Below are 144,179 nucleotides of genomic sequence, written 5' to 3' on the forward strand. Positions count from 1 at the left end.
GTTTGGAAGTAACATTCAAAGTGAGCATAATCAAAATGTTGGTAATAATCCCTGATTGTCCAGCAAAACTGTGTGCACACAAAACTTCGGCAAGTATTTTAGGTTAAAGTTTAATCAGGAAATCAGTCTGTATACAATGTTAATAATTTTGCAGTTTGTTTTAAATTCCAGATAACTTTGACTAACCTGCAGGTTTGGTTTACAATGTGTCTGATCCTCTGGCTGCTTGTGTTTCTGGACCAGTTGGACTTCTTTTTAGTAATGTTGCATGTTCCCAGATCTCAATGATCTATTTGGTGTGTAAGATGTCATTATTACTGATTGGAACAACAAAAATGAAACCTAAGTGCAGTGCACACATTCATGTCGTAGAGTGTCATTTGATGTCATTTGAAGGCTACAGGCCTTGACTGATGTGCCACATTGAGAGGACAGGAGACAGACTTCCAACCACAAAAATTTATTGATTAAGATTTACTGTCATTAAAAGAACAGAAAGATGTCACTGGTAAACAGCCTGAGTGCCAAAACAACAAAGTTAATTGCGGTAGGAAATAACTAAAATAAATAGTAGGAACAAGGCTAGGGCTTAGTTAGCGGGCAGATTAAAACAAAAAAAAAAAAAAAGGGGGTGGGAGCACAACTCAAACTGAAAAAAAACAAAACAAAACAAAACAAAAAAAAAAACTACAAACCAAACAACCACGTGTCACGCCAAAGTAAAGGGGGTGAGAAGGGGACTACCACCAGAGACGACTGCCGCACACCTCGCCAGCTCCTGTCCTAAAAGAAAAGAAACAAAATTATAATACCGCTCATAGGGGGACACTCAGGCAGATATAGTAAATTACACAGTTAAAACAGGAGGGCTATACTAAAATACACACACCACCCACATACACACAAACAAAAAAGAATAAGCAAAATAACTAATTCAGTAACTGACACTGACTAAAAATATACAAACAAAGAAAAGACAAAGTAGCAGATAATAACAAAACAAAATTAACCCAAACTCAGCTGTGGGCCGAGACCAGGAGTGGTAGCAGCAACCCCAACAGCTAATATTAAACTAAATAAACAAAAAGAAAATTAATTAACTCACAACAAATAAATCAATAAGCAAAAAGAAGAGAACTGAATCAAAACAGGAGTTGTGATGGGATGGAGAACCAAAGCTGCAGAAGCACACTGTGCACTTTAAGCAGCGTGTGTGAATACTGGCAGCAGCAGCAAAGAAAAACGAGAGAGAGAGGGGGCTGGAGGCCGTGGAAAGCCATCCTTCAGGATGCCCAGCTGGCGGCACAGATCACCTGGCTGCACAACGCAGCCCCACACAGAGGAGGAGGAGAGGAGGTACAAACTGTGGCCTTAACAGCTACAGCAGACAGAAAGCAGGACCATTATAATATACAGCAATTACACTTAGCATATAGTAGTTATAAATACTGTCAGTCTTACCTAAGCGAAGAGGGCTTAACACCCGGCCCAACATAGAATCACCACCTCACGATGCAGGCGGAGAACAGATGCCACGCTCAAATCCTCACAGCTGCACACCAAACCGGCTCAGCCAGCACCGCTGTAAAATGGTCACACAACGGCCGCTGTGTCCCATAAAACATGTATAGCAGCACCTATACCTACTTACAAGTTGTTTTGCGCCGTCAACTGGAGCACGCCAGACAGAGTCCTCACCCGATTGATGCCAGGTACATCTGAGCGCTCGAGTGAAAGCAGGACTAATAAGCCAGGTGGCACCGCGGCGCAATCAGCCGCAGGTGAGATTATTTGGGAGATGGAAGTGGAGGTGGAGCAGCACACAACCTGCCACATCTGCATTCACACCAAATTCACCAATGCAGCAATGTGCGGAGGTGTGGGCATGTTTATTTGTGCTTTATCATTATTATTATTATTTCTCAGATGCTCTCTTCCTTCACTCTCTGGCTTGCTCGACCAGCACTGCTCTCTCGCTCTCACTGGTGCTGTGAGCTTGCCCGCATTCTTTCTGTTTTTCTCTTCTTTTTTAAAATGAGTCAGGAAACCAACAACAAGTGTAACTTTACATTTAACGTTATCAAACGAAAAGAAATGTTCTCCCCTCGTCCTAGTAACATCTTTGTGCTTCCTCATGCTTCAATGCTACATGTAATGTTAACCATAGGCCCTTCCAGTCTGCATACCAAAAATTGCTTTGTCTGATTTTGCGGGGATTAACTATATAGAAACAGCCACTTCTTCTCACTGATGGTCTCATTTGTTTATGTAGGTCAACAGCTGAACAACTTTGTGGCACTAAACAACAACAACTGTTTTGATGTCTTCCAGTCAGGATTTCGACCACACCACAGCACTGAGACTGCTCTTGTTAAGGTCTTTAATGACATACACTTAAACACCGACAGTGGCAGAATTACAGTATTAGTATTACTGGATCTCAGTACCGCATTTGACACGGTTGACCACAACGTATTACTAGACAGACTGGAAAACTGGGTGGGACTTTCTGGCACAGTACTAAACTGGTTTGAAACCTACTTAAAGGACAGGGACTACTATGTGTCTATAAGTAATTACACATCTGAGTGGACAAAAATGACATGCGGAGTTCCTCAAGGCTCCATTCTGGGGCCTCTTCTGTTCAACATCTACATGCTCCCACTGGCTCAGATTATGGAAAACAACGAAATATGTTACCACAGTTATGCAGATGTCACACAAATTTACATAACCGTATCACCAGGGGACTATGGTCCAATACAAGTGCTGAGTAAGTGCACTGAACAAATCAATGATTGGATGTGCCAGAATTTTCTTCAATTAAACAAAGACAAAACTGAAGTAATTGTTTTTGGAGCCAAGGAAGAATGATTAAAAGTCAGCACTCAGCTTCAATCAATAATGTTAAAAACTACAAACCAAGCCAGAAATCTTGGTGTCATCATGGACTCAGACCTTAATTACAACAGCCACATTAAGACAATTACAAAGTCAGCCTACCATCACCTGAAGAATATATCAAGAATTAAAGGACTTATGTCTCAGCAGGATTTGGAAAAACTTGTCCATGCATTTATCTTCAGTAGACTTGACTACTGTAACACTGTCTTCACACGTCTCCCTAAAAAAATCGATCAGACAGCTGCAGCTGCTCAAGTCCTCGCTAAGACCAAGAAAGTGGATCATATAACTCCAGTTCTCAGATCTTTACACTGGCTTCCTGTTTGTCAAACTAAACATGGAAAGGCAGTGTTCAGTTTTTATGCTCCACATATCTGGAACAAACTCCCAGAAAACTGCAGGTCGGCTGCAACTCTCAGTTCTTTTAAAACACAGCTGAAGACTTTTCTGTTTGCCACCTCCTTTTATTAAACCAAATTTGAGGGTTAATATTTTACACTGCACTGTAACTTTTATTCTCCTGTATTGTCTGTCTTATTCCTTTTTAGCTTCTTTTTATTTACACTTTTAACAATTTTTTAATTGTATTTAAATGTCTTTTTACTTGTGTTGCTTTTATATTCTGTCTTGATGCCTTCTATGCTCTGTGTAAAGCACTTTGAATTGCCTTGTTGTTGAAATGTATTATACAAATAAACTTGCCTAAAATATATATATAGAGGCATCAGAGGCACCATTAGACCATTTCATAACCAATTAAAAACTCCTTGTAGTTGCTTTAAGTAAAAGTACATAAGTATCATCAGCTTGATGTAGTTACAGTATTGCAGTAAAAGTAGTGCTTTGGTCCCTCTAACTGATATATTATTAAATATGACATCATTGATTATTAATACTAAAGCATCTGTGTGTAAGCAGCATGTTACTGTTGTAGCTGCTGGAGGTGGAGGTACATACAGGTGACAAATTAAAGGAAAAACCAACATAAAGTGTGTCAGTAAAGTATTGGGCCACCACGTGCCAACAGAACATCTTCAGTGTACCTTGGTCTTGATTCTACAGTCTCTTGAAGTCTCTTCTGGAGGAATGAACACCATTCTTCAAAAAGATATTCCCTCATTTGGTGTTTTGATGATGGAGGTGGAGAGCGCTGTCTAACACGTCAGTCCAAAATCTCCCATAGATGTTCAATTGGGTTGAGATCTGGTGACTGTGAAGGTCATAGTATATGATTCACATCAGGGGGTTAAGCACCTGTATTGGTTTTTCCTCTAATTTATCCTGCCTATAGTTTTAACTAATTTATATACAGTTATCTAGTTTAGTCCAGTGGTTCCCAATCTAGGGGTCGGGCCCCTCCAAAGTGTCGCCAAATTAATCTGAGGGGTCGTGAGATGATTAATGGGAGAGGAAAGAAGAAAAAACAAAGTTCTGATACACAAATCTGTTTTCAGTTTTTGGACTTTTTCTCTAATCTTTGATTAAAATATTAATAAAATATTGGATCATTTGAACATTTATTGAAATGAAAGCATGTGAGAAGTTTAGAGGGAAAAATCACTATTTGGTGGAGCTGTTAACAATATGTAGTGGAGTGGAAGTATAAAGCAGCATCAGATGGGAATACTCAAGTAAAGTACAAGTACCTCAAAATTGCACTTATGACCATTACTTGACTAAATGTGCTTAGTTACTTTCCACCACTGGTGAGATGCCAGTAGACGCTCCAAACAAGGCTAGGAAGTGGACCTTGAATTCAGATTGTCCAACTACTATTCCCAAATTCAAGGATAGAAGACCCCCTCTCTCAAAATCTAAGTTATAATACACCAGAATTATCCATTAACAATAGAGAAAACAAGAAAAAGTAATTTTGAGTCAAACAAAAACACTACAGTTGGTCCTGTTAAAACTATAAAACCTCAGTTGACTGTATGAAATGTTAATGTTTCCTCTGGTTTTCTTTCTCTCTGTCTTTTATTGTTTATTATAAAGGAAATCCTTTAAGCTGTTTTGAAGGGATTTTGCAATTGTACAATTAACATTTTCCAAGAGAAATCTATTCTGACTAAGTGGGAGCTATTGTGCATATGTGAATTTCTATTCAGAAACTCACATTCTGTAACAGCAACTAATAAGTCATTGCTTATCATGTGCAAAAGTTACCATATTGTTGTGTGCTCCTTCATTTGTTTCCATTTCCACATTTTCTTCTTCTCTTCCTCTGTCTTCAGCACAAAATGGAGAGTCCTGGACAACCTCCAAGACGTCACCTCCCTCCTCCATTTTTGATGCGCCACCTGTCATATACAAACATATTTCAATGTCTAATCAAGACCATTCACTTTCTCCCCCAAGCCTCGTGCTGAAAATCCACAGTTTCAAAACCCCCTTTTCTATACCAACTGTGAAATTTCATAGAACTACACACACTCATTAACAGCCCTTGAGTGCAAGCTGGAAACTCAGCAGATCGCGTCAAAGCGTTTCGAGCAGAGAAGACAGCTTTTTTTGCTCTCTCTCACTGGTTTTCAGTCTTGGCGCCCTCAAGGTTAGCAGATTAACATACAACATCAGATGTGAGTATTCAGAGGCGTCCAGGAGGCTGCTCAGGTCCCAGTTCATGCATATGCTGTGCAAGCACTATTAGCATGCATGCCATTTACAGTATCTGCCTGACAAAATGGGTCATGTCATGTCATGTCATGTCATGTCATGTCGTGGCATGAAGTTATCACATCATGATACATTGTGTAGCTGTTAATGATAATCAGAGTCTGTGTGGTGTCACCCTGTGTCATGACAGAAAATTTCTAAGACTTTTTCAAGAGCATTACGACAAGAAAAAGCTGAGAGACATAGTCCTTGTTACATCTTCAACATTTTCACTTCACTGCAAACAATGGCATGTCATGAAAGACTATATTTATTATTGTGTATTATATTATTGTGTAATAAACTGTCATTATACATCAAATGCCCCTATATTTCCTTGATCTCATGTAAAGTGGCAGAGTTTGGAAGTTTGGAACACTGTGTTCCTATATTTGACAATGTAATTACATTATTATTATCAACCCAATCATAATTTAAGAGCAGTGTTAGCTTTCTATTGATTATAACACTTAATTGCAGGTATCTGGGAATAAGTCATCATTACTACAACAAAGTCTGACGAGGCAAGAAACATGTGTCCAGGTGTTCAGACTGGTAGTACGTGTTGTACATTTACAGACCAGCTGTACATATTTTGGTCTTGATATTACACTTGGAGAATGAATCAGAATAAAGGAAGAGGGTGAGCCAAAAGCAAAATACAGGTGTGATCATTATAAAATCATTTCTGATGTGTTACTAGACACTGTCAGACAAACACTGCATGCTGGAAGGGGCGACACAAATTTGCTCAGCATGAGGATTTTCTTCTCATTGGAGGACCAAATTACATTTTTTTTTAAATTGTTGGATGCAGCGTCTGAAGCTGTTAGACAATCCCACAAGCACTTCATTTGAAGCATACTGAGGCCTTACAGCATGTGTCTGTACTTTCATATAAGTAGAATGAAAACTAGAATTAATCAGACAAACTTCATCCTATCTGTATCATACTGGAGCAGCCCAACACCGTCAAATATCCAGGATATAATAATAGGACACTTCCAGTCTGGCAAACAGAGTGTATCAGTCTAATCCCACGGCAGACACACACTTCATTTATTGCCGAATTATGATGTGCATGAAAAGACCAGAGTTGATAAACCTGCAAACCCTCAGCAATTTAGTCATGAGCATTCAGCAGAGAACAGGTGCAGCAGACATTAGGACTCATAATAAGCAATGATGATCAGCCCGTAGTGGGAGGATGAGGCTGTAAAACAATGGGGACAGAAGAAATGAGAGTGAAGATCAATAACCAGAGCAGGGGAGGGGATGTGGGGTCTTCTCACTGACAGCAGTCATTACCATGAAGCGCCAACAGATGCCACGGCTGCCGGAAACCTAATCTGGGCAATTTACACCCCTGTCAGGTCTGTGCAGGTTCCAACGAATCAGGCAGTACAGTGCTACCAACCTGACACCTTCTGTGTGCACGTGTCCAAAATAGCACAGTGTAGTACCTGCACATCCATACACACAAAGGAATATACACTGCATTAACATATTGCCCATATGGGCATACAGTACATGAATATGCATACCCACAATAGACTCAGTACCATACCCTTGATAGCACATGTTCTCAGCAGGGAATGAACACAACTCCTGATTCCTAAAAAGACTCATCACTCATCCATTCATTCATCCATGCATGGATGGGGCCTATCCCAGCATGCATCAAGCAAGAGGAAGGTAAACACCTCAGACAGGTCACCATTCAGGGCCAACACACACACACACACACACTACATTTTTGAAGACAGACACCGATATTTTGAGGCTTATATCAGTGATATCTTATAATATAGTATGTTCCTAACTATTGGACAGCTGTCAATGCTTTATTTTGCAGGTGCATAATTTCATAATAAGGTAACCTGGTACTGATTATAGGGAAAATAGACATTTCCTTGAAAGAACTGTTCCATTTAAACCCGGGCAAGTACTCACTTATTGTTCATTTATTATTGAAAACTTTATTTGGTTGCACTGTATGCTGTATGCTTGCCTGTAGACATTTTAGCAGAGAGACTCTAATTACATTTGGTTTTAGCAAACCACATACTTAATTTTATGTTCAAGTGACAGTGCCCTCTAGCGGCAGTAGTAATTATGACAAGAGGAAGTCAGGGGATGTTGTTGTAGTGCGACAAAGTCCTTTTAGGGAGGAGGTTGGGGTGCATGGATGGGTCAACAAAACATCTGACTTAAACACAGGGGATCAACAGTAGTGGAAGAAGCCTTTACTTAAGTAAAAGTACCAATACAACAATGTAATAATACTCCATTACAAGTAAAATTACTGCATGAAAATATCCTACTTAAGTAGTGGTTTGGTCCCTCTGACTGATATATTATTATATATGACATCATTAGATTATTAATAGTGAAGCATCAGTGTTAGAGCAGCATGTTACTGTTGTAGCTGCTGGAGGTGGAGCTAGTTTACACTACTTTATATACAGTTAGCTAGTTTAGTCTAGTGGTTCCCAACCTAGGGGTCGGGCCCATCCAAAGGATCACCAGATAAATCTGAGCAGTCGTGAGATGATTAATGGAAGAAGAAAAAATAATAAATGTAAATGTAAATAAATGTAGTGGAGTAGAAAGTACAATATTTCCCTCTGAAATGTAGTGGACTGGAAGTATAAAGTAGCATCACATGGAAATACTCAAGTAGGTAACAAATACCTCAAAATTGTACTTAAGTACAGTACTATAGTTGCTTTCCACCACTGGTGATCAAAACGGGAGTCAATATACAGTATTAGAGTGACTTACTTTAATCCAAACTACGATCTTTCCCTAAACCTAACCAAATCTTCTGGAGCGCATGCATCAACAACATATTTTCTCATTTAATTTGACTTGTTGTCCATTAAACACATCTGCTTTTCTTCCTCCAGACTGACAAACCATCCAGTTTAAAAGTTAAGTGGTGAACTCTCACTGAGAGCTGAGCACATAAAGATCTATATTACACAATATAATTATTATTATTATTTATTTATTGGCTTGGTTTAATCTAAATATGATCAGCCCACTATTCTTTACTGAGCAAAGAAATATCTTGGAAAGAAAAACTTGAAAAGAGACCAACACCGATGTATGTATATAAGGGGATGAGCAGACTCTATTTCCTGAAGAAGCTGAGATCCTTCAACTTGTGCAACAAGATGTTAGAAATCTTCCACCAGTGTATCCTGAGCAGTGCACTGTACTTCACTGCAGTCTGCTGGGGGAGCACCATTGGAACCAGCGACACCAACAGACTTCAACTGATTAAGGAGGCCGGCTACATAACTGGCCGCAAACCAGACACCTTTGAAGTTGTGGTGAAGAGGAGGACACTGAACAAACTGTTATCCATTGTGGATAATCCTGACCACCCTCTCCACTAGGGGTGTGCTTGAATACAAATACGTTATTTGGCAAAGTACAAACAGTGGGTTACGAATATTTACAAATATTTGTTTCATACTTTTTTTTTAATTATTTGTTTTCAGGAAGAAAAAAAAAACCTATGTCACATCTATCTATCTATCGGTCTATCTATCTATCTATCTATCTATCTATCTATCTATCTATCTATCTATCTATCTGTCTATCTATCTGCATTCATAATGTTTCTACGCTCATTTATTCAGGTTTTTCCTTACATTTTTCACCTGTCTCTAGTTACTCTGTAGCTGACATAACAATCATATCAAAACTGAAAGCAAAAGGCCAGTATCGTCTCCTCCAGTCTAACTCTATTCCATCACCACCAGTACCTCCACAACCTGCCAAGCAGATGTCACATCAGTGTACTTCCCAGAGCCCTGCTCCGTCCTCCTCCTGCTTAACCCCCTGCCCTGCTGTCCTCCAGGGGCCTCACCTGTCAGCATTAGATTCTATAGAAACCGATAGCTGTCTCTGGATGTAGACATAAATGTATGGCAGGCCTGCAAAATGTATCCAGGCACTCCGATATCTGTCTCCAGCCACTCCCACCTCACCCCCCTCCCTGCTGCTGCCACTATTCACACTTTCATCCCTCCCCTGAGCACCATCAATAATGCAATGTGGAGCTCCTCAAGCAGTGTATGCAGACACACACAAAGAGCATGAAGACACACAAACGGGCACAAACACACAGTCTTGAAAACACATACACACACATGGAAGACTCAGTCTGCTCTGTGTCCTCTGTGTGATTTATAGACAGGCACTGTAAGGGGCTCCTCCAGTGGAGGCCATTATCATGCAGGCAGGCACATCTGCAGACATCAATAAGTAAGGCGGGGGGGTTGAGGGGGTCCCAGGGTCACCAGTGTGGGGTGCCCCTGGTGTCAGCAGGATCCCCCTCAGACTGTCATAGCCTTTCACGAGGGGCTCCAACAACAAACATTGCCTCCTCCTTGTCGTTCCACCGCGGCTGTCAGTCAGTCTGTTGGCGGTTGAAGAACAGGAGCAAGGGGCCTCTCTTGGACATGTATTAACAGAAAAGAGGCCAAAGAGCAGTTCCAAGCCTACAACAATGACCAGACATGTGCACAGAGGCTACAGCAGAGCCCAGAACTGGTCTGATGTTCCCTGCCATCTAACATACAAGATTACAGCTCTGAACCCACCAAAAAGAGTAAATGTAAAATGCAATGAAGCTAAGTTTGGGACCAATAAGTCGTAGATGCCAACAGCCAGTGCACAGAGGCAATACATAGACCATAGACCATAGATTGCATAGAAGCTTTTTTTTTTTTTGTATTTTTGTTTTTTCTCTACCTTCAGTCCATCAAGTGCAGAGGTGTTTGCAAAAGAGCTGGGTGTTTAGTCTTTTCCTAAAGATTGAGAGGGACTCTGTCTATCGAACAGAGTTAGGTAACTCGTTCCACCACGGGGGAACTACAGAAGAGTCTAGCTAGCGACTTAGGGCCCTGCTGTGGTGGTGATGTTACCAGGCACCTTTCATTGGCAGAGCGTAGTGAGCGGGAGTGAGTGTAGACCTGAATGAGGGAGTTCCGGTAGGGGGGAGCTGTTTTAGTTGCTGTTTTGTAAGTGAGTGTCAGGGTTTTGTATTTGATGTGGGCAATAACTGGGAGCCAGCGGGGGTGACGTGTTGTTTTGGGCTGGTTGAAGACCAGCCATGCCATCGCGTTCTGAATCATCTGCAGAGGTTTGAACATACGTGCGGGGACGCCTGCCAGTAGAAAGTTCCTTCTTTGAGTTTCCCTGGACAGTATTTCCCTGTTGTGCAGCAGTGATGGGAAAGTAACAAAAAGAGGTTGCTGTTGCCAGCTGCTTTCTCCAAATACTGAAGCTCCTGATTCATAACTGTGAAGTGGATTAGATTCAAATGTTGATATGATATGAGCAGAAGTTTCACCGGGAGATTCTTAAAATGATGTGAGCTGATCAGCTGATCAGGACATCACAATTTCAGTTTTCATACAGTGAGGTCTGTAGATCATCCAGAGAAGGACACACTCTGGATTTTTCAATATAATGTTTTATGCTTTGAGCACCACAAATTCCATTCACTTCCAGTTTAATGTGGTGGCAGCAAAAGCATTAATAGCAGATACTGCAAAATCTCATCACATAAAATCACAACTGTCTGGAGAATGCATGGCCAGCATGCTGTGCACCGACTATGTACTGTAACTCAATGCTCCCTCTGTCAACCTGTTAGATTACTATTGCTATTTGAGAAGAAAATTGCCCTACTGCCTTGCTATATGAACTGTAGCTTATGGAAGTAGTTGTCATGGCAACAGTAGTAGTAGTAGTTGTAGTAGTAGTACTAAGGTGATGTTTGCGGGGAGAGTAGCACATACATACATAACACACACATCACCCAGTGGCCTCCAGATCATCCACAGGCCTTCATCCAGTAGATAACTGTGCAGCACTGGATCATCATTGTCTGGTCACTGAACAAGCTGCTGCAGCACTGTCTGGCCCTGAGACACATAGAGGGAGAGGAGGAAGCACATAAACATTAATTCCCCACACTACCATTCTGAATGCTGTTTATTAATGCAGTGATTTGATAACAATTATAAAACTGGCACAGGAATTGGCATTTACAGATTCACAAATCTGGACTCTATAGTTTCAAAGAAATAATTTGTGTTTCTTTCTGAGAGTTAGCTGAGAAGATCAATATCAATCTCAGGTCTGTGTGTTAAGAATACACCTGGAGTCCGGATGTTGTTAGCCTAGCTTAGTTCAAAAAAATACACCTACAGTACTAACACCTCTAACTCACTGATTAACATGTTGTATCTTCTTTGGAAACAACACACAAACAGAAATGTAAAAAGTCTTGTCGTCACTGTGAGGTTGCCAGGCAACCAGCAGCAGTACTTTCTTTCTCCGTTTGGTTTGACCGCATTTAGGATCGGGTGTAATGATCTTCAGATCTATTCAAATCAGGTCTGACTATCTATTGGGTTGCTTTTGTATTTCTTTTTTTTTCAGAAATACTTTATGGACAGTAGCTTCAGATATACGTATTTCTGTGGGTCTCATTTGGATTAAGACCCGTAGTGGCCGCCACCCTCAATGATCACTGCTGACTGTAAATATAAGGCACTGATGTGTTTGTCAGATGGTTGGACAACATCTGAAACCCCTCCCACCACACCTTTCCAATGTTGAAATTGGATGCCTGGAACCTTTCAGTTACATAGTAGGCAGGATTTGAACTTCTTTGTCAAGCTCTCTTGTTTTATTTTTCACACAACTACTTCTGTCACTATTTCTGTAGTGCAACACCATGAATGCTCTCCAGGAAAGACGGTCTCTTCCTTTAATCCCATTTATGCCAATTATTGCATCTCACCTCTCTCAATAGTTAGGTTTCCATCCAAATGTAGTGCAAATTTGAACAGAATTTCCAGAAAAATGACAAAAGAAAATTTGAATTAATGCACATTTCCATCCAATATTTGGATTTGGGTCATCGAGATAAACAGCTGTTGGTGCTAATTTCAAGTCGGGGGCAATTAAACCATTGCAGAGGAAAAGGATGAACATAATGTAACAAAGAGAGTGCCAGTCAAACCTCAAATGATGAAAAACCATGTGGAAAACGTAATGGAAGTATGACATTTCTGTTTGTATCATGTATTCATTTAAAGAACATTACAGTCTTTTCATTGCCCCAAATAGATGTGATGTTTTTGTCTCTTCAGTGGAAGCTTCAGCAGACATTTAAGCTCATGCGTCATGTAGGTGTTTATTCACCAAGTCTGTTTACAATGCACTTTGTCCCATTTTGTTTTTATTGATACACCAATACTGCCATCTCAGCCAAGCATATTTCTTTTTTTCCATTTCCACTCAGCTTTTTCTATGTACAAATTGAAAATGTGCATAAAAACAGGTAAAACGCACCTTATCGCAGCAGGCCCCTCATTGTTATGGTAACATTTTACAATGCAGAACACAAAATTGTGTGTGGTTACTAAAGAACAAGTGAGGAACAAATCAGGAATGACCTGATAATTGATGAACCGTTGAAGTACTTCCCTAATAGTTCCTAAATGGAGAACTATATAGGAAATACTGATGAATTACTAGAGAACAGGCTGGGAGATCCTATATTGATGAATCATTAGGTAATGATTAGTTCATTAATATCTATGAATTGATCACACTGATCACTTTCTTCATGAGTTGTTCCAGATTAACTCTGAACCAGCAGCTGAGTGGCACAAAACTAGTAATAACTCATTCATTACTAATTACTTCAACATTAGTTACTGTTTTTGTGCCTCCTCAAGTAAAGTGGTACATAATACTGAGTAGTTACTAGTAGTCCCTCATTACTTCAGGCCATTACTTACCCGCAACGTAAAGTTTCAAAACTAACAAGTATCTACTGGGTTTTTACTGGGGGATTCACAATTAGTTTAATAACAGACCAGAGACCAGCAGGATTCTCATAAAAAAATATTTTTATCATCATATTCAGGGTGCATAGCCTACATTAATATTTACATCCACATGTCATATGCCTATACTATCAGTGACAGTTACACTAAATGCTACGCTTACTTGTAGCCATATCATGATATATACCTCACACACACACACACACACACACACACACACACACACACACACACACACACACATATATATATATATATATATATATATATATATTAGGGATGTGCAGAGAGCCAAGTATTTGTATTTGTATCTGTATTTGTTGAGGCAGCAAAATTGTTTGTATTTGTATTTGTAGTTGAATAAAAGTGGAAAGAGGCTTAAAAATCCAGTTTTTGTTTTTATTACGCTTTTAATTTTAGAAAATTAAAGTGTTACGATAAGTGTTCATGAATAAACTACCTTACAAAGGAAGTCCCCACACCGGGTCTTGAAGTAGAGTCTCCAAGATTATAGACGACTGACTACTGAGCTAAAACTTTACTCATTGCCTCATTGCAGACAGACCTCTACCTATTTATACACCCATAATACAGAGACAGCACACCGTGTAACATGTAGAAGAACTTCAAAGGCAATTCTTGCTTTGCACTTTTCATTTATTGCTTATTTTTTACGACCTAAGTTTGTGGAAAGGAAGGGAAGGGAAGGGGAACAACAGGTTATGGAGAGTCCCTTGGAAGCACTTTGTGTGTCAGTAGCTCAGCTTTATCTCTGGGGAACACCCCCAACTCAGTGAGTAATGCCCAAATTAGGAAATGTGCATCATGTAGCAGGTGGATGTGATTCCCCTCATTGAGACCTGCTGATAGACGTAACAGTGGAGCAGAGGAGAGAGACTGAGATAGCGATGTAACCAACCTGCATGTTGGAATTTGACATAGGTTTTTTTTTTCTTCCTGAAACAAAGAATTTTTAAAATATTTGTATGATACAAATATTTGTAAAACACCCACTATTTGTGCTTCGTCGAATGATGTATTTGTATTCGGGCACACCCCTAATATATATGTATATATGTGTATAATATATGTATTATTTATGATTGGTTAAGAACATTCAATAAATAAATACCATATTGTAAAGTGTTACCACTTTTACCACTAATGCAGTGCTGAAATGTCCTTGACCAAATCCCTGAATCCCTACAAGCTCCAGGACTGCTGCCCTATGATCTCCCTGTTGGGTGATTTTCTGGCTGGAGAAATATCATCATTATCATAACAATTACCTGGTTGTAATCCAAGACAGAACATATCATTTGTTTTACAAGAAAATATGTTTCCAAAGTCATTAAGATGTGAAATAACAGCCATATATCCATTAAAGAGTTTGGAGTCAGAGAGAATCCATTAAAAACAGGAGGAGACACCTTCCCTGAATGACTGAAGGAGAGCTGTACTGTATGTGAGCGATACTTGTGCATTCACATCTTTGACTGCTCCTGTGTTAAATAGAGTACAAACCGAGTGCAGAAGAAAGAAGAAAAGAAGAAAGAGAATGAGCCAGTGAGCAAGAAAATGAATGGAGTGGGGGGAGAGAGAGGGAATGAGAGAGTAAAAAAGAAAGAGACTGTCAAAGTCAAACAAATTCAGAGGGATCAATGTGCAGACTTCGCCTGACATATCCAAGGGAGCGCCAGACTCAAAGCTCTTCAAGCCTGCAGTTCAAAGTGGTGACACGTCCATTAGAATTTCTAATTCTGATTGCATCGACAGGCCTAGGGCTACAGCACAGGCAGAGAACGGGCTGAGAGGAATCTAGGCCACTGCTGAGAGATGGAGAGAGAACGAGAGAGATTACTGTATACTGTTCTCTGTTATTCCTTCATTATTTAAAAGGTCTGTATACTGTATCACATTCAGATGAGTCCAAAAAAGTTAAAGCATACCCTGGAAATGTTATTTGACAGGAGAGATGCTCGAAAAAGTTGGCTATAATTATACATCATTTATTCATCCATTCACATCTTTAATCATACAAGAGAAAATACAGCAGGCTTTGCTGCTTTTCAAACTCCTTTTATGTTTGACTGTTTTAATACTACGGAAACTGCATTTAGAGCCTGTGACAGTAAAACTTTGGTCTGGGACCAAATGATAATGATAACAGTAAGTATTTGTACATATTTAGATAAACATGTCAGTCAAGCTGCTTTAAATTTGTATGACTGTTGGAGCCAATAAATGTCTTGTAATACTCCAGTACATGGTAAAACCATGTATTATAGGAACTGCACACTGGACTCAAAGATGGTGACTTTTAACTCAATTGTAAGTTGCTCGCCTGGCACATAAGCCAAAAAAGTTTCTAGCTTATGGGTTTACCTCCGTGTTGTGCAGCCCACTGAATATGCGCACTATTGTCCCACCCACGAGGTCCCACTCAGCTCATAGACTTGGATGACGTCATAAACTTTCAAATTTTCTAGGCTCAAGGAAAAATTTACAAATATAAAACCTTTATGGATTAAAAATTCATAATACGAACAGTAATAATTGGAACCAGGACCTTCCAAATAAGGAGTGCGGGATGTTGCCTTTCACACGCCCCGCTACCTCAGACCCAAGCTAATGCTAGCATACTGGGAGCACTTGGACTAACGTTAGCTAACTAACAGGGCAGGTATCACTATCAAGTAACATTTAACTTAATGAAATATTGCCACAGTAGTCTGACTCAGTGCGACTTCTGGAGCCAGGGAGAACAGCAGATAAGCCAACTGTCAGTCACAGCTGTCAATCAACGCCCACATGGCAGACATCAAAGCTACTGTAAGTCTTCAAATCTTATTGAAGGAGCATTAATTTCGAAATTGACCACCAGCACACTTATTAGAGGGCCTAAATTTAGCAATTGAGACCATAATGACTTGTTGAAAAAAAATGATTGACTTAGTATTTCATGAGAGAAGCTGAGGCTTATTGGGTGCACTGCTTGAAGTGGAAAAAAATAAGTGCCAGTACTCTTCTTATTCACATGTTGGTGTGTGTATCAGCTGGTATCAGAAAATCATTGAGAATTGCATTCTGAATATCTCCAGCGAATAAAAGATACTAGGCAGGGGCGGAGCCTTCTCGAGGGACCCTCCTGATAAAGTCATTTTAAAATTCACAACTGTAAAATAGCTGATATATCCTATCCATAAACACAAATTGTCACTTACGGAGCTAAGCAAGCTTATTTCCAAGAAAACATAGTGAAGCCACTTTGTCAGACAAGCTTGTTCTGAAGAAAAAAAAACAGGTTGCCGGTCACGTTGAAATGTTTCAGCACTGAGGACAGCACACAGCGTTCTACGTGCATTGATTGACATACGGTTCAGCACCACCACCAACAGACAGTGACAGGCCAGGTGCTCTGTCTCTGTAGCATGTCTTTCTTACACGAAAATAACAAACATAAAATAGACACAGCGGTCTACAACACTACAAGGCCTATTCAAATACAAAGTGGACAGTCTACAACACCACAGGCAGTGACACAAACAGGTGCTGAGAAGCGGTAAACATGAAGTTAAACAACACATTAATCTAATATTCTGACTGATTTCTTCATAACCAAAATTTAAGTTAATAAAGACAAATTATGGATGTTTCACTCACTAACTGTTGTCCCTGCTCAGCCTGCTATAGTTTAGCGTAGGCCATTTGTGTATTCCACCATCTTCCATAGAATAAAATATTTGCTTTTCGTGGCAAGGGGTTTGGAAGCTATGTTTTGATCGATGCTAGCATCATCATTAGCCACTGTCAGGCTAGTAGTGCTAGCAGTAATGTTAGCTTGATTATCCATTCCATCATCATGGTAGTTGTGTTGAAAGGACAAGCAAGACGAGAAGTAAGATGTAAGAGCAGCACGAGATGCAATTAAGCTTTTCTTACTCTGTCTCTCCTTGTGTTTTAATGCACCTGATTTGTACTTTCTTTCCATTTTACCACCTAGCTAGATTAAAAAAAGAAAACATAAGTCACACAATATTTGGCCGACCAATGGTGTAACTAACTTTTTATTTTTTGCCACAATCAAGTACTAGCAGCTCATAAGAAGTTCCGGTGCATAACAAAAAGTCACAGTACACCAAAGAGTAAAATGGAGAAGTGCCAGTCCTGCGTACCAGTAAGTACCAGCCCACTTCAAGCACTGTTTCGATGGGAGTCAGTTGGAGCATCTAATGGCCATCGGTGGCACTTTAAGGGACTTCTGCATTGGCTTCAACCTCAAGATGTGATAGTTGCCGCTTGGCTATCTTCCCAAGAAAATCATCAGACTCATTCGTCTCAGCAAGTACACCAAAACAACATACAGATGTTTTCGTTCAAGTGACAGCGCCCTCCATCGGCCATAGTAATTATGACATCAACAAAGGAGGAAACAAGGTGACATTATTACAGAGCATTATTATTATAAGCCCACTTAGGGAGGTGGTAATCGGATTTTAACATGGGAGACCGCTGGTTGTTTCCCTGTTTCCAACTGCAAATCAACATTGGGGTTTTTTGGACCCGTTCTGCATTCATTTAAATTAATTGAGAGTCTAGGCCTTCACGCCGTCAAAGCTGACTGGGACACTTATGGCACAGCCATCATTGAGTGCATTTACATGCGCGCTATTATCTCAGTTTTGAGTCTTATCCTGGTTTGATCATATTCGGGATATAGCTTTTATGTGGAACATGAGAAACCTGGTTATTCATATCCATGTTTACATGGTTCTGACATTATCCTGGTTTCTAAAAAACTTGATCAGTTGTATCTTGATTTGCCACCATCTCAGCCACTACGTTCTTTACCAACAAAGAATATTAACAAACCTGGATCAGGTGTTTACATGCAACAGTATCCTGGTTTCTACTGGAGTACTCAAGGTAGCATATCCAGGTTTCTGAAACCAGGATAAGGTGTTTATATGTGCAAAACATAAACAGGGGCCTGTTTCAGAAAGCAGGCTCAACAAACTCTGAGTCAAACCCTGAACTCTGATTTGATGAACCCCGAGATGGGAAACTCCGAGTCAGTTCAATTAACTCTGAGTATGTTCACTCTGAGTTAAGCGCATGTGTGATGAATGAAAAAAGCCATTGTCAATGGAGCTCCGATAATACAAGTCGTCACCATGGCAACAGGTAAATAAAAGGCAGAGCCTCCATTTGAATCCAGTGGACATAGAGATATTAATGCATGTGTATGCAGACGACGCACATTTATCTTTAAATAAACAGCCTGAGTTAGAGCAGGAAACGTGTCAATAAGTTAAAACAGTAAAGTTTTATTCAGTGTTGTCCATTAATTCATCATTTATCAGACTTACATTTCCTTAATGATGATAAAGTGGAATCTGACTGTGTATCAGGCTGCAGCTACATTACATTTCAAATATATTTGTTCAGCTTTAATCTGATGGGAGACAAACACAGGGAGCAGCAATTGAAGATGAAAAATATAGTTAAAGATTTTTAAAAAAAAATATATAGATCAAAGACATAGAGACATGACTGTAAACTCACAGTCTGATCAGTAATAATGTGTTTAGTGATTTGCACTTGAAAAGGTGTCAAGGTTAAAATACAGTAGATTTTAAACTTTTAGACATATTTGTATCTAAGCTCAACAGCATTCAGTGATGCTGCTCAATCCTGCTCAGTCAGAAATAACATATAATCTCCATTATAGGAAAGATGTTCCATCAGTGCGACCAATCACATCACCAATAATTAGAGATCATTCATTGATCCCACATGTCTAAAGCTTCATATTGGTTTTTAAGATGTAAACTGAGATTGCACATATGTACAATAAACATTTCAGTGCAGGAGCTGCTCTAACAAACTGACAGCTGTCTTGTGTGCACAGAGTCACAGAGTTATAACGACATCCAGGGGTTTGATTCTGAGCTGAGAATGAATTCATGCTGTGGAATATTTGGCTGTGAAGGCAAAAACTGCTGTTCAAAGAAATGACATAAAAGCAATAACTTTAGAATGTCCTTGAGTAACTAATATCCAACCACGATCTTGACCCTGACAGACAGTAAACCCTTGCTAATTAATGCGCTTTGATACGATAGCTTCCAAGTTTAAGTTCGCTCTCTTTCTGAAAATTGAAAACCCAGAGTTTCCCTCTTCTCAGGGTTAACAAACTCAGAGTTTTCACTAATCCCACATTCTGAAACAGGGTTCCACATACTCCAAAAACCTGATCATAACCAGGATATAGGCGCACATGTAAAACACACTCATTAATGTTATTAGTGATACCTGTGCTCTTCCTACTATCTACCTAAGTCAAAACGTCTTAAGAAAGTGAAAATGGTAATTACACAGACACGGTCTTGCTCGACTTACAGAAAGCGTTTGACACAGTAGATCCCTCCATACTTTTGTTCATACTGCCGTGTATGGGACCAGGGTACACTGCTATAAACTGGTTCAAGTTGTACCTCACAAGGAGAACCCAGGTCTATGATGTTAAAGGGACCCTGTCAGAACCAAGGTATATAACAAACGGTGTGCTGCAAGGCTCAACATTGGGGCTTCTTTCATTCCTCATCGATGTAAATGACATGCTGGCTGCAGTAAAATGCAAGCTTTCATTGTATGCTGATCACTCTTCTTTACTAGGGGCTGGGAAAGACACCATTGTTAGCAGAGAGTTAGAAAATGAAAGGGAGTGGTTCATAGACAACAAGCTGTCATTGCACGTGGGCCAAACAGGATAAAGGTTACATGCAATGGCAATGAAATCATGTCACAGGCGTATATCACATACCTTGGCATTACTCTGGATCAGTCACTCTCAGGTGAATTTATTGCTGAGAAAATAGTATATAAAAGTGCCTGTAACCTCGAGTTCCTATCTTGCAGAATGAGGCAGTTTGACATTACAATTAAAAAACTCCTTGTAACAACACTGATACAGAGCTATTTTGATTACGCCTGTTCTACACGGTGCAGTGGCTTGACAACAAAACTAAGGAACAAGATGCAGGTTATGCAAAATAACATAATTTGTTATTTACTACATGTACCTCCCAGAACTCATGCAGGAGGTAACAAATTCAAGAAGGTGGGACTGTTGCCAGTGCAGCTCAGGGTGGAACAACAGAAACTCTATGGTATCCAATAATGGTCATAAATATGTTGAGCTTGTCAAAGAGTTTCTGAATGTGTTATAAAGTTTTGCATCTGTATAAATATTTTGTGCATGTGTGAAAAAGTTTTGTGCTAAATTTTTACGTCTAAAAAGTTTTTGTAGCGGTAGAAATATTTTGTGTAATTAAAATTTGTGCAGGATTTTTTTCAACAGTGAGGTTTCACAAAGTCTGAGAGACATACCTGTGTATGCAACACTGAAGTTACAAGCTACAAGTACAAGAGTATGAATTTTGACCCTGTTTTTATATCTCAATCTGATTGGTCAAATGCAGAGTCAATCTGCCCAATCACAGGGCAGATGGTTCCGTTGCATTCATCCCCCTGCCATGACAATTGCACAAAAAATATTACATATATTACATATAACATATTTACAGTATTAAGCACCTCAAGGTATTTACAATTAAAAAATTGAAATGGAAGCTACATCCTCATACAGATAAAACTGCTTTCTGTGACACTCCGGATATCAGATTCTCCAAAAACAGCAATTTGAGATGACAAGTGTGTGACCTGGACCGAGAGTTCCACACTGCCGTGCAAATACTGTCTGTTATCCTCCGCTGTGTCTGGCAGGTCAGCTGTTACCTGGGTGTCACTCCTGATCCTCTGTGCAACACTCCCTCCTGCAATATGTGAGCCTCCATATGCAACAGCATAGGAATGGTCTCTAGTAATTGGTTGTAGCATTTACTCTCCACAGCTGTGGGTATTTCCCTGCATTTCTGACCAACACACGGAGCAGGATCCTCCGGGATCATCGACACCCTCTGCCCTATTTTTCACAGCCCCTGCTGTGCTCCTGTCCACTGCTCACACTTCCACTGGACCGTCGGGAATTCACCATCAGCTCTACCTGTGCCAACAAACAGAATGAGATTAAAATACAAACCAATTGCAGGACAGAAAATAGAATCAACTTCCTGCTAATTTACTGGCTTAGCTAATAGCTAACACCAACTTTATCTTAGTAAGCAAGCCAACATAAACCTGATACTACCTTCAAATTTACAACGAAGCTTCTGTAATCCCACAGGAGCCAGACTGTCCTAAATCCACAAAATTGTAAATACTAAGAAGTGTGCCAGTGTTCATGTGTAACTATATGTAATTACGGTACATGTCATCATTCTTGCTTTGCCTTCAGCTTGAAAAGTTCCTGCCAGCGTTGATGCTTGAAGCTACACACATACATAAAACAGCCTTCCTGAACTTAAAAAATATGCATTTGGACAACTGTATTGCCTTACAATGACAGCAAACTACAAGCTAAATACACATTAAATGTTTACCATTAATATCTACAGCATCCTCAAGTACAATTAAATACACCTTAATCGTGGGAAAACCCGCACCGTCATCCATCTTTCACGACCTGCAGGGAGATGAATGCAACAGAACCATCTGCCCTCTGATTGGACAGATTGACTCTTTGACCAGAGATTCAGCTGTAAAAACAGGGTCAAAATTTGTACTCATAACTTGCAGTTTGTAATTGTAACTTTAGTGTTGCACACACAAGTAGGAAATTAGTATGTCTGTCTCTCAGACTTTGTGAAACCTCACTGTTGAAAAAAATCCTGCACAATTTTTAATTACACATGCACAAAATATTTCTACAGCTACAAAACTTTATTACACATTCACAAACCATTTCACAAGCTCAAAATATTAATGACCCTTATTAAGTTACATGTCAGTTGTTTTTATTTTAAGGTTGTTTTTAGATTTGTATTGCTTACTGTTTTAGAGAATTATTTGTGTTACTGATATTATGCGTTACTGTCTGTCCTGTTTTTTGACATCAGGGATCATGTGTTCTTTGCATGTGTGGCTGAAGAATTGGCAAATATCCAGTTCTCAGCTTGAACTTTTTATTAACTGCAGTTAATAAAATATATCATGGCCACAGAAAACACTCATCTATGATTGGCTGGCAGGTATCCATTGAAATCACGACCACACCACAGGAATTGTTTAGGTCAACAATTTAGCCAATGTTCTAAATCAATGGGCAAAGTATATTACAGTGCAGGTAACCATAGCAACAGTGGTGTACGCTTGATAATGCACTTCAAGGTGTCCTGATATAGGAAATAACAGACTCAGCAGAAAAAAACAGCACTCCTCTTTGTGTCCTGGTATTCTTTGTCTCATCCTCATTCAGAGTCATTCTTGAGAGGCACATATGAGCGATTTTAGAGAAGACGTGGCATTCACCAATTTTCTTGTGTAGAGTTTTTTTCTGAGGTACAGACAAAATTTACAAGGGCTCCAGACCTGTTGCACGAGTCATGAACAGTCGCAAGGGGAGTTGACGTGACTTGGAGCACTTGTACAAGTAAACCTCACAGAAAAAACATCTATGAGATGTTTTGGAAAAAAGTATGAAAATGTTCTTGCATAAGGCCCACTGTCTTTTCTTAATGTCTTGGCTTCAACGAGGCTGCTAGATACGGACAGAGTCCCTTTGGTCCTCAGCAAGGGAATGAGAGTCAGCCGTCCTCACAACCAATGGCAACCTGCCTTTGCCTCATATATCCTGGAACCAAATTTCACTCTATTTGACATTCAGTGGGGAATTCACTGATTTAATAACAGAGAACATCCAGAAGCAAACAGCTCACACCTCTTTATGTGTAATAATTTACATGGCAGCCAAGTGTCTGGAGCATGGAAAATAAATAAAGAGACATGCCGACTAGATGATTTAATTAAAAAACCCACCATTTTCATGCCTTTACAACTAGAGGGTTGACACTTAGAAATCAACTCAGTGAACTTCATCACCATTCTCATATCACCAATCAAATATATTAATAAACAAGCTTTTCAATTTGGAAAAGGGGTGATGTGTCTAGTGGTGGGGGGATGGGATGGTGGGGGTTGGAGGCACTTGGGGGGCGGCAGGAAATCTGTGGGATTTACAGCTTAATCTGCTTAGGCACTTCCCTGTCGGCCAAGCTGCAGACTGTGGTTGAAGGAGTACGTGCTATCTTAGCACAGCTGTCAGGAGCTGCCTGCGACCAAATCAATACACGTCTTTTTCTACCTCTCTCTGTCTCTCTCATGGCTTCACTCGGGCTTTCTATCCCTCTACCCCCTGCCTGCCTCCTCAGCCTCATCCTGTCAGCTTCTCCTGTTGGTGCTAAATCAATGAGTCCTGAGGCTGATTAGCAGGTTCAAGTGCAGGTCATTTCACACAGCTAGAGGACGTTTTTACCAATGAACATACTGGGTTAGTTACTGTAAGAGAATGTTGTTGATGTTTGGAGGTTCTAAGGATGCAGCAACTATTTGCTTCTTTAAGCACATTTTATCCATCTTTTTACATATGTGCAGAATGCAAAGTTGATCAACTTTTCAAAACGATACATTTTTTGGGTATTCATTTTGCCCAATAAAATGAGACAACAACAACATTCTTTGTTCTGGAACTATTTTAAACTGCTACTGCCAGGGCCAGATAACAGGAAAACTACCTGTTATTAAAAACTTAGGCCTCATCCATCATTAACAAAACCACTCCTTCACACTGTTAACCCAACTGACCTAAAAACTAACGCAGTTAAAATTTTGAAGTCCTTCAAAGTTTTTCCTTGTTCCTCTGTTGGATGTCTGAGCTTCACTGTGCAGAATGATGTATGTGCAGAACACAGGTTTTTTTCACATTCATCTGTTGAAAGTGGAAAGTCTCTCTGTGCTTTAAGGGGTGAGCCTACAAGCATGATTAGTGACATCACAACTAGTTTGGAAGGTCCAGTATGCAATTTACACAAGTGGGATGTGGAAACTTGAAGCCTCCAGTGCACATATGTACACTGACCTTTCAGTGAAGTTGGAAACATCTTGTGTCCAGCTGTTAAACTACTGAAATGAAAAAAAAGCATATTCATAGATTCTGTAATTTTTAATCAGGGAAAAGTAGTAGATGGCATTTTAAGGATTTTAACGAGGTAATTATACATTTTTTTGTGGAAAAACTATATCAGATACACAGTATTTTTATATGCCTTCCTAGATGTCTGGTGGGGATCTTTAAGTAATTGATAATGGAGGAACTACTTGGTTTGAGTGAAACTGACTTGAATGTTAATAATTTGGAAGTAATGATTTAACTTCTGTACACTAAAAGTCAAATTTTTCGTAGTTATAGTCTGCGGTAAAATCCAGTCTTTGCCCAACTATGCAATTCAGCAGGTTACATTTCCAGTTCCATTTGACCAAGTGTAAGTGTCACTAATAATCCTTGCACAGCGAGGGATTATTAGTGACATTACTCTCAGTTAGCCTTCCAAATACAGTGGTAGCTAACCTGTAATATTGTTGGTTTGTTTACAAGCTGTTTGATGGCCTGACCTGCTTGTATCCTGTTTGACCAATTTTTAGTTATGTTCCAGTGTTCCCAGTGTTCCAAGGTCCAGGCAATTACTTTGGTCAGTAAAATGTTATCCTAACTTTTAGAAATGATGGTCAAAGCATCAAAAATAAACTTGACAGTGACTGTGTTTTTTTTCTTGATCCCACAAGGGGGGCCAAGGCAAAAGTTAGCTATGGACTGCTATTGGCCCATCTGTTTGTGAGAATATAGCTAAAAACTAAATTTATTTGGGAATATGCACCATGTCAAATTTTACAGGTAATAACCAGCCTTTATGGCCTGATCAATTAATTTGATAATGTGCTTAAAAGGTGTATCTTCCTAAACAAATTTGTAATTACAATGTTACAACTACTGATACTATTCTTCCATAAAGTTAGGGAACTTGTGAAAGACAAAAAAAAGTGGTCAAAAAAGCCTGCAGTATCCTGACTTTTAATCCCTATGGGTCAAACTCAAAATAAATTGGATGCTACACCACACACAGTGCAACTCACTAGCATCTTTCAAACCCCAACACCTCCAGCTTGTAACTCACTTGACCTCTCAAAGCCGAGATGGTGACATAATCAGGAATATTTTTTCAGACTTGACAAAGCTCTAGAGCCACAGAAGACACGATCCAACTGTTTTCACAGGCTATGTCTAATCTTCATGCATGAATTCAGTAGTGTTCTTTAATCAAATGACCACAAACCAACTGAATACATAAGTAAGTTTGGGTTAGGGCTGGTTATCCTGCCTCACCCACTGCCAGTGGGTCAGTAAGTCAGACTATTCACCACAATACTACTGCTGCCAACTATTGATTCATACTTGGAACACTATGAAATATGCTTTTTCCTCATGCCATTCCAAATATTAAACTTATTTACTAACTCTAATATTGAAGCCAGTATTGCTTCTGTAAATGTACTTAGAGGATAGGTTGACAATTTTTCTAGTCTGTCTTAAAACTGTGGAAGCCTATAGGGTACTATATTAAAATGACACTGTAAACTTGAAAATGAAAATGTAATTCCACAATTATTCCACAATTAGAATTTTCCACATATGTATGTATTATTTGAGTAAAAATTGAAATGAAAATGCAATAATCCAATTTGCATTTTCATTTTCACATACGTGTATGGGCTTTCTATGACCATATTAAAATGAAAATGGAAAAGCTGTTTGACATTTAATTTTAAAAGTCAGATCCCACTGTACAGTGGACAATATTCAAATGTTCATTCAAATTAGAAAATTAAATGTACTTAAAAGTTTGAAGCTGAAGCTTCATATTAGCTTCAGATAAACTTTTAAATACATTTTTACACAGAAGGAGGACTGTGGATTTTGTCCTCCATTATGAAGGGATCTTCTAATGGTCAGTATGAACAGGAGGAATGATTATGGCAAATAAAACATGTTTCACTGTTGGGCTCCTGACTGTTGTTTTAAGACAGACTTGAAAAATTGTGAACCTGTCCTTTAATTTATACTGAGAGAACTGTGTGGAGTTTGCTCCACCAGCTCATTGAAGTGATCATGAGACAAACCTACTGAGCTTCATACAAATACAAATCCAATAGCACCTCCATGTGCCAAAGCAGGGGTATAACAGCTTATAACATATAAGCTGTACATAGAAACATGAGGTGTACATACAGATGGGTGACAAACTAAATGAAAAACGGGTCCAGGTCTGAATGCTTGACCCCTACAGTGAGGGGATCTGGTGGCTCTGTTATGCCTTGGGGGGCATTTTGCTGGCATGGTTTGGGTCCACTTGTCCCCTTAGAGGGAAGGGTCACTGCTAATCAATACTAAGAAGTTGTGAGTGATCAGCTTTATCCTATGATGAAACATTTCTATCCTGATGGGAGTGGTCTCTTCCAGGATGACAATGCCCCAATTCACAGGACACGAGGGGTCACTGAATGGTTTGATGAGATTGAAAATGATGAGAATCATATGCTATGGCCTTCACAGTCACCAGATCTTAAACCAACTGAACACTTATGGGAGATTCTGGACCGATGAGTTCAGCACTCAACACCACCATCATCAAAACACCAAATTAGGGAATATTTTTTTGAAGAATGGTGTTCAATCAAAACCAAGGAACATTGAAGTTCTTCTGGCAGCATGTGGTGGCCCAACACCTTACTGAGAGACTTTATGTTGTTTTTTTTAATCTGTCACCCGTCTATATGTTTTCATTCACTCTAGTCAATGCGTGAACTGTATCTTCATCATGATGCAGCAACAAATGATTTACTGTTCCTGCTGTAAGGCTGGAATACATGATATATACACCAAGTGTGTTTTCATACAGGAAACAGGTACATTTATAGGTGGAAAATAATGTCAGCATGTTGTGGTTATTTTCTTTTTACTATTGACTCACTCCACTCACACTGACCCATCTTTACAGTGAATCATTGCTTGGCCTTGATTTTGCTTCAGAATTCAGTCTCTTCATCCAGATCTTTATCCTGGATGATGTTGAGAAAGAAAACATCCCACAAGGTTCAACACAAACTCACACTTTAAATAAAAAGAATCTTTGATTATACCACCCTCACATATGTGTCCATGCTCATGCTCAAGAGACCCACAGTGTCTAAAGTGACCTCAAAGCTCAGGTCTTTGAAACACTTAATGTTGCAAAGAAGTCCAATAACAACAATAATGCTGGTGTTAAGGAGTCAACTCCATCCAAAATCTATCTTTGGAGTATCTAATACTCACCCACTGTAGGCTCAAAGTCCACTATTAAAGTTGTAAGTTTACAGATCATAGAGGCTGTGGTCTGCTAGAGTTCCTGTTGGTTACAATGGATTCCAATGCAAGTTTTCACAAACCTAAAAATGGTTTTATAAACCTTTGAAATCATTCCTGCATAATCTTCTCTCCATCTGTTTCAAACACACTGTTATAATATGCCTAGAGAGTGCATGAATATGTTATTGACAGTATCCTGGGTCTAACACTCATCTCTTCTTCCATACGTGTTCAGTTTGTATGTTCTTATTTGCATGAGTTTTGTTTGGGGATCATGACATGGAATTGGAATAAGCAGGTAAACAAAATGGATAATATTCTTTGCTCTGCTAAAGTCTAAATGTTGCTTCAAAGACTTTTCTGACAAGCCGAAATAAAATCTTGCTGGTGAGACTTAATGTATGTTTCTTATTCACTTGGGCTTTTCTGAGTGGAAATGATCCAATTTAAATTTAAAACTGTGTTCATTGTTTTGTTTGGGATTTACAACTTGGAGGCAGCAAAAGAAGCTGAATATGATATTGACATATCAAGTCCAATATTCACTCTCCTTTCTGTTTTGCTCTCCAGCAACCCCAGAGGCAAATATCTGGCTCTTTAGCTGCTTAATACTCCACTATGTTCACCAGCTTGTCGCCAACTTTGTCTGTCTGCTGTTTGGTGCTGGGCAGGTAGTGTACAGTGGGTTTATCTGAGCTCCTTTACTGAAAACAGCTGTATGTTGCTGCTGGAAACAAGCTTCATTAAGCAGATCTTTTGTTCCGCAAAACCAAACAATGAGGTAAAAAAGGTTTAAAAAAAGCTCATTAGAGCTGTGGGGAACTGCAGAGTTGGCATTGGTTTGTCACTATGAGTGATCTCTTTCACATTACACATCATTTAATCCATTGTTTAAATAAAAATATGTACTTGTGCAGCTGTAAACATGAAATCAAAGTTGTTGTTTTTTTTACTACTTTTCTAACATCCTGTAGTGTGCTTGTTAGTAATGCTGGTGTTTGTTGTTTTATATATTGTTGTTGTTTTTAATGTTCCACGTATAAAAATGTTTTACTAAAGATGTAGTCAAAGACCAATTTCCCAGAATGGTGGAAAGTAGTATTATATTGTATGTACTTTGAGACAAGAGAGCATTTGGGATATAAAGGGATTTATTTGGAGGATACAAGCTGTAAAAAAATGTTATTACACTATTATGATTCAAGAAGAGATACAGTTAAATTAGTGGGGGGATGTGGACATTTGATAACCTTTGATGGGAAAAAAAATCTCTTGATCTTCAACAGTAAACAAATCTTAGGATTAGTATATTTGCAGACAGTCTGAAGTTGTAAGTCCCTTAGTTTGTTGCTTAATACACTGTAGCTGCTGGTTGATGATGATGATTCATGTGGTCACCATGCTGTTCTGGAAAAATATGAAACACACTGAATAACTACACAACATATGACTGTTACCATGGAAACACAGAAAGCTAAATTGTTTGATGGAACAGGAAGAAAACACTCAGCTTATCCTCATCTTTGACACTATCCTGTCAAAATTGAACATGTAAGCATTTCTTTTAGGCTTTGCTTTTGTCTGTAGTGTCCTGCTCTGCGCTCTCCCCTCCACTGCCAAACCGCCGATTCAGCTCTGATGTCAACACAGAACAGCATGATTTCTGTGACAGAAGAGAAAAAATATCATAATGTGACCAAACAGTCTAGGATGTGATCACACTGTGCGATACTGTTCCACTCCTACCTTGCCATCCTTAGCTTGGTTGTGGGCCTTGGATAAGAGCTCCAGCAGGGCCAGCAGCAGCCCAACACCCAGTCCCATGCCAAGGAGGATGAAGAGACCCCGCAGGTCATGGGGCTGCAGGGCCTCAGAGGTGTGAGCCCCATCATCTCCCATACAGCTGCTGGCCCACCACTTCTCCCGCAGGTATGTCAGCTCACCGGATTCACTGAGCTGGAGGATGGCAATGGTTAGGTTTTTAACCCATGGGGAACCTGGAAGAGCAAGGAGGAGACCTTTAGTACCTCTGCAGGGATTTGCTCCCATTCAGCCACAAGAGCATTAGTGAGCTCCAACAGTTCCCAAAGGTGCTGGATGAGGATGAAGTCAATTGAGTCAGAGCTCCCAAAGGGAGCGCAGGTATTCCTTGCACCCCAGTCAAGTTCTTCCACAGCAAATTGGGAAAATCTGTGGACATGGGTGTCCACATACTTTTGGGAAAGCAGATTTTGAAGGTTAAGGCCCTTGCATCAAAACAAAGCATAACAACAAATGGTAAATGGTAAATGGACTGTACTTATAAAGCGCCTTTCTAGTCGTCCGACCACTCAAAGCGCTTTTTACACTACAAGCCACATTTACACACACATTCATATGCTGATGGCAGGGGCTACCATGCAAGGTGCCAACCTGCGCATCAGTAGGAAGTAATCATTCACACACCAATGGCACAGCCATCAGGAGCAATTTGGGGTTCAGTATCTTGCCCAAGGACACTTTGACATGTGGACTGGTGGAGCCGGGAATCAAACCTTCTAATCTTCTGATTAGTGGACGACCTGCACTACCTCCTGAGCCACAGACGCCCAATGACAACAACCAAAAAAACTGACTTAAATCTCCAACTAAGGTACATGAATCATTGTTTTGGACACTCATCACCCTATACAGTTGATATGGATAATGTGTTAGCAAACAGTTGTCTATTTGCACATCAAGCAGACACAGAGCAACATTAGCATTTATTTGGAATTGTTTTTGTGCCCACCTGATGAATATTAGTCCAATATTCACTTTCCTTGTAGCTGTAGTTTAAGCTCTATGAGTTCCTGAGGGAAATATCTGGCTCCTTAGCTGCTAAATGCTTAACTGTATTCACCAGCTAGTTCCTAACATTGTGTGTCTGATGTTTGGTGCTGAACAAGTAGTGTGTAGTGAGTTTTTGGAGCTTTTCCACTGAAAACAGCTTCCTGCTGCTAAGAACTAAGAGAGGATAAAAACCTCCATAAAGCTGAGGGGAACTGCAGAGTTATTGATAATTCTCTGTGTTTTGTACTATAAGCAACACCTCTCACATTACACATTTATCCATTACTGATAAAATATATATATATATATATTGATTAGTACAGTGTTGAAGACACTGTGTGTATGAATATGAAAATGTATGTCTTTGGTGCCTCCATGTAGTAGATGTCAAGGAGTTCTGACCCGAGGACACTGAAAGAACATGTAGACATATACATATACACCTTGAACATATCGTCACCTTGAATTCACCAGGAATTGTCTCAACAAAAATTTATGACATCAGAATAATTTGAAATAAAATATAATCACATAAAAAAAATACACAATTTGTGGCCTGAAGTAACAGAAGACAATTTGTCACAATACAGGCCTCATTGATTCACTGAGGAGTGATCTGTGGTAAGTGTTCTGAAAAATCTGTCTTTCAAGGAAAAAAAAAAAAACATCCCAACACCCTGACTCACCCAGAGGTGCTGCAATAGTGTAGGCTCTCATAGCAATGACTTCCTGGGAGCGGGTCAGTTTACAGTAGCGAGCCACTGCCAAGTCCAAGGACACTGCTTCACCGATGAAGGCAAAGTTTCCCTCCTGGGCACGGCGAACACCCTCCTCCATGCTGGACACATAGCTCTTCTTACGCTCCATGTGCTGGTAGATGCGCCGGTAGACAGGGTTGTTGGAATTCTGGGGGAGAGAAAAGAATAAAAATCATAATAATTTAATCTTCCTCAACACTGTATTCTGAGTGTACAAGATATCAGGAGCACATTCAGTTTTATCAACCCGTCTCAGGTATTATGAACCAGTTGTTGTGCCCATAAACCCTAGTTAGCAACTACTGACTGTACCTTAAAGAAAAGCATGGTGGAACCAGCTTCCACTGTGCCATAATCTATCACATCCTGGTTGGCAAGGTCTTCAAAGCTCTTGATGGAGACGTGTTTATTATTAGAATGCAGCATGGAGTTGAAGTTGGCAAAGTAGCAGGCCAGCAGCAGTACAGCAAACAGCCACCAGATGGCACTGACTACACATCCAGACAGGGCTTTAGGGTGAGGACCAGCACCTGGGAGGGCACAGACAGCAGACAAATGGCTGTGCTTTTCAGTACAAAGTGTTGAATGACTAGGGCAGCAGTGAGACTGTAAACACTCTCCTTTTAAAGCTGAAATGATGTTGTTATTTATTTAAACTCAGGCTCAGTTCAAACCAATAAAGTCAGGGTTCAATTTTGAGTAATCATGTGCAGAATTAAAAGATTAGTTCAACATTTTGGATACATTAACTGCTACTGGCACAACACACCCAAATGTTTGACTGACCTGTTGGTACATTGCATTGTGGGTAAAGTGGGCATCAGGTCATGGAAGAGGAAGTGTGACTGTCCATCGTGAGTCTGACAATATTACAGGATTCCAATGCTACATCAGTAGAGTACTCTTAAGTACTGAGCTCGAGTCCTAGCTTAGCATAAAGACCAAAAGCAAGGGGAATCAGCTTGCCTGGCTTTGTCCAAAAAAAAATACCTACCAACACATCTAAAGCTCACTGATATGTATGTTGTACCGCTTTTGTTTAATCCTGAAATGTAAAAAACACAGTTTGTGGTTTAGGATTAGATTAGATTTAGGACTATTTCTTGATGTGCGCAGCTTCCTGAGGTCTAATGCCAAAACCTGTACTCAGACCAACCTGCACTGTAGCCTAAGACACTGCATAGTAGTGCTGGATGGATGGATACAGTTTAGCTGGCTGCTGGATTACCTTGCAGGGTGAGAGCTCCAGTGATGTACCAGAAGCTGTGCAGCAACGTGAAGTTGTAGTCCTCTGTGCCCGGCTCTGCCCATTCAGTGGGACTGATCCTAGGAGAAGAAAAACAAAAACACTACTAAAGTTGACCTATGTGCAGTCTTAGGCAGTGACCTCATTTAGGATCCTAGGGGCCTGGGGGTGCCTCTCAGTGCTGGCCTGATGTATCCGGTACCTTCTTTCTGACAGCAGCAGGGAGAAAAGGCCGTTATCTGGGAGATTGGGATCCTCAATGGTTCTCCTAGCCTTATCCTTGCCGCGTCTGGTATAAATATATTTCAGGCAGGGTGGAGCACCGCCTATTGTATGTTCAGCCAAACAAACTACTCTTTGCAAGGCCTTGCGGTCCTGTTCGGTGCCATTTCCATACCATTTCTAATAAAATCTTGGTGTCAGTCTGTCTCACACTGTACCACATGAGTTTTGAGGCATGTTATATTCTACAATGAATGTGTGGAAAATCATGAAGCTAAATAGATAAAAACACGCATTTCACATATTCAAAGTGGAATGCTGAGGTCAAGCACTGTCATGTACTGTACTGTACTTACCTGCCCACCAGGAATATGCAGAGACCAGTCAGCAAGAATGCGATGAGGAGACCCACCCACATGTCGGTGGAGAAGGGTGACAAGAGGCTGAAGGTGCTTTCTTCAGAGGCCACATCTTTGTGCAGGATAAAGCCGATGCCTGTTTGCATGAAGGGAGTGGTCATGTCCACAAACTGCTCTCTGACTGCAGTGAGGGTCAGCGAGGCCACACCCAGGTCAGCCTCCTGGTAGATGGAATTGGCACACATAAATTCTAAGAAATTCCTAATTCACTCATGCAGTGTTGGTAGTTTGGAGCTTAAAAAACAGGCTCATGGTCGAGAAACATGCACACAATAAGTCGTATGACATTACGTACAGTATGTCACACTACATACTCTGTCACTGTTAGTCACTGCATCCCATTTTGTGTGTACGGTCTGACCCTCCTCCATCAGTGACTTACCCCTCTGATGACCTCACCAATCATGCCATTCCAGTTGCCACTGGAGTCCATGGCTCCGTAGCGGTTGTCCTTCACCAGGTGCAGTTTGTACCTGAAACCCAGCTTCTTGGAGAGCTCAGATATCAGGTCGATGCAGTAGCCCTCTAGCTCTCCTCCAGAGCCTTTGGTCATGGTGTATGGTTCTTGCTGAGGAAACAGAACAAACATTCTCATTTAAATGGGGACTGTGGGGGAACAGGGGTAATACAGTGCATCAAATATTAGGAGGATATGAATCTAAAAAGAAAAAAAACTGGAGTATAAAGAAATCACTGCTGGTGAAAAATGCACTGCTACATTTAGGTGATTTTCATGTTTTACTTTGGATTTACACAATTCTGCATTCATTACAAACTTAGATAGAGAAGGTGCAGTGTGCTAGCCATGTGCAGTTGCATTAAATAACTGATAATTTAGAATAATTCATTTTTTTTACTTAATTCTTAGTTTTGTCCATCGGATATGTTGTAAACAAACCAACAGATTATCTGCATTATTTTAACCACTCTATTCAGATGTCAAGCTGTAAGTGATTGGACCTGAAATGTCGCTGGCAAGCCCTCATTGTCCAGAAAAACTGTGCACAAATACGATAAATACACTAGGTCAAAGTTGAAGGTGATCTGAAAGGCCTGAGACATGCTTTTTACCAACACGTATGCATCAGTATTGCTGCATGAATGACATATCATATTTGTAAAATGCACAATTAATAATACCTAAAACCTGTAAATGTGATATAATTTTGACATCATTGTGTCAGTTTTTTCCCATAATAGTAAAAATGTTGTGCAGTTTGGTATGGTTTGGGTTGGTATGGTTTAAGTTTGGTTTGGTATGGTATAGTATGGTATGGTATGGTATGCTTTAGGTTTGATTTGGTATGGTTTACGTTTGGCTTGATTTACATTTTGTTAATATGCTTTAAGTTTTGTTCGGTTTGGTTATTGGAAAAAATGCTATACCTGTAGCCTATTTGCCTTTATACAAGGATGCCTTTTTGGCACAGATTCATCTATATTGCAAACTTTGGGCATTCTGCAGTCTGAATGTGAATGTGAGACTATTTGCCCTGAAATACAATAATTCTGGAGTGTTTGTATGATTATTTATTTTCTGCACCTGGCAAGGCTGATATACGTAGATATGCAGCTGTGACGTGAGTGGCCTTGTTCACTTACCTGCTTGTGTGCTCATGCTTGCTTGTGTATATCTGAAGGACTCAAAATTATATTCACACTTGAGGTGGTTACTACATTGGTAATGTTGCTGAGCTTTCTTACTTATTCACATCCTGAGATACTGACCGAAGGTTGGATAGGTATAGTAGCATTTACTGTTCATACTTTTTTTCTCTTCCACCTAAGTTTGACTAATGTGGAGATCTGTTTACAATCTGTCTGATCGTCTGACTGCTCGTGTTTCTTGCTGTCAGACTTCTTTTTTATTTCAATGTAGTACCAGATATCAGGAAAATCACCAGTGCATAACAGTACAATGTGATTATTACTGACAGGAATAAAGGTCAAAGCTACAAAAATAAGACCTGACTTGTAATGAACTGTGAGTGTCATTTAAGAAAGTGTCTGTTGAGCCAATAAGACTGTTTCACAGCTGCAAAAGGCCATTCCCACCTTGGCGTTCTGGTCAAGAGAGAGGGAGAAAAAGAATACCTTTATAGTGGTGATGGATAACTCCTTGGCATCTAGAGTGGAAATCAAACACATCAGTAAATTTTGGATTCCTGTAATGAAGAAAGTCAAAGTAATCAAGCATGGGTGTCAGCACAAAGATGAGAGGATTTAGTTCTTTGGCTGATTAGTGGTCAGGTTTCATGTCTACAAGCTTATGTGTGGAACAGCCTCTGAAAGCCTAATGAAGCATATTGTTTCTTTGAGTCCCCTTCATGTGTTTTTCTCTCCACCACAGCAGTAAATAAGCCAAACAACCACTGAGGGACAATGGAAGTCTTGTTGTCGGTTGCTTTTCAAGGGACCTGCAGAAAAGGGCTCAACACTGAGTGGACAGTTGCAAGGTACAACGAGGGGGGTATTTGGGGCCCTGTGGGGAATTTGTTCCCCCACAGGGCCCCAAGAATGTCCTTAAGGATGTGCTCCGGTGCAGTTCTTCAACCCCCCTTTCACCATGTAATCAGAGCAGGGGATGAAACCCCCCCTCCTACCATCACACCCCCTCCCCTGACACAGAGTTGTTTTCCTTTTGCCGTAACTGTGACCAATGGCATTCCCAGCGTGTCCAGCAGGACCTAACATGCCCTGCCAGGGTCAGTCAGAGAAAGGAAGGGGGGTTGAGTGGAGGTGCCAGGGGTTCAAGTTCTTCATAATTGCATGCAATAGAAAAAGCCAGCCTGGTTGGGTCACATAAAGCCCATGACACTCTGTCAGCCTCCTCTAGAGAGGATGGCAGGTCTTATGATCTGCGGAGATGCCTGTCAGTTCACCGCCTGCCTGCAGAGTCTTCTCTCCACATGGTTAATTGATTTATCACAGTGCTTTCTAGACCACAGCAAGGCGTTAGCCCCTCCACTGGTGAGAAATGGGATGCTGCCACAGTGGATGGTGCCCCCTCTGTGCTTTGATAAGACTCCAGCAGTCCAGCAGTGCCAGTGGGGAAAGAGTCAAATGTGAGGAATGATTTGGGAGCGTGACCTCTTCTTGTAGGTCTGCCAGAGCCCGCTGGTGGAAAGCTGGGGCTTTAGCTATGCAGACAGCTTGCAGAAGCAGGGCTGCTCTGGCAGAGGAAATGATCTCATTGGTTGAGTGAAACCTTATTAGGTGGAGCCATTAAGCACCACAGTTTTTCAGAATGTAAGTTGACTAGTTGGTGAAATTGTTTGACAGAAACAGAATTTGTAGAATCAGCAGCAACTACCTGATACATGCACACCAAAGACTGGGTGCTGGTCATAGCAATGGCATAGATTATTATACTATTTTCATGGTCTGATTTCTTTAACAATTTTACTCTTGTGAAGCACTTTATGACCTTGCTCTGTGAAAGGTGCTATAATAAATAAACTTTACTTACTTATTTACAATACAAGAAAATATGACCGCACACAAAGTTTCAGTGATTTTCATTGTATAACCAACACTTTGACCACAGTTGGTCTTTCTCAAGGCAAGAAACAAAATTTGGACAAAAGATAAAGGTGTGCAAACAGTGCTTATTTTTGACTTTTGTCAAGGTCACACTGATTTCCAGAGTGACTATTTTGTACTGTAAAACTTCACTAACAAAGCCTCGAGCTTTGGGTTACTGTGACTACTAGACAAGTCAGCCAGTCACAAGCCATTGTGGTTTGGTGGACTCTATAACTAACCAGCTTTTTACTTCAGGTTTGGTAGAGCCAGCCTGAGAGTTCCCTTCCTCTCAAAAGTCTTGATTTTAGCACCAAAACTTGGCAAATATGGTATGTTTAAGGTTAGAGAAAGATTGTGGTTGTTTTTTTTTTTTTTAAAGCAAACAGGTTTGTGACGGGACACTAACTCAAGTCTCCTACATGAAAGGCGGATGCACTACACACCCATCCACCACACCAACCTGCACACCTTGACATTGCATTGGTACTAAATGTTGGCACTGGACGCAAACCTGGAGGGGTGAAATTGTCCAATATGAACACAATTCCTAGGGATAGCTGGGCTCAAATAAATAGTCCCAACTCCTGAACAAACTGCTTTGCCAAATTACAGCATGCAGACGAAATTCACTCCATTTTCAACTGGCAACAGTTGTCCCATAACAAAGAAACAAAAGGAAATATCAAGTCACTTAATAATTTCTGTGACCACAGCAGTTCTGCTTACTAGAAACTAAAAACTGAACTAAAAATCACTTTCAGCTCAGTTGTTACTGTTACGGTGGCATAATTGGCTCCAAAAGTAGTTCAATACCATTCTGATTACTGATCCTTTAAAACATAACAAAGGGTGGGAAGTAAACAAGTCACTTTGAGCAGTGGCTTGTGTTTTTGTTTCCTGAGCGTCCACTGCTGCACATTCCACGAAAGCACAGTGAAAGCACTGCTTACATGCAGATTATAACTGTGGCAGTGTCACATTTCACAAATGATTAACACTTACAAATAGCAGATACGTTTGCAAACTGTACAGGACTCTCGTGCTCATGGATTGGCTGCGCTAATCGCACTTATTTTGATCAGTGAAACGTGTCAAGATTACTGGAAGAGGAAATGATCTCACATTGCAAATTGTAGCTTGCATGTTTCAAATTTGGTAAAACATTTTGTCTGATACGCCTTTTTTGATGGCTATAAGCCAGATAGTTTAACTTATTTTGTAATAAAATCATTTGATATCTCTTTAGCCAGGACATTATTATAGATTGCAGTAACATATGTGGTGTTCACCTTGGTGGTGTGTGTGTCTTACCTGCAGTGAATGCCCATGCACTGAGGGTTGCCACACAGAAGACTAAAGTTATGCAGCCTTTCATGTTGCCACGAGCCTGAAAATAACAGATTAATACTTTTCTCTGGATTTATCTGTCAAATTCAGACTGACCAAGAACATACAGCATTTACAATACACATCATCATTAATTTGTATGAGAAAATATGCTTAATTATGATAAACATCACAGGAAAATACCTACAATAAAAGTGTCCTTACCTCACATGCAGTGTGGATAAAAACCTTGACTTATGAATGAGGGACAACTCCAGGAAAATGTGTAAGAAATTCACAACAAATCTTACAAGTGGGCAGTGGGAAGGGTTGTGCGCAGCAGAGCATAGTGGGGGTTTATATGGGGGAGGACATAGAGGGAGGAGATAGGGCCTCAAAGAGAGATAAAACCCATGACTGTTGAGGTTGAGGTTTTGGCAGAATAAAGTCTGAAGAGAGATATGAATTATTGAAGCCAGATGTATTCTACTATAGAATTATTGCCACACCTACATGTTAAGGCTCGTGTGAGTTATGGGGATTTTGTGCTTCAGGTGGTGGCATACTGTGATTTTATTTCTCTCATCACACAAACTAATGCTAAGAAATGAAATTAATTACAATATACTATTATCTAACTTATCATGCCAGTGGTTTTGGAGGTCGGAAGTTCTGACGGTTACCACACTTGCTTTTGTAATATTACATGATAGGATCTACAAAAAGGGAAGGGGAGGTGGTCAACATAAGTATTATACAGTAACTGTGGGAACATGTGATCAAATATCAAGTTGTTGTAGCCATCTTACAGTTGAGGTCAGGGCAGTAAATACAAATGTAAGCAAACTAAGCAATTTGCACCATTGTCCAGCATCAGTTAAAACCAACCTCCAAAACTCAAAGATTACATAATCTGCTACAAATAATATCTTGGTAATAATATACACAAAACGCTGTCTTGTTTCTTTGTCTTAGAAAAATTCCTAAAAGTTTTAGCATAAGCCCACAAACCAAATGGATTTATTTCCATAAAACCTTTGAAGGCAGTGAACTCATCTAAAAACGAGGGGCCACGTTCACTCTCTGAGACAAAAACATTCTCTCAGGCCTGAAGTGATAAACAGGACTTGGAGGTTTCAGTTGAGAGGCCAAGTCATGCCAAATTGTCTAGATAAATACGGCTTTAAGAGGGACTCGGCGGTTTTCTTGGAATCCTAATGAAGCTGTCTTTTGTGTTTGTGTGCTGGCTGGAGTGGAGTCTGTGGTGCTAAAATGAGCATGTCATGCTTCAGAAAGTCTTACAGAGCTGAATAAGAGGCCTGGCAGTGTCTGACAGCTCACCAGAGGTGGCCGTCAGTTTTGGTAACCATAGACTTGACAATGGACAAGCCTTTGACTGACAAATCCGTGTCCTGAGAAAACATGGAATGGTGGCAACACTTCTTAGATTTTAAGATTTAGGATTAGAGCTTTGCGGTTAGTTTAATGTTTTAAGTAAATTTGATCCAGTTGTTGTTGTCCACATCTGGTACAATGCGGATTATGTGCTTACATATTTATTGCAGAATTGACAAGTACTCCAGGGGGGTTGTCAGAGAACTGATTCTGAACTGAGACATTTTTATTAGCTTCCTCAAAGGTATGCATAAATCCATTTCTATCATTGTGATTATATTAGGTTTCAATGGATAGTTTGTGTCCAGAGTGTTTGTGCTGTTTCAAAGAGATTTTAATTGTGCCAAGAACTCTTTTCCAAATACTTGAGAATATTTTGGAGGAATTTACAAAACCTGTTAAAGTATGACATGGTTTTATTCCATATAGCACACTCTAGAGACTAAGAAAGTCAAAGTAAATAGTTCTGTAGCCCAAAAAAATCATATCTTGGCTGCTAAGTGATACTAAAAAAGATGTTTTTCTCTGCTTTAATGACTGGTTGAGATTGTTGTCTCTTCTGCAGCCTTAAGTCTTTGTTCTGGAACATTCTCCCTTCCTGCAGGGGGTCTGGTGGGTTGGTGCCAGAGAGGTTGAGAAAGGTGACGGATGGTAAACACAGACCCAAGCAGAGTCCATAATTAGAGCAGCAAGCAAACCCTGCCAAAACCAAGGCCAAAGCTTTTTTTTTTTTACATGTCGGCTTGTATATGCTCATTTGAACTGGTTTGTTAACGACTCATCTTTGTCTCTGAGCTAAGACAGCTGTTGATTGATGAAGTGTACATGAAGTAAATGAGCTGTGAAACCTTGCATTAATATTCATTTGAGATTTATTCAGGTCATAATTATACATTGTTTGACTTAAATATTGTCCCTAAAATTTTGCACAAACAACTGGCATGGCAGTGCAAACAGCAGGTCGACAAATAAACGTGCTTTGATACAGATCATTTCCATCTTGTTTTAGTACCACGGACCAATGGGAACACAAGGATTCAGATATGATGCTCTTGTGAGCACCATCAAACAATCCAAAAAAGAAGTTTGGGATATTAACAAATCTTCATATAAAAAATCTTTGTAAAATAAAGCACAGCATTGGGATAAATATTACAGTGCATAAAACACATGCAGTCAAATAAAATGTTCTAAACTCGGTGTGGAGTAGTCTACCAATGTTTTCAAGTACAGGATCTCAGTGCTGTGACATGCCACAGATCAGGATATTAGCAAAATATTGGCAGCTTGGTCAATATACAATGTAAGCACTACACAAAGAATACTAAAAATGAAGACCTTTCCTCCTGCATTGCATCCTGCATTGTAGGAATAATTTTTTTCTATTTTTTTCAGTAAAGACATGAGACAAGCCATAGCTTTTAGCATCAAACTGTACATTATGTTTAATGTGATACCATGCCATCATTTTCAAAATATTGCTAGTGGATGTATGGGCTACTGATGATAATAACGCCTTGACATTACGTAGACTATCTAATTTTCAACTTACTTAAAATATACCATTACAGTTCAAGTAAATGAAAAGAATGGATCATTTAAAATCCTGTCCTCTGGTTGTGATCTATTGCTACTGTATACTCATGTAGTTCCAAAAAATACTCAAACATGAGCAGATCACAATCAACATAAAGAGTCATATAAAAACTCCTGGTATTTTTCACTAAATACATTCTGGCATTTATCTAACATTTGGTGCAAACAGATGACAGAGCTGTAGTTGCTGCTTTTAGCTCTCCCATAGCTTCTTGACAATGTTTTCTGAATGCGAGTGCTAAAAAAAATGAATCTTGCACAACCTCAAGATGCAGAAGTGATTGTTCATAGGTTACTATTTCAGAGGAACAGAGTTTTCTGCGAGACTGTTGAAATAATGTACATTGTGAACCGTTTTTCTGTGAGATATTCTGCAAGATATGTGACTTTTTCTAAAAAAAGATTTCTACTTGAGAAAAACTGGACTGTATTCCAAACAAGTTTCAAGCTGTGTCTCTCATACTCGGTTCCAAGTCAGCCAGTTCTTAGAGTTTGAGCATAAAAAAGACTTCACTGTTATCAGGCTCTGGGGATAACTGGGACTGTCTAGGAGAGGGGGATCCTAGAGGGGTGAGCTGACTCAGCAGGTCCAGGCTGGTGCAGGGACTCCGGGCCACGCAACACGCCCCTTCGGGGTTCCCCCGCTCCTCAATGGGGCTAGCATTACTTCCACTGCCAAAGCTACTAGTAAGGCTAAAGCTTGCACTTCTGCCCTGGACCAGGCCCTGGAGCCTTTGTCTTTCTTGGGCCTTCTTGGCCCTGTTTGCAATGTACCGCACCCTGCTTTGGCTCCTCGAGGACGTCCTCCGCACCAGGGTCTCATCCATGAATTCCTCTTGAGACTCTTGAGGCTTGTTTTCAGGGGCGAAGTCACTAGCGGTCAAGGGCTCCACATCAGTCAGCTTCCGTAGTTGCTCTGTCAGATCGCTGAGTGGCCGGGACTTCTGTGGGCTGCCCCTGCGCAGCTGGTCCCTGGTTGGCCTAACAATGAAGCTGCGGCTGATGCTGCGGTACTTGCTATCAAAGTTACAGGAAATATCCTCAGAGGTCAGATCCCCAAGGCTTTTGGACATGGAGGCTGTAGCTGTTGTAGCAGTTGGGATGGTAGATGCAGAGGAGGGCCTTCTGGCTGATGACTGCTTGAGCCCTTCCATGTAGAGCCGGCTCCAGGTGTGCCTCCTTTGAGTCAGTCTGCTGGGAGAGTCCACTGAGTCCTGGGGGGGTTGCAGAGGGCGGGGATTAAGCTCATCATTGGGACACTCACTTTGCTGAAGATTGGGGTTTGACTTGCTCTTGCTTACTCGCAGGGCATCGTAAGAGACTAGAGCTGAGTGATGGCAGTTGACCCAGTGAGGGTCACAGGTGCTGCTGGCTGTGGGCAGGCTGGTGAGGCTCTTCCTGGCCAGGTTAGGCAGGGACAGGTCAATGACGGTGTCACTAGAAGAAATGCTAGAGGAAGAGGACATGCTGTCCCGGTGGCTGCCTGGCTCCAGCTTGCTCCAAAGGCGGTCATTCATGGTGGCATCTGTACAGACCTCTGGTACTGCTGACTGGGCCTGCCCAGCTGAGGCTACAGCCACCCGAACGTGGCCCTCACTTTTTGTTCTTCTCACTGGTGCGTGTGATGAAAGATTGCTGAAAAGCACTCTCCTGGCGTGGGATGTCTGAGCTGCAGGAACTGCAGGGGTTCCAGTGGACACAGCTACAGCAGGAGACTCCCCTCTGTGGTCAGACTTCAACTCTGCTGTATCATTTTTCCTTTCTGTAAGAGTTTCTAGGGTTCCCCTCTGGTTTGGCATGGGCTCCATGGATGAATGAGTGCTTCTATTGGTTTGGGTGTCTTGGCTGCACTGTAATGGGACCGTTTGCTCAGTAGGGGTCGCCAAAGGGAGTGAGCTGGTTGTGGAAAATGTAGGGAGCTTGTTAGGGTGTCCGCTCACTTTGATAGAGCTATCTACCATCCCATTTGAAGGAATGGTCAAGGGGGAGTCTGCATTTATTGCTGTGGATGGTGAGTGCAGTGGTGGTGAGGAGTGAGGTGAAGACAGGCTGTCTTCTGGAGTGGAGAGAGAGCGGATGAAGCGTGTGTTCCTGGCATCTCCAGAGTTTATTGCAAGAAATGGAAGAGGGAGAGCTGGTCTCTGCACTGTGGAACAATCTATGGAAAGAAAGACAATACAGAACTTTACCACTCTCATGAATCTGTTTCGTGGTCACTGAAAGCATTTTGAAAGTAGTGACAACTGACAACTAGGGATGCACCAAACGGACAAGTTTGTTCCACATTGGGCTAAATGCAGTTTGCTGTTCTGCTGTTTTTTGCTGTGGTGAGCTAATTCTGATGTGTAAAGCTACTGCTCATATTAAATCATTGTTTCCTGCATACTTTACAATAAATACATTTTAATGTGAAGGCAGGGGTAGGCCTTTAGTAAATGGGACATGTTGACATTTGTTGTTACCAAACTACCAAAAATAAAAACGATAGTTTTTCTAAAATAAATTTTGTTGGGAAGTTATTTTGAAACTCTGCATTGACAAAATACATTTTATTACATGTTTAACAAAGAGAATGGCTCAGAAAATAAGGACTGATGTTGAATCTTAGGAATGACAAATGTTTAGCACCTAGAGTTCAAATACAGATCAACATTGTTTAGCGGGTTGGTTTTGATCCATGAGGAAAAAGATTGAGCCATGCAAGAGATATGGATGGTGGGTGGTGGTGTATGAACATCTTATTAAGATTATTTGGTCAAACTATTGTTTCTAATGTCAAGTATGAACTTTCATGTTCAAACATTAAAAGGCAATTTCAGTTTATTACAACCTAAATCTAATTTCTCTAGTTTGACCATAATTTCTATTAGTTACAATGACATTCTACCATCCAAGTTCTGAGATCTGTGAATGTGACAACATCACTAAAATTCAACAATTCACATAAGAATCACAATTCTCATCTTCTACACTTCTGGATCGATTCACAAATACCAAAAATCAATTTTTAAAATGTCAGTTAACAACATCATGTTGACAGAATGAAAAAAGGCTGAACTGAATTGTGAGGGCAGTGCAGCACCTGGACAGGCTACAGCGTGCACATGCTAGAGTTATCTTGTAGTTCATCTTCAGAAAAGGCAAACGTTTAGGCACATTTTTGATTTAATGACTAAACAACTATCTTCTTGTGACGAATGTGAAGTATATTGTGAACATTTTATGAGCTATCACTGAGAGACTAATGTTTGTGGAGCAGCGAACTCCAGCACTAACAGCCGAGACCGGCTGACCAACACACACTGCAGCATTTAAAAATTTAAACCAACTCTGGGGTGAAGAAAATAACTTGGTGCAGTCCATTTTACTTCAAAAACCCTTCAGTGTCTTAGACGACAATGGCTTTCCCAGATCTAACGCAGCAGAGAGGCATGACATTATTAACAACACAGCACTCTGCCTCCCCCTTCCCTTACTCCAGAGAGAACACACCAACTTCTGTTTTTACAAAAGACATTTAACCATTGACGTTGCACAGTAAAATACACTTTCATTTCGTTATTCTCATACAGGCAGAAGACAAATTAATGCAGTTAACTTTTTTAAAATCAAAAAGACACTTTTCTCTGCTGATGGTGTTCAAAACATCCCTCTTCAGAAAGGGCCAATTTCTCAATACCTAGAGTGAACAGTGCCCGTCCCCTAAACGCCTCTCATGCAGACTATCAGTAGATGCTACAATTTATCAGTGTTGCCTAAATGCCTCATATGCAAACTATCAGTAGAAGGTACAATTTACCAAAGCTCCCTAAATGCCTCACATGCAGGCTATCAGTAGACAGTACAATTTACCAATGTTCTGTGAACGCCTCAAATGCAGACTATCAGGAGACTATAATTTTAAGTTGAGCTGAAGTTGATACGGATGAACTGTAGTGCCTGTTCAAAACATGCCTGAGACACCCTGCACTGTGTCTTAAACATACATACCAAGTTCCCGTGTGTGAGGAATGCAAATAGTAAAGCTTAATTATGAACTTTTTCAATACATTCTCTATGGTAGTTCTTATCACTATGGATGTAATCCCCCCTCCGACCACAATGTGGATTGCCATGGCAGAGTGGCGCTGTCCGTATTTCCGCTCATTGACTCCATGGACAGAAGAAGAAGCAGAACCAGTGTTGTTTATGAGGTATTTTCACATATTTCTGAACATGCCTGAGACATCCTGAACTATGTCTTGAATGTACATGCCAAGTTTTGTTCACAATACACAGTTCAATAATATTCAAGTCATTAATTCTACAGATGTAATACCCATCTCTGACCATAGTGTGGGATACAATGGCAGATTGGCACTGTCCATATTTCTGCTTGTTGACTCCATGGTTAGAAGAGGCAAATCAACATTGTTTATGAGGTATTTTTATATATTTCTCGAGAAAATGCTCATCCAAAGAACTTCACACTCGACACTGCACTTTGTTGAGTCCCCAGCAATACATCCGCCAAGTATGAAGTAGATTGAATTAACAGTTCTTGAGATATGCGCAGGACATACATACATACATACATACATACATACATACATACATACATACATACATACAGATGTACAGACAGACAGACAGAGGTCCCTTGCTTTGCTAGTTGCCAGTTAAGTTTCATACTGCATTTCAGTGGACTGAGGACACCAGTGAATGGTTTGGCACATAGTGTACTCTAGTAAGAGACTAAAAATAGTGCCTGCTTTTATTTATTTATTAAGATTATTAGATTCCCACCCCTACTGACAAGCCAGCACTTTAGCCATATCATCTAAATCACTTTATGTCATTATGTAAGTGAAACTAAAAGTGAAGACACTTGAAAACTGTGTGCCCACCACTACAGCAAGTAAAATGGTGAATGGACTGCATTTATATAGTACTTTTATCCTCTCCGACATGTGGACAGGATGAGCCGGGGATTAAACAGCGACTCACTCTACCTCCTGAGCCACAGCCACCTCATAATTAAGAATGGTACGTCAAAGTTGAACTGGAGAGCCAGTCTGTAAATGGCAGTGGATGTTTATAATCGGTGGTTACGGTTACAATTTTACTGTTTACCTTCATTTTGTCTTCCAAATAACTTTGTTAAAAACCTGCCTCATCATAATCTCACTGCTGTTTCTGATTCACTGATGTTTCTTAACCCATCAGTCATCTTTTTAGTGATGTTGCCGTCTTCCCAGACCTCAGCAATTAATGTTGTGAGTAGGCTTAAATGTTATTATTACTGATAGGATGTGCTGTAAAAACTACAAAAATAAGACTCTGACAATTGAAGTTTCAAAACAAAGTACTGGCCATAATACATAAACGTGACACAAAGTCAAGGATTTTGTCATCCATTTGGTTGCAGTGGAGTCAAACTAGGAAACTTTTCCACTATTTGGACCTGCACCCCTATTGTAAGACATGATGTGAACAGAATAAAATAAAAAGCTGATATGGTGTTCTTGTCACTTTCACAGTTTCAAGAATGTGAAAATGGAGAGCAATATGGATTTGAAACCCCAACTAACCCCGATAGAACAAAAAAAACCCAGCGGTGACATGGAGAAGCCGGCAGATGAGATAGAGATTGATGGGTGAAGTGAAGGTGAAGGTTGCATTTAAAGGTTGCGTGCATTCAGCAGTTTACCTGGCTCTGGTCATCCCCTCAATTCTGCACTAGGAACAGAGAGAGCGTGCAAAAGGGAAAGAAAGGAAAAAAGGAGTTTAGCAAAACACTGGAAAAAAGAGGGAGAATGGAGGCAAGGAAACAGCTTACAGAAAAGAAAAGCATTTTAACAAGAGAGATTATAGACTGATCTCCAAATCAATGTGAGAACAAACATCATAGCATTCGTTTCACACTGAATAGAGAAATGAGAAGTAAAGCTGCTCAGATAGAAAGTTCATCATTAATGATTTACTAAAAAGTATCTGCCAGCATTGTATGACTCAAAGTGAGGTCAGAAATTTTAAATCCAACTTTTGAAACATACTTGGACCAAGTTTTCCCCACAAGATTAAATGTGAGAGTAAAAAAAGTGGATGGTCATCACATGATAAAAAGAGAGGGGCTGGAGGGAGTGGGTTTGGGGAAGAACAGCTGGTGTTCAGCTGGAAGTGGACTCCCCTGAAACATGTCACATGCAGGGGGGAGGAAGGGGTCTTCACCTGGGTGCAGCAGACATCAAGGTGGCTTGTAAATTCCATTTCTTGGGCATGAAGGAGTCTCAAACTACTGTATGTTTCAGACTTGAATTGAGTGGTAAACTACTATGCTTTTAGATCCTTTACTTTAGCTTGTTAGGCTGTGGTTTGTAGTTTGATGGCAGAGTGGACGCATTATGTTGAAAGGTATTTATCTTTCTTCTTTTTAGGTTTTTGGTCAATGTAATGACTGCAATAATTGCCCATTCATCTATCAATTTCTCTTGACTATACACATTAGCTCCCCGGGTGAGGACTGGCTATTTTCAAATGCAAATTTCTTCTAGGATTTATTTTTACATTTTTGTTATGTTTTAGCCAATCAGAAGTTTAGAGAAAAGGCTGATAAGTAGCATAGTCTAGCTAACAACTCCAGCTCCACTTCCAGAGCTTTCCAGGTGATGTCTGGGGCATGTCATATAAGGGTGTGCTCTGACTTTGTTGTGTTTTAGACCATATGAATTACAATACTGTAGTTGAAATTACTTTAATTTTAGGTTAAAAACTTACCACTTCCCTCATCTGTCAAGCATGTGGGTAGTATCAGGTATTTAAGACAAATGGAAGCAAAATTGGAATCAGTTAATTGAAATATGAATCAGCGATATCTTGAAGGTTAAGGTGAGAGCTACAAAAAGTAGAAATTAACTCTAATTGGTCACCAAGGAAAGAAATAAGTAAAGATGTAAATTTTTACCTTAAAGGATGTTTAGTGAATTTCTATATTTTTCTTATTGTCAACAAATCTCATGTGCAGAGCCAAACCAACAATGAACTCATCCAACTTCCAAGTCTTGTGTGTGTATTCAAAGTCTGATATATCTTCTTCCTCTGTGCTGTAGGACGCCATTGTTGTCCAAAAACTATTAAAACATGTTAATGAGTCACACCGCTGCACTGGGTGACATGTTCCTTCATCCATGAGTTTGTCTACTGTAGTTAGTTTAGAAACGGCTCGAAAGAGTAAAATTAGTGATAAGCAACCTCTTGACTTTATACTGAAGATCTTGGTTTATAATGTAGCACAAAGTCAAGAGGTTGTATTATGTAGCACAACAAGCTAGCAAAGTCTGAAACAGAACCTGTATGCACAGTGGCATCTGCTGTATTAGGAACCTCACTCCTGAGGGTTACTTATATCTTATTGCTGTTTTTACTCTCGTTTCTAAATAACTACAATAACCACAGCAGTGCAGCTCATTGACGTGTTTTTAATAGTTTTTGGACAACAACGGAGGTATATAGCACAGAGGAATAAGATATATCAGGCTTTGGATACACACAAAATACTTGTAAGTATGATCAGTTCATTGTTGGTTTGGCTCTTCACATTAGATTTGTTGACAATAAGAAAAACATAGAAAATCACCGGCCAAATTCTTTAAACTATCAGGGACACGTGGGAGGAAGAACTTTTTTATGCACAGGTACAGAGCACAGTATATGCTACCAAACACTAGTGGTCTGGGGATGTACGGGGACTATCTGGAAGTCTACGGTCTACAGTACATAAAAGGTCCATTACAGACACTACACAGCAGCTAGCAGGTTATTGCCAAGGCTGCCTCAGATACATCTTACCAGCAAAGAACAAGGGGGACTTATGGCGCAACTCCTCCATTTTCTGGGCGAAAAGGGCGTTCATCTCACGCTGCAGGGTGCCTACAGCCCTCTTGCGGCTGTCGAGGACAGAACGTGGAGGCAGCATAGGAGGTGACTCCAAGCTGCTCAGACTGCCAAAGCTGTCACAGCTGCTGCTGTCACTGAGTGAGAGACCTTCATTTGCATTACTGTTTGTAAATGGGGCCAGTGTTGAGCCGCAAACAGTGCCATAGTTAGGGGGTGTTGCCTGCTGCCAATGGACATTGGTCCTGCAGTCTTGTGTGAGGCTCGGCACTGGTGTTACAGTATTGGGGAAGCGTCTACGGGGAACGCTGCAGGACCGGGCATTCCTCTGTGATGCATCAGGTTGTGTTCGGATTTGCTGGGCACCCAGTGTTTGCCTGCCTTTGGATCTGGGGAAGGGGACAGATTGGAAGAGAGCCTGGGGCGAGTACTGAAACTGGGACTCCATGCAGGACTTGGGGTGGGGAGGAGACTGTTGTGAGTCTGGCTGGGCAGCTAGAGGCTGGGGCTTGGCTGGGGGCTCTGGTTGAACTTGTCTTTTGGTTGAGGAGGAGCGGTTACTTTTTTCCTGTCTCTCCCCTTCTGCTATATTGGACTTGCATCCCTGCCTTTCCTCAACCTGACTCTTTCTGTCAGCCTCTGGACTCTCCTTGGAGCCGATCACACATGTGATGCAGTTGGAAGACATCCCCACCCTGCCTGAGCTGTTAAGCGCCACACGGGCAAACACCCCTGGCTTCATGTCCACGGGTTCATGAAAGCGGAGACGGCTGGCACGTTTCAGAGGCTCGCTCATGGGATACCGATGAGCAAAAAGTGGGCTCTTACCTTTACCCTCCTCTGGGTGAAAAGCCCCATTGGTGTCAGGATGGTCCCAGGGGCCCTTGGGTTGGTGTGATGCCAGTGAATCCCCGTTGTGGTGTTGTGGTGGTGTGGGCTGGTGAGAGGTGGCAGCAGAAGCCTTGTCCTCAGACTCTCGCTCCTCACTAGCACCCTCTGAGCTGTAGTCTTTGGTGTCGATGCCGATCTCTGCGAAGCCCTTCTTGATTTTGGGCTGGCCTTTGGTGGGTGCGCTGGCAGTGCGGCGCAAGAGGTGGGCACCAAATGGGTGCTTACGGCCGTGCTGTGCAGCAGCATGGCTGTCCAGGGAAGCCTGCTTTGGGTTTCTGTGAAACAGCCCTTTTATGCCGCTGGCTGCTCTGGCCTGACACAAAAACACATCAAACAGGACAAACACATGATAAATCTTAATAAAACAAAATAAATAAGTCACAGTGAAGTCATAAAAAAATGTTTGCCATAATGTAGCTGGTACTGGTCGACACCACATTATTGCAAAAACACAGACAGTTTTTACATTGAACATGCTTAAAACGTAACAAAGAAATTCCATCAATATCCACATTTATCTGAAACATTTCGAGTAATAACACATAGGAATGATCACTCATGATTGTAAATGATCATTCAGCTGTAATCCATGCTGACCAGCTTTGAATTCCACTTGGATTCAAATGGTTTGCCTGTTACACATTTTGAGCACCTACACATTTGTATATAGCAGCTGTAGTCCCAATAGCACATTATTAGTTAGACAAACACATGCTTGAAGCTACTTGTCAACGGTAAACATACGAAGAGCACAACTAAATACAATTAATTTAAACCACTGTTTATGGGAATTGAAAATTTCCAATTTTACCATCGTCTGACAGAAGGTGATAGGACCACAAATAGGTGTGATAGAACCACAAAAAACACTGTGGATGGATCTGACATCTGGAACACTGCAGCAATGGGTGAAAATTAATACACAGACTGCACCATGTTCATGTAGATTGGCTTACAAACACATGTGCCATCAGAATAATGAATGTTATAACCACATAAAATTCTATACACAGTGGCTTTAAGATGAAGGGAAAAACCCAGATTCCCAGGAATAATTTGTATAACCAATGTAAAGAAATGACTGAAAAATGATCAGTAGCAAAGCTTTCCTCCAAACAGTTTAACTATTTTAACTGGTTTAATGTTCAAATTACACAAACCTAAAAAAGTCTAACACTGTGTGGATGTCTCCTGTACCTTTAGGTGCTTTAAAGCATGGTAAGGGTCAATAATGATGACAATGACAAAGACATTCGGACAATGACATATATGACTGTGAAACTCACTTTGACAGACTCTGACAAATGACATTAGACCAGTCCACAGAGATGCCAAAGCAAATGGAGTTTCAGTGAGACAAGGCATCATATTATATTACCTAAAAACTTTGCTATTACTGGTTATCAAACATTTCAAACAATGTGAAAGAAGTAGATCCAAATAGTCTGAGTGTTGACCACTGAGGTGAAAGCAACAGTGCAGACAAAAAGACAAGACAACAATAAAGAAAAGTTGTCTTTGGCTGAGTGAAAAAAAAGGAGCAGGTGGGCTAAATCTTGCAGAAAATGCCACACAGGGAACTCAACATGACAGTTATCAAGCTACCAAGAGATGCAGCTAAATTAATTTTATTCTGCTGCCTAAGATGCCTTTGGCCAGCAGTCCGACATTATGTGAAGTACACTTGTTCGCAGTCTTACAAAGAGGCAGACAAGAAGCGTTATATTATTGTTATACCCCTGTTCATCTATGTAATGTAACATTTGTCCCAGGGGTGGCACCAGAGGACAGGCCATGTCATTGCCTAAATCAAAAGGTTAATCATCTGTATGGTGGCTAATTTAAGACACCTGAGACTCATCTTGTCAGCCTCAGCTATTTCAGTCGACACATCGATCAGCTACAGCTGCACTTTGTCAGCCTCAGCTGTGCTTCAGTTGTGCTATGAGCTTAATATTAACATTGGAATGGTAACATAACATTTCTGCGTCAGCATGCAAACATTAAAATGTTAACTTGCTAATATTTAGTGTCAATTTAACATGTTAGCACACTATGTTGTTTAAAGCTCAAAGCACAGCTGAGGCTATTAGAAATGTCATCATTCATTTTTGAGATATCTCGTCATTAACTCATTTGCATTTGGAAAAAAAGGCCTCCTGGTGCTACTTTACAAAAAGTCAGGTAATTAGCAGCCACTAAATTACAGCCACACTGTTGAGAAAAAGGGGAAAGACTAGACAATGCTACACGTCCAGCTGTAGTGGATGTTGCTAGGTATGCTCTATGAGTGTAGGGGAAAAAAACTAGCAACTTAGCATTGAGAACAAGAACTGGAATTTATAAAATACAGCAAATATTAGATAACCAACATGGGATGCAATGGTCTGATCTAGAAATTAGAAATGGATCAAAAACTTGTGGGTGTGCCAAGGTGACAAAGTGACAGATTAATGTCTAGACTGTCGGTAACATAATAAACATGTATTCCCCAAAACATCAGACTGTTCCAAACACTGATATGCTGGGATGCTACAGATTTAATATACAGCACATTAATTTAAATAGACAGTATTGTCAGTTTATCTGACAATAAACTACAGTCAAGAACATTTCTTTTCTGGGAAAAAAAACCTAAGCAGACAAAATGATAAAAAACAAAAGACATAAATGTTCTCAAAGGAACTGGAACTGTAAACCCTGCAGTGCAGCACACTGAAAAAAAATTACTAATTTAAGAGGAAAAAACACTGCAAAAAAAAGAGCAGAGAGAAGTCACTGCAGCCTGGCAGATTTACTGACTCACATCTCTTTCTTCTCTAAGCAGCTATTCACGTGTGGAGGTTAAAGACATTGGATCTACTTGGGGGATCAATGAAGATGCAGGTAGGTCAAGCCTTCATAACTCATGTGAGGCATGAGTTGGCCTTTTATTTTCTAATGCTTGCAATTGGCTGACAGGAGGGGTGTATGTGCAAGGAGAGGGTGTCACTTAGGTGGCAAAGCATGTGGCTCATGCAAGATGCTGACTGGGTCTCACTACACCTGAGTTTTGATTGGCAGCTTCAGGGCTCTTAAAAATTTCCTGCCTCTAAATGGAGCGTTTGGAAAAAGAGGAGTCCACTGAAATTACAAACAGACAGAGGAAGAGAGCGAAAATCAGAGAGTGGGAGGATTAAAGAGAGAAATAATGGGTGGGGCGAGAGGGGTCAGAGAGAAAATACAACAGTAAGCACATGTAACAGCTGAGAAGGAGGAAGTTCAAAGCAAGGACAATGTGAACAACAGAGAGGCCATTTACAACATGACTGGAAACAGCTGACTGCATTGAAATTGAAGAATCACAGTGAAGTTAAATTAAAGCCTGTGATGATAGCAGCGACTGCATTATTTATGACTCAAGAATAACATTTTGAAACAGAGTCACTCTATGGTAACATTATTATCAACAGAAACTGCCACTTTCATTTCATTCTGCAAGTGTTTCAGCTGGGATTTATTTGAACAAAAGGCCTATTTTCCAATTCATGGATAAAACAGCCTTTATTTAATCTCAAATTGAGGGGGTGAGTAATTACCACAGAGACATGGTTTAATGCCTCACCCCTGGACCCTGAACTGATCTCTTTGCTAAGATGGTGTCTGTTGACATGATACTGACCAAAAGTTAAACACTGTGACAAAATGGAGATTGAACAGGCCTCTGGGGAGATCATTTCTGACCAATAACTAAATTGTGGCCTGAACTAAAAGCACAAATGACCTCTGAACCAGGAGAAAGGATTGACAACTCAGTAAACATGGACAGAAAACTGTCCTCCTTTTGGCCTCTTTCCCCAGACCAGAGTTATAAAGTCTAACTGATATTCCCGGAGGACATTCATGGAGTCTCCCTGCAAATCTGAGCCAAGTCTGAATTTCAGGAAAATTAAATGTCTAATCATTATGTAAATCATGTAATGTTGTTTGGTGTAACTTTGATAGTTGCATGATAATCTATTTAGGAGATATTAATATTAGATTTTATTACAATTTTAATACATGTGACTACTACCCTCTGATAAGATTTTGAATTTTCTTATGTAAAGAGTTAATGAACGTTTATATGGTAACTATGCAATGGTATTTTAAAACCACCTAAGTGTTTAAATTTTGATCTTTTAACCTCATAGACAATCATATTTTAATAGTTAAATTGGTAGTTGTATTGAAGTTTCAGAATTCACAAGGCAGATTGTTAAATCAGTGTACCTCCATCCATCTATCCAATCTATCTAGGCTACAAGCATAGCCAATGACAGTGTTTTGAGATTTCTCCTGATTTCTATCTTTTGTTATTATTCAGTATGCATAGATCGACTTCAGGTTCTGGGATTATCCATGATGGTACAACCTACCAACAGACTGGAGGGCACACATTAATATTAATAATACCAATGTCCTCCGCCTTAGATCTTCGCTTATTTCGCTTATTAGTTTGTTTTGGCCTTTCTCACTCTACATCCGATTTAAGAGAGGCGATTGAATTTCTGTCCAATTGGCGCTATCCAGCTGGGTGGCATGTGCTGTTGAACTGGATGTTGTGCGCTGCCGACTGGGTGGTGCGCAATGTCCACTGGGTGGCAGCGCAGGATTACTGGATAGGTGGTGTCTGGTAACTGGATAGGTGGTGTACAGTTTGGGTAGGGTTTTGAATTAAAGGGCTCTCCATACCTTGTCACCTGCCATCAGACACATGTGTTTGATACACTGAATTGGCTGAGTGCAGAGACGCTGACCCCCATGAGGCGCCATCTTGCTATTGTTATAACCAAGACACCACGGTTACTTCCGCCATTTGGTCCTCACGTGACGTGACTTCCTCCCATAGTCACGTCCACCATCTAAACTCTTGTGCAACGTCATCACAACAGATCACGTTCACTATCTTGCCCCCCACCCACCCACCTCCTCAGCTGTCATCAATAATAAACATCTTAAATGCCGCTGAGTTTATATAATTTTAAAGTTACACAGTATGTAGATATCTATGTGTATAAACAATAACATCACTGCTGTATTTATGTCTTGTCTTATTTTGAGTGTAGATGGAGCAGCTACAATATTAGCCTAGCCTGGATCAATCTGAACTCCATTCAGAAAACAAGCATTTTAACAGTTGTTTGCTTGTTGTCTTGTGGACAGACCTGACAAAGGATGAATTCAGGCTTTTTACAAATCGACATCATATGTAGTTATTTCTGCATTTACTGCAATTAAATCACAGCAAACTCTAAGTTTATTTACACTCCAACCGGCCGTTCTGAACGGGGCTGTTTAGACAGGATGAACAGGCTGCTGTGCTGCTTGATCCTTGTGGTATTTTGACCAAAGCATGTCAGATACATTTTATTAAGACCCCAGAGAACTGTGTTAACTTGTGTTAAAGGTATAATATGGCCTCTTTAATGTTTAGTATGTTGATAGAAAGACTAATTATGAAAGTTATTATGAAATGGATGTATCATGCTGAACTGTTTTCTTTTAAATGATTTTGATATTTATGTATAACATTGCATTTAAAACTCAAAACTTAATTGTTATTAATAATTTAACCAGTGAAAGAAATGTTATTTATCACCTCAAGTTGAAGTTAACTACACCTTAAAATCCCTGAAAGAAAGAAATTGAATATTCATCAACAATTCGGCGCAAAAACAAACCCAAAGCGCCGCCCGTTTTGACCAAAATCATGTAATCATGATTTTGGTCAAAACTTTGTTTGTTTTTTGATCTAGTATATGCATATTTTAAACTTTCATTGAAACAAGTTCTGTTTGAGTTTGTTCTATTTGTAACATTAAGTCTTGTGTTTTCATGTACAGTACTTTATTTTTGAAGGAAATGCTGCTGAAGATTTGAGTGTAGTCAGATTAAACTTCATTTGGCATTCAACTAAGATTACAAGAAGTCAACCAAAGGCTGAATCCTCAACTCAGACTGAAACTCCACTGTGAAGAAGAAAGTAACATTGAAACTGGATAACAACCTGGTTGCTGACAGCATTCAGCCAACCAGGAATTAAACTGAAAAGACTCTTTCCAGAGCAGCCTGAAGTGGCTTGACTCCTCTTGGTGTTCATCACAAACCTGGACCCGTCGAGACGACATCTCTGCAGCAATGAAACTCATTAACACAGCTTTGGGATCAAGGGTTGATGTTGAATAACTTTAAAATTAAAAGATAATTTCTTTAGAGAAGTTGAATTAGCTTTCCCTTAGCATTCCCCATTGCAATACATTAGCCTTGAATCACACAATTTTCTTCATTATTTTATTTTATTATCATTTATAGACCTAACTATTCTTTTTATTTGTTATTTTATAGTTTATCATGTATTTTCAAGATCTTTAGCTAATAATAAATGTCTTCATTTATCCTAAGAAGTTGTGTTGTTTTCTTTGAACACAGCAACACAGAGGTCACTGCTTAGACAAGAACTTACAGTTTTGAGACTGATTAATTAACCAAACTGAGAATTAAATTCAAGCTTTAATGTTTCCTCCGGACATTAAAGGTTACTTGTAGGAGGTGGTGCCCAGACATACACACTGTATATTATAAGAACATGAATATATTGTACCCTACATGGCCAAAAGTATGTGGACACTCAAAGTATGACAACACCCAGCTGATGTTTGGACTCACAGTTGGCATCCTGTTCATCACAAGGTGTTGGGAAACTGGGAAAACTATTTCTTTACAGACCTGGCCTTTGTGCATGGGGACACTGTCATGATGAAACAGGAAAGGGCCAAACACAAACTGTCGATACAAGGTTGGAAGTAGACTAAAATATTGTATGCTGTAGCATACAATGTCAAAGCATTTCCCCGGTTTTAGGAAAAGCACACATATGGACAAGGGTGTCCATATACTTTTGGCCATACATTGTGAGTAAAACAGGCTATATTCGGTGCCTACATATTTAGTTTCTTGAAATCCTTCAGAGTCCCACCAGCTAGGAGCAAAAGTCCATTGAACATGTTAGGTGAGCAATTTTCTCACATTTCATTAAATCCTAAATGTATGTGACACAGGTTTTAAGCATTTTAGCCTGATGGTGCAAAGAGACAGGAAACAGGGGAAGAGAGAGAGGTATGCCACTAAAGTCCACATCCAGAATCAAACCTCAGACGTTGAAGTGATGTGGTATGCGTCATTATCAGTAGGCATTAGGGGCCAATGATTTAACAGAAAGAAAAAATGGAAGAAGACAATTTAAGAGTGGTCACCTAACAAGTGAAAATGTCAGAGCTTAACTTTTCCCATTTCATGTCTTTTTTTCCCCAAAATGTTGCCACAGGGAACAGTAGAAGGACTGTGGAAGAGTAGTTTGGAAGAAGGATCACTGTCAGTCCTTCTGGTCGACTGACAGAAAAAACTGTAAACTTAACATCATCAAAAAGTTTATGTTGTGTATTTATTGGCTGATGTATTATCAGATTATTTAAACTCTAAAATACACATTTCTATATTTACCTTAAAAAAATATTGGTTGGGCTCTAATTAACACAGGGTATTGTTCTACCGGGGTACATTCATGTTTTTAAAATCCATAATTGAGTAAAGCTGTTTCAAAAGCTCTAATTTTGGGGGAAATTTCAATTGTAGAGCACAGATGGCAGATTCTTCTTACTTTTCAGCTGGTTTCCTCAGTATTACCTACCTTACCAGTAATGTCATTCACAGCTACATGAACAAAGATGGAAGCCTCTTCCATACCCTCCAAGTATACGTGGCGATAACCTGCACACAAACACATCACAGAAACAGCAACAAGATGAGTGGAACACAACAGACTAAATAATGGCTATAAATAACACAAACTGTATCAACCAGCAGTGAAACTAAATGCTGTTCCACACTGATACCAAGTCCATAAGCTGTGATTTAGATCCTATCTAACAAACAGGTCACATGCTAACAGGTAATATTAATACTGTAAGATATAGTGTACCCATACTTGAACCTGTGCTACTCTATGTGCTCCTGCTGGGTGGTCGTATTCACAGATTCACCATAGATTTCAACTCCTACATTGATGACACTCCTGTCTGCTGGCTGTAAAGCTGTATGACAACTTTCTCCTCTACATATAGTGTTTTAGTTGTGAAAGTCAGTTTGTATGATTTGGATACATGGTTGCTTGTGAAGCACATCGTGTGTCATGTGGCTTCTGGGGTGAGTTCAGGCTCATACATCAGTGTTTTGTGCTACAAATACCAAACCTGCTCAGTGAGCACAATGTTTTAGTAGTTTTTAGTAGTAGTTTTTTTTATAGCAGTACTAAAAAACATGAACTTTTCAATGAAATATTAGCCAGTTTTAACAGACAGCTAGACGTCTTAGCAGCTGCTCCAATAAAAAAAAATAACTTTGGAAAAAACAAAGTAAAAGCCACAAACCTCTGCTCCATAAAATATATTTTACTTTCATAAATCTCCATTAAATCATCATGTTTCGATCATATTCTGAGCTGCTTGTTGACCAGTGGCCGCTAAAGACTGAGGATCAACCTACAGATGGTGAGCCACGTTGCATATACTTTGTTAGCTTGGTAGAGAGCAGAAATGAGAGAATATCCAATTGCAAACACGTATCCCTCAAACAGTCAATAGGAATAGAAATATTTCCTTTTAGCTGAAGTCCAGTTTTCCCTTAATACAAAGAAATAATTAGTAATCAAGGCACTCCCCCCAAAAGAGTACCAAAGATCCACTTTCTTCCAAAACACACCCACTAGACTATAAAAAGTTTTTACAATTCTTTGTCTGGTGCTTTCTGGCGGCTGCTGATGCTTGTTTTCTCTCGGCTTGCCAGCTGTTATGGTCCGTTCACTGCAATTTAGGTGTTGTCTTTTTCACTTTATGCTGAGGGCTGAAATCTCCAGAAAGGGACTCTCAGCTAAAAAGAAAGACTGAAAAGACGCTTAACGCCACAAGCCAAGTATCAGTTTAGCCACTGCATGCCGTTTGCCATTTGAATATCTTTTAAGTTTTTAGAATCTCCAATTTTTATTGTGTAGTTAAACTTTTTTATAAGACTTTTCCAAGGACCCTTTTTGTTAGAGCTTCAGCATCGAACACGACAGACTGCAACTGAATGCATCAAGACCAAAAACACACAAACGATCAAATCAAAAGCTAGCAAGTAATTCCTGCTGGGGGTAGCTAGCTGTTACTACTTCCACATTCACACAGACTACTTTCATCTGTCCACTGTGATTAACCCAAAAATCTCTGTTTTCACTGACAGTGGAAATGTGTTCATTTCCACTCTGACACCGCAGTAATGGTGGTGGTGCTTTAGAGTGCAGCACATAAATCAGCTGCCAGAATTAGTCTACATCTTGAGACGCTGCATAGGAGTGCTGGGTGGCTAGATAAACTGTTTTCCAGCACCTAACTCCTCCTAAAACCACAAATTGTTTCTTTTACATTTCACTTTGTGCACAGATAAAAAAATAAGATACAAAATATACATCATAAGGCTTTAGGAGTGTTTTTGAACTAGCTGTTTCCCCCTGCTTCCAGTCTTATGCTAAGCTAGGCTAACCACATCCTGACTCGAGCTCTTTACTTAACACACAGACATGAGAGTGGTACCCATCTGACCATCTCTCTCTCAGAAAGAAGTTAATGAGCATATTTTCCAAAAATATTTAATATATAAACTCCTGTCAACAGTGTAGCACTGATCAATTTTAGAATAAATATATTGGATGAAGCCTCTTCATCATATACATTTGGGATAAATTAGAGAAAGGCAACATTTCTCAGTGCTTGACTTTTAATAAACTTTCACCTTGTTAATCTTAAACCTAACACTCTTATTTCTCTTTCTCTCTGCAAATTGAATTTCAGTGTCTGAAATTATATCACACAATCATAAGAAATACAAGGCAAAAACAAGGCTTTTAGAGGTCACCATAGAAACACAATCCATGGAAGAGGCAGGTGAGATGGAGGGTACGTACCAGTTCCATCGAACAGGTTCTTCACCATGTCTTACCTGGCATCATGCTGTTGAAGGCGATAGTGCGCTGGCCAATGAAGTCCTGGCCGATGGGGTCATGGTCCCACACAAGGAAACGCACCAGGGCCAGCTCTGGCATGTGGACCGTGAACACCAGAGTCTCCTCCCACATTGGGTTGAACCCTGTCAGACCGTCCCAAGAGAGGTCGAGGAGGGGAGGAGGAGGGGGACGAAGGGGAGGGGAGTGAGGGAAGAGTGAGCATAGAGAGGACAGAGGAAGAGGGAAAAGACAGGAGGGAATTAAGAGAGACAGTGAGAGAATAGTGTGAGAAAGAATAAGAAGAGATGAAAAGTTAGATAAATGGAGAGGAGTGAAGAGTGATAGAGACAGAGGACAGAGAGTGTGGATGGTCCAGGAGAGAGTCGGAGAGCAAGCTCAGCAGTCATCAATTATTCAGAGTGTGAGTGTGTGTGTGTGTGTGTGTGTGTTAGCATGCAGACTGAGAGGTGCTGCCTGTGCACGTCTCTTCATGCTGAGCTCATCAATAACGGATCAGAACCCATACAGACAGCTCCAAGAGTCACATTCAACCAATGCACTGCACCAGTCTGCACATACATACATCAATCACATGTCAGAAGCAAAACACAACAAACCACAGCTCACCTCTGGAAACGTGTGCAAACATGTGTAGCTCAGTTTACAGAAAACAGCACTGAGGAGTGAGATTTCAATTTACACAGTAGTCAGCTAGCCTTACATTATCAATACATAACACATAAATACATATATATACTGTGTCTAGAAAAGAGGGGGATTCATTTTCTATAGCAACAGGGAGACCTTAAGTATGTGTGCTTCATGTAGACAGGTGAACCTGAATAATTCACCTCTCCATCAACTCACCGTTATCATCCACCACTCTGGTCTGCTCCTTGCAGCAGTCCACCGGAAGGCCGATGATCTCCACTTCCACGAAGGGATCAATGATCTGACACAGAGATAGAACATGGCATTGATGCATTGCTTAATTTGTAACACTTGTTCTGATGTGAAGTTCAAATACTTCTTAGGTACTTCATGGCATGTCAGTTTTTTCAAGGGTGGATCAGTCTGGTTTCCACTGTAATTTGACTGAAAACCACCATCTGATTCATCTAAGGCATTTCAAAATGCCTATATGTTTTATTATAGTTGAAATGATGTATTATAACATGCTCCTTTACAAAAGAACATCAGAGCTAACTGGGTGTATGTCCTACCTCTCCTCTGTCTCCAAGCATAGAGTCTTTGGGTTTGGGCAGCTGCTGTCCACTGATGATCTTCAACACCAGCTGTTTCTTCATCTGACCCGGCAGCGGGTCCTCCAGGTTGGGGTTAAAGGCACCTGCAATTAGCAGACAGGGAGAACATGGTTTATTTGAGATCCTTCACGTACAGCATCAACAGCTGCACCTCCTCCACTGCTCCTCTGTCCCATGGTGTCCCCCAGGGCGCTGTGCTTGGTCCACTCCTGTTCATTCTTTACATGCTCCCTCTTTGTAACATCCTTCATCATGGTTTCCATTTCCACTGCCATGCTGATAAATCTACCAAATCCATTGTCACTGCAACTCTACCCTGACTGACAACTGCCTGGCTGAAATTAAATATAAATAATATTATGAAATTAGGACTGTGTAATGTGAAAGTATACTGTACAGGCCCGGCACAAAGTATAACAGAGTGCTGTGACTCATTCCCAAACAGTTCCATGGCGTTTCTCTGTTCCTCCATTGTGTGTGACTACCCTACAGTGAGACAAACACACACTGCATCTGGACTGCTCACATGTGCCACCTGATGGATAACCTGGATAAATTATTTCATCGCCCTTCATTGCCGCTGCAGCATTAGGCCAATTGAAATGAGTGACATCTGTAATCAGTATCAATCGTCTTGCTTACAAAGGTGACAAAATGTAAATTTTAGATACAGACAGAAAGGGAGAAGGAGAGAACCTGAATAAAGTTGATATTATAATGTTATACAACACTTCATTGCAAATTTAAACATGAATGAATCTTTTTTAGGTGCTGACCTTCACACATGCATGCAGGTTTGATGATGTAGCCACAGTTGCCATTGCTGTAGAACTTAGCTCTGTTGAGCTGGAGGACCCGACCCTCTGACTGGTAGTTCAATGCAACTGAAACCAAAGCAGTTCAATCATTATTGTCAACAGGATGAAAACTGGATTTTAATGAGGCCAACAGCTACAGAAGAGGAGCAAAAGCATCATGAGCACTTCAGCTGACTGACAGAAAGTGACTAACAGAAGCAGGTGTAATAATAGCAGCAGTAGTGTGTAATAGTGTGCAAACTCCCTGTGGGTTCATGACAAAGTAAAGAGATATCAAAGTTGTTGACATGTGGTGTGAGGTTGTACCAAGCTGGCAGCCAGCGTTCCAGAAGGGCTGAGGGTTAAAGTTGGAGGAGTCCACACGGTAAGAGGAGGGATAGATGCGTGACAGCTGTCGCTGGTTAAAGTGGATGAAGGCAGTGGCTTTCTGCTGCATCACCTGGTGGGCTTTGGTTTCACTCAGCGATGATACCTGCCAGCTGCAGCTGGCTGCCGGGGAAAACACACAGACACTCATTACACTGACATTCACATCACTGGTTATCAAGTAGCTTTCCACTAACAAGAGTTTTTGAAAACTTAAACTATTAGGAGACAATGTCTTAAGTCCTTATTAAGGTTATTTTAAGTGAACTCAATGCAGCAGTCACAAGTGCTTAAAACGAGAAGTACAATGTTTGCATTGCACTGGAAGCCAATGAAGTGATTTAAGCAGTAGAGTATGTGAAAGCAGAATAAGTCAAATACCTGGCTGTAATGTTTTATCATTAACTACCGTGCTCTACAGAGAGGCCTAGGGAGCCATCTTATGTCATGCCCAAAAAAGGTAATGTGTTGGACTTTAGCTCAGTAAAACATGTTAAGAGCTATGTTTGGTTTGGGGATCCCTGGTTCCAGTGTTTTGTGTATTATTTCATATGTGTGTTCAGTGTTTTCAGACAATTTCAACGACAAGTAATATTGTTGGGCTCTGCCTGTACACATGAGGACTCTGGCTACTGGGTTTTAGATGTGCTGTTGTTTATTTGGGAGCCAGCTTGAGATATTCTGATATGTTTTTCAAGTGATGAAAACCTGTCCTTGTTATGTTACTGATGTGAATTTGAAAGTTATCATCAGGCTTTTATACACAGTGCCTATGTCACATGACTTACTCTGTTCAGTCTGAGCATTGACCTCACTGGGCAGAAATTCATTAAAACTAATGTCTGACTTGCAACATGTTCAACTCATGGCGTGATGACATCAGCACTCTACACTTTGTAATTATACCTCATCATAAGCGTCAGAGTAGTCAACCCAGATATTGCTGTGTACCTGTTTTCCAGGTAACAAAGGTCAGCAGTCTAACTGAGTGAGCAAAGCCAGTGAGCAGAAGTACACACCTTGTGCATCAATATCATAGAGGCCCACAGACCGAGTGTATTTGACCAGGTCAGACAGAGCCCTGGACAGCTTCATGGTCTTCTTCTTTCTGTAAGTTCAACAAAGATCAGAGGTTACATAATGACTCACATGAAAAAAAACCCAAAACAACAAAGATCATGTTACAGATCAACTGAACAAATCATCTCATTTGTGGTGGGCTGATTCTTGTTTATTGTTTGGCTTGCTGACCCTCTCAATGCGCCGGTGGATGGTGGCTGTTGCATTTCCTCTGACATGTTTGTTGTGGTCACCTTTCTTCTTGTTCTGTTTCATGATTGCTTGCAATCAGTGATCCACTGCCACCACCCACTGCTATGGAGCACTTTTCCCTCACAACCTTTGTTTACACTCTGTTTCATGGGAACAGATATGACCATTTACTGGACCACTTTAGTACAGCACACAGAAGTTAGGGCGGGTGTGTTCCATTATTTTTTATAGAACTATAACTTTTGTTTTTATGAGATGGAACTTTTTTGCAAATTTAGATAATAAATGTATGTATGAAACAGTGGCATGAAGAACAGAGACGAGCCTGGATCAGCTGCTTCTCTGGATAACCCAGAGTGAAATTTATTCAACAGATTTACCTTTGCTGTGAAATAAATCATTATATGTATATGTATATACAGTGTTTCCCCTAGGTTGAGTGGTTAGGCCTGGTGGGTGGGTGGGTGGAGACAGCACATCCTCTACATCAGACACCAGAGGGGTGTGTGTGTGTGTGTGTGTGTGTGTGTGTGTGTGGCATACTTGCTGTGGTGTAATGGGGCTCGGGAGGTGCTGCTGGTGCTCTCTTGGTCTGTATCTGTGTCTTCAAAGCTTGATGTTTTCTTCAGCTTGGTCGTCTTTTTCTGCAGTAGTAACAGTTATTCAAAAAGGTGATGCGTCACAAGTAAGATACCACAGAGTAAAGATGAGTTTCTCTTCATGTGTATTGACTACAGGTGCAAATTCACTGTTGTGCTAACCCTGGTACATTTATGTTGATGTTGTTAAGCTGAATTTTGGAAATTAGTGTTCCAAACTCTCTCTGAAATCTTAAAATGTCCTATCTAGTCATTCTATAGAGTATGGGGTCCTTTCTTATCCTTTTTTGAAAAACATGAGATGTCATCTTTGAGTAATTGCTCCTATTTTTATTCTTATTATTATTATTCTTACTTGACTGCAAATTCTGCAAGGACTATTACAGTTTATTGCAACTGAGGAAAAAATGGGAGATTTGTGTGCAGTGTGAATTTCAGCAGAAGTAGCTTAGTGCAGGATGCAGTATTGTGGCTCTGCTGCTTCAATTTTGTGGAGCTCAGCAACAGGTGAGTTTTCCTAACTAACAGTCAGTGATACTTGTATTTGTATTTTCTGAGAGCAAACTAAAAAGAGAGGAAATTAGAAGGCAAACCTTGCGTTTAGAGAAGCTCCCCATGAAGGAGCGGCCTGTGCGCTTGTTGCTGCTGGGGTTAGCCTCATCCGCTGTGTCCGTTCCATCGTCCCCTTTACCCTGATGGCAGAGGAGCATCTTAACATATTTTGTAAGGAAACTTTTCCTGGATTTTAAACTGAAAAACAGACAAATTCTGACTATTTAAAGCAGTATTCATAGATTATTTGGCCACTATGGGGCCAATATCTGAACAAGGTGTAAGCACAACATTGACAGAAGATCATATTATAAATGTGTTACAGTAACTGTTTTAGCAAACTGTCGCCTATTATTTTTAATATAAAAATATAAATGAATGCAGCTGACTGAAACTGGTTGCTCTCTGGAATTGTGCTCAAGACTACTGTACTGATCCATCAGAGGTCACTTCACCATAACAGTTTTCTTTCACTCAAGAGTCTCAATGTGGTAGGCTGTCTCTTCTTCACCAATAAACAAATTCACACTCTGAAGGATTATAGGACTATAAAACCAAGATTAAAGCCTTTTTAAATATGCTCCAAATTTAACCAAATGAGAATATTAGTTCCAGACATTATAGGTCTGTAAATCTGTCCTCTTGATGTCTGTATGTTCAGATTAGACTGAGTTATGACTAAAAATGAGGAGTGAGAATTTTGAGGCAAACTGCAAATCAGCTGGGGTGAAAAAATATTATTACTGCAAAAATTTGGGTGTGGTTTGCATCAGAGTGCATCATGTGTTCATATCAGAATAATTCATATACAGTTCATCCCCAGTGTGTAGTCCATTTGAGTAGTTAGGATTATTGAATTGGATTGAATTTGAATTGGTGACTGTCCTGTCCCAGGTCTACTTTTGTGTGTAAATGAAGAACAGTCAGTTCAAAGGCTGAGTTCTGTTAAAAGGAGGGAGGCGGATTTTGACTTTTACACCCACAGCCGGCCAGTGAAGGTGTTTTGAGTCCATCACCTCTTAATCACACCATAAACTATAAACTAGTAATCCTACATTTCCTCATCCATCCATTTTGTCTCTGCCCTGTGTGCTTGCGGTCTTTTTGACTTCAATTTGCAGCATGAAGTGATGAATGAGCCTCTGTGTTACCCATCCCAATTCATTTCAGAAACAGTGGGTTCTTGGCGATTGGTGCCATCTTGGCTCCATCACGACTCCCTGTCTGTGTTTACCTTGGAGCCAGTTTTGTCTGAGGGCTTCCCGGCAGGAGGGAGGGCTGCGATGGTGAAGCTGTCTGGGTCTTCTCTGTCTCGGATCTTGGACTCTTTCATCAGGTTGTCCAGCTTTTTCTTAGCCATGTTCTCCACCTGCTTCCTGTTGGCTGATGTCTGGAGGAGGAGTGAAGAGTTACAGAGAGAGAGATGACGATGATACATGGTGCAACAGAAAAGGCTAACTTTGGACAGTTTCAGTCTGGTGGGAGTTCATGCTCATTTTTCAGGTTGTGCCTGTAAGGCCTCTAACTTCAGTTTTCTTCATCTCTAACTTTTATCTTTTGCTTTCAGTTGTCTTTTTTTATTTTTCTGCAGGAAATATAATACTAGCTAATGACTTCTGTTTTAACAAATCAACCCAGACAGGTCAACAAAAGAATCGATATATCAACAACTTAGGTAATCAATTGATCATTTAGCAAATATTCTTTGGTTCTGGCCTCTCAGATGTATCTCAATTTCTGTTGTATAGTTGAACAAATCAAGATTGATCTGAAAATATCAACCTGGGAATCTGGATTTGTGATGTAGAAGCAGCAGAAGGACGCCAGTTCAACCTCCTCTCACATAACAAAGCCATCAGCCTCTGAGATCAATCTTCATGTTGCAGTCAGGAACATTTAGATTGCTACTCAGATGGACTGTTGTGTCTTAAGGCCTCTATACACCAGGTCTCCTTATGGGATTTTTTTCAGTCGATAGCATGCAATAAAACATGCACGATCACTGTTACTGCACAGTGTATTGGGGTCTTTTTTGCCAAAATAATACATCAAGTCAATTAATGTTCTGTATGATATTCTAAGTAAATGTCCTACTATAAAAGGAAAACTTGCAAAATTCTCTCTTTTTTTCTTCTTAGTCTGGTCTTATCAGAATAAAAAGAAAATCATACAGTATCCTAAAGGAACTCTTATGTTACATAATGCAGAACCTCCCGCAATGTGAGAACATGGCACACAATGATGGTGTATAAGATAGTGTATAGTATATGGTTTCCAACTTCTATGGCCAAATAATGCATTAAAAGGGTCAGTTCACCCAGATTACACAAAATTCTCATTTTATCACTTCGCTCTAATGATATCTAGCAATTTAGATGAGTTTTGTCTTACTTGTCAAGTTTTGAGAGATCTCTGAGATTTCAGAGGTGAAGGTACTTTAGTTTGTGGTGCTCACAGTATTGGAAAAATGACAATAGTAACATATTTCCAAGCAGCATGCCCACTGGTCAGAATTGAACTGTTTTCAAGATTTTTTATTAATTTATTATAATGTTTTTATTATTTTTTGTAATTTAAGTGAACTGCCCCTTTAAGTCATCTGGTTTTGTCTGAGGTCATACTGTAAAAGAATCCTTGCAGAATAAACGTCTCGCTCTGGTCTGACCTGACTAAGAAGAACAAAAACATGCAGGATCCTACAAGAATGCAGGTTTCTTGAGGAGCAAAGATAAAGCAAATGCATGATATTACATAATGCATGACCTCCCAGACCATTTGATGAATGCCTGAATTAGTGACGTAACCCATTCCAGATGTGAGGGAATGATAGTGAATGATAGTGAGACATCCTGCTTTACAGATGAAATGTTAGAAATGGAAGAGAGAGCACTGGTCTATGTCCTGCAGGGAGTAATATGCACATGCTCAGTTCATCCACATGGTGGCAGATTGTATCCATAAACCACCTCAGTCTGTTATCAGACCTCAGGGAGCAACTTGCTCCATGAAAACTTCTATTTCGAAGTGCTCAGTACGGATGTGTTCAAACTACATATACTGAGCTTATGTTAATAGAGGAATGTGGTGCAGTCAGTGCTATCCATCTTTTCTTTCTAGTAGAATTGATAAATACTTAACTGGTAAAAACATTTAACCTGAGCAAAGGCTAATGCTTTATTCTGAACAGAATTCTTATTATTCAGCTTGCACACCTTTGGAGACTCTCCAAAGGTCTACAGGTTGTTTCACAGACTTTTCCACCCTGAGAGAAATGAAATAATAGGCAAACTTTGATTATTAAAGATGTTCTTTGCAATGGTTTTGCATTAAAATATGGATATTTTTAGAAATCCTCAGCATTTATAGACTTTTGTGTAAGTGCATTTGCTTAGTAAAGTAGAAAAAGTACCCACACAGGCTGCCAGTACTTCATCTTAACTTCATTAGGACCCAATTAAGGTCTTTTGTTGATAAATCATCAGTTGCAAAAGGTGATGAAAGAAGAATAAAATTGGTACTTTTAACCTATCGCCACATTGGTCCATCAACCCTAACTGCACTTGGTGATCAACTGTCTGAAGTCCTGGCTGCTCTCATCGCTGGGGCGGGTTTTGTTGACAATCTCTCTACTGACCTAATCACAGCTCTGTCTGGTCTCAGTTGCACCTCTTGCTACCAAAAAATGTTTGAAGAAGTCTACACTGGAAGAAACAGTTGCTCTTAAGCAGGCTGCACATGGCCTTCGTTTTTTTACCTTTATTTTTCAGTCTGCTGTCTTTTGCATGAACGCCCTAACCACACTCACATTCACACATGGAAGCTCCTCAACCACAGTCTGACCTGCTGGCCACTGAGCAGCTCCACTGGGCTGTTAGGGGTTAATGGCCCTCCATCAATGGTGGTAATAATGGAGGGCAAACACTGCTTTTTCACTTCCCCTGCCCAGATTTATCCTGCCAGTCTGGCCCGCATCTCTAAGCTTTAGGTCACCACTGCCCCTCTAAACACTCATGACATCCAGATAGTCCCTGCTCTCACAATTTTGAGACCTCACTGGAAATGTTTTATGAGCTAGAATTGGCCTCTAAACCCACTTACCTGCCTATCTGACCTCCTACCAGCTAAAGTTTTTAAAAATACAAACCTACAATGCAGAATATAGTTAATTAATTACTGACAACTGGCTCTGTTTCCACTAGTGTTAAGACTGCTGTGGTTAAACTTTAAGAAACTGCACCTTGATGCTGGGTTTCCATAATGTTACTATTGTTATTTCTGTCTCCTCTGTATATATTGAATGTCTGTTCGTCCTGGAAGAGGAAACCCTCCTCTGATGCTTTTCTCTCAGAGTTGGAGAATAAAGGATCTATTTTTTTTTTTTAATATAAAGCCCTCTGAAGAAAACTTGTGATTTTGTGCTGTAGGCTATAAATAAATTAAAAAATTAAAGTATGACAACAGCAGAGATCGGCTTGTTTTTTCCTCTAATCCACCACCTACAAAACACTGATCCATGTGCAGGTTTGGTACCAGAATACCACTTTAAAATATCACAGACAGGATGAGAGAGTATGGCACATGACTAAGTGAGATTTCTGAGGGTGTCGAGAATGAGCATTTCATACAGTACCTTCCACTTTGAAAGAAGCAAGCAAACATTGAAGAAAGGAAGAAGAGGGGACAAACAGGAAGAGAGAGCAGGAAAATGAGAACACATGGCCAAACAGAAAGAAAAGACGGAGACAAAGAGAAACAGCAGAGATAGCAATAAACATGAGGAACAGAGTATTACAAAGACAAGACTGGAGAGGAGAAGCCTATGAACACTTGATCAGTTGGTCTCTTAGTTCAAACAAAAATAGAAAATCCACATTTCAACTGCCGTATACCTTGATTCAAAGCCTGCCTGTAACTCTGGTGGATAGAGGAGATAAACAAGGAGACACAGTAGTAAGAGGACATACATCTCCATTTATCAGCTTGCAGTCATCCTCCATCTCATCAGCGCTGTCCTCATCTGACACGTCTCCCTCCTCTGCGTTCTCGTCGATGTTGGGAGGCAGTTTCTTCCCCTGGTGGAGACAGCCATATTATTATGACAAATTACTGCAACGGTCATTTATATTATTCAACATTATGGGAAATACGCTTACAAGACAGAGGAGAAGGTCGATACCGCTTTCAAGTCCGTGTGCTTAAAGCGTACTCATTTTAGCATCGCACTCCTTCAACATTGATTGTTTTTTAAAGAAAGATCAAAGTCAAACCAGAGATATAATCTTTTTTATTCCACACATTCTTCTTCCTTGTCAAAACCTGGAGCCTAAATTACCCACAATGAAATTCAACTCTATTTGCCAGGTGTGTTATGCTAGTAGCGGTTAACGTAGCCTGGAGCTGCTAGCCTCCGGCAGAGACGAGGAGGCTACAGAGGTCTGGTAACCTCATTTCTTTCTAATGCCACACCCACATAGTTTGTTTTTTTCCATTTTCAGACTCATAGTCAGCCCCAGTCGACACTGACTCAAGTGACATCACTTGAGGCAATTTATCAGATTTCACACAGCTCCTTCTGGAGATACAAAAGGCTTTATGCTACTATTTTCACATAGAACACCTGGAAACACAGGCTGAGGTGGAAAATCTGTGGAATTCCCCTTACCTGTTGAGTTGGACTCAACAGGACTGGGTTGACTAGCTTAGCATAAAGACTGGAAACAGAGGGAAACAAAAACCCTGGTTCTCTGTCCACCTCTAAATTTCACTGATTAACACATTGTATCTTGTTTGTTTAATCCGTACACAAACAGAAATGTAAAAAATGACAATTAGAGGTTTTGGGGGGAGGTAAGTGCTGGAACTGTTTCATGATAACAGCATGAAACTGGTGGTAATACAGAATTCAAAGAATTTACTGTACATACTGAGTAGCAGCTCACATTTGTTCTCACCACCCACAGCATCATTTTTACCAGCTCACATCGAATGCAGTGACTTCATTTTCCCTGGATAAAGGTAACAATGAAAACCGCAGACTGGGACCAAGAACAGCTGATAGTATAATAATGTGGCTGTAAAATGTATTAACTCAAAAAAAGAGGATTTGTCAATGCACCGACATGTGAGTGGTATCTTCTCATCTCAATCTTGGAAAGAAAGCAAATAATTTCCCAAAATGTTACACTACTTTTCCAGTAACTGTATAAAAGATAATGCTAGAATTACATGAGAGTCAATAGAGCCAAAAATGTGAAGTAGGCAGGAAATAGGAACTCATTTTTCCTTTTTGCCAGCCGGCACGCAGATCAGATATGAAGACAAGGTGTAGAAAAGTGTTCTGAAGCCTATAATCCCGTTCTTTCTACGTTGTCTTGCCATCATCTTTGATCAGGAAACAAAAAACAGCTGAGGATATGGTAGCTAATAAAGCATTAGGTGACGCATGGCCATTTACAGTACCTGTTGCAATTTCTATTATTTTCACTGACAGGCCTCAAAGGGGGAAAAGAGAGAGACATGAGGAAGAGACTCAACAGTGAAGCGTGTACAGGTTCAGTCATTGATGTTGTGCTAACAGATGGGCCCCCTCTCACTGCCTGAGCCATGGATTTTTCATTAACAAGTGAGGTCGTTTGCCCAATGGTTAGCAATAATTCTCCATCATAGTGTCATGGAGGTGGCTTCCCGCAGCAGCACTGTGTGGCCGATGATAGTGTGACATGAGCACCCACAGCGAGGCCGCACAGTGCGCGGTGTTGCAGGGCACAGTGCTTTCATATTGGTGCCATCACTAACACATTGCTGACTGTACACACAGGTAATAGTGCTGGTGCAGCAGCTGGCTGAGAAGTCTGTGCAGTGCCAGGTATTGGCACAGTGCCCTCTCTTTAGTGAAAATATCTGGAGTCAATAAAGCCTCATTAACCTCAATAGTGTTGCCTCCCCTGCTATCAGAGGGCTGCTGCTGCTGCATATCAGCATACTCTCCTGCTTCTGTTAGTTAAAGGCATGTTTCAAACTAACTTTACTTTAATGGTTTGCATTACAACTTGCCACGGCTGCCAACATAGACAGATGGTTTACAACAGCAAAGAGCTTTCACAATGACCACAGGGAGTGAATTTTAGGGTACAATTGGTGGAAAATGAAAGTAAATGTGATGTGCTGTTTATTGCCACTACAACTACACTGAGACCAACTGCAGCAGTGCGTTTAATTGAAGAAGAGGCACCGCCCCCCTTCACAGCCGGGCTCAGTGACAACAGAGTGGCTATGGAACTGAGGGATGACTTGCCTTTAAAAGGATAGGTTTACAATTTTTCAAGTGTGTCTTAAAACAACAGTCAGGAGCCCAAATGTTTTCCTCAGTGTAATCATTCCTCCTGGTCATACTGACTATTAAAAGATCCCTTTCAAATGTGCTTTCAATTTACATAAGTGATGGAGACAAAATCCACAGTGTGTCCACACAGTCATTTAAAAGTAGATGTGAAGCTTATATGAGGCTTCATCAGTCTGAGTTAGTCATATCAAGTGGATATCTGACACATTTACAGTCTTTTTTAGCATCAAATTCCCTCTGTGTGTTTCCCTGTTGAGCTGCAGTGGTAGTAACAAAAAGAGGGACTTTGGCACTAAAAAGACTGTAACGTTGAAAGATATGTACTTGATTTGACTCATTTGGACGCTGAAGCTTCATATTAGCTTCAGATAAACTTTTAAATACATTTTGCACAGATGAAGACTTTTTTGTCCCCCATCACTTCCATTGTAAGGTCATTATGAAGGGATCTTCTAATGGTCAGTATGAACAGGAGGAATGATTACAGAAAGAAAAACATGTTTCAATGTTCATTTGGGGTCCTGACTGTTGTTTTAACACAGACTTGAAAGATTGTGAACCTGCCCTTTAAGGTGTGGATAGAAGTGTCTTACATCAGGCCACACGGGGGCGTAATATCCCATAATATATGTGCTGTACCTCATTCCACTTCTTCAGGGAGCTTAAGTTGTAATCATAGTAGTAGAAACAATGGGTTTGGATATTGTAATTACACAGACAACTGTGAATGAACCAGCTTGCAGTCCACTGTTACTACACACGAACAATCCATAACAACTCAAGCTTTTTATTCCTTCCTACATCCAAGTTTTGTTTTTCATTCTCTTTTCTTAAATGTATCATATTCACACACTTTCTAATCACTTCACTTCAATCAGCACACCATCTCCTGCCTTCGCAGTCTGCTGTGTGAGGTTCAAACTCCAGATAAGAGGACAGTGAGCTTTTTAAACAACTGTACGTCTAAGTGCGTTAGAGCACACCCACGCTCTGACTTTACCTTGACAAGGATCTTGCCTTTGAGTATTTCTGGTGAGGGCAGCTGCCCAGAATCGCCAGCTTTGATGTTGGACACGTCCAGTTTGTCCCCCAGGATCTCAATCAGATACTGGGCCATCTTCTTTTGCTGAGGAACACTGCAGTGGTTTTCTATGGACAGGATGACTGGGTAGCTGGGAGATAATCACACACAAGAGATTGGAGTTACAGGGCTGAAAAGTGGAGGAGGACACACAGTTTGATTTCTCCAGGATACTTGCAACAGAGTACACAGGAGGATGTAGAAATGCATTATTGACAATTCATCCTCAGAGATTCCTGTTAGATGTTTTCTCTTAATTTGAGAACTAAATTCTCATTGATGTGTTTTTTTTAATTAATTAGGGGTTTCTGCTGGGAAAGCCTTTAGTTTTTCCAGCAAATGCAAAGCAGTAATCATCAGTTTACATGTCAATACTGATGCCTCCTGCCTGTCTTTAGATCTGTTAATGAAAAGAACGGCGAGAAAGAAGCACAGTTTCACCAATTTTATGATTTGTATTGGGGAGAGCAGCCTTAGTAAGTAATATGCATTATGCAGAGTTCCTCACATCCACCTGTAAACCATCATCAACAGTCACATCTCAGTAATCATCATCAAATCAATAAATAATTGAAACAGACTTTACAAAATGCTTGTCTGCACTGCAACACTGGTCTGAAATATGTGTGAGTTGCACAGATTCTGTACTAAGAATGCAACGTGGTTTTATGATTCTTTGGTTTAGAGCCACTTCAAAAGACACTAGACATGAGGACTCTTGACTCTACAAGACAATGCTCACTCTCTGCAAGATGATGGTCATATGAAGTTTTTATACAACTTGTAAAAAGACTGTTCATCTCTTGATGAAAATGGAATAAATGAGCACATCTGGATAAACGTCAGTATTTTCAAATCAATATTTCCTATTACCGTGAAGCATCTGTGGTCTAGCATTTGAAAGGGAGACACATTCAGAAGCACTGTGACTCCTCAGTCACAACATACTAACTAGAACTCTTCACAGTCTAAGTCAGATGGAAGCTTTTCATCCCCGTCAGTCCGCCACAGAGCCTGTTTTTATTTAGAGTCCTGGAAAATCACATCATTCTCTTTGATGTTGAATGCAGCCTTTCACCCTGCTCCTTTTTAGCCAATTATCTGTGGAATATAATGTCCACAATTATGTTTTCTAACACACACAGCAAGGGTGAACATCCTAACAAGGCGAGTGTTTCTCCTTCACTTTACTTGAAGAGGCAGGCTCTAAAAATAGAGCTCTTCTGTGCATCCTCCAGACTGTGTGCATGTCGATGAGATTATCACCTTCTGATGCAGCCTGTGTGAGGAGGAGGAGGGTGTCTGTGTGTGGATGGCTGTGAGTATGATTTTATGTTTTATGTGTGTTTATAGATATGGATGTATCTGCATATGTTATACAAATTAAAGGAGAAACCTGATGCTTCTGGGGCATGCTGGCTCACTGAATGGTTTGATGAGTATTAAATGATATGAATCATATGCTTTGACCTTCATAGTCACCAGATCTCATCCCAGCTGAACATCTATGGAGATTTTGGATTGATGTGTTAGACAGGTTTGTATTTGTGTTGTAGGGTGTTCTCTGGAACCTGTTTAATACTGGGTTTTGGTTCACATCCCTACAGAGAAGTTAGTGCAAATTAAATAAAATTGCCATACCTTTGATTATTTTGGAGAAAATAGACGTATAAATAGATGCAAAGTTGGAACAAGTGTCTCTTTCCCTTGCTGTTTAATCGTATACAAAACAAAAAGTGGAAATGCAGCGGCAGAGTGACATCTTTTTTTGCATTAGTGGTAAAAATACTTTGATGGAACAAATAAGTCACTTTTTATGGAAATCCATCTGTAGACGGAGCTCTTGTACCCATGAGTAGGTACACAATGTTAGCTTCATATTTTACAGAGTCTGTCCCACAATTTACTCAGTGATACAGCTGAGTAAATTTGATATCTGAAGAAGAGCCTATTTGGGCTTTAAACATTTTACTATTTCTAGATAGAAAACATTTCTTTTAAAGGAAGCATTCTACCGTGTTGTGAGTCCTTCCTCCTCAAGAAGTAGAGATCACCTACAATTTATTTTTGGACGGAGCACCTGGACAAGAAAGATGTGCACGTGTTTTGCACGCTGCGTCTGTAAGAACAGGAATATTTCTCATTTCTATGAAACTTCATGCAAAAGGAGACGAGTTTGCAGGTTTGATAAATATGCTGAATGTAAGACTGAGGTGTCCCTGAACCACACAAAACTAAGAAAAAGTCTGTAGATTCCCCACACTGCTCTTATGGGGGGAATCCTACAACAACCAGAATGCATTGCACACGTCCCCAGACATTATATTGTAAAACTAGTTGTTTTTTGCGTTAGATTCAGCTCTTCTGGATGAATCACAGATAAACTTAGCAGCTTAACTAAGCTGTCGCTCCGGGCTGGCGGTCGCTTCCTCTTCCAGACTCTGTTGTGTCTGATTCAACAGTGCGATATTCAGCCTTGTATCATGAAACTAATTTTCTTACAAATATACTGATATTTTAAAGTATTTAGTAGTGTGATATTTTTTAATCTGCTTTTCCGTTTCACTAGCGTAGCATGGGACAGGAGTGTTTTGGGAGACCCACATTTTACCGTCCTTGAAGGCACCACTACAGAAAATGAGGAAACGTAGTTTGTAACCTAAGGCAGATCTCCACTGTTGACAAATGAGCAGAGCTCTGGGTGCAGGCAACATGGAGGGAAGTTAAACATTGTTCATTTGCATATACTACCCACATTGTAATGATACAATACTGCTTGAAAATCAGCAAAGTTTCCCTTTAATGATCTGAGGTGTGAGCTCTCTTTTTGATGTTCTGGATGAGAATCCTTTGGTTTGACTCATAAATATAAAAGACAACTTGTACACTAATGAGGCAGAAATTCTACTGAATCATATAAGCAACAAACACATCTCATTATGTTAGAATCATACTTTAACTTGTGAATTGTCAGCCCTCAAAAAAACAAAACTGCACCCAGGATGAGTTCAACCCGTCTCTGGTTCTAGTATTAAACCCACCCAACCCTGGAATTATATTCCAAGCCTCATTTCTCCCATTTTTCTCTGTGGCTGTACAACCCAACAGCCTGTGTAATGCAACACCGTAATGAGTCCTGACAGCATACATGTCCATATATTGCTGGGGTTATTTTCCACATGCTTATTAAATCAGCACACACATGCTTTACAGTCTGTCAGTCTCCATCAATGGAGGGGAGATGAAACCTGAAAGTGATCTACTGGAGCATTCTTATGGAGGGTTTTAAGGGCCAAAACTAAATATATAAATAAATAATTATATAATTAAATGCTTAAATAAATGAATAAGTATATAATTGCTTATAAATGCTTGATCATCATCACCATAAATAAATAAATCACAAATTAAATGATACATTAAATATATAAATGTATTTGGCATTTGTCTGCATCTGTTCAGCCACAGCCAACATATCAACCATTATAGCATGCAAGATTTCATTCAAATGAATAAACAAATGAATAAATATACAAATAAATATAACATTTATATATTTAATGCCTCATATAATTTGTGATTTATTTATTTATGGTTTATTTATGGTATTTCAGCATTTCATTGTATAATTATTTATGTATTTATATATTTAGTTTCAGCCCTTAAAATCCTCCATACATTCTGACTGAGTGAGTGTGCAAGCCAGTGAATATAAGCAAATGTCAAAGTGAGAGTATGGCAACACAGAGAGGGACTGTGTGTCTGTGTGTGTTTCAACGTACTCGTTCTTGACAAAGGCGTACTTGTTGATGGTCTCAATGACGTCTTTGAAGAGGATCTTGGAGGTGAGGGTGTAGCCGTGGTGGACGATGGGCTCACCGTCTTGACCGTCCCAGCAGTCCACTGTGGTCAGGAAAGGAGTCAGTCATTAGCATCTTCATGGAAGATTATGTAATACTGGGTTAGTGTTTGAACAGTTGTTGTTCTCTACATTACTGCTGTCTTTTACTTTGGCATGTGGGTCATCATTATGTTGTTTGTCATTATATTTTTTTTGTTTTTGTGACATTTCGGACAATGTGTGGAACACAATGTACAGTAGTAGGTGCAGAACCACAGCTTTCTGTTATTCATTCAAAGCACTCCACCAATTTAGCATTGCACTCCTAACATTGTTAGACTCAATGCACAGTTTGTAAAAGTATAATCAAAGTTGTTGCAGCACAATCAGAGACTTTCCTTTTTATGCCACGCATTTTTCTTCCTTATTAAAACCTGATGTCTACATTACCCACAATGCTACTCGACCACCGGCAGTTCAGTCGGAGATTGGGGCGTGTTATGCTGGCAGCAGCTAATGTAGCCTGGAGCCGTTAGCCTCCGGCAGAGATGAGGAGCGGGCTACAGAGGTCTGGTAACCTCACTTCTTTCTAACTCCACACCCCCAGATTTTTTTCAGTTTCAAACTTGTAGTCTTCAGACCCAACCAAATCAAGTGACATCACTTGAGGCAGTTTATCAGATTTCACCCAGCTCCATCTGGAGAAACAAAAGGCTTGAGTTACCCTTTAACTCAAATCCAGATTTTTTATTTTAATGAACACGTATGTGTGTGTGTAACCAAACTTTAAGTCGACCTTCATCCAAGCATGCGTGCAAGACACTTGTGTGGAGCCCAGTTCACTCTGATTTCTGTTGCCCTCGATCCTCAGGCAAAGATAGTAAATGAGTGGGTGGTGACCTTTTTACAGTAGATAATGCCAGGCACCCCCCACCACATGTCTGCCTCCCTCCTTCAATCCCCCAACAAGCATTTTTCTAAACTGTAGCAGGGAAGAACAGGCTGACATAGTGACTGTAATTACCCCACATGTCCACTGCACATGGCTCATACTTGTTGTGTCCAGTGTGTGTGTATCAGATCTGATACAAAGCTATTTTACAGTGGGTTTTTTTCCACAGCTCCATTAACTTAAAATTTTGTTCTAATTTTGCCAGAACTGCGTGACTCAGGCACTGAGCAGTATTCTGTGACTTGTAAATTTGATATAATTGTTATACTTATGCTCCATGAAGAAATAAACAGTACCAGTCAAAAGTCTGGACCCACCTTCCCATTCACTTAAATGAGAAAGTGTATTTAAACTTTTGACTGGTACTGTACATAAGTGAAAGAGTGCAGTTTTTTGCTTGAATCATTCTGAAAACTGTGCTTATATTCTGGGAGTGTATAGTGTACCTTCTACACAGCGACAGCCGGCCTGTAGCACCCAGGCGTACATGTCCACCCTGGACTGTGACATCAGCTGGTCACCCATCAGGTAAGTGTTGTGTGAGGAAGCGATGAAGTAGTTGCACAGTGGCTGGCTCATGTCCTGGATCACGTTATAGTGCTCTGGATTGAAGATGTCCCCTGCTGGACTGCGCATGTAATTCGTAAAACCTGAAAGAACATTAAACAAAGCGCTTTTGACAAACTGGGTTTGTCCAATTTTTCTTCTGATCAGTGCCTAAAATCTTACATTTTTCACACATCTCTTAAATCATAGATGTGTAAACTGTTAAGTAAATTAAACGTATCACAAACCTCCCACTAAGGTACTAGTAGGTGGAATAGCATTTATTTTCACGCCAAAACATCAGCCTCAGATATCCGGTTCTACTGTATATGTTCAAGAACTGCAGCAGTAGGCAGAGATGAAATATGCACCATGCTAGGACTCTTCAGCACCAGGAGCAAGCACTGCTTCATATTTCCAGCCAAGTCTTTTGCATAATAGTATTATTAGGGCCAGTGATTTCTTGGATTAAGCTGTAGTCTTTAAAAAGTTGTCAGGTGCATTGGAGGAAAGTGCAACTTGAAAACAATGAGAAAAACTCTGGCACACTGTCTCTCTTACTGCTGGAATATTAGTTCACAGCGTTTCTGTCTGTCCGACCTTCATGAGGTATATGAATATCTGCAGGAGTTTTTCTCATTGTATTGGATTGTGAAAGGACCAGAAACTCCCACACACTGTTGATCACTTGTATTAACTTTATTGACAACATTTTGGTCCTCAGACCTTCATAAGGCAAAATTCAAATGTTGTTAATAAAGTGAGTGCAAGTGATCGACAGTGTTAGCACTGTATATTTTCCATCTCTTCTAACTCAATACCTCAGTGCAATATTTACTGATTTTTACTGAGTATTTTTATAAGACTCTTTCAAGACAGATACTGGAGAAACAGGTATGTATTTTGTGTTATATGTTTTATAAGCAATAAAGAAAGACTGGCATTACTCTATTGTAATATACCAACAAACAATCAATACCAACGAGGCACTATGATGGACTCTGTTACTATTGTTTGCATCTGTATATTACAGTCTGTATTGTTTTCAATTCTTAAAAAATAGAAAAAAAATGTAAGACCCTGTAGCACTGAACACACTAATTGTAAGTTGCATTGAAAAAAGCCAAATGAGTCAAAGTCAAATGAGTGAAATAAAATGTCCTAGTAAATAAAGCTGATTCTTCAAAGCAGCATCGATCAATCTTGTGAATTCCCGCAGACACCTTGAACAGATACACAGCAAAGCAAAAGCTTCACCAAGTTGATCGAACTGATGTTCTCCATGTGGACAACATGCAAGAAAAACATTTTCATCAATACAAGCCACACTGTGATTCAGTACTAAAAGGAAATTCTTTGAATAGCAGTGCACATAAAGAAAGTATTTATTATGTAGATAGCCAAGATGGAGTACTTCCTTTTCAATTTCACTAGAAGAGTTTAGTTCCAAACACAGAAGCTTGAAGTGCACTTACCGTCAATACCCAAAACCCCTTGCTTCTGGTTCTCAGAGCACGGCTCAAATTTGTTGATAATCTCCAGGCAATGGTCTTTGGTGACTTTGGTCATCTACAAAGTACAGAAATACATGTCAAACAACCTAAAAACTTACTTACTCTGTATGCTAAAATCTAAGAATAATAAGTAATGTATTCTTTGTTAAGAAAATTCAACATTAAGGAGAATTATTGAGAAGTGGCTGATAATCCAGTCATGAGAGCTTCCTATGTGTCATGTTTCATTCAGTCCCAGTTGCAGGATCCAACTGTCTGTCTGGTTGCTGCTCTTTAAAGCCTCCTGATTGGTCAATCAGATTCCCATCTGTGTTGATCATTTAAAGGGGGGTATGTTTCAAAGGGGTGGCTTTCACAGGACTGTTACTGTGTTCATGACAGCTACAGCCATTTGAGAGGTTGTAGCTAGGTATAGCCTGGTGAGGCATCATTTCCACAGGCTTATTTCCATTTTAGAAAATATTTTCCACCCCGCTTCTACAGTAATGAGTAGGGTGAGTGTCCAAAATTGTGTTAAATGGGGTATGTTTGCTACCAAGCCACCATAATCCAAATGAGAAAATGCTGCGTGGAGAGTAAATCCAGACATACTCAGCAGAGGTTAACCCATCTCCATCGTTAATGGACTGAGCAGCAGACAGTGCTCTGCTAACTGGCACACGTACACACCCAGTACTAGAGAGGATTTGCTGAATTTGAGTACAATAATTTGAAAAAGAGAAGGGCATGAACTCATCATATTAATATACAGTTTTTATTTACAGCATTTTGTTATACATTAGCAGATAATAAATAACTTAAAATGTATAAAAAAAACATGTTTGTATATATTTTGTTACAATCCTTATATACTCCTGAAAATCTAGAATTGAACATTTAAGAAGACTAAGAGTCTAAACTAAACTAAACTCTTGGACAAAATTAATTTTTGACCAGATAGATGAAAAGTCAGGAGATCAAAGAGGATCATCAAAAGCATTAGTATAGATCATCTGGGAACCATGAATGTCTGTACTAAATTTTGTTGAGATATATCACAGCATATGAGAAAACTTTGTGATTAGGATATAACCTCTAGAGACCCTGAATATCTGTGGTCAAGGTCATGGCAATGGTTTAATATTACCATGCTGTGTTTTTGTGACTGAAGCTGAAAATCAAAATTACCAGAAATTGCCAAATAACAGGCTTTATTTACCTAAACCAGAGAAAATAAAGGTCTGTATTAGAAACAGGCCTTTATTCTTATTTCCGCTGTTCCCCGGTTGATGAAAACTCAAACCTCCCTCCATGTTTACCTGTCGTCTTGATAAATTTAGCATAATCCATCAGTACAACAACAGAGTCGTGTCATACTCACTACTCCCCTGCTTTCACTTTTTCTTCATTTACTGAAACACTGTTTCCATTGACTAATTATTTCCAGTTGCTTCTACTTTGCCATTTCTTGGATCTCTGTTAAGCTTCTGTCAATGAAAAACATTACCTACATGTTATTTCACATTAAAACTGGCACAATCCTTCCCTTTCCCGGCAGGAAGAGTTGATTTCATAGACCTTCATAATGATTAAAGAAACTGTAAAATAGAAGCAACTTGAAATAATTATTGAATAAAACAAATATTTCAGTTAAAAACTGAAACTCAGTGCAGCAGATTGGTAAGTAAAACTGATTTGTAGTACATTAGAGTGCAAGTAATTACACCCTCCATTAAGGCTCTTTGATCGATTCATGTTTGTGCAATTATGGTATCTATCTTTAAGTCTAAGAGTAGATGTATACCCATAAAATGAAATTTGATATTCAGTAGAGTGTGTTGATTAATAACACATGTATGTTCATATATTCCTTTTCCACTAATATGGAAAGATGATAAAGCATAATGATCAATCTAATCGTGTTTCCATAAGTCTTTGTACAAATGTGGTCCAACAAACTTCATTTTATTCTCTTCACTTCTGAAACCAAACATACAGCTTGGGGAACATGGTTTGGTTTGGACTGCATGGGAACAGATAGAGACCATTGTTTTCCATTAACACATTTCAGTCTTTTTTCAGTTCCTGGAGAAACCCAGTAAGTCCAACAGTTAACAGAAACACTCAGACAGACACGTGGACACACAAACTGGAGTCTTTCACATAATCCTAGTTCTTATTTGAATCACAAAGAGACAGATCAGACCAACAAAGGCTGTAGTTAATGATACCGGCAGAGACACCTTTTCTGCCTTTTGGCATCATTTCAAACATATTGCTTCACAAAACTGCTTCCACTATTCTCCAGTAACAAGAGGAGGGGAGCCATCGCATTCACAGCGCCAGAACTAAACCCTGAGTATAATTGGAGAAAAATACACCACATCTGAGTGGAGCTGACATCTTACTATCCAAACAGAGCCTTCTCTTTTAAAAAATGATTGCCAGAGTGCGAATTAGCTGAAGGAAAACACACTGGGTGTTTAAAGAAAAACAAGCACTTACGCTCATTATCTCATTTTTCTTTTTCAGGCAATGGTATCATTAGCGAGGAGATGTGTTTATTGTGAAAACCCTTAACAACAAACAAGTGTTGTGAGGGTACTTAATGCTGATGCCCCGTTAAGGCCCTCACTGCCTACATTTCCCCACACTGAGCACCACTTCAGGGGCACAATGGCCAGTAGGTTACGCTTTTGACTTCCCACCTGACAGAAGCTAAACAAGGAGCCTTATGGGTATTTAGTATTTTAAATGGCAGAACAACCACAAACTTCTACCTGACTTTCTTTTCTCTATCTTTATTTTCTTCTACCCATGAAGGGCTTTTAATTTTGATTGACTCAGTTTGCAACCTTTGTTGAAGGCCTTGAACACTAAATGGCCACTGATTGGCTACTGCTGGATTGGTAAAATGTGATGATTGACACATAAATATTCATTTTCATATGAGCATAATGTCAGATTTTTCCTGAAAATAAGAACCCTTCAAAAGAGCAACTGTTCTGTTGCCTAAACATATATGAGAGAAGAATATGTGCAAAAGTTGCACTTTGACAAAGACTATGAATTCATAAAAAGTCAAGATTTAAAAAAAAAAAAAAAAAAATTATATGCAGTTCTATTTAAACATTTACAATACCTAAAAATGTAATGGTAACTTTATAGTTTATCACCAGAACAAGATATGATTAGCCTAGCTTAGCATAAAGACCAGAAACTGCTAGCTTGGTTCTGTCCAAAGTTTCAAAAAATCTTCCTAACAACTCCTCTAAAGCTCACAAACATGTTGTATCTCATTGATTTATTCCATATACAGACAGAAATCATGTAAAACAACCATTTGTGTTATTAAGAGGAGTTCCTTGCTGAAACCATTTCTTGACAAACAACAGTTTATCCATCTGGCAAGCACTTCTGCACAGTGTGTCCCGCTATGGCTTGGGTTGCCAGATTTGGTCAGTGGCCACAGGTTTGGTTTTGATCTCCGTACATACAGAATGGCACCAAACCTGACAACCTCACTGTAATGGTAAGACTCCAGGACAATACTCCTGCATGTAACTTCCTCTAAATCCACAAATTAGATAATTAGAAAATATTATTCTTACATTTCTGTTTGTGCAAAGATTAAAAAGATATGATACAACATGTCAATTAGTAAGCTTCAGAGGTGTTGTAAGAGCCAAGCTAGCTTTTTCCCCCCGCTTCCAGTCTTCATGCTAAGCTAGGTTAACAATATCCTTCTCTGTACTTACAGTAACACACATACATGAGATTGGCATACACATCATACATATCTTTAAAATATGCTAGCAACAGTCTGGTATAAAACGCCATGCGCGGGCTGTAGTCGTCTTTAAAATCATGTATTATAGACAGTTTGAGTGTGAGATGAACTGTAGTTTTTTACAGATTTGCAGCTGACCTGCTGCTCACTGTTTAGCTGTGTGTGCTAGAGCTACGTTCCCTTGCTCTACTTATAGATTGTGTTTTAAAATAGCTCCAGGCCAGTAACTATTGACTCTTAGTGTCCCACTTGGCCAGTGATCCAACTAAACTATTTCTTGATTGTAAAATGTAGCAAAAATGTGTTATTAGCGAATGTTTCCTTTGTAATAATCAATCATACATGATTGATTAAAAATATATGGAGGTTGCGCTACATAGAGATGTTAATATTACAGTATGGGCGCTGTTCACTATAGTAGTTGTTATCTCAGTGTTGTCTCTACAGCTTTATTCACTAAATTTAGTCAGTTTTCAGACTGTCCTGGCATTCCTGTTACTTCTATCTGACCTATTCTATTGAGGGTTAACAATATCAATTTGTTCTCGCAAGATATTGACACATCTGCACTACTACTAGTCTGCATGTTTTAAATGCAACCTGAATGCGTACCTTCTGCTCAGTCTCCAGGAAGCGGGCCAGGTCGGTTGTGTCGAGGTGGTCTTTGTGGTTGCTGTAGGTGAGCATGAGAAGGTACAGGTCCCTGCGGGTCGACATCATCTTGTAGAAAGAGCAGAACTCTTCAAAGCCCAGCGTTCCCTGGTTGTCATCTGTGTCCGCCTCCTACACACCAGGTACAAGGAACAGCTTTAGCTTCCAGGTATGTATTAGGGATGGGCATTTCAAGCAAAAAATACTATTTAATATATACTGGGAACTATTCAACCATTCTTTGAGGATTCCCCCCCACATTCACGCAAACACACACACTCCAGTTTTGTGGTAATAGATTTTCTTGATTGGACCATAAACTCAAGCTCAACAAATGCCATCAAACTTCAAAAACCCTCGCCTTTGACGAAGCTGATCGGAAGCATGTCTTTAGCCATCATCCTTGAGATAAGGGCCGTTGTTTGCTATGCACATCTACCATCAAACTTACTTATCTGGTGACAAAGCTAGCCATTAATTGCTGATCTGTGGATGGGCCCCCATGTTCTGCTGGGGTGTTTCACTCTCATCAACTATGATGTGCATAGTTGTTGTAGACTTATGATATGGCAGTTCTACTTAGCAGAGTTTGCACTGCACATTTTCATTTATTTTTATCGAAGTATCGAGTTCCTCACAAAACTTTTTGTCGGCTGTAGTAGTCTTTGCATGTTTTTCCTCTTTGTACAGTAGCATCTAATCATGACCTATCCCTAGTAAGTATTTTGTTGGACATTTTTTTGCCTTTACAGTGCAGTAATGATAGGGCAGGAAATGAGAGGGAAAGAGATGGGAAATGACACACAACAAAATTTACCCAATCGGATTAGAGCAGCTTTGAAAAATAATTTGTGTCAGACATGGTTTTTCCACCCAAAAGTTACTAAGTTAGAAATTCTAAAAATTGCATTCATTGAAAAACTTTTGCTATATCAAAATAGAATTCCATTTGCAGAGAGCTGGATGGACGAGTCCGTTGATAAAAGGCTATGGTTGTAGAACTTTCTATCAGCAACAGGTTAACAAGAGCACTGCAGTGGGTGACGCTATGACCCATGTAATCCTTATTTCAGTTTAGTGAGGCAGTCTCATCTGCGACCAGCTCCATCTGCCAAGCAAGACTGGAGTCAGCCACACACTGTGGGGCAATGACGTGTGTGCTAGCTGGAGCTTGGCCTCTGAGCAGCTCAGCATATACACACTGGGCTTAGAACAGCATGACTGAGTTTCTCCTTCCACTGCTTGTGAATATTAGATTTTACAGTCTTATTATTTGACTGTATCAGATGTCTAACTGAACAAATCATTTCAGTGTGGTGTTGGGAATACTTTAATAAAGAGGTTAATATAAAAATGTCTGAATTGCAATTTAATTTTGCTTCTTCATGCTTTTGGGAATAAACATATCCCATGGATGATCCCACAAGTGCAGAGCTGCCCACCTTCCCACACTTAAAAGAATTTCAGTACCAGAGATTGAGGCTTTCACAACCAGCAGTTTAAGTTCAAATCACTCTGGGGGCTGCAATGTTTTTGAGATGTCTTACGCATTCAGTTAACATTTTGACTTGAGGGTGGTGCTACTGTTACAGAATGAATTAATCACTAAATTTAGCAATTTGCCCCATAAGACCTCAGTAAGCTTCAAACAAAGTTGTTATTTAATTGTCCGACCACGACTGAAACCTCTTCCCGTTGAAATAGAGAGCCGAAATCACGATGTAACGTCCGGGCTAGCCTCCGTTCCACTAGCTTCTGTAGCTCAATGCAATCTCTCATTCAGCATTTCATTTTACATCATACATAGTGGAGGGGATGCATCAATACCAATTCAATGGACCTGACTGCAACATCTTTAGAAAGAAATTGGCAAGTTTATCCAGTTTTACATTGACCTTTCATGTGGACATTTGTGCACAGTGCAAACATCAGTATTGGAGTGCAATGGCAACTCCAATGAGTGTGAGGGTGTAGCGGAGATGGTACTGCTGAACCCATTAGTCCACTCTGCTTACCGGGGAAAAAGTTAACTCAAAACTTGCAGCACTAACACATTCAGCCTCCTAACTGTCATCACCATGTTTTTTGCTGATATCAGACTCGGGTGTTGGTTTTGCGTACATGTCACTTACTGGTCGAGGTTGTGATGGAGTAACACACAAGTGAAAGGCACAGATGCATACAAACAGTATTACTCATACATCAAGTTATTCGAGCACTGTATTGTTGTGAGGCTGCAGTCATACACATTCATTTTGCTGTTATCTTTTAGAGCTGACGATAAGCATCAATGATGACAAACTGATAAGGTTAAAACATATGAAAAGACATCAGCCGTTAACCTGCATCATTATTCATTCTCTGAGGTGAAGGAACTCTTTTCAAAAGCAATCCTCTTATTCGGAACACATCTTAGCCCCTGGTGGATGATACAAAGCAGTGGAAGCACAGCTAAAGCCTTTTATTGGACAGAAAACATCAATCTAGCCTTATTCATTCCCATTCATTATGTATGAACCAGGGCACTTAAGTTGTTAGCAGGCTTGTGCTTGGCGTTTTAGCTCGACTGCTAATATGGATTATATCATCAGTTAGAACTGCAGCTTCCTCTTCCTACAAAGCTCTCTGCTACAGGTACATCTGCAAGTCTCTGCTGTAATAAATCATTGAACAAAACCTCTGCTAGGGAAGTCTGCCTCTTTGCTCTCATTTAGAAGTGTAGTAATACCTCCTGTTATCACATCCAGCCAGCTTCCTGTGACTCATGTGCACCAGCAACATACTGCACCTCCGCTCTGTCAACAAAGTCTAAGAATGATCTTCAGGCCAGTTAATACACAACTCATGACTGTGGGACTTTTGTTAGAACGTGTGTTTGGTGATAAATTGGTGGAGACACATTTTCCCGATTTGCTTTCTGATTAGGACGGGATGTCAGGATGACGTTCAGCGATCCTGATGGAGCATAAAACTCTTCCAGTTGAATTGTGTGATATACAATGAGCAATGACACAAAAACATTGCAGTTAAAAATAATAACAGTCAAAGGAACTATCTGCATACAAAACTTTAGAAAAGAGCTCAACTGCAGGTCTATGACAGTACTGTGGTCAAAAATATACAATCATCATGCTTTAAATGATGTTACTGAGCCACTAAAGGCAGGTGAAGTAAAAAGAAACTCGAGTTTTACTCTCATAGCTCCATGTATTGGTTCTATCAGTCATGATAACACTGTGCTCTCCAAAGTAACTGCTGAGATCTCAGAACCCGGCGACATCGGTAAAGAAAGTAAATATCCAACATATGTTAGCAATCTCCGGTGATGTCACCATATTGTGAAATCTCAGCAGGTACTTAAGTAAGTACAAGGTTGTCATAACCTTCAGAACGGATGGTCAGAGCTTAGAAAATAAAACTTCAATTGTAATAAGTAACAGCTGTTCTCTTTAAAAAGGGTCAGTTCACCCAAATTACATAAAAAACTAATTTTCTCATTTACCTCCAATAGTTTCCAGCCATTATGATCATTTTGGTTTCATTCGTGTTTTGAGATATCTTGACTTCTACTACACCTCAATACACTAGAGGTAAAAATCTTTTCAGAATCAGTGAGTCTCTTTTCCTCTGAATAATCCACAGAACACTGTTTCTTTTATGGGGACTGTTTCTTTGGTGAAACCAAGGTTCAATAAGGACTGAACACAACATTTTTAAACCTTTTCTTTTGTTAAATGTACTTGAGCATGAAAGTTCATTTTTGACCTCGGGATCAGTATGAGTGAGACAAATCTCAACTCAAGATCCACTTAGAAGCATTTATGGAGCTTTCTGGTGCCTGTCACTGTCTTCATCAGCAATTGTAATTGCTGAAGAGGTTGCTTGGCAACCTGGTAAATGCTGAGTTTTTGTTTGTTTGCCTTTGTTCTGATTTTTGTTGTCTTTTTTATTCATTTTTTGTGATTTGGGTGAACCGAACCAGATTTGTAAAAACTGCTGAATAACTCAGCAGGTTCACCTTGGTTTTCTACTGAGCACGGTTCTAAAACAACAATGACGTAGTCTTCCTGTCTGGCTTCGCCCACAGTAAATCACATCAGTTGGGCGTGTGCGGGCTGATGTGTGTCTACTTGGCTTTCCATCAAAATAAAACGCCTGGAGGAGTTGCTCTCCGACTGCCCAGACGCTCGTTAAAAAGCAGTGGAAATTAAGTCTAAATGAGATTTTTTTTCATGTGGAAAATGTAGACAAGGCCTTTGTGTAGGTGGAAGTATTTTAGGTTGAATTAATTATTACACGCTATATTATTCACTGGACAGTGCAAACTGGAGTCATTTTGTTCCGATTGAGATAACTCATATGACTGTATTAAATTATCTAGTGGCCAGTCACACTGTGGCCAAAATGCAGATTAGTCACTAACAGCTGAGAGGTTCGGCTTTCTGCTCTGCTTCTATTTTCAGTTTGTTATTGTAAGTCTGTCTTTTTTAATGGAGCGATGGAGAGACGAGGCCTCCTGGTGCAGATAAAGGACATCATAATTGACTAAAACTAAATATGTAATGAACACGAATTTAATGTAAAATGTATATTCTCCTCACCATATGATCATCATCATTACTGAGAACAGAGCAGCTTCTACACTTCAGAAGCACAGTGGAAACCTCTTATAGTGATCATGTCTGTCCAGGTCTAATTGATCACTGTAAGAGGAGGACTATTATAATTGATTTTTTTTCTTTATTTCTCATGCAGATTACCATCTAATTGACATTTATATATTTATTACATGAATATATATGTAATGAAACAGACAGCTTTGCTATTTACTGAATTTTATTGTCTGTTTCAAAATACAGTACAGCTGTTTCAAACACTTGATGTGTCGCTGCTGCATCTCGTCGGCTCGTTTTTGGCAGTTTGTCATAAGCTTCAAGGAGACTACGTTTTCCACTGAGAGAAAATGACTTTTTTTTCCCATCATGATTTCAATGTGCACGCAGCACCAGCCTCAGATAACCATCTGGAAGAAGACGTGTTACCACAAGGCGATAATGATGCTGCAGCCGCTACTGTAAGTAGCGTAAGTTGGTGAATACACCTTCAAACACTTGTAGTACCAAACCTTACAGAAAAGTGAGAGTGTTTTAAGAGAAGAATAAGAAATTTAGAAGAAGTGGTGAGATATTGGCACTACATCAAGAAGAAGGTGGATAACTGAGGTGCATCTTTGAGCAGAGCTGACCATCAAGAGATCCAGTATTCTATAAGTATGATATCTCCCTTCAGGTTTACTGGGTCCATTCTTCAGTCTTCAGGAGCACAGTTTTCCCTGCTGACAGTCTACTGACTTAACAGGTTTTGTTTGGTTTTTGGACAACTGTTTAAGTTGACATTGAATTTTAACTGAACTTCCATGAACTCTCCTTTCATCTTTGGTCTAGTAGAATGAATATGAACCTCTACTAAAGGAAAACCTTGAGGTTGTGTTGTATTCTCACTATATTCAACACTATAATCAATATACACTTACACCTATTTTAATATCCAAGGATCCTGTACCATGCTGTACAGTAGTTTATATCATCTATATGCACTATCATTTGCAATTAGTAGTCAAGTGCAGTCAACCTTTCTACTGGAAACTGTGAAATACTAGTTTAGTAAAATGAAAATGGCATTGATTTTGTAAGTAGGGATGATGCACAAAGATTGAGTTGGCTGTTGACATATGAAACATATAGACTAGCCAGAGAAAGCCTGGGAGAAGAGAAAAAAAGCCTTTTATTGGAATAAGCTGTAGAAATGTAACATTTCTTCTCTGTAAACAGATGATTTGGAATCTTTTAGGTTTTTTGTTTGTGTGTTTTTTTCTTCTCTCTTTTGTAAATGTGTAAAGTGTAAGTGTGTGTAAATGACCAGATGATGCATCTTTTGTAAAATAGCAGTGTCCCAGTGTTTAGCATGATACAGAAATATAATAAAACTATAATGTAGAGAATATCACTCTGCACTTTGATGTCCAGTGTATATTCAATATATTTTATAGTTAAAAGGTTTTAATCTCTATTCTCAGTTTTTATTTTGTCATTCCATATTATTTGGCTTCTTCTGTTGTATTTTGCCACGTCAAACCTCATTTATTTTTGTGATTTATGTGACTTGGCTGCTGTGACACTGCAATTTCCCTTTGGGATTAATAAATGACTCCAACTATTCATCTTGAATCTGTATCTATGTTTTGCTAAGATGCAACTATTTTGACAAGTTTTGCCTCATTATTAAAAATCTGTCTAAACATGTATTCTACACTGTAAAAATGAAGGCTTGGTGAAAAAAGAACAGTTTCTGCAAAGATGTAAACAAAAAATGAAGATCTTTTGAACTGATTAATAAAAGTTAAAATGTGTTTGGTTGTTACTGATACTATTAGTGGTAAAAAGTTTGTATATTATTCAGTAAATATAGGTCAGACTAATATTATTACCAGTTATTTCATCTATTGGACTTCAATATGTAGAGCTTTACTTATTTATTTAGTCAGTTAAATAAAAGGCATGTCATTCAAATGTTACCAACTAATTCTGTTACAGCACAGATATTCAGTTCCTATTTGCCCAGGAGTTTGTATCGTATCATGGTTGTACAAAATATATGAAACATCTCTCAGTATGACAGAACTGCATTTTACATGATTAAGAAATATGCAGCAATGTGCTCTGAAATGTGATCAGATTTTTTATGCTACTGAATCATCAGATACCATCTTCAAACTGGAAAGAGGTCAAATCCACAGGTTCTTGTTCTGTAAGTAGGTTAAGCCAAGAAACTAGTCCAGAGACTGTCAACACACAAATCTTCATGAATGTCCACACACACACACACACACACACACACGGCCAGATCAGTCTCTTGTGTGTTTACCCTGCATTACACCAGAGGCCATCTGTGTCCCAGCAGCACCATATGGGTAACCGTCAACAGGCCACTGGGCTTAGTGATAGCAAGCTGGCTAGCTGCTCTGCAGGAGGAAGGCTAAAACAACACGCTTAACATGGCAGCATGCTAATCCCACTGCTGAGGAAGAGAGTTAGTGGCTGAGCTGCGTGTTAGCCAACATCTGTAGCAGTAGCAATCAGTCAAAGTGTCTTTACTACTCATTCACAATCTGCCAGCAAGTAAGTACATACTGCAGATTCAAGTGACCCACTAAGCCAATTTACTGTCTTAATGAGCTGGACTGTGTAAGCAGCAGCAGTCAGTCATAAACTGTGCATGTGTGGGTGAGATGTATCAGTTTTCATTAGTTTAAACTTTTCATATTTCTATTCCTCTATATATTCAGTGGTTGCAGTTCTTTTTCAACAATCTTCGTGCATAAATCCCTTCAAGGCTAATTTGTAATTTGGGGATATATGAATAAAAGTGACCTGACCTACAATATTTCATAGTTGAGTTGAGTGTGGCTGGCTGGCTGGCATTTAATGTAGCATGACCTTTGCAGCAGTGGTTTAATTGTGATGAATTGTGAAGTTATGCCAGAGTTGAATTCAGTTTCAGTGTTGTTGCAGTTTAGTTGCCCCTCCCAGCCCCCCACCCCCAGTGGCTGTCTTCATTAAGCACTGATAAGTGTAGTTGTAAACAGATTTAAGGATATTGGTTAATATCCATAACACTTCCTATGAAGCATTCATGGTGTATAAACTTAATGGATGTTTGATCACACTGTATATCATATTTATTTTATAACACACTATAAAATTTATGTAAGCCAACTGATAAATATTATATAATTGTTACTTATAAACAATTTTTAACCCCAACCCTGGCCTAATGCATGCTTATTACACAGTATATCACTGGAGAAAACTATTATGCTTATAAATGCTGAATGGGAGGGTTAAAATAAATTGTTGCAGAGTGTGTATACAGGCAATATAGTGAAAATAAATATAAACCTCTCTCCATCCAGAATCCATTTTCAATTGCTACAGATAAACATGACACATTAAGTCTTATACATCAATTGGAATTGGGAATTTTTACACTGATTAAACCAAATGAATCGTCACATTTGCATATACAGTGACTGTCTGCAAATCAATCTTTGCACACTTAAAACTCATCTCAAGTCTTGGGGTGAAAAAAAACAGTCTTGTACTCAACAGACTGGAAGTTATGAAAAAAATTCATAGATTGAACAGGCATTGGGTGAAGAGCCTTAAGCACTTGAATGCAGCCAGTATGATTGTAAGACAATCTTTAGAAAAAAATGATAATAGTCAGGATTTTTTTATGCTGCTTTTACACCACTGGCTGCCCTCTAAATCTCCAAACTCCCAGTTTGCTCCAGTATCTGGACACCCTTGATGTGGTTCTGCCCTTGTTGTTTCTGTACCTTGAACATCTGTTTGACCTTCTGTCGGGGCAGGTTGACGTTGAGTTTGTGCAGGAGCTGTAGGACCTCACTGATGCTTAAGCTGCCGTCACCGTTCTTATCAGCCTCAGTAAAAGTTTGCTTCAGCCATGTGATATCAAGGTGGGTTAAGGAAAGTTGGCATTAAGATTTAATATTGTTACTGCCTTTGGTAAAGAGTCTATATTGATGGCAAAAAAGAGTCCATGTAACAGATAAACTTAGCCTGTCATGCTTTAAAATTAAACTAAAACTCATACTCATACAATGGCCAGATTTTTTCAGCCCACTATAATGCTGATAATGATATTCTAGATCATAAAATATACACTATTTACAGATATTTGCACCCTCACATCACCAGCCCAATTATCAATCAAGGTCCCCCCTGCTGTATAACTGAAGGATATTGGTCTCGGGTGCGTTGTCTCTTGGCCAGGCTGTCCTCATCACTGATGCCAGCCATCAGGTATTTGAGGCCAGTAATCCAGGTTCGGGCCTCCTCGCCAGTGCCGGACACCAGGTCCAGGGACTCCATGTGCTCTCCATAGTACAGGCTGAAGCAGCAGTTAGGGTCGAAGCTGCCCTCGGCGTAGCGCTGGAAGATCTCAGACTGCTTACCCTCACACACCTCTCGGATGGAGTCTATGGAGACTGTTGGAGGAAACAGTAAGTGAGTCAGTAGGCCTGCAGGTGTCAAAGACTGTCAGGTGTTATTAGCTTATAAGCTGTTATAACATAACTTAATAACAGAAAAGTCTTGCTTGTTTAACCCAACTTAAACCCAACTATTAACCGTGGGCATAGTGATAGTTTAATGAAGAAACGATCACTATCTGAGTTCAGGCTTTATGATACAAAGGATTAAAAAGACTCAACTCAATGAGCAGTGTCCAGAGAGCTTTATTGACATGCAACATTTATGAGACGGTAATGACATTTTACCAGAAGACACTGCTTCAAGTCATTCATTAGTTTTCCCCATGACAGCAAGTAGCTCATAAGTACTGATAACTTGTTCAGCCTGCGTGCTGTTTTGGAAGTTCTGTGGACCAGGTTCATTCCCCAGTAGCCAATCATATCCAGAGAAGATACCCCAAACCCAACATTTGAACTACTTGGGCCTTTCTCTATCTCATCCTGTTTGTCTGCCAGGGATTTTGTTGATTCTCTCACCTTTGCCCTTGTGCAAAAGTCAAGAAATTCTACTTGTACAGTTGAAATATCACAGTCTAATAACCAAACTGCCATGACTCAGCACATTCATGCTGCCTTCAGGGTAATAGATTTGACACTAAAGTTATCCAAGGATAAGAATAACAGTATAATACTGATAAACTTTATTTGTGCAGCACTGTTGTTATAGTGATGGGGTTATGAGGCTTTCCAGCCATTTCTCTATACTTCAAATGATGACTAGCATCTTTTTGAGACCTGGCATATATTGGTAGTGGGTAGAGCTAAATGCTAAAGTCAGCATGCTAACCTTCTCACAATGACAACACAATAACATGCAGATGTTTAGCACATAATGTTTACCATGTCTTCCATCTTAGTTTTTGTAATAGTGTGCTAACATTTGATAATTAGCATTAAAAACAAAGTGCAGCTGAGGCTGATGGGAATGTCATTGATTGTGAAGGAATTTGGTCATAAACCAAAGTATGGGACCAATTAAAACGATAAACTCAAGATGGAGCCACATGAAAAGTCGAAGGATCACCAAATTATGATCAGTCATCCTGAGTAGATTATGAATGTCTGTACCAAATTTGATGGTAATCCATCCAATAGTTGAGATCCGTCTGTCTTATGGGAGTCTTAATTATTCATGCATTTATTTCCACATTTTGTTATTGTCACATTTATTTATTGCTACATTTCCACATCTCTTGGATGATAATTAATGATGATAATGATAATTGTCCCACAACTAAGTCATTGTTTCACCTGGCTCTCATTGGCTGATCAGCCCAGGCTGGTTGCAGCAATAAACAACAATAGTGGCATACAGACAGCAGACAGTGTCCTGAATTGTCAAACTCTTGGCTAACATAGCTGAAACGCAAAACCCTGACAGTTTGGGGAATATGCTTTTTTCCTTCTCTTGCTGAGGGTTAAATGATACATTTGCAGCTCTGTCTGTAAGCTGCCATTGTTGTTGGGTTTTATGTTGCACTGCCAAAACTTACTACTGCCGCTGGGACTAGTTTTCAATGCAGAGGAAAATGCCTTGCTCACTTGCATACAATTTATTTTAAGTGATTTGGTTATCTGTGTCACTTTTCAAAAGAATGTCGGATTCAGATATTGCATTTTGTTTCTTTGACTTTCTTGTCAATTGTCTCAATCCTTTTGCTGCAAATGTGCCACTGACTAATGTCACACATTAGTCAGAATTTTAGAAATGACTTGGTACAGGCCTGTTACTGAAAGCGAGATGGTTCAGGGTGACTCTTGGTGCTTCTGTTTTGTGTCCACTAGCAGACTAGTCAGAGGTATCAGCTATACTTATGGTGTTCTAAGTTGATAAATTCTGTGTGAACTCATTAGTTTGTACATGAATTTACTGAGACATGGTAATGTTTCTCATAGGACTTTCTGCTGAAAATGGTCACAAATTTAAGCATGAAAACCCTAAGCATAGCATCCAGATGTCTCAACTTTAGCATATTTCTGACCAACTGCTTTGAACTAAGGTCTTACTTGGTTCAGATTATATTTTTATGTTTTTGTTCTTGGCTGGTTTTACTAGTCAAATTGTACTTCTGTACTTACGTTTTTGGCCAATTCTACTGGTCAAAATATAAATCTGTTTTGGTTGTTGGCCATTCCTTTGGCCAGAGAGATCAAATCTGCTGCCAGAAATACAGTACACCCGGCCAGTGTGTGAGCAGACCAGAAGCCTGCAGTGTTTCCTGTCCCAATGGGTGCTCTGTGATACGCCTCTAGAGGCCAGTGGCATAGAACACCACACCGAGTGCCAGCTAATATGCTGGCAGAGAACAGACAGACTTCTGCATCCGTCTCCACTGACTGAGACCTGTCAAGGTACCAAATGAGGGATGCAGGGGCACATACAGGGCAATGTCAGTTAGAGTGTGACTGAAAGCTTCTTACAAACTATCTGCAGGGGTAGAGCTAAAAAGAAATTTTCTAGAAATGTGATCTGGTATATTCGTCATATCAGATGTGAATAAGTGTGGATTAAGAAAACGAAGTAACGCCCTGTGAGAACTGACCCCACTCTGAAGTGTGAAAGTAGTTTATTGTACCTTCACAGAAAAAAACGATGGTGTTTCTCAGAGGAAATTAGTTGCTTTTTTCTCAGCATTGTTCATGCTGTGCTCATCCAGCTGTAAAAAAAAGGTTTAAGGTTTAGGATAAATTCCATGATTTAGTTTTCAATGTCTTTAAAGAAAGTCCCCCTTTCCAAAACACAGTGCTTGTTTTATTCCAATCTGCCAATGAAGTGTGTGTGTCATTTTCATTAGTGGCACGTGTGTGTAAGACAGTGTTTGGGCAGATTAAAGCTGATGAATAATTAAGTCGACTTAAGAAGCTTATTAACTCCAGGGCTAAAGAGGGGGGAGAGCAACAGGAAACTGAGCCCCTGAGCCCCCATGAGATGCCCACCCATACTGGGAGCCTTTGCTAAGCAGTCCCTTTGCCTGTGTCTATTCTAAAACACTGCAGGAAATGCTTTTGTTTGTGTGTTGCAGATGCTGTGCAGTGAAAATAAATGTCTGATTCTAAATAACAAATACAATGCCAGCCCGGAGGGACTACAAGAATGAAATCCAACAGAACTAAATGCCTGCCAGGGACAGCTGGGAAATATGCACTGTTGGGTAGCAAAAATGGATAAAAATGATAAAATATTTACCTTAGTCTCATGCCTCCATTCCAAATTCACCATATATACTGTATGTAATGTGCTGTAAATGATCTCAACTTTAAAGCAGAATTAATTGATGTGTTCTTTCAGCTACTAGGAAAGAGTGTGAAAAGCTGAAAATACAATGTGTGCTAACAAACAGTTCCCTTTTTACACATCCAGAAGATACTGAGCAACATTAACATTCATTTAGATTTGTGTTTGTGTCCACCTGATAATTAGAAGTCCAATATTCACTCTCTTTTAGGCTCTTGAGCTACTAAATGCTCTGCTATGTTAACCAGCTACTCTAGTGTACGGTGGGTTTATCAAACTGAAAAAAGCCACCTGCTGCTGCTGGAAACCTGTTGATGAGAAAGTTGTAGGCTGTACAAAACAATGAGCTGAAAGTTGCTTAAATGCTTTGTAAAAGTTTAGCAGAACTGCAGAGACAGGTGATAGTTATTTGTGGGTTTCTAGCTACTAGCAAGTGGTATAAACACAATACAGCTACATTATGCCAGGGTTTTTTGAGACAAAGGTGGCAACGTTTGGAGAATGTGCATGGTGCGGCATACATAGTTTGTGCGTGCACCTTTAGAGTGTCGTGCACTTAAGTGAAAAAAATCATGATTTGACAGACAAAAATGTCCGTAGGGATTTAAATTTTATACCAAGATGGAACAAAAAGATGAAAAATAAAGGTTGTGACAAATGACGGTGTTGATTTAGTAGGCCTGGAACAATATGTTCCTGATACTGGGGTGCCGATTTGATTCAGAATCAATTCTCAATTTAAAACACATTCTCGACTGAATGAATAGAAAAGGGGGCTCTATTTTCAGACTGCTCCAGTATACTGTGTGTCAAAGCATTCACTGGTGTCCTTATTCCACTGAAATACAACATGAAACATAACTGGCAATTAAGACAAATGGTCTGCAACCATTTTAAATTTTAAAAAGTTAACTGCATTAATTAACGAATGAATTCATGTGAAAACATCTTACAGTCTCCTGCTTGTATGACAATAACAAAATGAGGGGAGGTGGAGTGCTCCACTGTGTTGTTATTAACATCGTGTCTCCAGCAGAGCAGCCTCTCTGCTGCACCGTTAGCTCCGGGGAAAGACATCGCTGTCCAACACACTGAGCAGGTGAAGGGTTTTTGAGGTGAAACAGACTGATCACCGAGTTATTTTCTTCACCGCAAAGTTGGATAAAGTTGTTTGATGCTGCAGTGTGTGTTGGTCAGCTGGTCTTGTTTTTTACTGCTGGAGTTCACTGCTCCGCTAACAATAGTCTCTGAGTTACAGCGTAGAAAATTCACAAGACACTTTGAAATCCTATTTGAGCAGCCAGAGCATCCGGACTGAGATGCAACTGTAGAAATCAGATTGGAATTACATTTCAAACTACCTCCAAACGTGTTCTTTTGCTGTCCAGACTTACTGAAATCAATCTCGATACAATCTAGTTATGCCAAAAAAAGGATTTGGGCTGTTAGTCTGAACAAGGCCTTAGTCAGGGACCCCAACAAAGTATTTGTTTTTGGGGCTGGCTCTGGTTCATTTTGTTGGCTTGAGTTGGGTTCAGGTTTGGTTATTTTTTGGATTATTAAGAAATATCTCTTTTTCTCTCTGACAGACAAGTGTCTGTGTCCATCCTCATGTATTGCAAGTAGTAGATATGACATGCCCAGAGGGAAGAGGGAAAGAGACTAGCCAATGATGTGAGAAAGAGTGTAGCCACTGTGTTGTATTAGCCTGGCTGATACACACACACACACATATATATATATATATATATATATATATATATATATATATATAATTTTTTTTTCCATATCAGATCTGGGCCACTTGTATATGTGGTCCTTGATATGATTCATATCTGATCTCTGGCTGTGAGACCGCTGTCAGAACGGTCAAACCGGAGTTCATGTGGTTTTTGAATGTCTCACTTCTCTGCACATATCACCTGTCATCATCATTCAGTGTCTGCACCTCACAGCCTGGTACAAATAAACATGGTGGAGAGCAACAACAGCGATGGAGGTCAATGGAGAAACGAGCATGTTTCAAATTTGTTGACATTTATGGAGAAGCTTCTATTCAAGCTAAATTAGAAGGAACTTATCATAACCAAATGCAGTGCAACCTGCACACATTTCAGTTAAATCTGCACATGTGTGGCAGTTCAGTGGTGTTCACACCAGGGCTGCCACAATATCAGATTTTCACAACACAATTATTGTGGCCAAAAGAATTCACAATGACGATATTATCATGATATCTATAGAAAATTTGAAAAAAAATTAAATAAATAAATAATGCTATCAGTCAAATTATCTTTAACTTTCTTTATTGTGTATTTTGCCTCTTTTCTGGCAAATAAATTACACTCAAAATACAAGTGTAGGGAGGTGGAACGAGAGTCGGTAACCATAACTGCACATGCTACAGAAAATTAATATTTTGCTCGTCTTTCTAAGGGTATTTCTAGGCGTCTTCCAAAAAAGGCCATTTAGAGACAACAAATACCCCTGCTTCAGAGTAACTGAAGCATAAACACATTATAGTGCTTGAAACTATACTTTGTGCATATAAAACAAGTCAAAACAAGTGCTATGGTGGAAAAGCAGTTCATATAAAAAGTGAATCGCAGCAAACTATTTATATTTACATAATTTCCATGTTGTGGCTTTATAAAAAGCAATAAAGCAGCATATGGTCATTTTTGGAATTTTGAAGAGTCAGTCATTGGCAGGATCTGTTCCTACTGACTTGGTCATTATATGAAAGAAGAGGGGGGCAGGCGCCTACTTTCAACACGGACTTGTTGACTATTGTAGGGTGTGGACAGGATATGGAAGCTCCTATTGGGTCAAGTGAGGTGTCAATCAAAAGGTCAGAGTGCAGCTGCCATTTTGATACCGGTCACTTACAAACATGAATGTGAACCATCAACACAAAAAGATCAGATCTGACTAAAACAATCAGAACTAAGCATCAAGGGCCTGTAAGGTGATCATAGCCTTAAAGTGTTTCAGCTTACCCTCTTATTCTAGTCAGACTCAACCCTGGACCAGCTGAGTTGGGGTCTTACGTTTGGTTGTTGACCAGCTATTCTGGTCCAAATCAATTTTAAACAGTGCCTCTTCTCATTATGATCCAACTTAACATCCAAACCTGTATCAAAAGCTAATTTTCCCCATCTTGTGTGTTTTTCTTATTGTATAAGTATTTAAAATGTTTAGTTTCTTGCCTCTATGCAAGTTAGGAAATTAAATCCACAAATGTACTAGTCCCATTAACAGTAGCTGTTGCATCCACTCGGTATCTGTATTCTTTTGGGCAAAATGAATTGTAAGAGGTTCAGTTGAGCCCCACTAGGTTGAGCCTCTTGGAAGGATGACATGGAAATTCAGAATGGAAATATGTTTGCCTGGTAGCATTCAATGAGCCCTGCCTGTCATAAAATATGGCATGAATAGTTTTCCATACATGTAAACCATGAATACATTGAACTACAGGAGGGGAGAATAACAGATTTGAAATGCTGTTCCCTCATGACTGCAAGAAGGGAGAAGATACTCACTCTTGGCCTTTTCATTCTTGCGCGAGGGCCTCCAGCGGATGCAAGACTTGTGTTCGTCCAGATAGAAGAACCGCACCAGTCCCTTGGAGCCACCGCGGAGCTTCACCATCTGGGTCCCCATCTGCATGGAGCTCATGCATTTCTCCACTGGAGGCAAGAATACAAGCCAGACAGAAGAAAAAAAAAGGTTGGAAAGTTGTCAAAAGGGAAACCACTGGAGTGTGCTATCCAGTTTCAAAAAAAATAACAGTGTGTGACAGACAGAAATGTGCATACACATCATGTTTTCATTCAACAGATTTTAAGTGTGTGTGTGTAGTTCCACAAAATTTCATCTGAGCTCTCATGAAAAATACAGTTATTTACACTCACAAGAACACACACCAATGCAAAGCAAACGCATTGGATATGCCTGTCACTGCCAACAGGGATTTGCTTGTCTTGTGGGAGGAAGAGAAAGGGAGGGAAGACAGACGACAGTGAGAGGCAATTTCTCTACCAAAATCCCTTTAACAAGATCTCTACTTCACACTGTAGAGGATGACAGAAAAACAACAGGAAAAATCAATAAAACCAGGAGCTCTTTTTTAGATGTGAGGATCCATATTGTGGCCAAAGCTTAACAGAAACCCTGCCACATCTTCTAGGAATGAAACCACACCCAGTGACTTTAATGAGATGAGCAAAAAACCCTGAACAGTGACACTGAAACTACAGCAAAGTCTCTGTGTGCCCTTGCCATTATTTTGGGGAGAATTTGACAGTTCCTCCACACAGTGTGGTAATCAGTCCTGGACTGGCTGGTGTGGGCAGCCATGTGCCCCTGGGCTGTGGTTGTAGCCATATTATCAAAGTGTCTGTCACATCCTATCAAACTATTTCCCCACGACATGCAGGAAATGAGGCCGCCTCAGCACGCAGATTTCTGACACACGACTTCTGTCTGCTGTGTGAGTAAGGCTGCGTTTAGGGGATTTGGGAAAGTGATAGATATACTACAAGTTTCCTTTTCTACTTTGAGAGCGCACACACAGAGAGGTGTAGACTCTTTCATCTTAATGCATCAATGAGTAAAAAAGTTGAATTAAAGCAAACAAATTCTTCCAGCCTCATTATTCAGACCAATTTTTAAAACACTGTATTCAAGTTAGGGGTGTGCGGCATGATGATATTAGATTGTGAACAATTAAAATGTCTCCATGATCTGCCTTTACAGAGAGATCATTAGTATCATGCCACAGTTCACGTTGTATCAGTTCAGCTCCATGATGGAGTGCAGTCTGCTAGCAGGAGGCTAAAGGGTAACAGCACTGACATGGTGAGCTCACCAGTTAGCTCACAGATTTGATTCTTCATAGTGTGTTTGTGAAATCTATAGCAGTTTTAATGTCCTGCTAGGAAGCTCACCTACTGCACATCATGTTAAACTGACAACTGGGCTAAACACCATGGTTTAGCGGTTAGCTTGCCTGCTAACTGGTAGCACTTCTGTCATGCCGCAAGCATGATGTCAGCTCTGGTGCACTGTGTTGGTGCCTTTTTTTTGACGGTGCACATCCTGCTAGATATCAGAAGCATTTTTTCAGCTATGACATTAGTTTGGTTTCCTACTGCAATATCCATTTTAAACAAGGCCAGATAGACTGTCACTACTTTTTAATGCAACTTTGCACACTCGCTCTTATTTATTTATGGAATTGTTTGTGTTTTAATGTAATTTTATATCTTTCATTTTGAGCTCCTCACCTAAGACACATTTCTATCATGTGATAGACAATAAAGCTTTTGTAATCTTGAATCTTGAGTAATGTTCAGTAACTTGCAAAATAGTTTTAAAAATCAACATGAAAAAGAATTGTGATAAGATCATGGATCGTGATCCTGCCTGAAAAAATCGTGATATGATATTTTTGCCATATCGCCAACCTCTTATTCAAGTCACTTCCATTACTGGAAATTTATGAATAACCCTTAACTCACCTCTACATTTAAACTTAACACATCCATCTTTGAACAAAATTTCCAATTGGTTGTGGCAGTACCTGTACTCTAATGGCTTACATAGTATTCAGCATAATATACATTACATATAGGATTCATTACAATGTTGGAATGCAAGGCTGCTTTATGAGATGAATTATGAATTATGTTTACAACAGGGTGTGCTTTTTGAAAATAACTACAATGACCAAAAAGAGTCTAGAAAGAGTCCACACAAGTCTAATCTATCAATACACATTTCAAATGTTCATATTCACATAACTTGCATTAGCTTCCCGCAGCCTCATTTGGCAGTTTGTTTATAAAATGCATTTAAAACCTCTGGAGGGGCTGAGTAGTTGCTGAGTATGTATGTCTACAATTACAAAATCCTTGTCTTTACAAAAATTACAGAGACCCTCTCATGTTTTACCAAGCCTATTAATGGCCAAAAGGCCCGCTGTGTGCTGGAAGCTACACACACGATGTAATCAGTCTTCTGTTTGTGTATATTGTTAGCCTTACACTGCACTGGCAGTGGTGCTGTGGAGTTCTGCACTTTGCTGATATAGTCCTGAGCAGGAACTCAATAGCAGAGGTTAGGGGAACAGGACTGAACTACATTAACAATGCCCTGGGGGTGGGATATCTACAGTGAGACCACAGCCCGGCCAAATCAATGCTCAATTAGAGCAATCCATCACTGCTCATTTGCGTTACTTACTTACACAGCAGATATTTTGGATGCATACTACATTCAGTTTAAAATGGGACAAAACATGGTCCTGCTTAAAAATGATAACAGATACCATAGTTGGTCTTTTCTGTGATGTTTTGCTGCAAATTAGCTTAATCACATATAATCAAATATGTTTCAAAAAGGCATTAATTTGGTCAACAGAGGCAGCACTTTATTCCTGAAATCTCATGTTTCCTGGTTAATACAAACTCAACATTCCCATCAGTACAACAACAGAGTCATGTCATACTCATTTTTAACTGGAATACAGTTTTAATTCACTTATTATTCCTATTCTCTTCCACGTTGCCATCTTTTTCTGATTGATGCTAAGCTACTGATGATGCACCTCACAACTGTGTGCAACTGCTAACCGTTAACAGTGATCAAAGAAAAAAGGGCTTTTAATAATTGCCAGTGAAAACAGCATTTGTGTTAAGCGGACATGAGAGCAGCACAATGGTGAGAATGACATGATGTTGTAATTTTTCCAAATTAAATGTGAAAAAGGCTGTTATTCTCATGATCATGAGTTGTTGTACTGATGGAGTTAGTGATCACTACAAAACAACAGCCACGGCTGCTCTGAGCTTCCATACTTCATCAATCATACCATGGTTACATGTAACCTCATGCAGTGAATAAGATGCCAATGCAAAGTGGCTGAATCAGTGAACACTAAAGTCTGGTAGAGCAGAACTGACGTGACCTTTGACTCTCCTGTTACTTTGCCCACCAAACACAGAAAGGACAATCATCCTTGTTGGGAGAATCAATACTGCAGCCACCACAGCCCACAGGCTAACTCTTCATCACAGGGTGCCTATTGATCCCATGTGCAGGCTGGATCACTCTCACACATATACAAATATCCTGACCTGGACCCACAACAGAGAACACACGATACTTCCAACTTACCAGTCTGGCATTAAAGAGCCACATGTTATAGTCACTGTACAATCAAATTACGCAAAAACCTCCTGAAGAGAAAAACTTTTTGCAACTGTGAACACTGAATCTCTCTCTCTCTCTCTCTCTGCCTCTTTTGCTCATCAATTTATACATTTCATATCTGCTGCATGCACTGGGTTTATTCAAAAAAGAGAAAATGAAGAGAAAAATAGTGAAAAATATTACCTTACAATTTTTAACTATATTGTATATATTGCAGATGCATAGAAATTCCACTGCAGTATGGATGTAATGTGGAAATTCTGCCATGACGATGAATTATAAAAATCATTTTTAAAAATAGTATTATGGAACATCTTGTTGTCCTTTTTTATAACAGATAATTACAGTATTTAAATTAAAAGCCATTGACATCATCAGTGTTAAAACTATGACCATTTTTTCCACTGCAAAAACAAGCCAAACACTAAATAAGATGAAAACAATGGCAAAATGTACATATTACAAATACAACTGATAAATGATAATGTGAAAGATGGAAGAACGGACTTGGCATTTGACATTTGGCATTTTAGATTTTATCTTTTCCATTTCCCATTGACTCATTGATTTTCCAAGACCAAAAGCCAAATGTCAAATGGAATATGGAAAAGATGAAATTTAAAATGTCAAATGGTAAAGTGCAAATGCAAAAAAAAAAAAAATTATATATATATATATATATATATATATATATATATATATATATATATATATATATATATATATATATATATATATATATATATATATATATATATATATATATATATTTCATTTCTATTTAAAGCTTTTCCATAATGCACAATGATGTTTGGTAGGTGTAATGGTTACTATGTTCAACATGCTGGTGCACATTCAATTATTAGCACTAAATACAAAATACAGCTGAGGCTGATGGGAATGACCAGAATATATAATAATCCAAAGTACTGGACCAAATGAAATTTTGACCTGATGATGGGACTAGTTGCAGTCAGGAGATCAAAATTGTTACAATTCAGCTTCATGGGAACATGAATGTGTGAACCAAATTTCACAGCAATCCATCTAATAGTTGTAGAGATATGTCAAAGAATTAAACAGTTAACCTCATGGTTGTGCTAGACATTAGTACAAGTCAAATACATTAGAATACATCATCTAGGAACGTACCGTATGTCTATACCAAACAAAAGTTGTTCTGTCAAGTAAATGTTGAGATATATCACAGCATAAGTGAAAACTCTGACCTGCTGGTGGTGCTAGAGGAAAAGTCAGAGGATCACCAAAAGGATTTCATGGCAATCCATCCAATAGTTGTCAAGATAACTCTGAACAACAAATGTCAAAGGTCAGCGGTTGATCAAAGTCAGTAAGATTCATCCTCCTGGGACCGTGAATGTTAGTACAAAGATTCATAGCAATCCTTACCATAATTATCAAGATATTTCAGTGCAGATTGACCATTGACTGTATATAAATATAGATGTCATGACAGCTCCCCAGAAGTGAAGCCAAAACATCTGGATAACCCCCTGGTTACTGGCTGCAGTGAAGATCATAAGTCCCGCCCCCACCAAGTGGATGGGACCTGAGCCAAACTAAAGAATCAAAGTACACGTCAAAAAGTTTTTTCCCAAAGATGGTTTCTGTCATTTTAGGTAGTTCTTATCATGCATGTCCAAGCACTCATTTTTCTGATAAGTTTGTTTTTAATTAGTCATTTGACAATATAAAGAGGGGGTCTGACGTCATGATTGACAGCTGTGACAGCCGTTCTCAAACCTCCGTCAGGCAGCGGAATGGCTGAAGGGGCGTGTTCTGTGGGCCGTCATCCCATCACCTGACTCTACTGCACAGACTCTGTCTCCGAATGACATCACACAAGCAAGATGGCAGCTCCCGGAAAGAAGATATTTTGGCGTCACTTTTGCATAGCGGTAGGAAGTGGAGACACGTCGTCCATATTTATATATAGTCAATGAGATCGACCGACAGTGCTAACCCAATGCATGACTATAAACATGTTTAAATTGTTCAATATAAAAAAAGCATAATTTTCTATTGGTACCGAAATTCAGAAACTGAATCCCAATGGAATCAACATTTTCAAATGATAACCAGCCTTACATGTTACCACAACTGATTAAAGAAACATCATCGAGAGCTGTACATTGACTGTGTTTTATAACCATTCTGGAAATTTGTACATGAGCCATTACACCCAATACCAGAAGAAACCAATTATAAATGTTATTAGTGACTGGTTTTCAATGTACTGTGTAGAAGGATGAAGAAAGATAGTATCCATAACCAATTGACCCTTAATGATTTGAGCATTTGGACTATTTCACGCTACATAAATGCAACATGACTGTGGAGTAGCTTTTTACTGATCTCAAGGGAAGTGTTCCCTCTGTACTGTAGCTGCTGGATGATTGCAGCTCCTGATAGCCAGTGGTTGTAACAGACCCCAGGATCTGCACTCCTTCAGCCAGAGAAGAGGGGAAGTTATCCATGAAATGAGCTGCTGTCAAAGTTTGGTTGGAATGAGAGCATGCAGGCTGTGCAGACTCTTGGGTCAGGATGGCACATTGCTGAAAAGTACCTCCTGACACCGATCTATCATCATCATCCTCCTCCTCCTGTCAAGATTAGCTGCACACTCTCCTAAACGCTATCACAGCACAGTCTCCTGGCCAACATTTATATCTGGTGCTCATCCAGAGCCCCAGTGTCAACCCACCTCTTTGTGTGTTCCCTTTATTGGCATTTTAAAGGGAAACTAATGGGATTCTCCAGACTAAGTGGAGATAAACTGAGGAGGAAACATCAGGGCAGTTATGAGTCCCTTTTAGCTGCTGTCATGTCGCACATTTGATTTCACCAGTGCAGCGAGAGGCTAAATCTAATAAAAGTGCAACCAAGAGGCTCGTGGAACACACTCTGGTTTAGCGGTTGCCTTGAACACTATAACTCATGGATGGCAGGAGGCAGGGAGGGAGGCCACGTTCTGCTCACATTTCCCTGCCAGCCGGCTAAAAGGAGACTGTGTTTGCTCATGCAATGTAGCTGGCTGTATGTGGGAAACCCCTTGAGTAGTCAACTAAATCTTTGAAATATCTTCCCACTGCACTTTATAAGGAGTGCTCACATGGTAGCAAGATTTGGTATGGTATAGTATAAAATGCATGCATGTGTTCACTCCAGATATACAGAACGTAAAGCATGTAGCAGTATGTGGTGGATGAAATGCATTTGACCCATTTCTATCCATTGCAAAGGTTAATGATAGCCTATGGAAGGCTGATTAAGCCTGGATAATCAAAGGCCGGTGTAATAAATTAACCAACACCCCAGTAGGTTTGGGAATTGTTCACAGTTGCTGCTGAGGCTCCAGGAGGTGATGCACTCTCACTGTATTGCCTGTAGAGCCATTAAAATTACAGGAAACTTGATTTAGAACCCTGTGTCCTCTGGATCTGAGTTTTTCTTATTCATGTCCAAATGGCAGGATGGTACCAAAGGATATTACAGGCATTTATTGGCTGCAGATAGAATCAACGTACACAATGTAAACAATAAAGCTACGTGGCCTAAGTTGCTATGTCAACACTCAAACATGAACACCGATGTCTCTGCCATGTGTACATGTAACCAGGTTTCTCGTCATCTTTTTACAAGTAAGCATGTGCACAATAACAGACTGCAGACAAAGCACGACGTCAAGTGGCTGGATGAAAGGAGAGATCAACACACAGAGTGAAGCGTCCTCGTGTCTAAAATAATAGCATCCAAAGTCTGACTGAAACTAAAACAAAGTAGCCTGTAGATGTCTTCAGACTAGGGCTGTAGTCTCCTGGTCAACTGGTCCACCAGTTGGTCGATATGCTCTCATCCGACCAAATTTTCAGTTGTCCAATAATCGCTGTATTACTTTCATAAGCTGAAAAGTGCTGCATCCAATCATCCATTAATGAGCTTCACAAAATTTTAATCAAAGTCAACCATGTCACCCTCTGCACTGTTTACTCGCTCAGTTTTATGGTGAAAAATCAGCTAAATGTACATATTTCATGTGTAACAGACCTTGTAGAGGTGTTTAATGTTTGCATCTTTTTCTTAATGACTGCTTTAAAACACAACATCTGAACCACAAGGTAAAGATGAAAACATCTCAACAGCTGGCTGATGGCAGGACCAGCACCACTATTAACACATGTTTATATACAAACTCCTTGATACTAGCTTTGGGATGATAATGGGGAAGGGAAAAAAAAGGTAAATACGAGGGGAAAAGCAACTATAAAGAAGATACCTTTGAAAAGAGAAAAGAAAATGAGGGAAGGCAGCAAGGAAGGGAGGGTGAAAGGGAGCAAAGAAAAGAGGAAACAAGAGTGAAAGCTGACGAGGAGGAACAGGTGAGGAACAACACGGTTTGATGAAAAATGTAGAAAGCCGCTTATGAAGCCACAACAGCAGCATACACATGTACAACATTTTATAGAGACTGAGAGAGACAAAAGTGGAGCACAAAACACACATCTTTACTAGTGGGGGTCTGGGCCGGTTGCCATGGTTACAACATCAGATTTAAGCTGTGTGTGAATGTGGAGAAGACGCCCATTGTGGGGGGAATGCTGAATGCTTGCTGGATGCTAAAACTGATGAAAACAAGCTGACATCATATCTGCAAGCTTGATTAATGAGAGAACAAGAGTGACAACAGCTGGAATAAAAGCTCCTCTATTTCCTCCAACTGTAAACATCGTATGGCAGCACGGAGAACAGTCAACAGCGCTGTTAACATGTCACATGAAAGCACAAATGTTTAAGACTGCAAGTGATTCATATTTTGTGCTGACACTTATCTACTTGAATAACCTGTAAACTCACAAATGTAACAGACACAGAACTGTCACAGGATCCTCATCTGTTATTAATGATGCTGTTGCACTGATGTATATGTTGACTGTCCAAGGCTTTTGATTCTGTTCATCACAACTTATTACGGCTGGAAGTCTGGCAAGGGGAGGGTTCAGGGAGCTGGCCAATCAGAATGGGAGGTGGGCCTTAAAGAGACAGAAGCTAAAACAGCCTGTTTCAGAAAGAGGCTGAACTGAGGGGCTGCTTAAAGGGCTGGTATAAGATAAATAACTGTAAATCATGCAAATATATTCCAACAGACCCCCAGAATAAAAATATAAACCTGGAAATGTGCAGAATATATGTCCTTTGATGAAAAGCATCATTAGTTGCCTTTTACATCTTAAACTAAATTATTACTGATTTTTACCAAATAAAATGACCCTAATATGCACAAAAGAAACCAAATGTACAACAATAAATCATGACCACTCTGCAACAAAGAGTGGATAACAATAAAATGTTTCTTTGTACAAATATCTCAGGATGTGGCTGGATGATCAATTTACTTTCCATTCTCATGTTGATAATCTTGTATAGAAAAAAAGAGACTTAAAACCTTAAAATCATTTTGTTTTAGAAATACTTTCACTTTGCAGCAAGAAAATCTTCTTCAGTCTACTTTTTAAACTTTGTTTTACACCACGCTGCTATGTTCTGATGTACTAGATCATCTAGATGGTTAATCCTCAGTCTCCCCAGAGTCTGAACTTGGCGAATCTGCATTTGCACACTTCTCACTCTGAGCTAACAATCACTTACAAGATCCATTTCATTTGGACTTTTAAACAGCACATTCAACAATGCTTCATGAGGAGCATAGCTGGTTTAAACCAGACCAGTTACATTCAGCACCAGCACACCGAAGGCCTCTCCATCTCCTGACCAGCTTCCTGGGAGTAGTCATGTAATAGAATGACCTACATCCATACTCCAGTATTTAACTGGCATTAACAGTCCTGCTGGAGACCACAGCTGAGCTGCTGTTAATGGGGTTAAAGTAGGAGGCAGAGCCTAACCCTAACCCAAACAGAGCGAGCGGAGGCTGAGTCCAGGTAAGATGAGTGGGCGTCACCTCAGTGACGTGGCGGGGTGACTGCTGTCCTGCTGCCAGAGTCACAGTATGGACCAAGCAGGCGGAGTTAGTTACTGTCTGCTGTCAGGCCACCAGGTTAAACCCAGAGGGATTGTCTTGAGGCCATATGTTGCAGCCACACACACACACACACACACACACACACACACACACACACACACACACACACACACACACACACACACACACACACACACACACACACTCACACACACACACACAGGTGATTCCATGGTGCAGATGGTCAATTTGCTGACGTTGAAGCAGCACAGTTAAAGACTGTGAGGGCGGTGGTGTAAAGGTTAAACCTGAGATGCCCATGAGCAAAACAATCAACTCAGTCTGCTTGTTCGCATGAACGAAGCTTTTTAAAAAGTGTTGAAGTGTTGCAAAGCATGTAACAAGTATTTACCCTGAACACCAGAGTAGTCTGCTATCTGTTGGACATCAACACTTCTAATGCTGAAAATATATGAAGTTTGACAAATTCAAGTCATTTTATAGCCAAAACACTGAACGACTGCTGCTTTTAGCTTCTAATATGTGAAGATTTGCTGCTTTTCTCATATCTTCCGCTTTTTGTCAAAATAACAAATATGAAGCTGTTGTCTGATACTTATACTAAATAACAAATCATTTCATCATAAAAATAATCAAAAGATTATTGTATGACAATAAGTTAGTTGCTGCCCAAAAGACAGTGTTTCATCTTTCATTCTTTATATGTATTATTATTATTATTATTATTATTATATAGTCAATACAAACACAAACAAAATGTGTGTTTATTCCAAGTTGTTACAGCTCTGATTCATGAAGCACCAAGAAAGAAGAACAGAGTGCAACACAAACACATCACACACACTATGAATACACTGCTAGCTAGCTACAGCTGAAGTCCATACAATTAGTACACTGGCTGTTTGTGGGTAATAAACAGTCACCAATCAAAATATCAGTTTATGGTTATGGTCTCATGGTTGTCTAAAGTAAAGTCACATGAAACTAAGCCAGTAGTTAAACCATTATGTTTATCTTTTGTTTACCAGAGTTGTGTTGCATCTTCCAAAAGTTTGCTTTCATTGACGTTACGAGACTCTACGATTTAGTGAATGATGTGAGTCATCAGCACAGGCTGAGGTTGCCATAACAACAAAAGCCATCAGATAAAGCTGAAAGTAACAGTCTTCTTTTTGCTCATGTAAAAATGCTGCTCAATCACTGCTGTTCAGTAAAACAAACTGTCAAACTTACAACAACCTAAAAAATGAAATATCATCATTGCTGCTACAGCTTGAAGACTTTTCTGACCAGCTGCATGAAAAGAAACTAATCAGAACACACAGAAGTGTACAAATGATGCACTTTAGCATCTGAATTTGTATCTACACACAAGGCTGATATCTGTAACATCCGACCAGTCTACTAAGCTTACCCATGTAGCCGAGCCTCCACTTGGAGAAGGCCACAATGCTGCTGCCTATCCAGAAGAACTCCTCCACCACGCGGGACAGAGACGCCTGCTGCTGGCTCTTACACTCAGCCTCCTGTTTGTCCTTCTCCCCCTCTGAGGAGAAAGCCCCTTTAGCTGGGGGTCCGGGCATGTCTCCGGTGGCAACCACGGCAGTCGAACGCATCAGGGCTGAAGACACAGGCCCAATGGGGAAAAAGCTGTTCTTCTTGGATGTGCTCATTTAAAATAACTGAGATTACGACTTGTTGCCTAAATGTCAAGGAGGTATTCCTGAGGAAATTTCATTTAAGAATAAAACTCAGGTTTGAGTAAATTAGGTTAAAAAAAACCCTACCTAATCCAAGTACTTTTGAGTAAATGTTCCTTTATATCCTCACATATCGACTCATGCTGGTGTTTTCCTTCCCAGGTTCAAAGCAGAATCCGAAGAAAAAAGCCCACAGAAAGAATTTCCTCTCATTCAACAGTTGGTCAATAATCTTGTAATGTTCCTGCCACAGCAAATGTTCTTATTGCTCTGGCGTCTCTTCAATATTCCTCCGTCTCAAAGACAAAAAAGATGTATGTATGCAGCAGTATGTTTTCAAAGCTACAATTTGTCTTCATGCTGTGCTATGATTTCTTTATTTCTTCCCCTGGCTAGCATCCATCAGCGGCGCCAAAAAACTGCTGGCTTCTTATGAAAGAGAGAGAGCACGGCTGCAGCGATGGGAAGCAGAGAAAGACATGGAAGCGCAACGCACAAACTGTAACTGTGCAACATGTGTTGGGCAAGCAGAAATCCTAAATCCCTGGGAAGCAGTAATCCTGGTCTAGGAGATTTGCTCAACGTGTGGAGTGAAACGGAATGACCCAAAGAAAAAGACATAAATGACCCCTAATGAATACGTAGCTTCTTTTACACTCAAGGACCAATTACAGGCTGTTTGATGTCAGAAAGTGTTTTTCCTCTGAGGGACAGACAGCTGCTATACACACACACCTGTGTGCAGACGTCACACAGCTCAGCAACACAAGAAACAATTACTCTACTCTACTTCTCTGGCTTTATTTTCCAGCATTTTGGAAGAACTTGCCACTAAAAGGCAGAAAATGTTTTCCTGTTGTCACTGCGGCTTGCCTGAGATCCACAAAGATCGTCTGCTTGCAGAAACGTGTATGTAAATCATTCAATCATACATAGCTGAGCAAATACAGCAGCACTCATTTGAATGTCATTAGCACTGTACTCCAAATATCATAAATGTTCATAACTTTCATCAGATGTGTTCTGGCAGCTGAAACGTCACAACACAACCTCTAGAAAAAGTTAAACTCTTGACTGAAGCAAGTCAAGTTTGAGGATGACAGCGGGATGCAGCAGTCTGAGCACGGTGAGCTGTGTGTCAAACAGAGTCAGACCTCTAACACTGGATCCCTGAGCACGCAAACTGTTTGACAAACAGGTGCCAGATATAGAGTCAACAACACTGTGCAGGAGAGGCTGTAAAATAATACACAAATAATTAATCAATCAAAACAACTCACTAAAATTACAGCCCTGGAATATAAACTTGCTCAGAATGACACTAAGTTTATTTGATTTGTCACCATGTAGCATCATCACATGCATTTCTCAACAGCCTACAAGTTCAGTGAATGAAATCTGTGACTGTAGGCGACACATTACAGTAGCTCAGATTTTTTTATGAAAGGCTCATGTCCTTTCAGGTTTTTATAATATTTTATAATATTTATTTTATTATATAAAATACAACATTTCAACACAGACAAGAGCAAATCCAAGTTGTGTGGATGACATCACAGCAGGAAGTTGATCATATTGTGTGCTTGGTCTGATCTGCAGAGCAAACTGACGATCCTCAACAGACACAATGATGTTGTTTTTATATCTTATGTCACACATGTTTGTTACCAACTGGTTTCATGAACTACAGGTCAGTATTAGCATGTTGTACCTGATTTAAAAACAACCAAATGATCAGCTCTGTTCACACAACACAACCAAGTTTAATGTGAGTTTAACAGAAGAATATTTATCACCCATTTCTTTCACTATGACATAAACACAAAGTAATATGAGGCTTTCTGAAAGCTCAGCCCTTAATGTCTCCATTTCTAAGGATTCGATGTCTCAAAAATCTGCATACAAAGCAGCAAGAAGCAGAAAGAAGCTGATTTATGCTGTAATGGGCAGTAAGTGCAACATATCCTCAGCAGGACGACTTGCAAGTATGAGGAGGATTAAGATCAACTAATTCACATGTGATAGCCATGATATCACCAAATAAGCGCTCAAAAGCCTTTACAGTGTGTAGAGAGCCAGAAAGAGAGAGACGAGGTCTCTGATAAGCTCCAAGTTAAAAGCAAGGCAACAGTAGAAGTCAGAGCAGGGTACACATGTCCGATCACAATCTGAGGAATTTCTGCTCTACAGGAACCGTTATCATCTGGGAAATGAAAGTCTCACCAAGAGGTGAGCCACTTCCATGCCAGATGGAGTGAAAGACCAATTCTGCACTAACACTGGGCTTTTATGAGGGTCTCAGGGCTGGTGTAACACTAACAGTGTCAAACAGAGAACTGCTGAAAGCCAACACTAAATAATTCAAATTCAACCATTTTAATGTAATAAAACTATATTCAGTGCCTCTTCAACTTGTGGGAGGAGAAGCCTTTGATGTGAAAGTAAAGTCCTCCGCTGATGCAGGAATATAACATTCAAACATTAGTGTAAACTAGTCAACACAGGTCATTAGAATCAATTCAGTTCCATATTACTACTGAACGATAAATATGTTCTATCAAAATGCATCATAAACATCATATCAGGCAGACGACACCGACTGAAACGTGTGTGACCGCCCCTATCGACATCAATTAATCACCTTCATTTTTCATTCATGTGAGTATGATCTAAATTAAATTAAAACTAAATTAAAATGTAAAAAACTCATTTTCATATTCAAATGATTTTTTATCGAGCCACCGAAGACCCAAAAGATGCGTTTTTTTTTTGTTGTTTGATACATTTTCATCAATTACAATGAAAACTCAACTGATGAATAATTTGCAGTGTATTTGAATTACAGCCTGATTTGAGCTAGTTTCAGATTAGAGCTGCAACAGTTATTAATCAATTAGTTGCCAACTATTGAATTAATCGCCAACTATTTTAATTATTGATTCATTGTTTCAAGTCATTTTTTAAGGAAAAAAAAAGTCCAAATTCTCTGCTTCCAGCTTGTGAATATTTTCTGGTGTCTTTAGTCCTCTATGACAATAAACAGGACAAAAGAAGATAATGAAGAGTTCATCTTGGGTTTTGGGAAACAGTGATCGACATTTTTCACCATTTTCTGACATTTTATAGACCAAACAACTAATCAATTAATCAAGAAAATAATCAATAGATTAATTGATAATAAAATAATCGTTAGTTGCAGCCCTATTTCAGATGAAAGCCATTATTTCCATAATGGCAGGATACTCCCAGATGTTTGGCTCTGGTGAAATTTCACATTCAATTTTAATACCTTTACAGCTGTGTTTATCAATGGAGACATTTATTTAAATTTTGCCAGTAATTATGCATTTTCAAATATGATATAATTATAGTTTTAATTGTATCGTCCATAATTCACAAACAAATTAAAAGTGAAATTTTAATTTCACTGAAGGATTTAATTTTAATATCGAGCACCTTCTGACTTCCATACACCACCAACTGCCCTTCATGTGCAAGAAGATAACAATAGTGCTATTCAGTCTACAAACTAGTCCCACCATTTATTAATTTCACCCTGCAACATCAGTAATGCTGAAAGTTGCCTTTATCCTGAACTTCTCAGATCACCACAGTCACACTAATGTGATCAGCTCACTGCTGAGGTTTACAGTGTGACGTGTGGCTTTACGTTCCTACTGTGTTATCTATAATGAAACAGAGTGTCTGAACTTAAATATTGGTGATCCAGTCTGTGTCAGACACCCTGCTCTGATGCCATGCAGCCATCAGCTGCAGTCAAAACTAACGTGTTGGGATGCTCTCTTCAATTCAGAATATCTCGAAATATTTATCAGACTTAATAGCTGGTAAACATTAACTGCAAATCTTCTATAACAGGTAGAGCGCAGGGACAGTCGGGTGATGAGTGAGCCAAGAATAAAGATATATATTTTTTCTCTTTTAAATAAATGTATGTAAAATAAATGTTACTTGGTGAAAATTCACAGTGCCGAATTTACGGGAAGGTCCGCTCAACACCCAATCTGACTTACATTGCGTAACAGCGTCGTTTTATCTCAGCCAATAAACAGGGAAACATTAAACTGACAGAATTTTTAAAGCAGTTTGGAGAACAAAACATATCGTATTGGATCATCTGCAGAAACTGACAATCATCATTCACAGTCAGGAGAGGCAGCTTTTGGGGAGATAAAGCAACAAAAGAAAAAGTAATAAATAAATAAATAGATAATAATCATAAATAAAAAAGTGAACTCACCGTGGCCTCGGGGTTTGGCTTTTCTAACATTGTTGCCAGGTAGACATTTTGAAATGCTTTCAAACAGTAAGTTGGGCTTCCTGTGTCGTTTTCGGACCTTGGACCATGTCGCATAAATATGAATTTTCGATGACTTATCATTGAGATACCAAAGATGAGCTGAGTCATGGAAGTTAGCAATCTGTGGCATAACAACTGAACTCTCTGGAGTCTCATTAAAAACACTGAAATCCAGGCGGAGTTCCGATTCACTTCAACTACTACAAAAGTATCAAATGTGTCAATATTATTAAAGTGGAGTCACAAGTTTGATCATTATATGCAGCCAGCGTAAACAAGTGAGACCGTGAGGGGATTTTTTTGCAGGATGCCATTATTCACACGCACGTGCACACCACCACCACACCTGTGTTGCATTCGGGTACATAAGGAACATAGGAAATGTGAAACCTACCACAAATTAGCCGTTTTCAAATGGATACAGAATACTGCTATTTTGAGTTTGGAGATATAGACCGATATAAACATTAACTCATAGAAAGTCAAACCCCCGCAGTTCCACAAGCTTTCTATGCTTAGAGTAACAGTGTGATTTATCATAAGGTGCTTATTTCAGCTTTTTTAAAATGAAAAACAAAAACTTAATACTGCCGTTGTCTCTCGTCATTTCAACAAAAATAAATAACCACTACTTTGTTTCAAATCATCAACTACAACTCCCATGAGACACAGTGCTTTTGTGTCTAGACTCAGGATATATTGTTGCATCTGAACTTCACCAAAAATGTTCATGTAACATTCATGTCCCTGGGCCATGGCCAGGATTTTAAACTTACTGACCCTAAAATGTTTTGCTTATTTATTTATTTTCATATTTTATTTATTCGGTTAACAGTTTTATTTCCCAGTAAGAACTAAACCTATGGTTCTCAACCTGGGAGTCAGGACCACCAGACCACCCAAAAATCTACTACAAAACATTCTGTTTATTTTTCTGACTTTTTTCTGAATTGTGCCTGTTTCTGGTGAATTACTGGATGCTTCTACACATCTTTGGGCTTGATCAGGGTCAGAACAACCAATTAAACATAGCTTCATTTTAAAAGATCACTTAACAAAAAGTCCTTATCCAAATTGCCAGGAATATTACAAATCAATTACTCTTTTTTAGGGGGTTGGCCTAAAAGAGAGCAAATTCCAAAACATGGAGTCTAAGACTACTGGAATCAGCCTGCAAAATACTTATCCTGTAATATGTTTTTTTAGTTGTAAAATGTAATCCCCCCAATGTCACCAAACTCCAGAAAAGTGACAAGGACGTGTCTTCAGTGTCCTTGATTGTAGCTACAGGTCTGTCATGTGCTTGTGACAACTTCAAGTAGGCATGCAGGAATTAGTTAAAACAAATGTTTCCCATTATCAAGTTGACTAATTGTGTGTCACACCAATACAGTCAGCTTAATGTAACAGTCAGCTCACATAAAGACACCAACAAGTGAACCACTGGAATCACTCTGCAACATTCTATTGACTTGATGGTTTAAAGCAAATATTTAAAAATGTACAAGTTTTAATTTCAATGCTTGTTTTGTTTTTTAATTACAGGAACACAACAACACACTGACCTACGTGACACAGATATACAGTATGTAGTTTTTCAGCTGGTGTCCTAAGGACAGGAAATCAATTCGTAACCCCACACAACCAACATGAATGTATGCTCATTAGGTATAAGTAGGCCACTGGAAAGTAGGCCAAAGCCCAGGTGGCTAATTTTACTGGGAGAAATGTCTCCTTACATCATGTTGCCTGTTTGTGATAGTAGTAACTGTCTCTGGAGTCAGACAATCAGTGAGAGGGCACACGTACATGACCATTAAAGTTGACACACAGGTGACCTTCAAGTCTGATTACTGTTGAAGAGTGGTGGGAATGCTCCCAGAGGAACCCTGAGATCTCTGTGTTTTCTATAACAAAAAAAATGAACTTGTGCTTTAGGCTTAGTGAAATTTCACTGACCTTGGTGCTGAAATGCTCTAACAAGTTGGTTTTGTAAGTGAGATTCTGCCTTATGCTAATTGGAGCATTTCAGCACCATGGCCAGCGCAACCTCCATCCCTTCTGTACAGTCCATTCAGCAACAAGAGCAGTAGTGAGGTCAGCTGTGAGGTCTGGGTTACACCTGATCAAATGTACAAAGAATCAGAATTGGTATTGGGGACATATCATACTTTTTGTGATTTTCTGTTATTAATATACTGTTATGATGTCAGATGCTAAACATGGTCATAGTGCTAAAACTTGAAGTTAACGTTTGTAGAAATGCTGACTGCAAGTCAAAATCCAGGGTTTCAACCTGCTCTAAACGCTTCGTTTGCAACGGTTTTTGCTACCTTCCCAACAAGCTGACATTGGCTCATCACACATGTTCACAAATATCCGCCATTCCATAGCCGTGGTTGCTTAGGTTGTTGCCAAGGTTTTTTCCATGTGTTGTTTGTGTTGTCCAGTCGGATTGGATTCCGGTTCAAACATGTATAGATGTATCTGAGAAGTTAACATTGAGTAGTAAACAATGATACAAAGTAGTGAAATCCTACTACTTTAGTTTTTTACATGATTTGTTGACAAGTTAGCCAATCAGAACAGAGTGGACTCCCCAGGAGGCGGGCCTTAAAGAGACAGGAGCTAAAACGGCCTGTTTCAGTCAGAGGCTGAACTGCGGGGCTGTGTAACGGGTCAGTATGAGATGAATACAGATTTTAACTGTAGATCATGCAAAGATACTCCAGTAGAGCCCCAGATTAAAATACAGACCTGGAAATATGTCTCCTAATGATGCTTCACTGTATATTACCTCTACAATGGCTCTGTCATTTGGCCTGATTTTGGCATCCTGCAGGATAAATGACTAATGAAATCCATTCCTGGTAGACTGGAAAGTTACATATCAGAACCAGCAGGGAGAAGAAATAATGAAATGTAATAATGAAAGACCCTTTACATGGGACATAGGACCCTGCTTTTGATTCCACAGTGATACAGCACAGACAGAAATCCACTTTTTCCAACAGTTACTGTGAGGGATTACTCCAGCAAGGACTGTCCTCCATATAATGTGGGTGGAACCAGGCAAGAACCTCACTTCATGCTGAGATAGATTCCAAACTCAAGGTGTAATCCTGCCCAGAGAAAGATGCACCAATAGTCTGATGAGATTTAGCTCTAAAAAATACAAATTCTCAGCCTAAAGGAGCAAAAAGAGAAAGACTGAAAAAGACACTGACTGTTTACACTGCATTCGCATGTGTGCGTGGATGTGTGTGTGTGTGAATGAGAGAGAGAGGGAGAGAGAGAAACAAAGACGGAAAAAGAAGAGAAAGAAAGAGAGAGAGAGAGAGAGAGAGAGAAAGAAAGAGTAATCAGCTGCCTCTTGGCAGCTATAAATAACTCAAGCAGGATATTAAATCAACCTCTGCATGGGCACTGGACGTGCGTATTAGGAGCAGACTAGCTCAGTCTGAGGAGTTCATAATGCCCTTGTACACGTACTCATTATTACTGCTTATTATATTCCATGGAAGGTTTTAGCGGTGTGGATCTGTTTCAAGATTGTAAGAAGATTGTTTAAAAACACTTACTGCTGTTCTGGCCATATTGTCAGAATCCTCAAAGACTCTTATAACCATCTGGATGAAAAAAATATTCTATCTGCAGCACAATAAAAAAGAACCAGGTAGCCAACGGGATGCCATTTATTTTTTGAACTGGAAACAGAGATGCAACTTGGGGAAAATGGTTAAAAATCTTTTCATTCAGTGGGCTGAATATTTTTGTCATGGGGTTAGTTGTAGTTTATAGACAGATAGAGAAAAGTCTTCTGGGAGTACCCTCAGGGCAGCAGTAAGTGTATTAGACAGCCTGCTAGCCACAGCTAACATCTGTACAGTCAGTGCTATGTGGGGCGTATGAACATGGAATGCAAAAAGACTCTAGCTTAAATATGTCAGATGAAAAATGTCTTTGTGTTTAGTCTTAACACCTTTACATTAGTTATCAGGATTCATCCTCCGGGGGGCATGAATGTCTGTAAAAATGTTTATGGCAATCTATCAAATAGTCACTGAGATATTCTAGTCTGGACAAGAACGGAAGGCCGATCAATCAACCGTCCCCAGAGTCATGCTGCTACCACGGCTGAAAACCTGAATACATGAGTAGAGAAACATTGAGAATACAAAGTCTTCCATACAGGTCACAATGGCTCACTGAATGGTTTGAAGTATGAAAGTTATGTGAATCATATGCTATGACCTTCACAGTCACAGAGTTTGGAGCAAAGTGTTACACAGAACTCTTCACCACCATCATCATAACACCTAATGAAGGAATATCTATCTTTTGGAAAAATGTTGTTCATCTCTCCAGCAGACTTCAGTACACTTTGTTTGTTTCACAGCTATGAAACCACAACATTCAAATCTAAGATACCATGTTTTCATGGCTGCCCCATTCCATTAAATGGAAATATTCTTGTGCATTATTTTATACACATTCCTCATAGCTCAGAGTGACATATGACATGTTAATGACAAACACACACACATTCACACTCCAAAATGTCCAGAATTCATACAATTTATCAGCTATTTCATACAGTTACAGTTCATAATAATAGCATAGCAGAGGATAGCAAACACAGTGTCTACAAAGAACTGTGTGTGTATGAGTGTGTGTGTGCTTGTGTGTATACACTCAACCTACATTTCCTCATCATGTATTAGGACCTCTGCAATCCTAAATGCATTACAAAAACAAGAGTAGACACTCCTGTTACCCACACTTTAACAAGAAACGAGAGAAATGCTTCACCCTGCCTCCTCCTTTAGATCTTCTCTTCCTTGCCAGATATAAATGAGGAAACAAGATATTCACTAAGCAGTGAGGATCTTCTATTTACATTTCACTTTTCTGTCTTTTTCACCATTTTTGTCAGGTTTAAACAGCTCAAACTAGAGGCTGATGTTAACAAGAGAAATCATAGAGTCTTATCTGGATATCCAAAAATCTAATAAATTGCCATTTACTAGATATAATTTACATATGGGGTGGCTCAGGCTCAGGAGGTAGAGCAGGTTGTCTACTAATCAGAAGATCGGTGGTTCGATCCCCGACTCCTCCAGTCCAGATGTCAAAGTGTCCTTGGGCGAGACACTGAACCCGAATTGGTCCTGAAGGCTGTGCCATCAGTGTGTGAATGAGTGATAAACAGACATTTTCTTTCATCCACTATGACCAGTATTTCCATCCGTTATTTGCCATATTTATATTTGTAGATACATATTGACCATTATTAAACATATATAGATTCCTGTATGGCCATATAAGCTATTTAAGGAGAAGTCGTTCCTCCCAGGCTACATTTGTACTGTGGGAGTTATGTGTTTTCAGTGGGTTCAGTGAACTACTTGTTTCCATTGGTTCAGCTGATTTGGTCTCACCGGATGAAAGAGCAGGACCCTGGTGTGGAGTTACCAAGCCATTTGAAGCTGCCAGATGGCATAGTGACACTGAGGAAGCTGAGGCCTGCTGCTCAGCTCTGCAGGGGGACAACAGCTATCGCAGCATGTGTGTGAATGTGGAGTCAGTGCGAAAGATTAGCTCCTGCAGAATCCCCTGAAACCTCCTCATGTGCACGTAAACACACAACAAGCTACACATGCTCACACGCACAGATGGTTTCTCTTTGAAATCCTGTTCACACACACACACACACACATCGTCATGTCCAAATTGACACTTGCGCTAACCTCCTGCAAACTGGAAACCAGATATGAACTTCATATTAGCACAGATTGACAACAACATTCATAGTACAGTAAGTATTTGGTTTTGATGAATGCAATTTGAGTAATTAAAAGATCATATTTAAAGATATTTAACATTTGAAGTGAATCAGTTGCGAGCCTGATACCAACTGCCTTCAGAAAAACCTGAAATACACAATATATAATGAACATGAAGACATATTGAAGACCCTTACAACTACATGCTGATACAGTAGGAGGATGGGGAGGTGTAGGGAGCTGCAGAGTGCAGGATGTGCAGGGTTCAGCATTTGCAGATGGAATGAGAGCCAAATGTTTGTATGGATAGCAATACTGATATGATGCAGACACATGATTGGATGATATATGGAACATGTGACTATGAAACGACTTCCATGCCTGTCTGAACTACTGCGAGGTTCAATTTAATGGCAGCTTTAATCTAAGGATACCAGTATCAGCCATCAATTAGCCATTTTAACCACTATGACCCAAAGTCCAAATCATATCAGTCTAACTGGATCGGATAGGGTATTGTTGTGGATCTCATGTACAATATATGAAATACCTGCATGGATCCAAAGAGACTCTATTAGCTATGATTTGTGGTACTTCTTAATCGGTAGAGCATCACCACTGCTGCCGGTGTTGGTCTTCTCTCTCTCTATTTGGGTCTGTCCACCATATTGTGTATCAAGTCTAATTATCATTGGATCCATTGGGTCCAGGTCTAATTGTCTTCAGGTCCTTTATGGATTTGGTTTCTTTCAAAAAACAAAAACAAAAAAAAACATTGGCTTCAGGTATCTGGTGGTCCATTTTAGAACCAGTCAAGAACCTCTAGTCAAGCTAACATGAGGCGTCTGCAGTCTGTGTTAGACAAGTCAAGTGGGGATCTTCAAACGTCACAGTCTTGTTCACATTTCCCTCTTTCCCTCTTTGTGTTACCATCCATAGCTCAGCAAGGAAACACTTTCTGGGGAGACACAAGAGAATTTTGCACTAAAAGGATTTTAACTTTAGAGGATTCCCACTGGATTCCACTAATTCACACTGCCGAAGCCTCATATTAGCTTTAGCTGAACTTTAAAATACATTTTTTATACAGATCAGGGACCGTGGATTTTGTCCCCCATCACTTACATTAAAAAGAACAGATCTTTTCACAGCCAGTGTGGACAGGAGGAACTATACAACTGTTTAAATGTATATATGGCTATGTTCAGACCATGCTATGGTTCCTGTTTAGTGCTCAAATTGTCAGTTAGTGAGAAAATCAGTAAATCAGAGATTTATTTGACAACATTTTTGATAATCGATAAGTTTATCAAACTAAAATGCCAAACATTCTCTTGTTTTAACTCTCTCAAATATGAAAATGTGCTGCTTTTCTTTGTTTTACAGCACTGTAATTGAATATCATTTGAGTTTGGGACTGAAGATCTGATATTATATATAGAACCAGTCAAAAGTTTGGACACACTTTCTTCTTTAAGGGAATGGGAAGGTGTATAAGGTGTGTAATAATCAACAGATTGAGTGAATAATGAATAAAGTATTAAAGTTGTGAGTTGTATTCTGGGTCTGCATCCATGCTTTTCAATTGACAATGAAAGAAAAAAGTGCAAATAAAGAAATGAAGGGCAACAAAGAGCATCATGTCTGCACAGGTGAAAGGTGAACAGACGGAGAATACAAGCGAGAAAAAAATCACCAAGACCAGCATCCAGCAGGTGGTGAACCTAAGAGCAGCAGGGTTATCAAAGAGAAAAGGATTTAAAAGATCTATTAGAGATTCCTCAGGGGAAGGATTGTGTAAAGCCAGAGATCACTTTCTTAGAGGGAAAGGCTCATGGACAGAGGTGAGAGAAGAGGATGGAGGCGAGGAACAAAAGAGGGAAGAGATGTTGGAATAAATAACTACAATTCCACTGATTTCTCCTTTGAAGTTTATGTTTCAGTTTACTTTTTGCTTTTACTCTGTATTTCTTTTATTTTTAGAGCTTTCCCTCCCACCTCACAGCTGCCAATGCTGTCACTACTGTATTGAAATCGACTCTACTCTGAGAGATGAAATGATGAAACAGGAAACAACAATGCACAATTATATCTATACTCCAAAAACACATTACATCGCTCTCAGAAAGAAAGTCATACTCTTCAGTGTCTGGTGTTTCTAGGCTCCATTCAGCATTTTAATTCAAACAAAAACCATGGCTAACGCCCAGAGGCAGTTCAGTCCGACTGCCTCATTACCATCATTATTATGACACAACAAAGAAAAATGGACTAAATAACAGTTCCATTCATATTTTTAGCTTCACAAATGGTACCTTGGTTATAATTTGCAGCACAGTAGCATGATTTCTAATGCTTACCTTCCTAAAGGCAACAAACTTCACACAACACTGTGACTCCATTTTGATCCCAGGAAGTTGGCATCATTGTGCACCTCCATAAACCTCTATGACAACATGATTTAAAAAAAAAAATAGTTTGTACTGTCTGAATACATGAAAGCTTCTGGGCTGATATGATGCTTATGATCTAAAGACCTAAAGACATAATCTAAAGACCTAAAGACATCATCCACAGACCTAAAGACATCATCCACAGACCTAAAGACATCATCTTAAGACCTACAGACATCATCTAAAGACCTAAAGACATCATAGGTCTAAAGAGACCTAAAGACATAATCTAAAACTAACAGCAGAAGTAAGATTTCACAGACATCTGAATATATAAGCAACCTTTGGGTATAAAGTTCTCTAAAGGCCTAAAGGCTTCATCTTATGTCTAAATGCTGATGTTTAACTAACATTAAAGCTGAACTCTGTGATTGCCAGCACAGACATTTTGGCCACACATATGTGCAGACATAAGCAGCAGCTTCAGTGTAGCAGCCCAGCTAGTCTCTCTTTTGCTATGTTGTCCAATGAACTAACCTACTGGAACTTATACTGAGTCCATTAGCTCCTGGCTCACAAAGAGCTGTTGATTGGTGTCCCATAATCATTTTCAGGGAGAAAATGGCCAAATGGCTGGCTGAGTATGGATGTTATCACTATTTTCTATGATGCAGATGAATTTAGCTCAGCTGAACTAAATATATACATTGGCCTGAGAGCAATCTTGGTGTTGCTCTTTCCTGTACAGAGAACAAAACAGTCTCCTAGAGTCTCGTTTAGTGTGTTGAAGGGACAATTGTCACTGTCACACAGCAACACTTATCCAAACACTGAAGAATAGTTCATCTGTCAGAGAATAACAGGAAGTCAAAACAGGCTCAGATGCAGCTGACAGGACAACAAATGTTTTAGAAGCATGACAAAGGAGAAAAAAAAATCTTCTTAAACATTTGAAATGCAGCACATCGCTGAAATTCAGCTGAGCGTTTCTGTTTTTTAGTGCTTCTCAACTGGTAAGAGAGTGGTAAAAGGGTGAACATAGGATTCATTGTCATAAATTTGCACATCCACATTTCAATTCCCCCTTTTAACACCTCATTTAGTCTTAGCCATAGACCATTTAGTCACCGTGATGCTGCGGATCTGCAGGTGTCTAAGTCATAAGAAAGAATAAAACTACAGTTTTCTAAAGACCAAAATATGTCATCTATGGACCTAATTGCATCATCTAAAGACTCAAAGACGTCACCTAAAGACTTAAAGAGGTTTCTTTAGTGTCTACAGGTGTCTTAAGGCCAAAAGATGTCACCTTTGGGTCTACAGGTGAAGAACTAAACACTTTATCTAAGGACCAAAAGACGTAACATAAAAACCCAAATACGTAAATACCTCAAGACATCATCTTTAGGTCAGATGGTTATTGATGTAAAATTCCAAAAGACATAATTTAAGAACCTAAACATGTCATCCGTAGACTTACAGATGGTTAGACATCTTCTTTAGGTCTACAGATGTCTCAAGTCTGACAGATGTCATCTACAGAACTAAAGATATCAGCCCTGTGTCAGAAAGCGGATTTAGTGAAAACTCTGAGTTTGTTCATGCTGAGATGAGGGAAACTCTGGGTTTTCAGTTCCAGAAAGAGAGCTCATTTAAACTTGGGGTCAGTTACCATGGTTACTGATTCTGTGAAGCTAACATGCTCGCTGGCAGGTTTTCTTCAACAAACCTTGAGTTTCTCTCTTCTCTCTGTTTCATTTCCTCGTTCATTCAGTCTGTATCAAAGTGCATTCATTAGTGGAGTTTTACTGTCTGTCAGACTCTAAATCCTTGTTGGATATTAGTTTAGTTACTCAAGGACTTTCTAAAGTTATCGCTTTTATGTGCATCAGTCATTTCTTTGAACAGCAGGTTTTGGCTTCACAGTTAAATATCCCACAGCGTGAATTCATCCTCAGCTCAGAATCAAACCTCTGCATGTCGTTTTAACTCTGTGACTCTGTGCACAAGACAGCTGTCAGTTTGTTAGAGCAGCTCCTGTGCTGAAATCTTTATTGCACATAATGTGTGATCTCAGTTTAAATAAAAACAAAACAGTATTTACTCTAGAGACATTGGATCAATGAATAATAACCTCTATCACTCATGATGTGATTAGCTGCATTGAGGCAATATCATTCCTATAATTTTGCAGATTATATGATAATATGCTGAGTGAGATTTTAAACAGCGAGCATAGTCTGAACATGTTTTAACAGCATTTCAGTTACTACATTTGTTAAAGTCACTGAATGCTGTTGAGCCAAGATGCAAATAGATGTCTAAAACTTTAAAATATTCAGTATTTTAACCTTGATATCTTTTTTAAGTGCAAATCACTAAACACATTATTACTGATCAGACTGTGAGCTACAGTCACGTCTCTGTGTCTTTGATCTATATATGTTTTACATCTTTAACTATATTTTTCATCTTCAGTTGCTGCTTCCTGTGTTTTGTCAGATTAAAGCTGAACAAATATATTTAAATGTAATGTAGCTGCAGCCTGATACACAGTCAGATTCCACTTTATCATCATGAATGAAATGTAAATCTGATAAATGATGAATTAATGGACAATGAATAAAACTTTATTGTGTTAACTTATTGACACGTTTCCCGCTCTGACTCAGGCTCTTTATTTAAAGATAGATGTGCATCGTCTGCATACACATGCATTAATTTCTCTACGTCCACTGGATTAAAATGGAGGCTCTGCCTTTTATGTACCTGTTGCCGTGGTGACTCGTAGTATTGGAGCTCCGCTGGTGATGGCTGTTTTCATTCATCACACACACGCTTAACTCAGAGTGAAAATACTCAGAGTTGATTGAACAAACTCAGGGTTCATCAACTCAGAGTTCAGGGTTTGACTCAGAGTTTGTTAAACTGCTTTCTGAAATAGACCCATCGTTTTTAGATCTGTTGTTGTCTGAAAGGCCAAATATGTCACACAGGAGATTCAGATTTCTAAAGAACTAAAAACATAATTATCTGCAGACGTGTTAAGCCCTAGATGTCATCTGATGGAAAGACCTCATTTAAAGATCTAAAGATAAGGTAAGAGACTACTACAAGAAACTACTGTATTTATATGCACCCATGTTACACTTTGTATCACCTCATGTAGATTCTACAAACTACAAGCAGTCAAAATGCTTTATTTCAGCTTGTTCCTAAACAAGGTACAGCTTGGTATAAATCAGGAGTTTCTACAGACAGCAAAGCAATAACTGTGGAGAAGTGAAGAAGAGCCTATTAGAGAGAAGAGAGCTGTGGAAGTGAATAGTCTAGCAGACCACTGTGATATGTGAGGAGCTGGGAACAGTCAGTCATCTGTGAGAAGTGTCCCGGTGGTCTGATAGTTTTCGTTCACACACAGGGCTAATGACGTGCCTTGGCAGTTTCAATTCACCAATGCATCAGTCAATTTACCAGAATGCGTTGCTTTCTTCTGCCTCAAGGCATTAGAGAATATTGGTTTAGTAAGGAAATAAAAAAGAACACCCCAACTATTTAACACTTCTTTGCCACTGTTACAGTTACACCGAGGCCCCATTTAACTGGCATTAACATGTGATCTGTACATGGATACATTATCTGGATAATGACCATCTGAACCATGGGTCTTTGCATTTACACCGGGTATTAAAATGTGTTCTCATTATCTAAATTGCGTCCACGTTTTGATTGGATGTCAAGATGGAAATGAGTTAGGTGGGGCTGGCTGACAAGGGCAACAGAAGCGCTGCCATGAACAGACGTGCATTTATACCTGCATTAACATGCGTTTTTCCTTTTCCAAATAATGGTAATCTTACCAGAAGACACAGACAATATTCCAACAATAAGTGTTGACCTACAAATACTTGGAAACTGTGTTTGATGACTGATTGAGATTTAGTGATAATACAGATGCTATTGTGAAAAAGGACTGCCCACATAAACTAAACTCCTTTGGAGTAGATCATAGAATACTGACAATGTTTTATTCCTCTTTTATTGAAAGTATTTTAACATTTTAATGTATCTGCCGGTTTACATCCCTTTGTCAAAAGGATAAGAACTGATTTCAAGGTGTTGTTAACGTCATTGGCAAAACACAAAGATCCCTAGTATAGCTTAATACTGAACAAGTCCTCAAGAAAGCATATAAGATTATCAACAACCTTGCATATGTCCTCTATCACTACTTTAAACTTACTCTAAACGTATGTGAAACAATCAGAAATAAGTTTGGTTTTATTCCAGAAGCCATGAGACTTGTGAACAGCCACAGCAAAAGAAATGCTCAGTTTACCTTGTGTACATACTGATAAATGCACTCGTGCTTGCGTTGACATAATATGTGTCTTTGTGGTGTTGGATATTGTTGGCCAGATACAGACCAGCCACTGCCATTAATCCCTGTGTATTTAAACTATTTCTAACATTGTCATATTTGTATTTTTTAGATTGTTTTCATGTGTATATGTGTACTTGTTTGCAAACTTGCTTGCCTCAAATTGCCCCTTGAGGGACAAATAAAGTATTTTGAATTGAATTAAAATAATGCATCCAAGTACAATACTTCTTAATGCCAGATGTGGATGGAGTACTACAATGGAAAATCCTCTTCTCTTTACTCTCAGTGATGATACCGTGCCAAACCCGTGCAGCATCCTGCATCATGGGTATTGTTAAGAACTCCCACTAGGGCTCAACAACTTGTATTGACTCTCAGGCTAAACAAAGAAAATCCATAAGGTAGATTTAGAAAAATAAACCCCGTGAGGAGTGATTAAATTCTACTGAAGCCCACTGTTTTCATCATCCACAAAGAAACACTCAAGTGTGTGTGCACGCTCTAATTCTCTCTTCACACACAAACACACGATTTGAATCATTTCAGACACCCTCCAAACACAAGACTGCATTTCCCACAAACATGGCTATCAACCATGAAGAAGCTCTCTTGTGCTGAGGCGGTGCTCCAGATTAAGAGAGCGTGGGCAGCACTTATGAAGCCTCCTCATCAGCAAGATAAGGTGCTCACAGCGCACTCCCCGACATCATCAGTGCAACGCTCGTTAAATATATTAGCATAACAACCAATAGCCAGTGGTTAAAACTCCCCAGCACAAATACCAAGAATAGAACCCATCACATGATCAAACTCACAGCTGTTAAGCAGCAGTTCATCAAGGCTTTGACACTGCACGTTGGGTTTCTTGATGAGTGAAAAATTAATTTGTAGCTGGTTGTACATATTCACCTGCAGCATGTAGCAATTTAACACAAGGAAAGTAATGAACTTGCAATAATGTATAAGGCCAAAGGGTGCAAACGCTAGAAATGTGTTCTAGATCAAGGGTTTAATTATAAAAATACATTATCCATATGCTGCTTTGTCAAAATGAGCTCTCTAATCATGCCTTTTTGTGCCTGTTAGGTAGCTGAGCTGCATTTATGGGCTTCCTTCAGTGGAGTGGCTGCATAGTTGATCAAAGCTATAGGGTTAAGTAGAAATTACAGAACCCTGCAATTCTTAAATCATTAAAATTACTCTTTAGGGGTTTTTGAGGAAATTTCATATCTGAGAAGCAGACTGAATCTCAAGAGCAGCTCTTGACTCTACTACATGCTATGAGTGGTAGATACTCTTTTGTGGCTCTTTAATATGTGCCAAGAGTATTTAAGTACACATCACTTAGCTTTGCATACATCTCACTCACGTGTCTCGAATAAAACAAGTCCTCTAAACTAAACATCATATGGTAATTTCAGTCTGCCAACTCATGTGGAATAGATCATTAGGTAATTGTAGAATATGAACAGCATTGATGTTTTGCGTCTAGGTGTATGGGGCCATTACTCTGCCACAGCAGAGGAGGATGTGCTAGTGAGCTTCTACTACTGTGTATGTGAACCATGTAACTTGTGTGCCAAGTGGCCAGCAATAGCTACACAAAATAGAATGGCTTTTGCCACTAAAGTAGTGCCTTAGGTCTATTTTTTTGGAGGTTAATGTAATATTTCTTAAAAGTGTGTAGTTTCAGGTGAAATGGTCATCCTCTATCTTTAGGGATGAAGGAACATGTCATTCAGTGCAGCGATGTGGCTCACTGGTGTGTTTTTAATAGTTTTTGGACAACGATGGAGGTCTATGGCACAGAGGAATAAGATACTATATATCAGGCTTTGAATACACACACAATACTTGTAAGTTGGAGTGGGCGTTTATTGTTGTTTTGGCTCTGCACATGAGATTTATTGACAATAAGAAACATATAGCCAGCCTTATTGTTCAAGGTTGAGGCTGGGGTATGCTTGAAACAAACTAGTTTGTACAAAGTGGTGTCTAACTATGTCTAAAGGCAAAAAAAAATGTTTGTACCTTCACTCAAAGCCAGAGTGAAAAGCATGCTGTTGTAGAGAGGAGCGAGACATGAATTATACAAAAAGGGGACAACAGCACACACTTTTGGACATTCATAGTGTTCAACTCAGCTGTACTCACAAAAAGTGACAGAAGAAGTTAGCATGAAAAATGAAAAAAGAGAGCTTGAAAGAGAAGTTCAAATCCTGTCCACTTTTGCACTGCAGCACATCTGGCCAATGTGTGAAGTGGGCATCTTAAAAGCGATCCAAGAAGCACTTGCCAGGAAGCATAACAACACCTCTGGGTGAAATTGTGGTCACTGTTAAAAGATACTGACAGTCTGACCCCGACCACTTCCATATTTGCCCCAGCAGACAGAATATGAATTTCTTGGGAGGACAGTGTTTGAATGAATCATGTTCACACACACTCAAACAAGCAGTTAACTGGTACCTGAGTGAGGGCTGTTTGCCATCCTGTAATCCTTCCAATATTGACAGTGTTTTCACGCCGTAACAAATATTCTGCCTAATCCTGAGCTTTCCTTGTTCCTTTTGTTGTAACTCTTAGACAATACTGTCTCAGGTAAACATCTCTAATCAAGGACAGAAAAGAAGCTCCGAGCACTGCCTGCAGCGTTCATCCCGACCTGCCATAAGTCCCCACCGAGAGGGGAACGTTTTAATAATAGCTCTGCGCTGTTGCTTTGTTATCATCCCTTTCAGCAAGGCCGCACCCGAGGCCATGAAAGACGTCTCATATTCTGCCGCTGCATTCTTCTCACATAGCCGCTAATGAAACACCAGCGTGTGTAGAGGCTTACGGAGATATTTCACCCAGGAATCAACCCATCCCTGCCTGCTCAGTGAGGTGAGACCAATGTGTTGCCACCCGGATTAACTTTCTTACTCATTCCCCCTGAAGAAATTCCTGCAACCTCAAATGTGATATTTAATATGATTAAGCCTCTTTTTTGTGATGGATCAGAGATTCAGATGATGATGCTGGATATAGAGACAGGTGCATTGTGTCTATATTTATGTGCATTTGTGTGCTTTCCATATGCATGTGAATCAATGTGTTTTGTGCAAGTGCATGCAAACACACTTGACTTCAGCTGATGATGGATTAGCAAGACAAAGTAAGTAGGAGGTGCAGCCAATGTCCCTGAAAGCTCGAGTGATGAAGCACACAAATTGTTCAGTGAATGTTTGTGTAACATTGTATGTTTTCAACTGTGACAGTGAGGGAGGAGAGAAAGGACAAAGTAGCATCAAACAATGTCAGCCACTCGTGCCACTGCCTTAGTTCAGCCTGAAACATCTCAACAAGCATCTGATGGATTGCCATTGAATTTTGTACAGATATTTGTAGACCCTAGAGTTATATTTGTGTAGGTTTTGGCCATCAGTCCTACTGGAAATAATACTGGAAGTTAATTGCTGGGATGTGGGGAACAACAAACATTATACAGAATTCAAATGATGGGTCTTACAGTAATATTTGTATGGGAAATGGAAGGAAATGAAATGGCAGATAAGGTTGCAAAGGAGGCTATAAAAAATAGACACATTGACTTGGCAGTTAGCTTCAGCAAGACAGAGGTCAAGAGCATTATTAAGCAGAGATTGAAGGAAAGGTGGCGAAAGCAATGAGAGGAAGAGAGGAACGGACAATGGTTTTACAGAGTTCAAAGGAAAGTGGGAGAAATGAGGTGTGCAGGAAGGAATAGGAGAGATGAGACAATAATATCAAGACTTAGATTTGGACACACTGGACTAAACAGTACACTACTCAAAATAGGTAAACATAATACAGGCAGATGTGAATACTGTGGGCGAGAAGAAACAATAGAGCATATTATGCTACACTGTCAGAAATATGAGGCAGAAAGAATCTGAGTCAAAATCTCAGAAAGCTTATAATACACTCTGATCTAATAGATATTCTACAAAAGACCTCAAGAAATTAGCGTTATCAAATTCTATTTCAATATTTTTTTAAAATATTGTGAATTCTAGACATTCTGATCCACACTTGATATAAGCTGGTGGCGGTAATGCACCAATTCATTGTTTGCCAACTGCAAATAAACAATTAAACCTCAAAGAAGAAGAAACAGAAGAAGAGATATGGAAGCGCGGTGACATCAGTAAAAAGAAGTCAGATGGAGTAAGAAACACTATCAGACATGTAATGTTTCCGTTGTGCACCAGAAAAACAACGGTTTACTGAACAGCAACATGATTTATTGACCGAGGCTTGTACACACACAGTTATCTCTGTCTTGTTGACTGTGTGTTATGTACCTCCACCAGGTGGCGTAGTTCCACTGTGAACACATCATATTCCTGTGAACGTCACATTGCCCTTTTTTAAAAGCAATTACAAATGTAATGTTTTGACATTCTGACACTTGACTTACTTCTACATATTAAACTTTCTTACTGTACTTAACATCATACTCATCTAGTACAGTACTGAAATCATCATCATCATCAGGATCTGGTGGGATGTCCAATAGCTCTGCAGTGATCTTCTTGAAGGATGAGAAATTCCTAACAATAAAGTGTCCATCTCTGGCAGGTGTAACCATGGAGCCTTTGACTTTGGTCACAGTGTATGGTTTACTGTTATATGGTGTGGTGAGCTTGTTATGCTTGGGCTGACAAAGAAGCACAGCGTCACCTGGAGTGAGAGTGTGTGATGCAGCATGACAATGAGAGTCTGCATTAGATTTCATCTCGGCTTCAGCCTTGCTATCCCTTTCTCTCACTGAACTGTTACTTGCAGTATGAGTGAGTGAGGAAATCTTTGTGTACGCAGATGAACTTTCTGTTGTGACGTGAGGTGTGGATTGATACTCGCGTAGGAATTTGTTCGGCTGTTGTTTCCAGGGAATTCCTGTTCCTGTTTCGGCCACACAAACAGCTTTGCCCAGTGTTTGCATGTATTTTACAGCTTTAGCGTTAGCTTGAGGCCAGCGGTGATGGAATCCTAGATGGTCTGCAAACTGTGAGAACTGGTCACTGTTGAATTGGGGACTATTATCATTTTTCACAACTCTGGGGAACCCAAACATTGAGAAAACTTGTCCATTGCCAGAATGACTGTGTTAGCTTAGGTTGACTTTACACCCTCAACAACTGAGTAGCCTGTATAATCATTGATGACATACCGGTACTCTCTAGTTGGACATGGTCCATAAAAGTCAGCACTAATGGCATGCCAGGGAGCTTCTTGCAGAACTGACATTTTTAGTGGCTTGGAGTCGTGTATACAATTGGGACATACGACTTCATCTGTCACTGTGGCTTCTGTTGTTGCACTGGTTTCCATCAGTGCACTACCAATGCACTGTCATTGGTCTGTGCTCTGTCTCTGCGGCTCAGTTGATGTGACGTATCTTCCACTACGCAGAGGATTATGGGTCAGAATAGCCAGAAAAGCATGTAGTAGGACATCCTGGTACTTTTGGCATACTGTATTTCACATACTATGTATTGGGACATACTAAATCTTTTTCTGGCGTACTAAAAAGTAGTACGGGTATCGGAACTTACCCATGATTAGGGTTAGGGGTCGGGGGGTGTGTTGTGTAGCATGCCATTACGGTGACATCAGGGGGTGTGTTGTGTAGTAAAGTGGGCATTTCATGTTGTAAATATATGTTATTTATATATATATATGTGTGTATATGTTATTTATGTATATGTAGTAGAAACCTATGTCACGTCACATGGGAAAAAGCTTTTAGAAGGGCTTTGGAAAATGGCATTTTGACACTAAAACATATGTACTTCGACCACAATATGAATTTTCAGGTATGAATATATATGGAACTTTATTGGGAACCTACAGAATGATATAAAAACCTCAAAAAAACAAAAAAATAACGAACCCACCCTTTAACCCAGTTATCTGTCTCACTGACTGACTGTATATTTCACTGTGAACACATCATATTCCTGTGAACATCGCAAGACAGGTTGTGAACAAACCCCCAGGCTAGTCAAACATATGTGAAAGAGAAAACAAAGGCAAACGGTAAAATGACTACACCAAACCTTACCTATCAGAGTGCACAGACTACTGTGATCTATTGTAATTGTGTAGTATTGTAGTCATTCTCAATGAGGGATTATTACCAACAATTTTGGGTGCGTTCACTTTCACTTTTACCTCCAAAAAATGTGGTTTGGATAATGTGGCTGAAGTAGTGCTTGATACCGTCAGTCCCAGAATATCAATATCTGTACTGACAAACCCATCCCGGTAGACCTGTAGTGTGTATATTGTGTCAGCATCTCTGCCTTTTCAAATGTAACAATGAGGGAAACAAGATGTAACATTGAAAGACAAGTACGTCAATAAAACGCTGCATTGCTTCTTGTTCAGAGGTGCCCGCTGGCACTTCTGCCTTCTGACCCAAGATCTAATGTGACATTTTCACAATGGCAAAATGCAGTAAACACACACACACACACACACACACACATAAATACAAAGACAGATGGAAACACACATGACTGCACACATAAATGGGTCACCGAGTTCAACTGTCATGGGATTTTGAATGTCAGTCCTCGTTTATTTGAACTGAAGCTGAAACTTTGTGCCATAATTCATTATCATTAATCACTGATCATTTTGTTTACAAATTCTTAAAAACAAATGTTTACAACAACAGAGCATTGAAATAACTTAATAAACACAAATCCTTGTGTAAACACTGATCTACAGTACATCACATGGAGCTTTAGTGAAACTTCAGATCTTTTGCATACTCAGGTCTGTGGTTTTATTTCTCAACCCATCTGTCATTCCCGTCCGTCATGCATGCTCACTCATAATTTCCTGGCTGTCATTCCCCTGGGAGTCAATTAAGACATCAGCTGTTCATGTCAGCTGGTCTCATCTAACCAATAGCACGGTGACACACCTTCATCGTCAGCCTATCATATTGCCGCCGTCTTTTTGCGGCAATATGATGATTTCTCCCTCTCCGCCTTAGTGCTTTCACACTGCCGTTATGCGCACCCCACCACCTCCCCATCACTGCCCAGTCCTCACAGATTCATCAGTGCATCACTTCAACCTTATTAGTCTCAGTAGAAGTCATCAGCCACCACCACCACCAGTGTCTGGACTCCATGGGGGGATTTATCTTGCTGCTGCTCAGGATTGATCATATATCATCAATATCATCTGTATAATAAACAATTCTTTTGCTAAATTCACTCATCTCTACTGATTGATATTTAATTAGAAGCATTTGAGGTTAAAGGTTTCCCATAGATAGCAGAGTGGTATTGATAAATATCCAGTAAATATGTAACTAACACATTACTGGTATTGATCATATCTGAGATGGACCACAGTGACTGCAGTTCCCTTTCTTAATGAAAAGACAATATCAATAAATGGAAACAGTGATGTTACACTTTTCAAAGGACGTCATGTGGATTTTGTTTCATCCTGAACCCCGAAGCATAAATGGATTCTTTCACATACATATTCATGAATATATTAAGTCAAACTCTCACGTCGCTGTTTGCACTAGCGCTGCGTGACACTAATTGAACTAGGCTTAAAAATTTAATGCCCACAGGGCCACCTAAGCCTAAATTAGTTTTGCTAGAAACTAGACATTGCAATATTCATTACATACCAACTTTTTTAATTCTTGGTCAAAACTAACAAAAGTACCCTAATTCCATACTGACAGCCGTTTCCTCTGGCAGGAAAAACTCTTCACCAGTCAGAGCTTTGTAGACGGGAGTAAGAATGGAGACGTCATCTTCCCACACAAATAGCTAGCACCCTAGCTACACCAATAAAAAGTAATTGAAAAGATTAACACAAGTATTCAGGTTGTTGTAAGTCAACTTTCAGAAACAACTCTTAAATCAACATGTTTCTTCAACCAATGAAATATGTTAAGTTATTTGCTATTAATAGCTGCTCTTCAGTTGCTATGACGACTTAAAATGTTGCCGATGTTGAACTGATAGGTCACTCACACTGATCGATTAGGTGAAACAAGATATAGTAATCCCATATCCCAAACAGGTATCAGCTAACATGATATCAGGTGAATTAAGTGGAATGAAATGGCAATTCAGTCTGAAGTTCACGCTGAAAAATGACCTAAATTAGATGAAAAGCATTCATCCTCTGGGGAGTATGCATGAGCTCAATAAATTTACTGATATTTTGTGTAAAATTACTTCTGAGCAAAAAATTTTGTTCAGTAGTCCAGTCAAATATACAGCAAATTTCATGGTTATCTGTGCAGCGGTTGTGGAGTCATCTTACTCTGGACTGAAGTGATGACCAGCATCTCCATACTGTACTTCATGTTGCTAGTGAGCCAATGACAGGATTTTGAGGATTGCCACATAAATGTTGGTTTGTAGCACTGGTAAACATACTGAACTGTGCGCCTGTGATATGACAGTCAGCAGAGGTGATAACCACTATTCATTTGGCATCACAAAAGAATCTGTCACTTCTCATTGTCATTTGCGAAGTAAATCTGTTGTCAAACACAATAAGCCTCCAGATTGTGGTTCCCAGAGGAAATAATCCTACTAAATATGCATTAAGAACAAAGATTTCTTAACACAAATACCATTGTAGTAAGTCTACCATGAGTTCCCTCGGCATATAACACCAACACGACAGATCAGTTACAGAGACCTCCTTTTATTCTCTGCTGCATATACACACAGTCTAAACATTAAACATAAAGCCACCATGCGCCTGCTGTTGTCTCTGGAGTCCCTCAGTCTCACCAAATAATAGTTTTGGCCCTTGCCAAACAATCCTGACAGCCAGCCTGTCTGTCTTTGTGGTGTGCAGCAGTACTCTGAGGTCCAGCATGCTACTGCAGAGTACAATTAGTTAACAAGCACCAGCTGTGCCAATTAACTCACCTGGCACTGCTCTCCTGAGCCATCTCCACACCTCTCTCTCCTGCAGCTAAACACCGACCACACCCACCTCCACAACCATTATTTAATTTAACATGATTTTCTCCAGCTATATTGTTAACTCTACTTAAAAATCTTCTGAGTAAAGCTATTAGCAAAACCTTATGTATCCTTACTCTCCAGTTCACGTTTCATGAGGATGCATTCAGACTGATGTGTTCCTTTTAATAATTTGGACCTTAGGTCAGGAAGGGCTTCTTAATGTTAGTGACCCAAACTAAAAGCAGTCTCTCATCTGTGGATAGAGGGAGAGAGGAGGATAAGACAAGGCTAGACACAACATTCTTTTATTCTCAGTATAAAACACAAAATAACGGAGGATGCTTTGAGCTAGAGGTGATTGGGCCCATTTATACTCTCTTTTTCTGGCATAATGCCAAAGTCCAGTATGACTGCAGTGACAGAAAGTTAGATATGGGTACTGCCTTTTGGATTCTGGCTTTTCATTAATGTCATCCAGCTCTGATATGATTGAGATTTCTTGCTGTCTCTTCTTGCCATTTGACTGATTAATTCAAACATTTTAAATAATAAAAATGGTTGTCAGTCCTCGATCTGTCCATCTTTCTGTCCATCTGACCAACAAAACAAGTCCTCCAGAGATTTCTGATTTTGCACCCCTTGCACAGGACAACATAGTTTGTCAGTGCCTTACAAAACAGTTACAAATCACTGTCACAAAAATATTGATATGATCATTAACTGATTTACCATTGCTAAAGTTTGATGAGATTTATCCACAAAATATACTTGGTTAGGGTGAGGGAAAGATTGTGGTTTGAGGATAAAAACAAATACCTCTTTAAAGAGTGACTTAAAACCCCTGAAAACTGACCTCCAGTGGTTTAACATCCCACCTTGCTGCAGTGATGTCCAGGTGTACCTCAGGACTGTGGTTAGAGGTTTGAAACTTTTGACCAGAGATGACAATCTAATGCTGCTAATCAGGCTGCTGTCAAGATTGCCTTTAAGGTTAGAGAACCTTTGTTGACCCAACCTCCTCATTGTGAGGTCCTTGTCAGTTAATTGTAAACATGGTATCATTTGAATACATGACTGATGCTGTCACTTTTCTTGGAAGTCTGGTCCAACACTTAAGCCCAGAGCAAGATGTGTTGACAACTACTGGCTACATTTCCTCGGACGGTCCCCAAAGGCTGATTCCTAATGATTATGGTGATGTCCCCCATCCTTTTCTGTAGGGCCGAACATTCCTTTTGATCAACACTTTGGCCCAAGACAAGAAAGCTCAAAAACTGCTGACCTCTTCACATATTGTGTAGCTCCAGGCCAAAATCTCCACTTGTAGACAATAGTTGGTATGAAGTTTACTGAGCACATGCATGCTCACCAGAGGATGAACCCTCTCCATTGTGGACACTCAAGTGAACAGTTGTTTGCACAGAGGTTTTTTTTTTAAATCTTCCAGACAGGTTGTTGTCAGATTTGGTCAACACATTATTGCTGGTATGGTGATAAACCCCTTTGATTTGAATGACTTTGCCAGACTGTCCTATTTGATACAACTGGGGGAATCTTCAAATTTCAAAGATAGTCTCAATGCTACTTTTGATGCGTATCCTGACAAGAATATTGTGTCATAATTTGTCAGCACACAAATCACCTAATGAATATATCGACCGATGGCAGGTATGGACCTTGAAAAACCAACATCCATCGACCTCTAACTCAGAACACTGAAACATGAATCAGAATATTATGCAGCCAATTCCCAGTGATATCAGGCTGACACGTTTTTTTTTACCCACAACCTCTACTGTAGCGTTAAAATCAAACGGCTGCAGATTTCCTTGACAGTGGCAGGTGATCCTGCCCCTGGGGCCTTTTGGCAAAATCCCTCTGATGAATCCAAAAAAGTCATTATCATTCCTGTCAAAAAGCCTCATCCTGCAACCTGAGCCTCATTAAAGAGACTGCAGAATTACATTCATGCCAGAGGCAACAGGCACTGACTGACGAATGGCAGGAAAAAGCGCTCATCATATGCCGGCAGTATCCCACGTTGTCTGTCAGTACGATAGAGCACTTAATATCTTCTTTATGATCTGTAACACAGTTTACAATTTGCGTCATGGCTATATACTCTGCTAAGGTGGTTTAGCAATAAATGTAATGGTACTTAAGGGTATAATGAGGCTATGGAGGGAAGGTGGGAAGTGAATTTTCACCAATATTCCTGCAGGCAAGTAACCTGTGGAGGTCGTTCCTCATAAAATCAGGCAGGAGGGTTAGGTTCACCAATTGCTCCTTCCTGTAATGATACTGGCTCATTTACTCCACTAATAATGCATCAGTAGAAATACTTTATATTTTTACTTTACAAGACATGAAACCATATGTTTGTGACCTGTTTTTAAAGATTTATGTCTACCAATGGGTTTAGGCTGAGTGTCACAGACAGGTTAGAGGAGTCAGAGAACACTGATGATGGACCAACCCTTTTATTGTGAGATTTGACAATAAGAAAATATAGAATAATGCCAGTATTTAAATGTATAACCCTTAAGATTTCAGTCCTTGTTTATTTGCTGAAATGTTAAAAATATCATTACAAGAGAACATTTAGTGGATCTTGACCTCTCCAATATGGTGGTTAGTGCAGACGCACAGCTGCAACATACAACAGCCAATTAGATTCATCAGTCATTTCTCATCAACTTCACACTTGGTGGGTGTATTGCTGAGGACCCAGGGCAGTGCAGCGTTGAGTGTGAGCTCATTATAACCGATAAATTATTGAGAATTATTAAATTTCGACAGAACATTTCTATTTTAACTGGCGCAGCTTTTCAAGCCTTTACGATACTGGTTTAGCAGCCCAGGAATCCCACAAACTAATTGCATTTGCTGTAAATCATCTCACATGATGCTACTCAGCCAGTCACATCTGTGCATTCAAATAAGCATTGCGACTGAGTGAGATACACACACACACACACACACACAGATACACACACACACACACACACAGGGGAGAGACTAGATGAGAGACTACAGTCGGAGAAAGAAGTGAGTCAGAGAAAAGTAATCTCACATGTCATGTTCTAAAAAGAGAAAAGCAGACAGCAAAAACAGCTCTTAATCAAGAATGGACAGACGCTTCCATGTTCATTCTTCCCACAGGCACTTCAAAACCAGTTTGTCTCATATGTTCCGAGACCGTGGTGATTGTGAAGCACCACTATGAGAAAAAAAACAAATCTTTTGAGCAAACATACCCACTCAAATCTGAACCGAGGACACACAAAATAAATGATATAAGCCCAATATGATCGATCCACTTTATTTTAGGATGCACATTTTGTGTGTCAACTGCTGCGGGCGGCAAACATGCCTTGAGCAACTCATGTATACGTTTACAGCACAGACATTTGAAAATACTATCCAACATGATTAAAAGATCAGATGTTGTCTTCTGCATTACTTGCATTGTGCACATGCACCTGCTTTTGTCTTTCACATCTGGCCATCATCAACATCTGTGACTCCCTTATGCATGGGCACGCAGGAAAGGTGGATTAAACTAGTAACAATGAAAACTACTATATAGAATGCAAATACATTCACTGACCATTGCTGATAACAAGCTGACACCACTGTAACCCTGCACACTTCACCATGGAGCGGCAGTGTGAACATTAGAGCTCCATTGTATAGCTTTGTGAAAGCCTGATTATAGAGCTCTCCACTGCATCTCAGGCTGCTCTGCTCCTGCGAGCCGAGGTGATCCACCACTAATGACCCGCTCTATGGTTACTGGGGCTTGTGGGAATGCTGGCGAGTGCGGGAGGGAGGAGGAGGAGAAAGGGGAGGAGGAGTTTGTAAGCCCTGATGGGGAGTTGTCAAAGATTACATTTTCCTTTCATTTGTTCTCCCTTCTTTCTGTCTCTGCTCATCCTGTCTCTGATTTTGTCTCTGCTGCTACGGCTGACAAAGCCATAATGCAACTTTGGCAACTGTACTTTGGTGGGAGCTTGTTAGCGGCTCTCCCCCCAGGTGCTTACCTTTAAACGTTGGGCTGGTGATGTCTCGGTAAGTGCTTAAGCCCCACAAAGAAAAAAACAAATAGACATTTAATTTCCGAGTCACATCTAGTCCAGAACTCCAGTGTTCAGACACACAAGCCACCTGGAAATTTCAGCAGGAGCCTCTTTTGAAAGATTTATTTGCCGGTGCTGTGGTGAGCAGTGAATATTCAGCCTGTGTTGCGTGCGAGAAAGCCAAGAAGGTAGCGATGCAGGTCTGCCAAAAACTGAGATCAACTGAGATGAACAGAAGCGAAAGACAGAGCTGAAGTAAAAGTGAATGAATTTATTGTCATGAGAGATGAAGGAAAGGAGTTGGGAGGTCAGTAGAAACTACTCTCCTCCTCTTTCACTTCTGATGAGCATGAGCAGCTCCTCATCCTCAGCTGGCCTACTTCTCAAAAGACGCATGCAAGTAAAGTGTGAATTCTGGACTGCTCGCTTATCTTACCTTTCTCTGGGCTCAGGCCGCGAATATTGCTGGAATCGTCCATTGGTGTATTCCCAAAAGAGACAGAGCTCCATGTGCTGCTAAAACAAGGATGGAGGGGCTGGCTTCACCCTAACTACCATCTGGAGGGCTGCTACCGTCACAGGCATGCCTCGCCCCGTGGGTGTCATCATCCGAGATGTGACAGAAAATGCTTTCAGGGGAAACTTACCTATCCTTTCTTCTTTCTATTCTACCTTTCTTGCACAGTCTTTCCTTTCTACTCGCATTCTGTCTTCATGAAAGCCCATTGTCTCCTTCTCTATGTGCTATTTTGGCGGTAGCAGCAAAGACAATAGTGTGGTCCTGCACACTTCTTCTTCTTCTGCTTCTACTGTACAGACTGGAGAGAGGGGGGGGATGTTGCCTGGAGAGCTTTGGGAGCGCACTCAGCGCAGTCAACCACTCACGGCTCTTGTACGAGAGGGGGAAGCACTCGGTTCAACGCCGATCACCTGGGAGAACGAGTGCTATTAGATGGAAGAAGGAGGGCGGGAGAAGTGGGAGAAGAAGAGAGAGGAAAGGGAGGAGGGAACACTGAAAGGGAGGAGGAGCAGGAGGAGAAAAGCGGAGAGAGGAAATGGACTGAAAGGCATCTGCTGAGATAAAGGGGAGGAGAGTGAAGAGAAAGAGGGATGCGAGAGGCGCGAAGGAGGCAAGGTGGCTGTGACTCGCAAGTAGCGAAGAGCAGCAGCATGTGGCGTGCATGTTTTATTCAACACAGAGCTGCCGAGAGAGAGGACTAGCCAGGCATGGATGGGTTTGTCCCAGCAGTCGGCCAAGAAAGGGAGAGCCAGATGGGGGAAAAACACAAAGAAGAGAGGGATGGATGGAGATGAACTCCTCTTCATTTCTATGATTTGGGTATAATGCCAGCAGTAGAGTCAGCTGCCTTAAACTCCTGATAAAAGTGTAGAACTACAACAAACTTCTGCTGCCTGTAGAATACGGCTGAAATACAAACCTGATTAAATGTCAAATTTACCTCAGCAACAATAAATGAAATAATGTCTTTTTAAATACACCTGTGCAAAAGCTTCACAGTGAGCAATAAACAGTAGTAACATTTATTAAAAGAAAACATGTTTTATTCAATAGTCAGATAAAAACACTGATGTCAATAATGTCATGTCTATAAGATAGTGAGAACTGAAGGATAGTAATAACTATCTAATGTATGATTGGTATTGTTTTAGGGTTTGGGAGGGTTAGAAATGATAGGACTCACTTATTTATTAATTAATTGTCAGAATTTTTAGTATTTTCAGTTTTTCTGTTTGTATTTTTGTGAGCCATTAAAAAAAAGAAAAAGTCTATAAAAACACACCTATCAATCATTATGCAGTTCCACAGTACAATCTAAACATACATACGTTTTATGAAAAAAGAGTACACTGACGTACAAAACATGTAGAATAAGCCCATCTGATGTCATAGCACAGCTATAAAATCATGGTGTCTTGAATGTGAATAATCATATTGCTAAAAAATTAGTGCGAAAATTTATATGTTACCTTTAAATACCTTTAAAGCTAGCATCCACAAAATTTACATATTCAATTCATCCAGCTAGAAGGGAACGTTCCCACAACATTGGCTAACGATACCTACGAGTACTGATAATGTTTTTAGGAAAACATTATAATGTAATGTTCAAAGAAAGTTTTAAGGATGTTTATCATTTGAAATAATGTTCCTATAAGGTTAAATGACAACGTTCTTTGGCTGCTCTTCTGAGGATGTTTTAAGGACATTATGAGGTATCATATTATAGAATGATCTTTTATAAAACATTACAATTCCAACACACAATGTTAAATGATAACAGAGGAAGAACATTCTCACTGCAACATTTGGAAAATATTTTGATAATGTTAGGGCATAATGTTATCACTAAATATTAAGTTGTCACCAAACATTTTTAGGATGGTTTTAGAGAACGTTATCCTGAAGTTTACAGCTTCAATTTTG

At 39.8% G+C, this 144,179-nt stretch overlaps 2 protein-coding genes across 6 annotated transcripts; both read right to left on the reverse strand.

Annotated features, from left to right (window-relative positions):
- Positions 1-28,969: 28,969 nt before the first annotated feature.
- Positions 28,970-38,427, reverse strand: LOC121896088 (probable glutamate receptor). Its single transcript, XM_042409737.1, has 10 exons — positions 38,337-38,427; positions 38,097-38,172; positions 35,355-35,386; positions 33,643-33,828; positions 33,198-33,421; positions 32,602-32,699; positions 31,686-31,903; positions 31,302-31,521; positions 29,551-29,801; positions 28,970-29,467 (listed from the first exon to the last, which is right to left on the reverse strand). The coding sequence occupies exons 2-10, from the start codon at positions 38,158-38,160 to the stop codon at positions 29,369-29,371; spliced, it is 1,392 nt and encodes a 463-aa protein (XP_042265671.1). The 5' UTR covers positions 38,161-38,172; positions 38,337-38,427; the 3' UTR covers positions 28,970-29,368.
- Positions 38,428-40,360: 1,933 nt separating this feature from the next.
- plch2a (phospholipase C, eta 2a) lies at positions 40,361-116,433 on the reverse strand. 5 transcript variants are annotated; one of them, XM_042409731.1, is made up of 23 exons: positions 116,039-116,433; positions 100,383-100,529; positions 93,317-93,560; positions 92,889-93,018; positions 84,452-84,622; positions 80,032-80,125; positions 78,457-78,660; positions 77,000-77,120; positions 73,137-73,308; positions 69,759-69,866; positions 66,029-66,184; positions 64,836-64,934; positions 64,187-64,287; positions 63,391-63,479; positions 62,312-62,494; positions 61,964-62,071; positions 61,146-61,270; positions 60,790-60,874; positions 59,919-60,065; positions 57,574-57,653; positions 49,803-50,178; positions 46,792-46,815; positions 43,177-43,260 (listed from the first exon to the last, which is right to left on the reverse strand). In XM_042409731.1, exons 1-22 carry the CDS (start codon positions 116,226-116,228, stop codon positions 46,802-46,804), a joined length of 3,144 nt encoding a protein of 1,047 aa, XP_042265665.1. In that variant the 5' UTR covers positions 116,229-116,433; the 3' UTR covers positions 43,177-43,260; positions 46,792-46,801. The 5 variants fall into 5 exon arrangements, with proteins under 5 accessions (XP_042265663.1, XP_042265662.1, XP_042265665.1 ...); XM_042409732.1 differs by having other exon boundaries at positions 43,204-43,260; positions 46,792-46,820; XM_042409730.1 differs by having other exon boundaries at positions 43,232-43,260; positions 46,792-46,820; positions 48,930-50,178.
- Between the last annotated feature and the right edge of the window lie 27,746 nt (positions 116,434-144,179).

The sequence above is a fragment of the Thunnus maccoyii genome, chromosome 4 (assembly GCF_910596095.1).
Source record: "Thunnus maccoyii chromosome 4, fThuMac1.1, whole genome shotgun sequence".
NCBI classification, from domain to species: domain Eukaryota; kingdom Metazoa; phylum Chordata; class Actinopteri; order Scombriformes; family Scombridae; genus Thunnus; species Thunnus maccoyii.

What these genes read in the sequence shown, in the direction of transcription:
- LOC121896088 (XM_042409737.1), bottom strand. Translation starts at nt 38,160, where the DNA reads ATGAAAGGCTGCATAACTTTAGTCTTCTGTGTGGCAACCCTCAGTGCA. An exon ending in TATCCATCACCACTATAAAG is followed by an intron (nt 33,829 to 35,354) that starts GTATTCTTTTTC and finishes CTGTTTCCTCAG; the next exon opens with CAAGAACCATACACCATGAC. An exon ending in ACCAAGCTAAGGATGGCAAG is followed by an intron (nt 29,468 to 29,550) that starts GTAGGAGTGGAA and finishes CTTCTGTCACAG; the next exon opens with AAATCATGCTGTTCTGTGTT.
- plch2a (XM_042409728.1), bottom strand. Translation starts at nt 116,228, where the DNA reads ATGCCACAGATTGCTAACTTCCATGACTCAGCTCATCTTTGGTATCTC. An exon ending in AGCCAAACCCCGAGGCCACG is followed by an intron (nt 100,530 to 116,038) that starts GTGAGTTCACTT and finishes TCTTGCCTCCAG; the next exon opens with TGGAGAAATGCATGAGCTCC. An exon ending in AAGGCAAGATCCTTGTCAAG is followed by an intron (nt 69,867 to 73,136) that starts GTAAAGTCAGAG and finishes TGTCTCCACCAG; the next exon opens with GGGAAGAAACTGCCTCCCAA.